Here is a 144,179-nt window from a genome sequence, read left to right on the forward strand (position 1 = left end):
AGTAAAATCACTTTGCAAAGGGACATAAAAGGATGGGAAGAATCTGTGGTCACTTTGCAAGCTACCAACAAGTCCATTATTATTTCTTGTCTTAATTATTTCATAGCACTTGCTTATTTGATAGTTTACCGGTATCCATTTCTCTGAATGATTAAATCATGTACTCTGCTGTTGTTGTTTTTTAAATGAACATTTTTCTAAAATATGAATTTTACTTTTTCATGAAATTCCTAGATTTTTCTATTCTAGGTTTATAGCAGAGCTTTGAGTGGTTATTTTTTTTTTTCTTTTTTTGAGGGGGTACATGGTCCGGGAATCGAATCTGGGTCTCCCACATGAAAGGCGGGCATTCTAACCACTGAACCACCCTTGCACCCTGTGTGGCTCTTGAAGATATGGAAAACCTATTTATCAATATGTTTAGAAAGTTCTTGATTTTTGGGCATTGGATATTTCCTGCAATTTTCAAATAAGCAACAGAAATATTAAAAATGCTAGATGATGTGATCATATCAATAAATGTGATTTCTATAACATTGCTGTGATTTATAAGGAATCTATCATGCTAATCATTACCCATCTTTTTAAATTTATGCTAATATATAGGGTTTTTTTATATGTTGTATGGCAGGGGTCACATTTGATTCTTTTTCCATGTGAGTGTCCCCTTATTGCAGCACTATTTGTTGAATTTTTGTCTGTTTGGTTTTTCATTTGTTTGCTTGTTTGTTTGTTTGGGAAGTGCATGGGCCAGGAATCAAACCCAGGTCTCTTGCATGGCAGGTGAGGATTCTACCACTGAACTGCCCTTGCACCCCCAGAATATTATTTTAATAAAACTAATATTGGTAGATTCATTGTTGACAGTGATTGCTCTATGAATATTTATAGCTTGGCTTTTTATTATATAATCACCAGCTAAAATAAGAAAGGTCCAATCTATGCTATGTAGAATCTTCTTCACATAACACAGCACCCCAAGTTAGGCTAGATTACTATAATGATATTTATATGTTGCTTTTCCATGTAATCATCATAGTCTCTCTTCCCTTACTTATCATTCATTGAAAATTTCTCTAAGAATACAAATCTGAAACTTGCATCTTTTATTTTCTATTTCAGGTAATATTTTACTATTATAGCATAACCAAATTATATCTGTACTGATGTAAAACTAGGTGTGTTCATTTGGCCATTTTCTTCAGAGCAATTGTCATTACTCAAATACATAGAAATACATACAGTGTTAATGCTTTCCAAATGCCTATAAAAGGAATATGGGGGCTTATTTCTTTGCAGTTTTCAAATCTCTAACTAAAAAAATCAGAATTAATTGACCTTTTAAACCCAAACTAATGAAGACTGTCAAAAGAGTTGTAGAGGCAAGCTCTAAGATCTAGTGATTCCTTAATGTTGGAATCTCTGGTAGAAGAGGAAACGAGATGCTGTCAGGCAACTTCATGAAGAAAATTACAAACCCTATTGAGCTAAGTCGCTGGTTTTCAATAGTGATATATCTTTTTTCCTGAAGGCAGTGAATATTGCAGCTTGATTTGTATATGGCTAACCCAGCTGTAGTTATTTGCTTTGTTTGTCAGCTGAAAGTACAAAGCTCCACTGCTGCAAACAGGAAAATAAAAGGTGGTCACTAAGAATAGCAATGGGGTACAGTTAATCATTATAGTGAACTGGTACTTGATAATATACCGAGACCAGTGGGGGTGTGTTGTGCTCTAACATATTCCGCCGTCATTTGTACTAGGTCAATGCATGTAATTATCGCTCACCCAGCAACAGTCTGTTGTATGGAGAGCTGAAACCTTACTCTGATGTGATTTTTATAACATTCTTTTTAATTTAGCAAAAGTGATATGCCAAATAGTAACTATTTAATGTCCAAAACAAAGCAACAGGAAAAAAAATTTCCTCATATTACTTTGAGATTTTTTTCCACTCAAACAAAAATGAGAGTAATCACCACAGAAAGCTGTGATGGTGCATGCAGACTGTTGCTATGTTACACACAGACAATATGCGGCTTTCATAGATTTAAAAAATTTTTCTTTCTTTTCCCCCAGCAGTATCTCAAATTGTAGATCAGAAATATAGCAATCCCAAACAACATTTTTTACATACTTTTTAAGAAAACAAATACACGTAGAACCACCAAAAACGGTTATCTTACCTTAACCATAGACATATTTAACGTATCCATATAATCACTGTAAAGCTTGTGGCAAACAACATTTTAGCATGTAGAACTGCGTGATAAGACTTACCATTTGGAAACAGGAGAATCTGGTCCTGTTTCACCAGAAATGAATTTAAAGTAGGTTAGTTACTTCGATGTTTTTGTTCAGTCTCTCCCGTAATTGCAGCACTGTTTGATACTAGCAGGGGCCAAAAAGCTTATGTTACTGTATTGTTTGTCAAGATTTCTGCAGTTTACATTTTAAAACCGGCTCATTTTATCATGAGGGCAACAAGGAACCATCTTTGCATTTCCCTTCAGCAAGCTATAGTTAACAGATTTTACGTGCTTTGTAACCTATTACACAGAAAAGCAGCAGACAATCGAAGATTCAAGGGAGGGCTATTTGCTGCCAATTTATAAAATGAGAGAGTAATGTGGAATTTTTTCTAAGATTTTTTTTTCTGCTTCATTAAGACTGGAATCAAGCTTACATGTAAACTATGAGTAATTTAAGTTTCTTTTTGTGTCATTCAGTGTAAAACTGTCTAATTTGAAGGCAAATGTAGGTTATGAAAAATAAAAATTTAGGTGCTGTTCAAAAATATAAGTGTGTTACTTCTAGAATTATCATTGAATTGCTTCAATTTTCATTTTATGGAGTTAACATAACCTTCAAGTTTAAAATCGTAGTCATAGAAAACATTTAAAAATGTTTTGGCTCCTTTTTCAGAAAGTCGAAGAAAGCCGAAGAGTGACTACTGTAGTTACAGAATATAGAGTCATATACCTTTGACATTTACAGGAATGTTAATTTCTGTATTCTAAATTTAGAGAAATGGTCTAGAAATACCATTATTATTTTCATTTTGCAAATGACATTGCTGCATCATTTCTGGTGACGTTATGATTTTTTCTTTTATTACATAGGTAAAACCATACCAAAAATACAGCAGAGTATAGGAACCATCAGTATTATTACGTTTCAGAAAAATACGGAGAGTAAATTGGGGCTTCAAAAAATGGCACGAGGTGCAAATGTGGTTTCTGCTCTCACAAATATCTTTACTAGTTTTAGATAAAAACTGTTAACTATTGAGTCAAGTAAAGCAATCATTTCTTTTTAGCTTATGTAGGTATAACACATCTCCATTTAGTAATCTAATGATAAAATAAAACTTATAGTTGCTAACATTACTGAACTTACTGAAAATGATGATTGCATTGTCATTTTCGGTACTCTTTTATGGGTAACAAAATCGAAAATTAGATGTTTACTGATTTGGCCAATGTCATACAATAAGAGCTATATTAATTAACCGCAGAACTCAAACTTGTTTTCTTCTTTTTCTTTCTTCTTCACTTATTCGCTCTCCTTTCCTCCCCCTCATATCTTTTTATTCCTTCCTTACTTCCTTTATATATTGGGCCATAGAACTTTGTTGTTTTAATGAAAATATAATGCATGACTTTTTCTGGATGATAATCACCAAAAATGGCAATGTAAGCAAAATTCCTATTCTAGTGTTTCTGGGTTGTTTGCTCTTTTAGTGCAAACCAATTTTTTATTTTGGCAGGAAGGAGACCCAGTGGTGACAAGGATGTGGGGAATCCAGAGTTCTGGCTGTAGGGCACAACTTCTGAACAATTATTTTATACTTAAGTCAAGGGCTTTAAATAAAATTCTATTGAATTACCCCTACCATTAGAATAACTGAATCCTAGACCCTCCCCTCCTACCTGAAAGCAAAGGCAAGAAAACACAGAGGTGACGTAACCGAAAAGAAATTCAGACAGGGATTAGATGCTTAGTTTTATTTTTTGCAGTAACAAGCATTTAAGTGCCAAACAAAATAAAGCCGGCCAAGAGGCAATACAGGCAAAAAAATTAGGCTTTAAACAATAAAGGGGCGTCTACTCCAGGAATCAATGTCCTAAGGACGGGGACATTGCCCAGGAGTGGCCACAAGATTAGGCCTTAACCCCCTTTTCCCGGCTGAGGCTTCCGAAAAAACCGGGATCCGATGTGCTGCATGGTTCGCACCACCTGGGAAAGTTGGTTGAGAAAAACGGTGATGGAAGTTTGCATGTCGCCAGGATTGTCAGCAGTCAATCGGCTGAAAAGTGAGCAGAAAAAAGAGACTCAAGTTAAAAGTGGAAAACAGGCTTTCTTCACGCTGCTGCCTCGCGCAGCCACTAATGTTAACTGGGTCTCTACTACAACGCCCCCTGGCGCTGCTACAGGCCCAAGGGGCAACTTCCCCCTCCCTTCGATGTACCCTTTCGTCTTCGTGTCTCCAGGCCCGCCATGAGGATGAAGCCTTGGGCAGAGACTGCTCGCGAGCTGCCAGCTCCCCCCCCAGCCCCCACGCCCAGGTCTTCTGTAACTCACACGATCAGATCAGAGCCGGACACTGCCAGCTCCTTACGGCCCCCTCCGTGGAAGGCTTCGGAGGTCAGGGACCGGCGGGCGACCTCGGCCTCCAGGAAGGACAGGAAAGGCACGGTGAGGGTGCTGGCAGAGACGAGTTAAGGAACCATCCACTGGCCTTGGGCCTCCTTGCCAGCCCCCGTCCCCTCAGGCCACCCCGAGCCCATGTCCCCTAGGCCACCTCCTCCAGCCACCCTTCCCCTTTCTCTCCCTCTCTCTCTGTTCTCCCTTTTGCCCACCCCCACAAGCAGCACTCCCACCCCGACAGCTCTGACAGTTCTCTCAATCCCCTCAACCCCCCAGCACCCCCGCCCCCCCGTTCCCACAGGTCGGGCGCAGCCGATCACCAGCCCTCAGCCCCGCTGCCACGACCCGGGCAGGCCACCTTGAAAAGGATACAACTCCAGCGGTTGATTTGCCTGCCCTCTTGCATTTCCATCCCGTGCGGAGACTTGCAGCATCCCCTCGACCTGGGGAGCACCACCGGCTGAGGTGCCCTCGCCTTCCGCGCCCTTCGGGCCGCCGGAGCCAGGAGGACGGCGGCCCGGGTCACCTGCGCCTCCAGAACCTCCCTGGTCTCCTGCGCTGCTGGCCCCGTCGCATGCTCCTTCGTCTGCCTCCATGTCTGCCGCTCCTCCGCCTCTCTGCTTCCTCTGAACCCTCCTCTCACAGGTGCTTCCTCTCCGCCCGCCTCTGAGGAACTGAGTCTCTCCTCAAGAAGCTCCGCCCCTTACCAGAAGCGTGGGCTCTTAGTGCGCCTGCGCAAACAAGCACCCCAATGTGGTGACAGGGCATGTGACCAGCTCCCACCAACCAGCTCTATCCTAGCTGTGGAGCACGCATCAAGAATCTTCCTGAAGCTCCACCCCTTTGTGCCTTAGCACACGAGTCTACCGTAGTGCACCTGCGCAAACAGCCGCCTCGTGAGGCTGCAGGGCACGTGACTGGTTCCCACCAACTGACCTGCACTGGCTGAGGAGAGACTCAAAAGCGCTCTTGAAGCTGTGTCCCTTACCCCAGTGCGCCTGCGCAAACAGGTGTCTAGTGAGGCTATGGAGCACGTGACTGATTCCTGCCGAGCTGGTCTTGCCCCATGCTGTGTAGAGATTGAGACTCACTCACCAACCTTTCCAGAGAGCTGGGCAGTAGGACTGGGCCTGAGGGTCCCAGTGCTTCTGACAGCCATACTGTGTTGGTCCAAGAGGCTGGTTTTTTATTGTCTTATTAAACATTAAGTGAACGGTGAGATTTCTGCTTGCATGTATCACAAAAGAGGAAACAACCCAAACTGTCCCTCTCCTTGCCTACCCATCCCTTTCAGCCCTGATGTCCACCTCAAATAATGATCCTACTATCTTAGTCCTTCTTGATTTCTGCCATTTCCTCACCCATATGCCATATCCAATCTTTCTGCAAGTCCTATCAACTCTTCCTTTGTAATGGATACTGCTTCTTCATGTACAAGGTTTTGTTTGAATTCCTGTTTTCAGTTCTTTTAGTATATACCTAGGAGTGGAAATGCTGGGTCATATGATAATTCCATGTTTAATGTATTGAGGAACTGCCAAACTATTGCTTTAAAAAAATTACATCCAGCCGATTAAGTATGAAGTGATATTTCATTGTGGTCTTGATTTGCATTTCCCTAATGACTAATGATGTTGATCATCTTTTAATGTGCATATTGGATGCAGGTATATTTTCTTGGAGAAATTTTTATTCAAATCATTTTCCCATTTAAAAATATGGGCTATTTATTTTATTGCTGGGTTGTAAAACATCTTTTTACATTCTGGATACAAGTCACTTATCAGACATTTTATTTTCAAATATTTTCTCCCATTCTATGTGTAGTCTTTTCATTTTCTTGATGGTATCACTAGAAGAACAAAAGTTTTTAATTTTGATGTGGTTCACTTTATTTTTTTTCTTTGTGGCTTGTTCTTTTTGGTATCATACCTCAGAAACAATTGATTAACCAAATTCCACACTTATTGCCTCCATAACCCTGACCAAAAAAAAAATCTCAAAACCTTTCATTCAACAGATATTTTTGTGAACACTTGCTATATGCTAGGTACTATTTTAAGTACTAAGGATAAGATAGTTTTGCTGGTTTGAAATGATGTGTGTACCCTAGAAAAGCCATGTTTTAATCCTAATCCCATTTTGTAAAGGCAGCCATTTCTTCTAATCCCTATTCAGCATGGAATGTTTGAAACTGTAATCAGATCATCTCCCTAGAGATGTGATTTAATCAAGAGTCGGTGTTAAACTGGATTAGCTGGAGGCGTGTCTCCATCCATTTGGGTGGGTCTTAATTAGTTTCTGGAGTCCTATAAAAGAGGAAACATTTTGGAGAAAGAAAGAGATTCAGAGACAGCAGAGCAGAATGACGTGGCCACAAGAAGCAGAGTCCACCAGCCAGCGACCTTTGGAGATGAAGAAGGAAAATGCTTCCCGGGTAGCTTCATGAAACAAGAAGCCAAGAGAAGCTAGCAGATGATGCCATGTTCGCCATGTGCCCTTCCAAATGAGAGAGGAACCCTGACCGTGTTCACCATGTGCCTTTCCAGATGGGAGAGAAACTCTGACTGTGTTCGCCATATGCCCTTCCACTTGAGAGAGAAACCCTGGACTTCACTGGCCTCCTTGAACCAGGGTTTATTTCCCTGGATACCTTTGATTGGACATTTCTATGGACTTGTTTTAATTGGGACATTTTCTCAGCCTTAAAACTGTGAGATAGCAACTCATTAAATTCCCCTTTTAAAAAAATCATTCCATTTCTGATATATTGCATTCCGGCAGCTAGCAAACTAGAGCAATAATCAACAGTTGTGTGTAGCAGAGATTGCTATCTGCTCCCCAATATTCAGGCTCTCTTCTGGACAGACTACATTTCTCAGCTTCCCTTTCAATTAGACGTAGCTTGTGAATTCTTGTCAGTGCAATGTCAGTGGAAGTAATGTGTGCCCCTTGTAAGCCTGGTCCATATATATTACTCATGTGCCCTTCTTCATGCTGTTTTCTGCTCTTGTAATTATAATAGAGATGTCTTAGGAGCCTCAGCAGGGCCGGCAAAAACCCCACAATCTTATTTTTCCACGTAGCTCAGTAGAGTTGTAATGATAATTAAATATGGATATGAATACTTAGTATAATTCCTGTTCAATAAATGTTCTTTTCTGTAGTTATTATTAGGGTTATGGGTGCTCCAGTAATCAGCTGGGGTGGGAAAGAAATAAGAATCCCCCCCCCTTATTCATCAGATAAATAGTGCAACTAGAACTGGGCTCCTATAGACAAAGCCTCAGACTTGCTGATGCTGGCAGTATTTCTGCAGTTTCTCTATTGATGAACCAAGGTAATTCTAAGCTACCTTAAATAATTGAATGGACCATAATTTTGGAATTCATGATCTCATAAAATGCAGCTTAAGCTAAAAACAATATAATCTTGGTTATAATGGCTATGAAAATTCTAAATTGTGGCTGGAACATCTTGCACTTACATAGCATTTTCTGTAAAAGCTCTCCAACAAACGGTCTGACTCCAGTTTTGATGTTTGACTTTTGACAGCTTGTAAACTTCCCTCTTCTCATTATGTAAACAACTGAGCAAGTTGATAAGAAAGCCTGGATACTCCCTCTTTTGGGGCTGGTGGAAAGTTCAAACCACACAATCCCTAGCTCACATGTGAGAACACTCACTCCAGACTCACCCACTAATCAACATAAAAACCAAGCCAGTCTCTTTCCCCGCTCTCTCAAGACATTTTTGAATTTGTTTAGGAACCACCACTGCTGTGCTCAGAAAGCCTCTTTATATGAGTAATAAACAGTTTCATACTCCCTTGGATCATGTGGGGTATCAGCCTCAATATCCAAAATGAATTTTGGATGCAATCATATCCTACCAGTGGGGGTTGTCTACAACAACTGGGTATATGAGCACGATTTCTAACCACTGTCCACCATCATTGGGGGTCTTTCTTCTTGGTCTTTGGCTTGCTAACTGGCTCTGTTGCTTGTTGGTGAGTATGCACTTCAGATTATTGTCTGCTGGCTAGCTTGTGCTGATTTGTGCTGCATAGGTTGAGTTCTAAAAAACCTCTATCATAGACTTAACCAATTGAAGTTGGAAGTTTGATGGTTAGGGACAGGATTATGGAATTGGGTCCCTCTTTAGAGTAGTCTTAGATAATATGCCTGAGCCTGTACCTATCTTTAAGTCTCAGATTGTGCCTCAATTCTGGCATAAGCTGTCACTGACACTAGGCTTACTAGAACAATTATTTTCTTGTGACCATTGGTAGTGTGTCTCAACCTGGTGTTGACACCATTTGTATTAGTTAGGGTTCTCTAGAGAAACGGCATCAACAGGAAATATTCGTAAATATAAAATTTATGAAAGTGTCTCAAGTAACAGTGTGAATGTAGAGTCCAAAATCTGTAGGGCAGGTTGTGAAGCTGAAGATTCCAATGGAGGGTCTGGACAAATTCCACAGGAGAGGCTTGCCAGCCAAAGCAGGAAGACAGCCTGTCTCTTCTGAATCCTCTTTAAAAGGCTTGCATTGATTAGATTAAGCATCACGCATTGCAGAAGACACACCCCTTGGCTGATTACAAATGGAATCAGCTGTGGATGCAGTCAACGTGATCATGATTTAATTCTATGAAATGTTCTCATTGCAACAGACAGGCCAGCACTTGCCCAACCAGACAAACAGGTACCACCACTTGGCCAAGTTGACACATGAACTTGACCATGACACCATTCTATAGGCAGCTCAAGGGAAAGAGTGATACCCTATGCAATGTACGGGGTCATCAGGTGGTCACTTGTTTGGAGGAAGAGCAGTTGCAATGTGGCATACTAAGGTCACACTCTTAAAAGCAGTTGGCTCACTAGGACCTTACAAGATGTTTCTGCTCCTGTTATCTATGCCTCTTTCACCAAAAGAAATCCTGATCCTCAGAGTCATAGGAAGAGACACCCACAGCAGCCCTGTTACACATCCTAGGTGTTTATTCAACCAGTGACATGGAGGAGGCCCATAGCCCTAACAATACTGATTTGAAGCTCTCTGGGAGAACAAACTTATCAATATGAGCAGGATAGAGGACCCTCCTCTTTGAAGTATATTCAATAACCACACCCCCCCCAGATACACACATATGCATGCATACACACACACTGAGAAAGTTACCTAATGGTAAGCAAGTAGTGAAAGGTCTTCAAGACCATTGCTGGAGGGAAAAGTCATGATTTACATCACTACTGAGATGTAAATACAAGCACATTAGCTAGAAGGGATTTTAGGTGAGGCATCCAAAATACTAGGTAATGGTGAAAGGTGGAAGAGAACAGAATGAACCATTGAGTGGGGGTGACCATGGGGAAAGGTTTGGAGGGAAACCTCCTCTCTCTGCCCTGCGAATCACCACAACTGAGCCAGGGGAGAAGAGGAGAGATGACAGGTCAGTTTGAAAGTCTTTTTAGGGAGTGTTGTGGAAATTCCCCCTTTCTCTAACTGTAGCATGTTGCCTCTCCCCCTCCATCCACATTCCCTCTCCCAAAGAATTGTCAGGGGTGGTGCTTTTATGATGTCTGAGCTACCTCAGAACTTCTGTCAGTTGGAGAGAAGGACTTTGTGGTCGGACAAAGCTGAAGGTTGGTTTCTCACTGTCCTGGGTACTTATATATAGGAAGGCCAGGAGCATCAGGGTAGCCTCTGTTGGCTACACCAGGGAAAAAATGTCCAGTAAAATCCAGGGGCCTAGAGCAGACATGGAGAACCCCACCACGAGCACAGGACTATCAACTGCAAACACTGAAGAGATAAAGGAGTTCATCTATCATATCAAGGGCCAAGATGCTACCAAGGTCAGATGGCTCTATTCATGATCCTCTTCTTCTCCCTTGACTTCCCACTCCAAGGCTCCTGCCTGTCCTTGCCTGGTACAAAACCCCTCCTCAGCCCACACTTCTCCTCGTAAAGACCCCTTACCATCCCTGTCCCCAACCACTCCCTCCCAAACGCATACCCTTCTGAGCTTATTCTTTCTTTACCAGCTGGAGAATATAATCATGAAGGTAAAATCAGTCCTTGAAAAGAATGCAGGAAGGCGTAAGAAAGGAAAACCTTCACAAATACTGGTCTTCTATCGCAAGTCAAATAAGAAAAAGAATCCAGTTATGGTAAACAAGAAAGAAGAGACCCTGAAGAAGCCTGCCACTTGAAAGAATTCCTTGGGCAAAGCATGGGCTAAAAGCCCCAAACCATCTTCTGTGTAATTGGCATGGAGATGGAGTCTTACATGACAGGGTCAAAAAATAAAGATGATAAATAAAATGAGCAAGTTTTGAAAAGTTTCTCCATTTTTTCGAAGATGTATGTGTTTCATTGTGGATTCTCAGGGGGAGGAAAGAAGAAAGAGAAGAGTCAGGTGTGGGAGAAGTGAGGACGGTGGGATTTTGCAGGGTTGGGGACCAGACCAGCCAGTCATCAAGGATAAGGACTGAGTCAGACTTGAACATGGAAAACAAAATTCCTCATTGAAACCTTGATCCATGGGCAAGGAGGAAAAGGACTTGGTGTTTGTGCATGTGGGTTGAAGGGAGGAAAGGGAATGGTGACATCAAGGATTAGATTGCTAGAACCCATGTGGGGCAGCATTTGATGTTTGTGGGTTGGCAATGTATAACAGAATCTGAGTCCATTTTTGATGTTTGGATTCTGGCAGCTGTTAAACCGCACCCTGCCCTCTCCTCTGCCCCACATCTTCGCAAGCTAAAAAAGTCTTTGCGCCCCGTCCCGTTGGTGTTGGTAGGGAACTCAAATCATGGCTCTCTTTGCTGCTTGCAGGACCATTCATCAAGCCCCACTCTCTAACCACAATGAAAGCCCGGGCCAGTCTCCTTTCCTTGCTCTCTCAAGCCACTTTAGAACTGCACTGCTCTCCCCAGATACCTCCATTATGTAGGTAATCAACTTTTTCATGCCCCTTTGATGTGTTTGATGTCGGCAATCTTGTGTTCCAAACCAAATTTAGGGTGGGGGTCCATCTACCTCTGCAGACGATCAGAACAATTGGTGCTATGAGAAAGATACCCAGACAATGGCCACCACTACCAGAGATCTTTCTTTTCTTGCTTAGGCTTCCTAACTGGTTCTGCTGCCCACTGTCAAGCTCGTGCTTGTGTAGCTATGCAACGCTGTACTGCACTGTTGAGCCCAACAGAGCTTCTGTAACAGATTCAGCTGGCTTAAGTCATTGGTTCCTATCATTCACTGGTGCTTAAGGATAGTTGTATGGCCTTGCCGGGGTCGAGTAGCTCTGCTGTGACCTTTCTGTGTGTCTTAGGATGAAGCTGGATGAAGCTGTGATTGACACTAAAGCCCCCAGGAAAAGAGTACACCGTGTAATCCATTGGTTGTGTGTCTCAAGCAGGCGTTGGCACCCCAATCTATAGGGTGCTCAGGGGAAAGACTGTATCTTATATATGCTATTTAAGATGCTTAAATAGCTTCACTATACCGCTGCTATCCGTGTCTCTGTCTCAACATTCTGATCCTCAGGGCTACAGGGAAAAGCAGTGAAAGGGTTCATTCAAACCCAACCGAAGCCCAAAATCTTTAAGAGTACCTTGTAATAATAATAAAGGAAGCAGCCAGTCTTCAAGAAGAAAGCATTGCCTTGATGATGCCTTCATTTGCATATTTTCACAGCCTTAAAACTGTAATCTAATAAATTTCCATTGTTAAAGCAAAGAAAAAAGATTAAATAAAAAAATAGTAAAGAGCACAATCTTCAATGAAGCTAGCACTTTTGAATGTATATGCAAAAGAAACTCTTTTAAGAACCTCAATACCATAAAAGAAATAGTAAAGGGTGTTGTTCAAAAGCAACCCCCATAATATATGGTATAAATATAAGTAAATGTATAGAAACAAAATTAGATTAGTGGTTATATAGGAATGGGAAGGATAGAGGGATTGGGAGGTGATTGCTAAGGGGTATGAGATTTTTCTTTTTGAAGCAATGAAAATGTTCAAGAGGTTGAATGTGGTGATGAATACATGACTCTGGTTATAATAAAAGCCACTGGTTGTACACGTTGGATAGAGTCTATCGCATGTGAATATGTCTCATTAAAACTGCTTTAAGAAAGAAAAGTAACCCCTATAAAAAGCTCCAGGTCAATTGAATGCAGAGGGGAATTCAACCAAACCTTTAAGATATAGGTAACTCCAATACTATTTAAACTAGTTGTTTATGGGGGTGATTTGAGAAATGTAGGGATAGTTCAATATTAGAATATCTATGAATATAATTCACCATTTTCATAGACAAAAGTGGAAAATCATATAATCCTTCAACAGCTGTTGAAGAGGTCTTAACAAAATTCAATAGCTATTCATGCTTTACAAAAGAAAACTCTTGATAAAATCAGATTGGGGCATACTTCTAGCACAATGATTAATAAGAAAACCCCTAGAGCATCCCTACTAAAATCTGGAACAAACTAAAGTCCTCTTTTACCAACACTATAATTCAACATTATTCTGCGGGTAAAAGATAAAATCAGACAAAAGAAAGCTACAGGTACTAAAATCTAACCAAAAACTGTTATAAGTGATAAGAAAAAAAAGCAAAGGTGGCCCAGTATATAACTGATACACAAAATTCAAGGGCCTTCATGAATGAAAGCAATAACTAGGTAAAGGTAAACAAAATCCCGTTTATAGTGATATTAAAAACTATATAATAAGCAGGAATAAATTTAACAAGACAATGTACAAGAGTTAATAATAAAAACTTATTAAAGGAAGCAAAAAAAAGCCTTGAATAAGTTCATTTTAGTAAAACATTTTATGTCACCCAAACGATATCGAAAATCTTATCATTTGAATATGCAACCAATATAAAAATTATTAATGAGCTAATTTTGCATTCTTTTCTCATACAACGTCTTTGAAATCTGATGTGTGCACTTACATCTCAATTTGGACTGGCCACATGCCAAGTGCTCAATAGTTATGTGATTTGTGGCTTCCTTAATTGGACAGCACATATCGCGGTGGGGTGGGGAGGCAAGCACACTCACACATTGCTAATGGTCAGGCAAATATATATAATCTACAGGAAAAGGAATTTGACATTTCCTATCAACATTTACACGTATCATTTAAATATATCGATTTACCTTCAATTATGTAAGTACAAGTATATATTTGTGGTTTTGAGCAATGAAAAGTATAACAATAGTTTCCATTCACATTTCTTTGGTTATTACCGAGATTGTTTATTTCCCCCAATGTTTTTATTTAGTCATTTTGCTTTATTCCTCTGTGAATTGTCTTTTCATATTCTTTATTTTGCTTTTGTTTCAGTGAGTTGGATTATTTAAAGCATTTAAATAAGCTTTTTTAAATTAGAAGGTTATCACGGTTTTGTTAATATATATGGAAAATATTTTCCCCAATTGACTTACCTTTTTTATGGAGATTAATCTATTAATTTTAATAGATTAAAATTATTATTCTCTTCCATTGCCCCAAGAGTTTCACTCTGTCTTGAAATAGCTGTATATTCATTTATAGTTTCTTTTCTTATTAAAAATGGTTTTCACTTACATTTGACTCTTCATACATTTAAAAATTATTTTGCCTGAGGATCTGACTTCATTTTGCTTGGTTTCTCCACAGTTCCATAGTTTCCCCAGCATCATTTATCACAGAACATTGCTTGCTGAACTTGTGATGCCAGTTCATATGTTAAATTCTTACACATAATAGGGTATGTTTTCTTATTAATCATTATACATTTTTCTGCATCATTAATTTCTGCTTTTGTGTTCATAATCTGGTGTAGAAAGAGGCAGAGGCCTGAGTTGTTTTGTTTGAACATTATAAGAATATCTGGTGCATGTGGCCACATGGCTTACCCAAATATTTTGAGTTACTCAGTTATTTTTGTACATGCATAGAAAGGATCTGGAAATGTTCTTAGAACATCTTAGAACATTTTAGAGCACCGTCCTGAATGTGCATTAGTTTTCTATTGCTGCATAACATATCACTATAAACATAGAGGCTGAACTTCCTCAGCACATGGTGGCCTCAAGAACTCTTTACAGCTTGTTCACTTACTTTCACTTGTTAGCAGTCCCATATTTTCTCTCCCGTACATCAAGGGACTTTAGGTCTGCATATCTTTAATTTTCATAGATAATGCCAACTACAGCCTTGTCAAATTCTTTGAATTGTCCAGACCGTACACAAATCTGAGCTGACAGAAAAAACCCTCATTTTTATTTGATTTTGTTATTGTTGAAGTTGGCCATCAGCATTTTCTCTATCAATTAGTTGCTATTATCTTTTGCCAGTTTTTCTATTTGGTTAGTTTACCCGCAATTACCAAAATCTGGACACAGACATGATTTCCATCAATAGCAACATAAAAAGAAAAAAAGGGAATGAATTATGGACATATGCAACTACCTGGGATGCATTTCAGATGCATTATGATAAATGAAAATCAATTTACATGTTCAACATTTACATTGTAATGCACCTCTTAGGCATCCTTTTAATAATTATGTTTTTGAAGAATTGTTAGAAAGAGAAAAAGCTAATGCTAAGTGAAAAATATTCAGGAAAAATGTTAATGCTAAATTTACAATAATTTATAATTGTTGGGTATACTTAATATATAAATGCAATTATTAACTAAGAAAATAGTTAATGCTTGACTTTAGCGAATGCTTAATGCCAAGAATTTTAATTTTTTAAGTTTCCTAAATTGTGTTCAACTACCTTTTACTACTTGAATATCTGAATCTCAGAACCTTCCTTTCAACCTAAAGACAAAATTAAGAAACTCTGGAAGTGCCGTAGCTGAAAAGAAACTCAGACACATTATAGCAGCTCAATTTTATTTTTTGCAGTAAAGAACATTTAAGCACCCATCTCCTCCAGTAACAGTGAAACAAAGCAAGTGGGTCCCGAGCCCCCAAAAAGCTAATACAGGCAAAAAAATTAGATTCTGATAATAAAGCGACAACTTTTCTAGAAATCAATGCCTTATGCACTGCCCAGTAGGGGAAACAAGATTAAGGCTCAGCCCCCTTTTCCCGACCTAAGCTTAGGGGAAACGGGGGCCCAATGCGTTGAATGTTCCGCATCACCAAGGAAAGCTGGCTGAGGAAAGCATTGACCGACATTCGTAAGAGAACAGGGTCTTCGGCAGTCCATCTCCTAAAAGAAAGGGGCAAAGAAAATCCAGTTAAAGGGGAGAACTCTGTCCTAGGCCGACGGCCCACCCCTCCTCTACAGACCCGACACTGAGGTGTCCCTCTGTCTCCATGACCACCTTCCTCGGGCTGAGATGGGTCCTCAGAACCCGCTGCCACCCTCCAACCGGGCCCGTTCCATAACTGACACAGCCAGAACACTGCCAGTCACTGCGAAGTCCTTCTGAATCCCTTGACCTTGGCGTTGATCACTTGGAATCAGGGACCTGCGGGCCATCTCTGCCTCCAGTGAGGATCGGAAAGGCACGGTGAGGGTGCTGGGAGAGGTAGTATTAAGGCACCATCCTCTTCTGATTTCATCTGTGCCCCAGGCCCGCTTCTATATCAGCCCACCCACAATCCTCTCCCACCAGCCTAGGCCTCCATATTCTCCCCTGTCCCTTCCCTCACACTGCCAGCACCCCCCACCTTGTACTCTGATTCCCTTTCTTTCCCCTCTGCCCTGCCCGTCACCCCTGCCAACAGCCTGGGAAAGGATACAACTCCAGCACTCGGCTTCCCGGTCCTCCAGCCTCAGGCGCTACGTCTCCATTCGGCCCCGGGTCCAGTGGGGCCTGAGCAACCTGAGGGGCATCTCTGGCGGCAGCGTCGTCCCCTCTTCCCCCACAGGGGCCTCGGGGTCCACCGGGCCCACCAGGGCCACCCTGCGCGTCGGGCCCACCCCGGACGTCGAGCCCTCCAGGGCCCCCCTGGGCATCAGGGCCACCCTGGGGGTTGGGGCCACCGGGGCCGCCGCGGGCATTGGGACCACCGGGACCTCTTTGGACGCCAGGTTCTTCTGCAGCACGAGCCTCGCCGCCTGCACCTTCGTATGCGCCTTCTACGGCTGCCGACCCTTTGCTGTGCCCCTCAGAACCCATGGCGAACACAAGCGCGCTCTCCAATGGCCGCTTAGGACTGAGGCGTTCTCCTCAAGCTCTCCCTCAACACCCAGCCGAGCGTGAGATCTCAGTGCGCCTGCGCAAACCAGCTTCTAGGGCGCGCACAGGACACGTGATCATTTCCCTCCAATCCCGTTCCATCCTGGTTATCAACCGTCTTTGGCGCCCACGTGAAGCCCCGCCCCTTAGCGAGTGCTCCACCTCAGGGGGTCTGTGCAAACAGGGCCCTGATGAGGCTTCAGAACGTCTGACTGGTTCCCACCAAGCCAGCCCTGCCATAGGCGCGAAAACCCCTTAGGCTGAGGCCGCCTCAGCTCATAACTCCATCCAAGTGCATCTGCACAAACAGCCTACTAGGGAGGGCCTTGGCACATGCCCAGTTCACCACGTTGTCCAGCCTCGGTCTTCTCTGGGGCACAGAGACTGAAGTGCCATCATGAAGTTGTTCAGGGGGTCTGCGACAGGGGATCAGCCTGGGTCTCTCAGGGCTTCCGGAGGCCGACCGGGCAGCCATAGGGGCAGCTTGGCTGTGGCGATATGGGTCAAGTCCCTGCCTGCAAACGGTCAAGTTTTTGTCGTTGTGGTTGTTGTTTTAGAAAAATTTGCGAATAGAGTGAGGTTTCTGCTTGTATATTTCTAAAAAGAGAGAACAGCCCAAACTGTCCCTCTCCTTTCTGCTCCACTCCCTTGTAGTCCGCTTCTTACTCGTCTGCCCCAGCCAAGGAGTGTGAATTCCTAGATTGTATCTTCAGAGGCAAGAGCTGCAAGCTGTCCAGTGTGCAAGTGAGCGTGTGGGTGTGCGTGTGTCATCCTGGCCTGGGGTGGAAGGAAAAGTGCCAGGGTGGGGTCCTCGAGGGGGTCTTGCGCTTCCCCTTGAACCCACAAGTCTGTGAAGTGAGAGGACGCAGTATTGTGCCGTGGGGCGACACTCAGGTGTCCCACACCCAGCTCCCTGGTCTGGGCTACGAGGGCAGGGACCTTGGGTGGGCGCCACCCGGGAAGGGGGACTCGTGCATGGCTCCCAGCTCCATGCTGAAGGCTGATGCACTCTGACATCTCAAGTCTGCCATGGAGCAGCTTTAACCCATGTCTGTGTCACGTCACATCCTGAGACAGCTGAGTGGACCTTAGACTGCCTTCCTCAGCCCTGACTTAGGCTGGGGGAGGGGGACTGGGTGGGGGCGGGGGCCTGCGGGACATCATTACTGTGCTGTAAAAGCCACTGCAAACGTAGCAATCAAATTATCTTTTTCCAGAGCTGGCTCCTCCTCCCGTGGCTTCTCTGGGGTGGGGATGGTGTGGGAGGTGTGGGGAGGAGACCTGCCCCCCACATCCAGCCAGTTCTTTCAGCAAGTATTTGCTTTGAAAGCAGCTGCCCCAACGCTTCTAAAAACTGGGAATAGAGCAAAGAAGGACACCCATAGATAGCTTTTTTCCCCTTATATTAGCAAACCTGGTAAAGGTGAAGAATACCCAGACTGTTAGTGAGAATGAAGCTGATGCCACCGTTGTGGTGAATCATTTGACAAAGTCTCTCAAAAACTTTAAAGTGCACACCTTTTGTTCCAGCATTTCCTCTTCTTTATATTTGTCCTTCGGAATGCTTAAGAAACACACAAAGTTAAGTGTACAAGAATACTCATTGCTGCACTGTTTAGAAATAAAAAAAAATCTCAGAAACAATATAAGGAAATGTAGTGAAGTATGATACATCCATATAGTTGCTAAGTGAAAGAATGAGGTAGATCTGTAAATACACTGATATGGAAAGATGTCCACCTTTTATGTTAAGTGAGAAAAGCAAGATGCAGGACAATGTGCATGGTACACACTTGCCATTTTCAGTGCATATTTTCTTCCTTGTAAATCCGCATTGCCACTTGCTGTTATCTCCCTTCGGCCTGTATAACTTTCACTATTTCTTGTATTGCAGGTCTGTTGGTAACAGATTCTCTTAGCTTTCATTTATGTCAAAAGTCTTTATTTAAGCTTTATTTTTGAAGATATTTTCACTGAGTAAAGGGTGTTGTTGTTTTTTTTTTTTTACATGGGCAGGCACTGGGAATCGAACCCAGGTCCTTGGGCTTGGCAGGCAAGCATTCTTACCTGCTGAGCCACCATGGCCCACCCAGGGTGTTGTTTAACTCATGTTAACATTCGGTGATGGCTAGCTAATTATTGGGTCTCTAGGACTGAAAGAGAAGGGCAGTTACCAACGACCTAATTGACTCACAGAAGGGAAAGACCTCTGCATCCAGAAAACAGATGCTTGAAATAAGGGACATGGCAGAGGCTCAGACAGAAGCTCCTGGAGGCTCCTTTTCCCATCCAATATATAACCGAAAAAAATGAAGGCATCCCTGGAAGAATAACAGAGATTAATGCCATCGGTGAAGCCCCTAAAACTATAGGGACCTTAATCCCAACACAATACCCTATTTGAGTTGCATAGAAAACAGATAACCCTTGGAGAGTGGCCATATATCATGGCATGCATAAGCACATCTGACACCAACTGATGTTTTTCTTCCTGTGCAGCCATTATGCAGCTATTGATCTACCAAATGCATTGCCTCTCAACCAGATAGCAAAGACTGCTGAAACTGTGGTTGTTTTCTCTCACCATGGTCTCTGCTACTAAGTGTGCTCCCTTTATTAATTTTAAGGACAACTTTTTTTGGGAAAAAGTCTTACATATAATGAAGTACACCTATCTTAAGTGCATAGCTTTAAGAGTTTTAACAAAATCAAGATACCCGTTAGCCAGCACACAGATGAAGAAATCAAGCACAACCAGAACCCTGGAAATACCCACAGCCACTTCACAGTCGTTACCTACACTCAAAGGTGATTGTTGTCCTGGCTTATGACACTATAGGCAAGTTTTCTACTATTTTTAATTTATAGAAATGAAACCATCCAGTAAGTTGTCCTTCATACCTGGCTCTTTCACTCAATATTATATTGAAAGAGAAATTAACCTCATTTCTTGAAGAGGAGAGCAGGCAAAAATTTGTCAACATACTTTAAAAACACCACATTATGGATATTGTGGAACATTTGTACAGATTTCTACTGCGTATATGTTTGGTTTTAGTATATAATGACAAAAAATTTCCAAAGGTATTGTACAATTTTCATTCACTGGAAGTGTATGAAAGTTCTCATTGCTTCAGTCTCACTAACACAGGGTATTGTCACTCCTTTCCACTTTATCTATTTTATTGGGAATGCCATTTTTTTGAGATACTGTTGCTGGGTTGCTACTGGACCCAGGAACATTAAGTGAACTGTGACCTAAGTGTTATAATGATATGGATGTTTATCTTATCCACCAAGCCGTAGGTTAGTCCTTAGCATCAGCATCCATCCTCAGTTGAATTGGTATATAAGAGATCAGGTTCAAGCAGGTTCTGAAGGCACCAATAAATTGTATGAACAGGTTACTCAAATGCCACCTCCTGATATGACGTCATTTCTTCCTTATTGTACACTTATGGCTTAGAGTCCCCTATTAGCAGTGGACAAAAAGAGAAATTAATTTGAATCTGGTTTACAGATGGGTTGGCGTGGTGTACTGATACTTGGTTGAAGTTGTCTGCTGTAGCATTACATCCCCATTAAAAAGTGAACCTGAAGACTTCCAGGAACATGGCCTAATAGAGTAGCTCAAGTTCAGCTCTGGTCCATGGAAAAGTTAGAGAGGGGACAGAAGGGCAACTGAGATGGTGATTCATGAGTGCAACTGACCTAGGAGAGCCCTCTGCACCACATAGGGCTGCACTGGTTGTAGAGGCCAAGGAGCTGAGAAGCAGAAAGCTGGACCGTGGCGCGGAGGTGCAGAGGCACGGAGTCCACAGGAGTGCACGGATGGGGAGCTGGGGACTAGGAAGTAAGCCAGCCCCATTCTTTGAATGTGCTACCCTCACCAGCGCGTCCCCATGACCCACGACTCACCCCACACCTCATGCACCTGAACCCCATCACCTGTTCCCATTCCCCGTGCTCCAAGCACCCTCGGCACACCAGTCCCCAGCGCATGTCCCCGCCGCACACCCCCACCCTAAGTGCAGCTCAACCCACCTCTTCCGCACCCCTTCTGAGCACTATCTCCCTCTCCCTGTTCCCTGAAGGCTGTTGCCAGCACATAAAGGCTACGGGCGTTAACCTCCATACCCAGGCTACATCCACACACACACCCCCCCCCGTCATAGTGTTGCACAGCCTCAGCCTCACCCCACCCCACCCTCCAACTCTGCGCATCAGTTTATGGTACTTCTAGGCCCATGCATGCACAGGGGCCCTCAATCACATCCTTCAGCTCTGGGAACTTCAGTTTATGGGAGTCCTAGACCTACGCATGCACATGGCCCTCAGCCATGCTTCCTAGCTCTGAGAAAGTGATGACCCACACTACTGAGTCACATCTGCCCCCAACACATGAAGGCATAACACCGACCTCCTGTCACAGCTTTATGCATGTGCACAAAAGCCCCCACACCCTAGACCAGCTCACACCAGGGTTATGTCCCCCAGACTGGTGTACCCGCACAGCTACATCCTCCTGGGTGACTGGGTGCCCACATTCACAAGCACCAGTGTAACATCCCTAACCTGTACCTATACCTGCCCTGAAATGAATCACCACACTGTTGTGCCCCATCCTGTACCCTGCTGACTGTGGGGTACTCATTGCAGCACTGTTTAGAAATTAGAACAAATCTCAGAAACAATATAAGGAAATATAGTGAATTATGATACGTCCACATAGTTGCAAAGTGAAACCACCCTGCAAACACAAGGCCTTAGACTACTGAAAGAAATCAACTCCCAAAGTAAATCAATCAAGATATTTACATGCAATGAAAACAACAGAGGACCACTAAGCATTTCACAATGCAGACAGATACAGCCCCGCCTAATGACCAAATTAAAACACCAGAGGAAACACAGACATTTATTGCCCTAAATGCCTATATTAAAAATCAATAAAGAGCAAAAATCAGAACTTAATAGCTCACTTGGAGGAACTTGAGGAAGAACAGCAAATTAATCCCAAAGCAAATAGAAGAAGAGACATAACAAAGATTAAAGCAGAGATAAATGAATAGAACAAAAGAGCAATAGAAAGAATCAATAATACCAAAAATTGGTTCTTTGAGTAAATCAGTAAAATTAATGGGCGACTAGCAAGACTGACAAAGAAAAAAAGAGAGAGGATGCAAATAAACAAAATCAGAAATGAGAAGGGGTGCATAAACACAGATCCTGAGAAAAATAAAATAAATCATAAGAGGATACTATGAACAATTATGTGCCAACAAACTAAACAACTTAGACGAACTAGACGAATTTCTGGAAATGCACAAAAAAGCTACACCGACTCAGGAAGAAATAAAAGATCTCAGCAAACCATTCACAAGTAAAGAGATTCAAGTAGTCATCAAAAATCTTCCTACAAAGAAAATCCCAGGGCCAGATGGCTTCATAGGGGAATTTTATCAAACATTCCAAAAAGAACTAACACCAATCTTGCTCAAACTTTTCCAAAAAAGAGGAAACACTGAGGAAATAGGAGTACTACCTAACTCATTTTATGGAGTTAACATCACTTTAATATCAAAACCAGATAAAGATGCTTTAAGAAAGGAAAACTACAAGCCAATCTCCCTAATGCACATAGATGCAAAAATTCTCAACAAAATACTAGCAAATCGAATCTGACAACACATTTAAAGAATTATATACCACGACCAAGTGGGGTTTATACCAGGAATGCAACTATGGCTCAACACAAGAAAATCGATTAATGTAATACAGCACATTAACAAATCAAAAGGGAAAATTACATGATCATCTCAACTGATGCGGAAAAAGAATTTGACAAAATTCAACATCCTTTTCACATAAAAACACTCCAAAAGATAGGAATCAAAGGTAACTACCTCAATATGATAAAGGGAGTGTATAAAAAACCAATAGCCAGCATTGTACTCAATGGAGAGAGACTGAAAGCTTCCCCCCTAAGGTCAGAAATGAGACAAGAATGCCCACTGTAACCACTATTATTCAACATTGTGCTAGAAGTTTTAGCTGGAGCAATCAAGCAGGACAAATAAATAAAAGGCATTCAAATTGGAAAGGAAGAAGTAAAACTTTCCTTATTTGCAGATGACATGATACTATAGTTGGAAAATCCTTAGAAATCTACAGCAAAGTTACTTGAGCTAATAAATTCAACAAGGTGGTGGGATAGAAAATTAATGTGCAAAAATCAGTAAGGTTTCTATATACAGGCAATGACTTAGCTGAGGAATCACTTAGGGAAAAAATTCCATTCAAAATAGCAGCTAAAAGAATCAAATACTTAGGAATGAACTTAACTAAGAATGTAAAGGGCTTGTACAGAGAAAACTACACAACATTGCTAAAATAACTCAAAGGAGATCTAAATAGGTGGGAGGACATTTCCTGCTCATGGAGAGGAAGGTTAAAAATAGTTAAGGTGTCAATTCTCCCCAAACTGATCTATGGATTCAACACAGTACCAATCAAAATTCCAACATCCTACTTTGAAGACTTGGAAAAAGCTAATTACTAAGTTCATCTGGAAGAGAAAGAGACCCTGAATGGTTAAAAGCATCCTAAAAAGGAAGAACAAAGTGGGAGGATTAACACTCCCTGACTTTAAAACCTATTATAAAATCACAGTGGTCAAAACAGCATGGTACTGGCACAAGGATAGAAGCATTGACAAATGGAATTGAATCAAGAGTGCAGAAATACACCAACAAATCTATGGTCAACTGATTTTTTACAAGGCCCCCAAATCCTCTGAACTGGGACAAAATAGTCTTTTCAATAATTGGGCATGGAAGAACTAGATACCAACTGCCAAAAGAACAAAAGAGGACCCCTATCTTACACCCTATAGAAAAATTGTCTCAAAGTGGATCAAACACCTAAATGCAAGAAGTAGCACCATAAAGTTTCTAGAAGAAAATGTAGGGAAACGTCTTCAAGACCTAGGAATAGGTGGTAGTGTTAGGTCGGGGGAATAAGGGAGGGCTCTATGGCTGGAATCATGATGTCACTCTGGAACGGGAGGTGAACCACTACAATCAAGGTCTTTGCACAGCAAACATCTATTCACGGACATCTAACCACCCGCTGTTCAACCCACTAGCATAATAAGCCTTTGTTTAATGTGCTGCCCCTTTCATGTCATCACCTAACCCCTGCCCTTAAAAACTGTACTTGCCAAAGCCTGTGCGCAGCCTCACCTCACTCCCTCCTGGGTTCTGTGAGCTCTGCCTGGGAGCACAGCCAGTAAAGCATGCTCATTTGCAATCCTTTCGTCTACTTTCCTTTCTCTCAAATACCTCATATCTTAAAACCTTTCAGGTAGCTTCCTAAACTTTACACTGAAAGCACAAACAACAAAAGGAAAAATGGATAAACGGTAACTCCTCAAAATCAAATGCTTCTGCACCTCAAAAGACTTTGTATAAAAGGTAAAGAGGCAGCCAACTCAATGGGAGAAGGAACAGTAAGATGTCTGCATCCAACCTGGGAATGTTACTCAAGGGATCAATAGGAAAGAAATGGCACACACAAGTATGTAATTAAAGAGCTTAAAGAAAAAGACTACCGAGATGTGAGTATGGGAAAGGGACCAGTGAGCATTGGTGGGCTGGTTCACACTGGCTTATGAGAGACGGATTGTAAATTGTCAGAAATTTTGTGAGCTGGCTGTTAAATGCAGTTATTAAAAATTTAATTGCTTAACCTTACAATCAAACAAATTATATTAAAAGAAAATTGTTAAGCAATCAAAAGTAATCACTTTAACAATATTTTAGTACATTTTACTGTTTATCTGTGCTCTCAGATTTATTTGTCTATTGTACCTGTGTGGTGGAAATACTGTATGAAGGCGTGTGACTGGGCACATAGAAAACGCCCCCATGTGATCTTTCCCAGAAGTCATTCCCGTTGCATCCTGAACCTTCAATGGCTCCTTAGTGCTTCCAGGCTCAAGTACAAGCTCCTTGCCCTGGACTTTGTCCTCAAGCACTCCTCCTCTTAGCCCTCATCAGCCCAGCAGCTTTTGCTGGTACCGTTTCTCACTCTGCTGTGTCCATCCTCACCCCAATGGAGAAGTCCTACTTTCCCCCTCTAGTCCCTACCTCCCCAGCGCGCCATGTGGTCTGTGGGTCTGCGAGTGTGCAAGATCAGCCCTCGCAACTGGGGGCCACCACGAGCATCCAGATCTGCTGCTCAGGGCGGAGGCGGGGGGGCATCGTATATGAGGTTGGACAGGTTGGCGTTGGCAAAGGGTTGGCGGGAGGCGAGGTCTGAGGCAGGACGGGTTTGGCGGAACAGGCCACGTGCCTGGCAGCCTTCCAAGGAGTCGTTTGCGCAGGCACATTGAGAGCCTGCCTTGCACCACGTGTTAAGGGGCGGAGCTTCTTGAGCGGCTCAGTCCTTTGTGGAGGGCAGAGAGGTCGGTCGTGCTGCAGTAGGGCTCTGACGGGTAGGGAAAGAAGTAGCAGGTATGCAGGCTGGAGATGAAGGCAAGTCGGGCAGCGCAGATGGCCAGGATGGCCAGGATGCCCAGGCTGGTTCCGGAGCTTCTGACTGCCAGGGTGGCCCCGAAGTCTCTGGCGGCTCTGGCGCCTCTGGTGGCCCTTGTGGCTCCGATGGCTCCGGTAGTGCCGAAGCAGGTGGCAGTGCAGCTGGAAGTGCTCTTTCAGTCGTGTGCGCAAGTGGTGCTCCAGCTTCGTCCACCAACCAAGGATTACAACGCCAAATACGTGCATTGTATCTTTTAGGCGGATCCTTTCGGGGCTGTGGAGAGGGATCCATAGCACTGGGGTGGAAGCAGGGGTAGGGACTTGTGGTGACATGAGTGGGCAGGGCGAACCTGGCAGGAGTTACGGAAAGGGGAGTAGGGCTGGAAGGGACTGGCTGGATGGAGGGATGCAGGAGGAAGGCCTGAGAGGGAAGGGGGAGGGCACAGATAGTCTGAGGGTTGGACTGAGGGAATGGACTGGGAGGTGCGCCAGAGCGCCCTGTGGCAACAGGGCTGAGGCGTTTCTGGAAGGCTGGCGTTGGAGCGCTAGGAGGCGTCAGGGTCAGGCAAAGTCAGTCATGGCTCACACCTTAACCATATCTCCTCCAGCGTCATTAGAGTGACTTTCCCATCCCACATGGCGGCAGAGATTGCACGCAGGTCCCTGGCCCCATTCGAAGGACGTCACCTGCTTGGGGTTCCGAGGGAGTTAACTGTCACTGGCAACATCCTGGTCGTGTCAGTTCTAGAAGGGGCTGAGGGGCGGGGGTGGTGGTGGAGAGGACTGGTGACCGGAGGGGAAGGGGCAGGGGGTGGCTGGGTTGGGGGGAGGGATGGAGGTGGTAGCAGGTGTGCAGGGCCAATCTCACTCCAAGGATGACTTCACTGGAGACTGAGAGATACCTAAATGGTAGTTTATAAGTGCACGAGGCTTAGAACTGAGTTTATACTTTTGATTTGATTTTCTTTTACTCTCTTTTAGCAGATGGATCACTGGTGACCGGGATCAATTCCAATATGCCTTCACCTACTTCCTGGAGCAGCTCTACCTGGTGGTGCAGACCCTGAAGCGCCGTGGGCAGATGTCTCCCACCAAGAATCTACCTGGAAAGGGGGTCTAAAGTCTAACCTTTTGTTATTTCCCAGGCAGTGCCTCCTTACCTATGGCGTTGATTCCTGGAGTCCATGCCACTTAAGTTTTGGAGTCTGATTTTTTACCCCAATTGACTGTTGGGTGCTCTTTTGTTTCCCAGTTGCAGGAAGAGGGGGGAGCTTAAATGTTTGTTAATGCAGAAAATAAAACAGATATTCTTTTCCATGTCCTAGTTTCTTTTCAGCTATGGCACATCTGTATTTTCTTCCTATTTTTCTTGGGTTGGAGGGGAGGGTCTGTGATTCAGATATTTGGGTAATACAAGGTAATTAAGATAATGTAAGAAATGAAGGAAACGAAAATCATTTGGGTCCTGACATTCAGCATTAACTACACTCAACGTTTTGAAACACCTTAGTTTTATAATTGCATTAATATATTATTAATATATATAATAATATATATAAGAATAATATATAATATTTACTGTTTTGAAAGTTTGGCATTAAGTTTTTAACTACATTTTTCTTAGCTTATGGCCTTTTCCATTTTAAAAATTTTTTAAAATGATATTGAATGGATGTATTATAAGGTAATTATGCATTATAAGGCAATTGTTGAATACTTGAAATTATTTTCAATTTTTTTCTTATAGGTAGTGATTCAGTTGAATTTGTATATATGTCTTTGCATGAATGGTTATATTCTTAAAATAGATTCTGAAATGGAAAATTACTAAGTTAAATATTTGCATTTCTTTTTCCTTATTTATTTAGTGTGCTTTTTAAGTTGAGGTAAAATTCACCTAACATAAAACAAGCCATTCTAAAGTGAACACTTGAGTGTGTGAAACCATGAACTCTTATCTATCTAGTTCCAAAACACTTGCGAAAATTTTGGAAACACCTAAAATTGATAACCTGTACCCTTTAAGCAGTAAGCAATTAATCCTACACCCCCAGACCCTGGCAACCACAAATCCACTTTTTTTTTCTCTATGAATTTACCTATTCTGGATATATCATATAAATACAATCATACAATTGTTGACCTTTGTGTCTGGTTTCTTTTATTTAGTATGTTATCCATTAATCCGTTGCTGAACATTTGGATTGTTTCATCCTTTTGACTGTTGTGATTAGTGCTGCTTGAACATGCGTGTACATATATTTATTTGAGTAGCTGTTTTTCAGTGCCTTTAGGTGTATGTTTAGAAGCATTATTGCTGTATCATATGGAAGTTCTATGTTAATTTTTTTTTTAAACATGGGCAGGCACTGGGAATCGAACCTGGGTCCTCTGGCATGGCAGGCAAGCATTCCTGCCTGCTAAGCCACCGTGGCCCACCCAGTTCTATGTTAACTTTTTGAGGAACCACCAAACTGTTTTTACAGTGACTAAATTATTTTACATTCCCATCAGCAAAGTAGGTGTTTTTGGTAACTGACTGAATCTCTTTGTTATAGATCTGATTGGGATTTCTATTTCCTTTTGAGTCAGTTTTGGTAGTTTATGTGTTTCTAGGAATTTGTCCATTTTATCTAGGTCATCTACTTTGTTGTTGTACAGTTATTTATACATTATTTTACAATTGTTTTATTTATCTAAATTTGGTAGTGATGTACCCATTTTCATTTCTGACTTCAGTTATTTGGATCTTTTTTTTTCCTTAATTGAACAAAAAATTGGCAATTTTTTGTTACTCTTTTCAAATAATGAACTTTTGGTTTCGTTGATTTTCTTCATTGTTTTTTTAGTCTCTATTTCATTCACCTCTGCTGTAATATTTATTATTTTTCTTTCTGATACTTTTAAATTAGTGTTCTCTTTCTAATTCCTTAATGTGTAAAATTGGTTATTGATGTGAGATTCTTCTTTTAATGTAGGTGTTTATAGCTTTAAATTCTTTGTGAGCACTGTTTAGCACATCTCATAAGTTTTGCTTTGTTAAATGCCTTCATTTTCATTTGTCTCAAGTTATTTTCTTGTTTCTCTTGCATTTTCTTCTTTGGCCCATTGGTTGTTTAAAACTGTGTTGTTTAATCTTTACATATTTGTGAATTTTTTTTACTGATTCCTAGCATCATTCCATTGTGGTTGGAGCAGATAATTTGCGTGATTTCATTTTTTAAAAATTTATTGACACATTGTTTTGGCCTAACATATATATGGTCTATCCTGGAGAATGCCTCATGTGTACTTCAGAATAATGTGTAACCTGCTGTTGTTGGGTAGAGTGTTCTAGATGTGTCTGTTAAAGCTGTCGGGTTTAAAATGTTCAAGCCCTCTATTTCTTTACTGATATTCTGACCAGGTTTGTTTTTTTATTGTTTTTTTTTCCGCATGGGCAGGCACCGGGAATCGAACGCATGTCTCCAGTGTGGCAGGCGAGAATTCTGCCACGGAGACACTGTCACACTGTCCTCTGACTGGGTTTTAACACCTATTATTTAAAGTGAGGTATTGACGTTTCCCACTATTATTGTAGAACTATTTCCCCCTTCCATTCTGTCAGTATTTGCTTCTTATATTTTGAAGTGCTTTTGTTAGGTGAGAATATATTAATAATTGTTATATATTCTTCATGGCTTGGCCTTTTAATCAATTTGCAATGTCCTTAATATGCTACCCTAGCTCTCTTTCTGTGACTTCTGGAAAGTCTTTTTCTAGCCTTTCATTTTCAACACATCTGCATCCTTGACCTAATATGAGTCTCTTGTAGACAATATATATAATTGGATAATGTTTTCTTTTAAATCCATTTTGCGCTCTGTTTTTTAACTGGAGAGTTTAACCCAATTATATAATACAGTGATTACTGATAGGAATGCCTTACTTCTGTTATTTGCTATTTGTTTTCTTATATTTTTTTCAGTACTATCTTCTATGCTTGAGCTTTTTATCATGTACTGTTTTTAGTTCCTTCATTCCCTTTTCTGTATATTTTTAGTTGTTGATTACCTTGGTGATCACAATTAACACCTTAAACTTATAACAGCATTCTTTGAATTAATACCACCTTTGCTTCGTGGTATTCAGAAGTTCTGCGTCTGTGTATCTCTGTCCTTTCCCTTTCATATTATTGTCACATATTACAGTTTTATATGCTGTGCACCTGTTAAGATGGGTTTATTATGATTTATGCATTTGTCTTTTAGATCATAGGAAACAAAACGAAGAGTTATAAACCAAAAATACAGTAATACTGCCTTTTATATTTACTTATTTACTGGTATTCTTTATTTCTTTGTTTGGATTTAAGTTACTGTCTAGTGTCTTTTCATTTCATCCTGAAGGACTCCCTTTAGCATTTCACATAGTGCAGATCTACTAGTGATGAACTTGTCTCTTTGATATCTTTTGTTCTTGAAGGAAAGTTGTGCCAGGTATAGAATTCTTGAATGACAATTCAACACTTTAAATATGTTTATTTTACTATCTTCTGGCTTCCATGGTTTATTATGAGAAATCAGCTCTTAATCTTATTAAGGATCCCTGTACATGACTATTTACTTTTCTCTTGCTGCTTTCAAGATTCTCTTTGTCTTTGGCCTTTGACAGTTTCATTATAACATACCAGAATAGATTTGAGTTTATTCTACATGAAATCTGTTAAGCTTCATTATAACATACCAGAATAGATTTGAGTTTATTCTACATGAAATCTGTTAAGCTTCATTATAACATACCAGAATAGATTTGAGTTTATTCTACATGAAATCTGTTAAGCTTCCTTGATATGTAGATTCTTGTTGTTTCTTAAATATGAGATGTTTTCAGCCCTTATATGTTCAAATATTCTTAATGTATCTTTCTTTCCTCTCCCTTCAGGACTTCTGTTACGCCTATGTTGGTATGTTTGATGCTGTCCAACAGACCTCTGTTATTTTTTCTTCATTATTTTTCCTTTCTGCTCCTCACATTGGATAAACTCATTTACCATATCTTTGAGTTTGCTTGTTCTTCTCTTTGCTCAAACCAGCTGTTGAACCCTTTTTGTTAATTTTTCATTTCAGTTATTGAAATTTTGAGCTATAAAATTTCTATTTGATTTCTTTTCATAATTTTATCTCTTTATCAACATTGTCTTTTTGTTGAGATAAAGGTCTCCCAATTTCCTTTAGTTCTTTGTCCATCATTTTCTTTACCTCTGTAGGTCTATTTAGACAGTTGATTTAAAGTCTTTAACTAATAAGTCCAATATGTGTTTCATCAGGGACTGTTTCTATTAATTTCATTGTTTTCTGTGAATGGGCTTTAATTTTTTGTTTGTTTACATGATTCATAAATTTTGCTGAAATCTGGACATTTTGAATATTATGGTGTTCAACTAAAAAAGAAAGAATAAAGAAAGAAAGAAAATAAAAGAAAAATATACACTCCAGGTTTTTTCAGATTGATTCTGTGTTGAGGCACTCCTTCAGTGCTTAGCTAGGCTGTTTGCAACTCTACCTTTGTCCTCACTTCCTGTTTGCACTGATCCTAAAGACCAGTCAGAAGTAAATGTTTATGGTCTGTCTTCTCTGGTTGGTTTTGAGTATGTTTCCTGCCCTGAGTACGTATGTGGCTTTCTAGGTTCTCTTGTATATACCTGTATTAGTCAGGGTTTTCCAGAGAAACAGAACTGACTCTATGTATATCTGTCTGTCTGTCTATCTATCTATCTGTCTGTCTATCTATCTATCTATCTGTGTATCATCCATCTATCTAAATATTATGAGATTTATTATAGGAACTGGCTCACACAACTGTGGGGTTCGGAAAATATGAATTCCATAAGGCAGGCCACAGATTTGTAACTCTGATGAAATTTTAATTTCCCAGGAGAAGCTTTCTGGTTGTAGTAGAGATAGAAATTCTTTCTGACTGCTGAAATGATTAGGTTTCCCTTTAAGGGAAAATAAAAAGATGGCTTTACTATTTGGACAATCTGATTCATTTGTTTTCCTAGGATTTCACTAGGAAACTAGTGAACCACTGGCTCACACCTGCTGTGTATTCCTTTTTCACCCCTTTCATCTGAAAATGAGTCTCCCTTGACATATGTTATGTTTCAACATAAACACCTTTCCTGCTGATAAGTCTGATTTGGAAGAACGTGGGAGAGACAAGTGGACTTGCTAACTCTCTACTGCCCAGCCTAGACCTTGGGACAGGCCCCCTAATGGTAAGGTTGGGACTTAGACACACTTAGCCAGGTTGATGTCTCCCACTTTCAGATTCTTTGTCATACTCTAATGTGCTTTTTGTCACACACCCTGTAGCACACTTTCTCATATCTTCATCAAATTCTCTCTGTCTAGTTACTTTTATATACACCTTTTCTGTCACACACAAGCTCCTGGTCAGATGGTTTGCTTATTACACTCTCCAACACTGTCACACTATATTTGTCATAGTCTTTTTTTCCAGGCTATGTCTCTGTCACATTTTGTTGTAAACTATATCTATCACCATCTCTTTACCAAATAATGTCTCTATCACACTACCTAGTCAACATTGTATTCCTATCACACAATCATGCCTTGTCATTCTTTTTGGGTCAGATTCATTCCCTGTCATATTCCTAAAAATTCTATCACACTGTCTTTTCACAATCTTTTCCAGGTTGTCTGCCACTCACTTCACACACAAGCTCCATCATTATCTCTTAATAATATTCTCTGGCAGTCTCCATCTTTCATACACTGTGATGTCACAGGCCAAGAAATCTTAGATTTCTTGCCTGTCACACTGTCTTTCACAATTTGTATATAATACTGTTTGTCTCGAATTCAATCTGTTTACTATTTTCCTGTCAGATTCCATCTCTGTTTCTCTCCTTCATACTCTATCATAGTCTGCCTTTTACACTCTCTCCTTATCACATCATACATTCTCTCACACTCACTGTTTTTTACACACTTGCTGTCTGATTCTTTTTGTCTCAATTTCTGTGTCATATTCTCTCTGTCATATATATTGACTCTGAAACTCTCTCAGTCATGCTCTTTCTCAGTCAAAGCTTAACTTTGACTGAGCTCTGGTATTTTTTCTCTATCAAACTCAATTTTTGTCATATGCTCTTTCTCATGCTCGTGTGCTACTTTTTCTGTCTGATAATTTCCTTGTCACACACTCTCTCTGTTATATTACCATGTCACATACTCTCATTTTCTCTGCATACATTTTCTTTCTGCAACACTCTCCAACTCATTCTGTCTCTATTTTTGTCACACCCTTGGTCAGAAACATTCCCAATCATACACTCTGTGTCACACACCTCTGTTATACCATCTGTGAAGCTCATTTTGCCATACATTCTCTTTCTGTTTCACCCGATCTTTGTTTGACTTATTTCCGTCACTTTCTTTGTCACACTCTCTCTTGCTGTCGTCATTGGCATTGACATTTATCTTTACACATCTCACCATGGAGACAGAGCCTGACCTGAGTACTTAATGGGAGCACTATAGTAATCATGTTTTTTGAGAAATGCAGAAGCCATAAATCTTCTTAGATAATGGTGGGGTAGAGGTGGGATCACTCCTTACACAGAGAGGCCCTGTTCCCACAGTGTTAGCTTCAAATCTGTAGAGGTTCTCTGAGCAGTGGCCAGCATTTACACCCTCAACTGATGATGACTCCTGAAAGGACAGGGATAATCCCTCTAGAGTGTCATTAATTTAATGGCTTCAATGCAGCTTCAGAGTGCATGGGAAATTTAGGGATGAAGAACTGGAATGAACCTTGGCATGGGAGAAAGAGCATCTTGATCTTTATAGGTCAGGAGACTTGGGGATATTCCTGACCATCCCAACAACTGGCTTTGAAGCCTACAATTGAAAAGCAAAACCTCCCTTGGACTTAGTTTCTCTATTTACAAAATGGGAACGATGGTAGCAACTCATATCCATCAAGTTGCACGGCAGACCTGCTTCCTGGTTGGAGCTAGTTAGGGCCCAGGACCTAAAAAGAAATGAGGCAGTGGGAGCAGAGACCCTTAGGGAAACGTGTTGAAGGTGAGTGCTGGAATTTGGGTCAGGACAGACAGGTCCAGTGCTCCTCAGAGGCCTGGCTTTCATCACCTGTCATCTCGGCTTTGCTGTGGAGTTCAGAGTGTATTAGCTCTGTCCTCCGGCTGCTAGATACCTGCCATCTGCTCTGGCCTGCCCTGTTCTGCCCTGTTAGATAGCTATAAAATGTTGCTTATCTTCTATTTAAGTAGGCAACTTAAAACTGTTCCAGGGCAAAGGATAAAAGTTGCCTCCAAAAAGAATATGAGAAAGCAAGGTGCAAGGGGCAGCAACCAATGCTCACTCTTCTGCACCCCCACTTCCTGCCACAGTGGGATCATCACAACAGGACACTTAGGGCAGGAAGGGTTAGGGCATTTGATGAAGATGAAACCAAGGCTCTGGGAGTTTTGGAGACTTGTTCAGAGGGTCTCATTGGTTACTGACAGGGTGAGGAAGAAACCTCACGATCTGACTAGGTTCAATGCTTTCCCCACTCTAGCTTTGCTCACAATCAGCTCTAAGTCTAACTGAGGACTCTCTGGACATACTAGTTCTTTCAGATGGGCACAAAGGGAAGTAGTAGCAACTAATGAAAACAGACTCAGAAACTCAGAGCTAAAATGGCCTCGTGGTCCAGGAGAGGAAACTGAGATCCAGTTACAGAACACTGGTGACAGAGCTTGGTCAAGGCCTAGCCATCCCTTCAGGGCTCTGCTCTTTCCATTATGCCACATGCTTCGGGTGCTAGTAGGGCCTAGTGAGAGCCAGCTCAAGTGGTTTGAATTCTAGAGAAGTGAGGAATGAATGGACATACAGCACTCAGCCCAGAGCATGGCACAAAGGAAGCCCTTGAGTTCAGCTTATAGACAGTCTCTTTCTGGCTGGAGCTCCCCTTTACCCTCTTCCCATCATTTGCCACTTGCCTTCTGCTGCTCACAAAGCTCACGCCTCCTCAGGACCTTTGTATGTGCCATTCCCATCCCCCAGATGGTTCTTTCCCTCTCCACCTTGAAGTCTCTGCTCAGATTCCACCCTAACTATAGGTTTTCCCTGGGGAAAATAGTAATCCTCCCTCCCCAACCTTGCTTTCCCATTCACCACCTGATTTAGTGTGTACATACCGATTTATTACTTGTCCGTCTCCCCTCATTAGAATGTCACCTCCACAACCAAGGCTTTTGTCTGCTTTGTTTATTTGAGTATCCCAAGTGCATAGAATAATGTTTGACATTTGGAGGCGCTCACTAAGTATCAGTTGAAGAAATGAATGACAGCAGGCTTAAAGAACTTGCACGGCTTCCCCAGCCTTGTGTGCCAAAATCTGTCTCTCTGGGTCCTTGCCATTCTTTTTATTATTTCATTTTTTTAAATTAATTTTTATTCACAAACCCTCATATTCACCAAGGAAAAACTCCCCCTTCCCCTTCTTGCCAATTCCCTGATAACCTCTAATCTACTTTCAATCTCTGCAGATTTGCTATTTCTAGATATCTCACATAAATGACACTACACAATATTTACCCTTCTGTGCCTTGTTTATTTCACTGAGCATATTTTTTTCAAGGTTTGTCCATGTTGCAGCATGTCTTACAATTTCATTCCTTTGCATGACCAAACAATACTCCATTGTCTGCACTACATTTTGTTATCCATTCATCTGTTGATGGATGGTTAGGCTGTTTGCACCTTTCGTCTATTGTGAATAATGTTGCTGTGAACACTGGTGTATGAGTACCTGTTTGAGACCTTGGTTTCCCTATCTTTGGGTATATATACCTGAGAGTGGAATTGCTGGGTAATATGATAAGTATAGATTTAAGTTTTGGGGGGAACTGGCATACTGCTTTCCACAGTAGCTGAACCATTTTAAATTCCCACCAAAAATGCACCAGTGTTCTAACTTGTATACATCTTCCTTAACATTTCTTCTTCTTCTTCTTTTTTAAATAATAGATGTCCTTGTGGATTTTATGGCTTACTATGTTATCCTTAATTTTTAAATGCTCTATGTGTGCTTGAACAAAGATATATATTCTCCTGAGACACTCCAACATACAATTGTGATTGACTGCCTTGCACACTACAGTTATTACCTGCAGGAATGTGGTATTTGGACTGTAGAGGTGGCAGCTTAGGTGGAATGACAGGTGGATTCAAGGATGGACTTAGTCACCATAAATTCATAGGTTTCAACCACTGCAACCTTGTGCACCCTTCTGAAACATCCCTGTGCCTGCCCTCGGAGACCTTGGGGATAATCTGAGGCAATTTATAAGTTTTTTTCTGAATAAAGTCGTACATTGCTGGTGGGAGTGTAAATTGGTGCATTTTCTTTAAAAACATTTTGGCAGCTCCTCAAAAAGCCAAACATAGATAGAATTGCTGTATGATCCAAGGCCTGCTTCTCCATAGAAAGTGGTCAGGGGCAGTTCCTGGATGGTGAAAGCCAGCTGAACTGGTGGATTAGGAACCTCTGAGGTCTGGCAGGTTACTCTTTGTTCCCTGGAAAAGTAGGTTCCACAGAGACACAGGAACTTAAAAGAAAAAAAAAAGGTGACATGTTCCTGGGGTGTTTAGTGTGTGAGGATGCTGAGTCCCCACACTCATCAGGTAATGCCCAGGCTGCCAGTCTGTCATGGGTCCCATGGCAATGAGCTGACTTCTGCAGAGAAAATTCAGCAGGCAGCAGGCCCCTTGACAGTGAATAGTTTTGCTGTTCCTGACCTGGCTTTCCAGAAACTTCTGGAATTGGTTTCTAGGGGTCCCTCTGGCAGTGAAAGCAGTAAGGCCTGCACTTTTTTGTCCACTGGGCTGCTGAGCTTGCCACTAGCATGGCCCTCGGGGGCAAGGGAAAGCAGCAAAGGAGGCAGCTAGAAGTATCAGTAGGGCTGGAGTGAAGAGGAAGGAATGTCCCGAGCAGGGCTCTGGGGCTGGCGGGACCAGAGAGGGGGCAAAGGGGAGTTCAGAAATTCCCTCCAAGGTCATCAGATTGCCCCTGGGCTTAGCACACCTCCCCTAGCTCTGAGGCCAGGCCAGTCAAGCCAGCTTCCAGAGCCAGCTGGTTGCCCAATTGACTCCTCCCTGGGGAGAAGCCTTGGCCTCAGCCCCTCCTGGCTCCACCTCTTGCCCTCTCCTGCCTGGGCCCCAAGGTCCTCCCTGCAGCCAGGTTCACCAGAACCTGGCCCTGGTGGCCCTGGGGTCCTTCCCGCCATAGGAAGCCCCAACTCCAAGTCTTCTGGAGGCACATTAGCACTGTGTCGCCTGGGCTGGGCATGGTGGTGTCTGCGAGCTTGGTAGCACGAATCTGAGGCTCAGGACCTATCTGGGGGCAGTGACACGGTGGCACATAGAATCCGACACAGCTGAAAGCCAGGACATGGGTGCTGAGACGACACGGGTGGCCCTTTCCACAGCCACCCTGTCCGGTCTGGCACCTTCCGAAGTGGCGGCCAGCTCTGCCCGGGCCTCCCCAGCCCTGTCCATTCTGCTTCTCCACCAGCCTCTGCCTGGCTCTTGGCACTGAGACGGGGACTGGAGGCGTGGCTTTGGCACCCCTGGCTGCCCAGTGTCCCTCCAGCAGGCCTCTGGAAAGCCAACTCTGCCTGGGGCACGGGGAGCACAAGACCACCTGTGCCCCCAAGATGGGCATCCCCAGACCAACCAGAAAGCACCCAGATGTGCCGCAGAGGGACAGGAGTCCGCTCAGCCCAAGGCAGCCACCTGAGTTTTCATCATCAGTGCCAAGGCCCCTGCTCCTCAGTTAGGAAACTGGTTTTCCCAGTTCTCAGGGAACTGGGAACTGTCCCAGGCCCAGGGACAGAGAGGTCAGGGTCTGCTGGCATTCCAGGGGCCCAGGAGCATTTCTGTGCTTCCTCTCCGAGCTTGTGCCCAGGCCAAACGCTACTGTTCTTGTAGCCCCCCCATCCCAATACCCCAGTCTCTAAGTGAGTGCCCTTCCTGCAGTCTCTTTGGCGTGTAGCTCCCGTCCTATTCAAGGGCACTCCAAATCTCACTTCCTCCTCATCGACTGCACCCCTCCCTCGGTCTGCCTCAGTCATAGACTGTTAAGACAAAGCCATTCCTACCTTTAAAAACTCACCTGTGAACTGCTGGCAGGAGACAAAGGCCATTTCCTGGGCACCCTAGTATTACCGAGCGCCTGAGCCGTCTCCCTACAAACATGCTCACGGCTCTATATGCAAGTGTTAGATATCTGTGCGTGCATCTTGCACATGGTACACACACACACACACACACACACACACACACACACACATGTTCATTAAATTAGAAGTGCACAGCACTGGCATAACCTTAGCTTTGCCTGCTTGCACCGGATGCCTCTGGAGTTCTGTCCAATTCTGACCCAGGTCACCCCCACCCAAAAGATGTCTCCTCTTAACTCCTCTGGACAGCTGATGGGGCCCAGAAGATCTCGGAAACCTGGACAGGATTGGTCGTTTGGGTGGGTGGCAGGGAGAGGCAGGGGTGGAGGAAGGGCTGCAAAGTGAGGATCGCTGCCCGCCAGTCTAGAGCCCTGGTTGCACTTGGGCTGAGAAGAGGAGAAAGCTGTATGGAGGGAAGGGCTTTTGGGGTGAGCCATAAGAACTCTGTGAGTGACTGGGGCCCGTCTAGGGAGGGGGTCTGGGCCCAGGAGGAGCTGGCCGCGCCTCCCCACCTTGCTCCAAGGCCGCCCTCTCCCCCAGATTCTCACGGCCCTGGACCGAGATGCCTCCTGCCGCAAGCATAAGCTGCGTCAGAAGCTGGAGCAGATCATCAGCCTCGCGTCCAGCTGCAGCTAAGGCGGGCGCGGCCGGGCGGGGAGGGGGCTTCTTTCGAGGGGGCGGGCGGCTCCGCCCGGGTCCCCAGACTGAGCCCTGGGTCAGGTGGCGTGGGGGAGGGCGCCGGCGGCCCCCTTCACCAGTGCCTTTGGGCCCTGCGGTGGGGGGCTGCAGGGGGTGGCAGGACCAAGCCCCCTCTCAGCAGCAGCAGCAGCAATAGCCCCCCACCCCCCCCACCCCCCCGTGTCCCCCCGTGCCCAGCTGTGGGATAGTCCCCGCTTTCCTGTCCAGGTCTCTGCACCCCCACCCTACCTATTTATTTAACTCCACCTATAAATACACGGCCCTCCTGGGATGGTGCTGGCCTCACTCCCCTTCCTCTCCCAGAGAAACCCTGGAGGTTTGCTGAGGTTCCCTTGCAAGTGTTCGAGTACTGATCAACATTTGTATGTGACAAACTACCTGAGACTTGGGAACAGAACACCTGACGTGATTAAAGGTAGCTATGTATAGTACTCAAGCAGGATCAGGACAAGCACCTGTCCACACCTACCAGAACAGGAACTTCTTAATTCAGGAAGTATTTGCCCCAGTTGAGTGGAAAAATTAATCCTACACTCAAAGATGATCTGCATCTTCTTCCACTGAGCACATCTTAAAAGTAAAACTCGAAAAGATGAAATATTACCAAGTTACTTAGGAGCACCCCAGGACAAAGCTCAAGACTATGTTGGGGCCTAATGTGCAAAAGCGTGCAGCACATACAGCAAAACACACAGCATCTGACATCAAATCCAAATTTACCAGGCATGCAAAGAAGCAAATCCAACCATAATGAGAAGAAAAATGTGTTACTTTTTCAGATTAGAAAGGAAGGAAACTGCCTTTATTGGCAGACATGACTGGCCATATAGAAAGTCTGATGGAATCTACAAAAGAGGTATTTGAACCAATAAGTGTTCAGCAGGGTTGTTGGATATAAGATATTTTAGATGGAACTATCTCCCCCCAACATTTAATCAATTGCACCAGAGCTTTTCTCCACTGACCTGAAACAAGGTCAGTAAGCTTTAAAATTCTTAATTAGTGTTTCTAGGTTGTTTGCTTTTTACATGAAAGAAGAGTTTTCTATTTTGTCAGGATGCAGGCCCAGTGGCCAGTTTTCTGGTGGGAGGGAACATTTTCTGGAGAAAATTTTGTATTATGTAACAAGGGCTCTGAAAATAAATAGAAAAGTAAATGTTTAATGCCGTAATTCTACCTCTTGGAATCCATCATAAGGAAATAGCCATTCCTGCAAAGGCAATACAAGAATGTCCAATTTTCTATAATAGGGAAAAACTGGAAATACTAAATATTCAACAATTACATTTTAAAGTATTTTTTATGCATCCGTTCTCTAACATGCTTTTGAATAATTTTTTAGAAAGAGGGAAGGACATATTAAATGAAAAAAAGGGAAAAATTAATGTTAAACTTTTAACAACGATACATTATGTATTATACATTTACTATATAAATCCAATTATAAAACTAAGAAAATATTCCAAGGTGTTGACAGTGTATTAAAACTTAATGACAGATTTATTTACATTTTTTTCATGTTTTCTAAATTGCCCTAATTACTCTGTACTACTTGAGTATCTGAGTCCCAGAACATCCCCTCCAACATTAAGACAAGGTTGAGAAAATGTGGACCTTTAGGAGCTAAAAAGAAACTCAGACAAGGAATGGCATTGCACTTTTATTTTCTGCAGTAACAAACATTGAGGCGCCAAACTAAAGTGTGCCCCGAGCGCACATTATGCCCCAAGAATAAAGTGGCCTCAACTTCAGAAATCCATGCCCTAGGGATGGGAGCACTACCTAGGGAGGAACACAAGATCAGGCTCAGCTCATTTTTCCTGGTCGAAGTTTAGGTGGCACGGGTGCCCAATGCACTGAATGTTGCGCACCACCAGGGAGAGGTGGGTGAGGAAGGAATTCATGGAAAGTCGGAGGACTGCAAGGTTTTCAGCAGTCCATCTCCTAAACGTGAGGGAGAAAGAAAATCCAGTTAAAAGTGAGAACTCTGTCCTAGGCCCATAGCCCACGCCCCTCCCCCCACCTCCACAGACCCAATACTGAGGTATCTCCCTTGTCTCCATGACCGCCTTCCCGGGGCTGAGATAGGTCCCCAGAACCCGCCGTCACCCTCCCACACTGCCCCTTCCAGAACTGACACAACCAGGATACTGCCAGTCACTGTGAGCTCCTTCCGAACTTGGCGCTGGACATCCGACATCAGACACCTGCGGGCTATCTCCGCCTCCAGTTGGTTTTGGAATGGCACGATGAGGGTGCTGGGGTAGATAGGGTTAAGGAACCATCTTCTTCTGGTTTTGCCTGGCTTTCAGACCACCTTGCTTGTCAGAGGCTTGCCTTCCCCCCAGGCGGCCCCTCAGGTTGCCTACTCTACGCCCTCCTGTCAGCTCAGGCGGCTCTAGCCAGTCTTCTTCCCCTTTCAGACCATGCCTGTCCCCCACTCCGCCCCCCCATCCATCAGGCCCCTCAGGCACACTGCACCCCTCCCCTCCCCGTCCCGACAGGCAAACCTGGGCTATTTCCTTACCAACTCCTCCTTTAAGCCTCCCCAAGGCTGGCCCCCACTGCAGCCCCACCACCCCGAGATGGCCCTGGCCAGTCCCTTGGTTCCCCCTGGTTGCCCCAGCCTCTAGGGGCTCTTGGGAAAGGATACAACGTCAGAGGTCGACCTTCTGGTTCCCCAGCCCGGCCGGGGGCTGCATCTCCACCCAGCCCAGGGGCAGGCGGTGCCTGCTCGACCGCAGGGCCACCTTCGGCGGCATCACCCACTGCTCCCCCATCAGATGGGCCAGGGGGGTTGCCAGGGCCACAGGGGACAACCTGGCCTTCAGAGCTGCTGGAGATACTCTGGCAGTCGGGGATGCCGGGGCCTCCCTGGCCAGCAGAGCTTCCGGGGCCATCTTGGCCGTTGGGGTTGTCAGGGCTGACAGGGTCACCGTGACTGTCGGGGCCATCCTTGGCACCCTGCCCTTTAATGTCACCTGCTCTGCCAGTCATGCCGCTTGAGTGTTCGTCCTCGGCCTGCATGGCTGCCGCTTCTCCGACTCCCAATTTCCTCAGAGCACTCCCCAACACTTGCTTTCTCTTTACCCGCTGTGGAGAGACTGAGCCTTCAGCAAGAAGCTCCTCCCTTTATCATGCAAAAAAAAAAGCCGTAGCTTTCAGTGCGCCTGCGCAAACAAGTTTCTAGGGCGGCCTCAAGGCACGTGACTGTTTCTCACCAATTGGGCCCTGCCTTGTCTGCGGGAGCTGTTGAAGAATCTTCACGAAGCTGCACCCCTTAACGGATGATTCTACCCCAGTGCGCCTGCGCAAACAGACCTACTGTAGCAGTTTCTTGCCAACCTACCCTGCCCTCCTAGTGGAGCCCTCATGGAGCTCTGCCCCTTAGCACGACATGCAGACTAAGGGCGCATGCGCAAACAGGGCCCCTGGTGATGTCAGCAGGCACGTGACCAGTTCCCACCAAGTTGACCCTGCCACAGGCCCTTAAAACCCCTCAGCCTGAGCTTCCTTCCGCAACGTGACTCCATCCAAGTACGCCTGCGCAAACAGCATTTTAGTGCGGCCATGTGCGTGTGAGGACGCCAGCACGTGACCATTTTCCCCCTAGCGGAACCTCCCCGCACAGAGACTGAGGCGCCATCTTCAACCTGTTCAGGAGGCTCTGTGACGGAGGCTTGGCCTGGTCTCCCAGGGTCTCGAGGCGGCTCGGCTGTAAACCTTTGGCTCAAGACCCTGCCAGGCAGAAGGGTGAGTGGGCTTTTTATTTTTGTTTTTTCTCTTTTTTTTTCTTTCAAAAACTTGAGACGAGTGAGATTTCTGCTTGCATGTATCAGAAAAAGGAAAACAGCCCTAACTGTTCCTCTCCTTCCCTCTCCCCTCCCTTGCAGCCCCCATCTTACTCGTCTGCCCCAGCCAAGGAGTGTGAGTTCCTAGATCTCTTCTTCATAGGCAAGAGCTGCAAGCTGTCCAGTGTGCGAGTGAGCGTGTGGGTGTGCGTGTGTCATCCTGGCCCGGGGTGGAAGGAAAAGTGCCAGGGTGGGGTCCTCGAGGGGGTCTTGTGCTTTCCCTTGAACCCACAAGTCTGTGGAGTGAGAGGACGCAGTATTGTGCCGTGGGGCGACACTCAGGCATCCCACACCCAGCTCCCTGAGCTGGGCTACGAGGATAGGGACCTTGGGTGGGCGCCACCCGGGAAGGGGGACTCGTGCATGGCTCCCAGCTCCAAGCGGAAAGCTGAATCACTCTGACATCTCAAGTCTGCCGTGGAGCAGCTTTAGCCCACGCCTGTGTCACGTCACATTTTGAGTGGACTTTAGACTGCTTTCCTCAGCCCTGACCTACGCTGGGGGAGGGAGACTGGGTGGGGGTGGGGGCCTGTGGGACATCATTACTGTGTTGTGAAAGCCACTGCAAAAATAGCAATCAAATTATTTTCCGAAGCTGGCTTTTCCTTCTCCCATAGCTTCCCTGGGGTGTGGTTGGTGCGGGAGGTGTGGATGGGAGACCTGCCCCCACATCCAGCCAGTTCGTTCAGCAAGTATTTGTTTTGAGACCCTCTGCCCCAAGGCTTCTAAAAACTGGGAAAAGGGCAAGGAAGAAGCCCATAGATAGCCTTTTCCCCTTATAAAAGCAAACATGGTGAAGACTGAGAATACACACACTATTAATGAGAATGAAGCTGATGCCGCACTTGTGGTAAACCATTTGGCAATGTCTCTCAAAATTTTAAAGTGCACACCTTTTGTCCCAGCATCTCCCCTTCTTTATAATTGTCCTTCAGAACACTTACAGAAACAAAATTAAGTGTACAAGAATATTTATTGCAGCGCTATTAGCATTATTTAGAAATAATAAAAAAAATCTAAGAAACAATCTAAAGGAATGTAGTAAATTATGATACACTAACCTTAACGCTAATCCCAACTCTAGCTAGGGGAAATGAGTATGCAGGTATGTGAAAGTGGAACCAATCAAGCAGGGGAGGGTGAATGTGAAGTGAAAGCTAAAAGTTTGTAAAATTTGCAAAGAATACTTCACTGAAAAAGTAAACTGTCAAGATCTGAATGAGATGAAGGAGTGGGCCAGGCAGATACCTAAGGAAAAGGCCAGTTGGGAGGCTCCAGCAATACCCCAGGGAAAGATGGTGGTTTCTTGGACCAAGGGTGGTGGCAGTGGAGGTGATGGAAAATCTTCGTATTTGTTATCTATTTTGAGGGAGAAATCAAGAGGTACTGTGGATGAACGGATGTCTGATTGAGAGAGGAATCAAGGATGACACCAAGAAATTTCGCCTGAACAACAGAAAGAATAGAGTTGCCAGGTACTGTGATGGGGAGAGAACTTTCCCTAAAATGGTCTCTAAAAGGTCCCAAGCACCCATGTAGGCCTACAACCACCAAGAGAGTAAATATAGCTATCTTCTCCCAACTTGACAGTATTTCCCAAAACAAGCTCCACCAGGTATTAAGGTGTACTCCCTCACCCCCAACAACCCCTCCAATCCCTTCTCCCAAATAAAACCACAGTTAAAAGTCGGAGGAACCATGAAGCTCAGCAGAAAGGAGTCGCCCAAAATTTGGAGGTTATTAAAGGTTGTCTTCATAGCCATCTCCTAGTTCCCACCAGACCTTCCCCAGAACTCTATCTTCTTTCCTCTTACCTTCCATCTATCAACTGTACCGACAAAGTCTCCCATTTCTTTGTATTTCTGCTAGCTGGATAGTTGGAAAGAAGCTCAATATAACCCTTTAGCTGGAAAATACTTGATATAGCCTTTGGTAGGTAGAAAATGTTTATTCTAATCGCTTCACTCAAGCAGCTCTGATTTAGAGCTCTTGATGGAATAGTTTGCTGTTTATCTAATCTAAGAAGTTTATGCTGTTCCTAGTTACATTAACCAGGCCTTCTAGCTTAATGGCAGGAATGAGGTAACATCCTAAAGCAGGATGAAACCCTACCAGAAACCTCATATGGACTAATAAATCACCACCTTCCTGACTTGAAGACCTTAGATGCCTGGATAGTAAGCAAAAAGAGGACCTACGAGATAACAGGATGTACTGACCAAACAAGAATGAAGCAAATGATCATTTCTCAATTTTACTGAATCCTGTGACTTACTCAGTTTTCTTTCTTATTTTCTGCTTTCCTCTGAACCCTTGCCATTTAATGGTGGACTGCATCATTCAGAAGGCTCTCTTGCTCTGGTTTCTGGTTGGGTTCCGTTAATGAGAGGAACCAGCAGGAGGCCAGAGGGTGGGAGGAGAGAAAGTTAATTGCTCCATCCCCAGTTTGCTGGGGTTCTGAGAGTGGCTGTGTGGTTCTGTGATTCTAAGGTCTCACCAGCAGCCAGTAGCACAGCCTACTCTGCTTGTCCTTTCAGACCCAGGCATTGTTAACATTTTTTCCATTATTTTCTTAAATATAGGCCATTAACAAAGCAATAAACTAAGCCCTGGATTGCAGCATTTGTCAACTTCCATGGTGTAAATACACCTAACAATCAATTCCAAGCCACCAATGTGATGTCACTGAACAAAAGGTTAGGAAGAAAGGTGCAGTTATATAATATAGTACTTCCTGCCATATAGATACAGTAAACATTAAAAAAAAACCCAAGAGCATAAACAAGAGTAAAATAATTAAAACATGATCAGTTTTGAGTATTTATCACCTTTTAAAAAATATAATTTACTTAATTGTAAAGTTACACAATTAAAATGTTAAAAATGGTTGCATTTAACAACCAGCTCGCAAAATTTCTGAAAATTATGCAGTCAGCTCTTGTAAGAGCCCATATGAGCCAGAGCCAGCAAACCAGTGCTTCTTGGTCCCCTGCCAATGCTTACACCTCTGCAGATAGATTTTTCATTAAACGCTTTTCAGTTAAATACTTTTGAAAATGCCTTCCTGCTGCTGCCCTGGCTAATACTTCAGGGGTGGATACAGAAATCTTAGACTTACTTGGGGACATTGTTACTTATCATTCAAGCCTCATTTTTTGATAACATAAGCCTCTTTGGTGAGTTTACCACAGGGATTTTAACATGGAGAACCTCGTATTGGAGGAATAGAATATAGACTGAAGTTCTGGAAGTGACTCCTAATCAGTACAGAACTGACCTGTCTTGGGAGCTGGTTCCCATGTCACAAAAGAAAGGAAGAGAAAAGATGTTACTGACTCCACCACTGGTTCCAGGAACACACTGCCCTTGCAATGATAAAATTATCAGGGAATTTTCTCTGTAACTACTGGCTCCAGTGCATACAATGCTAGGTCTACACCGGGGGATAAAATGGATGAGTGACTTAACTGTTTCAACAAATGTGAAAGGTGAAGGAAGAAAGGAGGAAATGGGAATATTTTACAAATGAAAAGAGGCTTTTGGGACATCAGTGTAATGCAGTGTGCTGTCCTTGTTTGGATTAGATTCAAACAAACTAACTGTAGAAGGACATTTCTGCCACAATGGGAAGATGTGACTATTTACTAACTGTAGGATCATAAGAAGGGAGCAGGGTTAATGTTTAGGTGGATAAACGGTATAGTGATTATGTTTTTCAAAAAAAAAGAATCTTTCTCTCTTGGAGATATATTCTGCAGTACTTATGGATGAAATAACAGTATTCCTTACAAAATGAGTTGTGGGAGCATTCATCATTTTTCATTCTCTGGAAGACTTCGCGTGTATTGGAAATATCTGCCCCTTGAATACTTAGTAAAACTTTCCAGGTCTAGTAAATTTCATGTGGGTAACGGTAGATTTTAAATCACTGAATTAATTTTGTATTGACTGAGTCAGTTATACTTTCCTAGCACAACCTCTAGTTAATATTTTCAAATTTATTGACAAATTTATTCATATTGTTGACGTTATTTTAAAATCTCCAGGTTCTATCTTTTTCATTACTAAAATTTTTTATAGTTTTTCTTTTCTAGATCAATCTTTTCAGAGGGTTGCCTAGCTTATTACCTTTTCAAAGATGTTTTGCAAAACCTTTATCATGTTTCGTTAATTTATTAATTAATCACCTTTACATTTTAAAATTTTTTATTGTATAATATAACATATATACAAAGCAAAGAAATGAAAAAGCAGTAATTTTTAAAGCACACTTTAACAAGTAGTTACAGAACAGATCCCAGAGTTTGTCATGGGCTACCATTCCATCATATCGGATTTTTCCTTCTGCATGCTCAAAAAGGAGTATTTTCTGGAAGCTAGAAGGAATATTAATATAGTGATTCAACAACCATACTCATTGTTAAATCCCATTTTCTCTGCCATACCTTGTCTTTCTCCTTTAATCCTTCTCCCAATTTATGGGGATGTTTAGAGAATGCCTGTTCTGACTCTTTCATGTTGAAAAGGGGTGTCCACAGTATAGAATAGGGGGATGTAATTAATTGATAATCCTGGAGAGGCAGGTCCCTCTGGGTTTCAGGATTTATCTGACCTAGGAACCCTCTGGGAATTATATGTTCCAAGAAGGCAACCTAGCCCATGAAACTTTTATAGAGTCTCAGTTCAAGACTTAGGTGTTCTTAAGAGTCATCAGCAGTGATGTTGATTTGGGTTTAGCAAACCATGGCAATTAACAATACCTAAGTGAAGGCTCCAGAATAACCTCTTGACTTCATTTGATCTCTCTTGGCCACTGATGTCTTTTTTATTACACTTCTTTCCCCCTTTTGTTCAGGAAGGCATTGTTGATCCCGTGGTGCCAGGGCCAGACTCATTCCTAGGAGTCTTGCCCCTCAATGTCAGGGAGAGTTTCACGCCTGAATGGCTTGTACCACGTAGAGGGGGGAGGGCAACGATTTTCCTTATGGAGTTGAGCTCAGAGAGTGCAGCAAAGAGGCTTCCTGGAAACAACTCTTAGCCCTCGTTATGAGTACCCCTACAGAAATAGGTTTCATTAGAGAAAGCCTCAAAATCCAGGACTTGGCCTATTTTCTTGGGAATACCCAATGGCTGGGAGGGAACCCAGGGTTTCCCAGATGGAGAGTTTAATAGTTCTGTTTATGGGTGTGTGTATATATATGTATATTCCCCCTCATGTCCTCAAGGAACTCTTCCAATACTTTTTAATTATCAGCCCACCATAGTCTGAGATGTATCCTGGCACTACAAGCCATACAGAATTACAAGGCCTCATTCCCATTCCGGACTCCAGGAGTCTGGGCTGTCAAAATGAGACAGAGAGGCTGATTCAGACTATGTGTTACAGAACATTTAGGTTCTAGACATAATAAACCTCTCTGCCTTTGATCCCATACAGCAGCTGAAGGTGTAGAGTGCATGCACTATCATGCTTTACCTTGCATTCTAATTTACCTTAGACCCAACCAGATTGGCTTCATTTTAATCTCTAACTGAAGCCTGATCTCTTTCTAGGTTACTTCAACTTTTATTATATATAACTATGCTAGCTTTCAGGTCTGCAACACTCCATTTCTGGGGCCCGGGTGTCCCAGAGCTACTCAAAGTTCCAGGGAAATAACAGCTGATACACGTGTAGCTCAATGTCTCAGAATCCAGAAATACATCCACAACTTCAGACCTAATGTGGCTACTATAAAGGCCCACAACCTAGGCTCTCATTTTTTTAGTATTTTCTGAGAGAGACTTTAGTATGCCTGTTCTTTTTTTTTGGGCCCATTCTGCACAGTCCTTTCTTCCCAAGGTTTATTCAGCTCATCATATGCCCTTTGACATCCCTTCTTTTTGTAGCTGTGCCAAATTCCATCTTATAAGTGTCACCATTTTGCGTTTGTACTTCGCGGTCATTGCATTGTTTGGCTCCCTCCATCTGTTGGGCATCATGGATAATGTTCAAAATAAACAAACCATGTCTTCAGTATCTTCATTGGTTGTACAATCAGCAGAACTGTTAATTTTAGACAATTTTATTGGTCCGTAATGACATAGAACCGGCAAACAAAATGTCATCAACTGTCAAGTCAGAGCTGCACCTTATCACTTGTCCTTCCCTCCCCCAGTTAGTTGCCCCTGGTAATGCTGTGGTACTGTTGATGTCTTCCTGTTAATATTATAGCATGGATTCTTAGTTTTCCCCCTATATCTCTCTACTATTGATTCTTTGTCTAATATCAAACCATTGAAATAATTCATGTGAGAACTTTTTTAATCATTGGGATACATGGCACTATATATCCCCTTTCAATCATATTCATCTTCAATATGACAATCTTACTTATAAACTTGCTAATAAGCTATCATCACTTCTATCTGTTCCCTTGCATTTAGATTCAACCTCCTTTTCACCATCTCTAGTTTCTGCGTACTTCTAAGTCTGCTATATTCTATGGTGTAATCTCTGAGATTGCCTTTTCCAGAGTCATAATAATGACATCATACAGTATCTGTCCTTTTGTGACTGGATTATTTGATTCAGCAGTATGTCCTTAAGGTTCATCCACGTTGTCGTATGTTTTAGGACATCGCTTCACCTTACTGCTGCGTAATATTCATCATATGTTATACCCCATTTTGTTTAACCACTGGTCTGTTGATGGGCATTTGGATTGTTTCCATCTTTTGGCAATTGTGAATAGTGCCGTTATGAACATCGGTGTGCAAATGTTGGTTTGTGTCATTGTCATCAGCTCTTCTGAGTATATAGTGAGTATTGGTACTGCCGGGTCATAGGGCAAACTCAATCTTTAGTTTTCTGAGGAATCGCCAAACTGTCTTCCACAGTGATGCACCCTAATACATTCCCACCAACAGTGAATATGTGTTCTTATTTCTCTACATCTTTTCCAATATTTGTAGTTGTCTGTTTAAGAGCAGCCATTCGTTTAGGTGTGAGGTGACATCTCATGGGTGTCTTAATTTGCATTTTCCTTATAGCTAATGAAAATGAGCATCTTTTCATGTGTTTTTTAGCCATCTGTATTTAGCCGACTTGGTCATGATGTATAATTGTTTTAATGTGTTGGCTGATTTAATCTGTTAGTATTTTGCTAAGAATTTTTGCATCTATGTTCATTAGATATATTGGTCTGTGATTTTCCTTTCTTGTAGTGTCTTTGATTTTGGTATTAGAGTGGTGTTATTTTCGTAAATTATGTTAAGTAACATTCCCTTTTCCTCAAATTTTGAGTTTGAGCACGAAAATTGGTGTTAGTTCTTTTTGGAATGTTTGATAAAATTTACCTGTGAAGCCATCTGGTCCTGGGCTTTTCTTTGTGGGAAGATTTTTGATGACTGATTGGGTCTCTTTATTTGTAATTGCTTTGTTGAGATCTTCTGTTTCTTCTCAAGTCAGCATGTGTAATTTGTGTTTTTATATGAATTTGTTCATTTCCTGTAAGTTGTCTAGTTTGTTGGCATATACTTGCTTATGGTATTCTCTTATGATTTAAAAAATTTCTCCATGATCTGTAGTAACAATCCCCCGTCTCATTTCTAATTTTGTCTGTGTCCTCTCTTTTTTCTTTGTTAGTCTAGCTAGGAGTCCATCACTTTGATTTTCTCAAAGAACCAACTTTTGGTTTTGTTAATTCTTTCTATCATTTTATTGTTTTCCAGTTTGTTTATTCTGCTTTAATGTTTATTATTTCTCTTCTTTTATTTACTTTGGGGATAGTTTGCTGTTCTTTCTCTAAATTCTCCAGGTGAGCAGTTAAATCCTCAGGCTTTGGTCATTCTTGTTTTTTAATATAAGCATTTAGTTCAATAAATTTTCCTCTGAGCACTGCCTTTGCTGCATCCCATAAATTTTGATATGCTGTATTCTCTTTATCATTCATCTCCAGGTACTTAGTAAGCTCTCTAGGAATTTCTTCCTTGACCCACTGATTAAGAGTGTATTTTTTAAATCTCCATATATTTGTGAAAGCTCTGATTCTTTGGTGATTATTAATTTCCAGCTTCATTCTGCTGTGGTCATAGAAAGTGCTTTGAATAATTTTAATCTTATTAAACATATAAAAACTTCTTTTTTGTCCCAGCATATGAACTATCCTGGAGAATGTTCCATGTGCGCTAGAGAGGAACGTATATCCTGGTGTTTTGGGGGTGTTATGATCTATGTATGCCTAAATTCATTTATCCCATTGTTTTGTCTCTCTATGTCCTTGTTAATCCTCTATGTGGTTGTTCTATCCATAGGGGAGAGTGGTGTACTGAAGTCTTCTATTATTACTGTTGAAACGTCTATAGTTCCCTTCCGTTTTTCCAATGTTTGCCTCATGTACTTTGGAGCTCCTTGTTTGGGAGTATACACATTTATGATTGTTATTTCCTCTTGGTGACTTGTCCCTTTTATTAATATGTAGTGTCTTTCTTTGCCTCTTACGACATCTTTACATTTAAAGTCTATTTTATCTGATATTGGTATCACTACTCCTGCTTTCATTTGTTTGCAGCTTGCATAGAAGGTCTTCTTCCATCCTTTCACTTTTAATCTAATTGTGTCCTTGAGTCTATGATGCATCTCTTGGAAACAGTATACAGATGGATTATGCTTTTTAATCCATTCTTCCAGTCCATATCTTTTGACTGGTGAGTTTAGTCCATTAATGTTTGTGGCAGTTAGGTTTAGCTATATCAACTTGGGCAGGTGATGATGCTCCGTTTTCAGTTTACTGCTGTTCTGTTGCTGTGGACATAAATCATCAGCATGTGAAATTCGTCTATGGCTGATTACATAAGCAGTCGGCTAAGGGGAGTGCCTTCTGCAAATGAGTGATGCTTAATTTAACAAGCTGGAGGTTTAAAAGAGAAAGGTCAGAAGGGAGCTCAGCAGCTCAGCATACCTCATCTTAGCACTTTTAAGTCAGCCCAGATGTTTGGAGATGCAGAAAGGAATCACCCCGGGAAGAGATGTTGAAACCAGAAGTCAGGAGAGAAGGCCAGCAGACGTCACTGTGTACCTTCCCATGTGCCAGAGAAAGTCAGATGAAAACTAGCTGCCTTTCCTCTGAAGAACTATAAATTTTTATTTAAATAAATCCCCTTATTAAAAGCTGATCCATGTCTGGTGTGTTGAATTGTGGCAGCTTTAACAAACTAAAACAGATTTTGGTACCAGGGAAGTTGGGTGTTGCTGCTGCAGTTTGCAAATACCAAACATGTTGGAACGTTTTTTTAAATGGCTAAGGAGAAGATTTAGGAAGAATTGTGAGGAGCTTGATAGAGAAGGCCTAGAGTGCTATGAAGAGACTGTTGGTAGAAATGTGGACTCTAGGGATACTTCTGATGGGGTTTTAAATAGAAATGATGAACGTGTCATTGAGAACTGGAGGGAAGGCATTCTTTGTGGTTGGAGGGCAGAACTGAATATTTAATAGAGAAAATTTCCAAACTAAGAGTGGAAGATGAAGTCTGGCTGCTCCTTGAAGCTTATAGTGAAATGTGACAGGAAAGAGAAAAATTGAAAACTAAACTTTTGGGTGCAAAGAACCCTGGAGTTGATGGTCTGGAAAATTCTGAGCTTCCAGAAAGAAAGACCCCAAAGAATAGTACCCCATGTGAGGATTCAATAAAATGTAGAGGCAGTCATCCATTACAGGACAAGCAAGAATTTGAGATGGAGTTATCCAGAAAGGATTTGTGGACAGTTATTTTGTCTTATGGGCTTAATCCCAGCATACTGCATAGAAAACCAACAAGAATGTTGTGGCATCTGTATAAACAGAACCACTGCTGCCAGTCTAGACAAAAAGGGACAGAAAAAGACAAATTGGACAAAAAATAACTACGGAGAGAGAACCATGGAAGCTAAGGTCTGAAGCCAAGAAAACTTGGGCCAGAAGAGCACACCCACCCATGTATGTGGAGAGGGTGAGTTTGCCCCAGAAGCAGAAGGCAGGCCTTCCACTTCATTGCTCAGGAAGAGTTGTGCTGCCTCAGGCCTTGGATAGAGTGGAGAACATTCCTTGGATATTGGGGAGAGCCTAGATGCCATCCCATTGTTCTGGAGGAGTTGAGTGTATTCCCTGGACATGGCAGAGATCTGAGGTGCGACTTGGTGTTTGGAGAGGGTGGAGCTGAGTAAAAGATCGTCTCCCCAGTGTCTCCCAAGGTTGCATTTGGAGAGAGCAAAGCCACTGTGTAGGCCCTTGGAAAGGATGGGACTGCTGCTTTTTAAATCCCTGAGGATAAATGACTCTCAGACTTTGAAACCTAAGAAGTTTGCCCTGCATGTTTTCAGAATTGTTTAGAACTGGTGACTCCTGTTTTCCCTACAATTTCTCCCTATGGCAATGAGGTTTTTTATCCAATGACTCTTCCTTATTTGTATATTGGAAGCAGATAACTTGCTTAAGTTCACAAGTCCATAGCCATATGATAATTTTGCTTTAGAACAGACCATGCATGTAAATGACTTTGATGAGATTTTGTACTATTTTTGAATCGGTATTGTGTTTGCACTGTTACTGAAATGGTTTACAGCTTTTTTGATACTGTGATGAAATGAATATATTTACTATATGGGAAGATTATATGCAGGACAGATGATGATTGTTAGGTAAAAAAATGATCTGTTATTGTTTTCTATTTAGAGATTAAATATGGTTTAAGATGATGTGTATAGTTGCCAAGATAACAGGGGTTGGCTATGTGATAGTTAGGTTCAAATGTCAGCTTGTCCAGGTGATGATGCCCTGTTGTTCTGTTGCCATGGACTTAAATCATCAGCCAGTGAAATTCATCTATGGCTGACTCTGTCTGCAGTCTGCTAAGGAGAGTGCCTTCCACAATGAGAGAGTTTAATTTAATTAGTTGGAGACTTAAAAGAGAGAGGTCAGAAGGGAGCTCAGCAGCTCAGCATACCTCATCTCAGCACTCGTAGCTCAGACTCCAGTTTGGAGATGTAGAAAGAAGTTATCCTGGGGAAAGCGATTGGAACCCAGAATCCAGGAGAGAAGATCAGCAAATGTCATCTTGTCCCTTCCCATGTAACAGAGAATATCAGATGAAAGCTAGCTGCCTTTCCTCTGAAGAACTATAAATTTTTAACTAAATAAATCCCTTTATTAAAAGCTGATCCATCTCTGGTGTGTTGCATTCTGGGAGCTTTAGCAAAATAAGATAACATTCAAAGTAATTACCTTAAAAACTGTTCTTGACTACCATATTATCCTTTAGTGGCAATTTGTCAGATCTATATTTTATTTTCCTTCCCTTTCTATCCTTTAAATTACCATTAATCATATTCTTCAATTTTATGCTCTCCTCCAGACCTTCTCCTGTCTTTTTTTTTTTTCAGCTGACAGGACTCCCTTTAGTATTTCTTGTAGGGCAGGTTTCTTGTTGACTACTTCTCTCAATCTTTGTCTTTGAAGATTTTAATCTCTCCATCAATTTTGAAGGATAACTTGGCTGGATAAAGAATTCTTGGCTGAAAGCCTTTCTTGTTCAGGATCTTAAATATATCATACTGCTGCCTTCTTACTTCTGTGGTGCCTGTTGAGTAGTCCAAAGTTGGTCTTATGTGTTTTTCCATGTATGTAGTAGATTGTTTTTATTGTGGTGCTTTCAGGACTTTCTGTTTCCCTTCAACACCTGACAGTCTGATTAGTATGTGTCTTGGAGTAAGCCTATTTGGATTTTTTTAATTTGGGGTTTGTTGGGCCTTTTTGATTTGCATATATATATCTTTTATAAGGGTTAGGAAGTTTTCCCCGATTATACCTCAATTAAGTTTGCCAGCACGTCACTGTTCTTTTCTCCTGGGACACCAAAGATTCTTATATATTTGCACCTGCTATTGTCTATCATTTCTCTAAGATCCAGTTTCATTTTTCCATTTTTCTTGCCATTTGTTCTTTTGTGCATTCTATTTCCATTGTTGCATTCTGGAACATCTTCTATCTGCTATCGTTTGTCTCTAGTATATTTCTAATTTGGTCTACTGTCTCTTTCATTTCTGTGAGATCTGCCATTTTCCTATTTAATCTTTTGAATTCTCCTTTTTGCTCTTCTAGTGTCATCTTGATTGCCTGTATTTCTTTATAAATATACTTGAGTAGGTGTTCCATATTTTGTGTACCCTCTGGAGTTTTGATTTGGTCATTTGGCTAGGCCATTTCTGCTTGGATCTTCACATGCTTTGTGATTTTCTGTTGCATTCAGGGCATTTGATTATCTTAATTTTTCTTTTTTTTTACCAGTTGGTTTCCTTCACTCTTCTAAAGTTTTGTATTTCCTTGGTTTTGCATTGAAGCTTTCCTTTTGCACTTGGCTTGTCAGTTATTCCCCAGCAAACCAAGGTCTGGATCTTATTACGGTATACAATTCAACTTGAGGTTCTACTAAAAGTTAGGCTGGGTGCATGGGTACTTCAGGAGTAGAAGGGCCACCCACCACACGGGAGACCCAGGCTTGACTCCTGGGCCATTCACATCCTATCAGAAAAAGAAAAATTCATAATAATGTAATATGAAAATATGAAAAAACAACAAGAACAGTAACAAAACACACCTCAGCAGTAGCAGGCCCTAGAGTCAGAAGGAGACACCCCAAGGTATATTGGGCGTAAACTCAGACTGGTGCCCACCAAAGGGAGACAAAATTTAAGAAAAAAATAAAATAAATGAAATAAAATAAAATTATAAAAAAATTTATAAAAAAGAAATAAAAATCAATTAAAATATCAAAATATAAATTATATAAAAAATAAAGACTAATGAAGAACAATTGTACTACTAATAAAATATATAGTAAAATGCATTAAAAAAGAAGAGTAAAAGGAAAAAGAACATTAGGGAAAAAAAAATCTAGGCAGATAGAGTTAGCATGCCTGCACTTAGCCCTTCTCTCCAGCAGGTGGTGATCCCAAGGAACCTCCTCCCCTCAGTCTCCCCCTTCTGGGCTGCAGCAGCCAACCTGCATTTACTGCTTCTTGCCAGCAGGTGACACTCCCGAAGCTCCTCCACCCTTAGACCCACCCCACCTGGCCTCAGCAGTTCAAGGACAGCAGGCATTGCTGGGGCAGACCTGTGGTGGCTGGAGTGTGGGTCCCAACCCTCAGGACTGGGGAGACGACCAGCATCTGGGGAATCAGCCGATCCTCAGTATGGCTGGTCTGCCAAACACCATGCCTGAGGGGCTGACTATTTTGGGCACCCAGCCAAGCAATCCTTGCCTTAGTGCCTGGGGATCTGCCCCGACATGGTGAACGATTGGGTCTGCCTCCAGGCTCCCCATGGGTGCTGTCAACTATGACCTACACAGGGAGGTCTGCCCAGCCATCAGCTGGGGCAGGCTGAAGAGGAGGGATGATCTATTTCCTCCTATCACACATCCTCTCCCTCTGCAGTACACCCCTAGTGGGGATCTCTGTCACCTGACCCACCCTGCCCTCCCCTTTCTCATACCCCCAACTCTCTCCTCCCCAAAATACCCTAGAGACCCTGTTTGCTTACTTACACAATGGGACCACAGTCCTGGTCATTTTCTTCCTGTCTGCTGTCTTGTCCAATGGAACAGGAGTGAACTCACTTCGCTATGCCATCTTCCCTGATCCCCATTCTTTAAACTCATTCTATATCATGGTAACCTATATTTTATATTGTATTTCTATGAATTTATATATTACAACTAGTTCATATCAATGAGATCATAGAATGTTTATTCTTTTGTGTCTGACTTATTTCACTTAATGTCTTCAAGATTCATCATGTTGTCATATGCTTCAGGACTTCATTCTTTCTTATTGCTGCGTAATATTCCATTGTATCTGTATACCACATTTTGTTTGTCCTTCAACTGTTGATGAACAGTGGTTTGTTTCCATCTTTTCGCAATTGTGAATAATGCTGCTGTGAATATCGGTGTGCAAATGTCTGCTTTTAGAACTTTGGGGTATATCCTGAATAGCGGGATTGCTGGATGATAAGGCAACTCTATACTTAGCTCCCTGAGGAACTGCCAAACTGTCCTACACAGTGGCTGTACCAGTTTACATTCCCATCAGTGGAGAATAAGCATTCCAATTTCCCCACATCCTCTCCAACACTTGTAGTTGCTTGTTTGTTTATTAGTAGCCATTCTAGTAGGGTGTGAGATGATATCTCATTGTGTTTTTTTTTAATTGTGAAATACAACATATATACAAAAAACCAATACATTTCTGAGTACATTTTAACAAGTAGTTATAGAACAGATTTTAAAGTTTGGTATAGGCTACAGTTCCATGATTTTTCAGTTTTTCTTCTAGCTGCTCCAAGACACTGGAGACCAATAGAAATATCAATAAAATAATTCAGCAGTCATACTCATTTGTTAAATTCTATCTTCTCTGTTATACTCCTCCTTCTCTTTAAATAACATATATACGTAAAAGCAATAAATGTCAAAGCAAATCGCAACAATTAATTGTAGAAGAGATATTAGAGTTTGGTATGGTTTACAATTCCTTAATTTTAGGTTTTTATTTCTAGCTGCTCTAAGGTACTGGAGGCTAAAAGAAATATCAGTATAATTCAGCAGTCATACTCATTTGTCAAACCTGACCTTCTCTGTGTAACTCCACTATCACCTTTGTTCTTTCTCCCACTCTTTAGGGGTACTGGGCTATGTCCAGTCTAACTTTTTCATGTTGGAAGGGGCTGTCAATAATATGGGGTAGAGAGATGGAACTAGTTGATGTTCTGGAAGGGTTGGCCCCTCCCTCTGCACTTCAGGACCTATCTCGTCCAAGGACCCATCTGGAGATTGTAGGTTTTGGAGAGTTACCCTAGTGCATGGAACCCTTGTAGACTCTTATATAATGCCCTAAGTATTCTTTAGGATGGTCAAAAATGGTTTTGGTTGGGATTTGGCAAGTTATGATAGGTAGCAGTGTCTAACTGAGGCATGTGTAAGACTCATTGTGGTTTTGATTTGTATTTCCCTAATAGCTAGTGAAGCTGAGCATCTTTTCATGTGTCATTTAGCTGTCTGTGTTTCCTCTTTGGAAAAAAATATCTATTCGTGTCTTTTACCCCCTTTTTAAATTGGGTTGTTTGTCTTTTTATTGTTGAATTGTAGGATTTCTTTATATATTCTGAATATCAATCCCGTATCAGGTATGTGGTTTCCACATATTTTCGCCTGGTTGGATTGGATGACTTTTCATCCATTTGAGAAAGTTCTTTAAAGCATGGACACATTAGATTTTGAGGAGATCCCATTTGTCTATTTTTTTCTTTCATCGCTTGTGCTTTGGATGTAAAGTATAAGAAACTACTGCTTATTACTATATCTTGAAGAAGTTTCTCTACATATTCTAGGAGTTTTATGGTACTAGTTTTTATATTTAGTTTTTATTTCCTTATCCATTTTGAGTTAATTTTGGGGTGTGAGATAGGAGACTTTTTTCATTCTTTTGGTTATGGATATCCAGTTGTTCCAACACCATTTATTGAAGAGACTCTTCTGTCCAAGTTCAATGGGTTTGGGAGCCTTATAAAAATTGACTTACCATAGCTCTTCGGGTCTATTTCTGAGTTCTCAATTTGATTCCTTTGAGCAGTATATCTATCTTTATGCCAGTACTATGCTGTTTTGACCACTGTGGCTGTATAATATGCTTTACAGTCAGGAAGCATGATACATCCCACTTCATTCTTCTCTTTCAAGATGTTTGTGGCTGTTCTAGGCCCCTTGCCCTTCCAAAGATTGATAGTTAGCTTTTCCATTTCTGCAAAGTAGTCTGTTGAAATTATGATGGTATTGCGTTGAATCTGTAGATCAATTTGGGTAGAATTGACATCTTAATAACATTTAGCCTTCCAATTCATCAACATGGAATACACTTCCAGTTATTCAAGTCTTCCTTGATTTTGTTTAGTAATGTTTTATAATTCTCTGTGTACAAGTCTTTTACATCCTTGGTTAGGTATATTCCTAGATATTTTATTCTTTTAGGTGCTAGTTGTAAATGGATTTTTTTCTTGATTAGCTCTGTGGATAGCTCATTACTAGTGTACAGAACCACTGAATTTTTTGAGTGTTGATCTTGTATCCCACCACTTGCTGAAAAAGTTTATTAGCTCAAGTAGCTTTGTTGTCACTTTATCAGGGTTTCCTAACATAGGATTGTATCATCTGCAAATAGTGCAAGTTTTACTTCTTTTTTTCCAATTTGGGTGCCTAATTTCTTTTTCTTCCCTAACTGCTTTAGCTAGAACTTCAAGCACATTGTTGCACAACTGTGGTGATAGTGGGCATCCTAGATTCATTCACAATCTTGGAAGGAAAGATTTTAGTTACTCATTGTTGAGTAAGGTGGTAGCTTTGGGTTTTTCATATATGCCCTTTATCTTGTTGAGGAAGACTTATCTGATCCCTACCTTTTAGAGTGTTTTTAGGATGCTGAATTTTGTCACATGCCTTTTGTGTATCGATTGATAGTCATGTGTTTTTCCCTTTTGGTGGACTATTACATTAATTGATTTTCTTGTGTTGAACCAGCCTTGCATACCTGGAATAAAACCCACTTGCTCTTGGTGTACACTTCTTTTAATGTGCTGTTAGACTTGGTTTGCAAGTATTTTGTTGAGGATTTTTGCATGTATATTCATTAAAGAGATTGGTCTGAACTTTTCTTTCCTTGCAGTATCTTTATCCAGCTTTAGTATTAGGGTGATGCTGCCTTCGTAGAATGAGTTAGGTAGTTGTTTTGGTTTGCTAAATACTGCCAGAATGCAATATACCAGAAATTGAATGATTTTTAAAAAGGGAATTTATAAAGTTACAAGTTTGCAGTTACAAGGCTATAAAAACATCCATACTAAGGCATCCAGAGAAAGACACCTTGACTCAAGGAAGAGTGATATCTGTGACATGGAAAGGCATGTGGCTGGCATCTGTCTGTTGGTCCTTTTTAGTGTTTCTGTTGCTTCCAGCTTCTGGTGCCAGTGTTTTCTACTCTAAGCATCTGTGGGCCTTCACTTACTTCTTCCAGGGCACAACTCTGGGATCTGGCTTGCTTAGCATTTCATGGAAAGGCATATGGTGATGTTTGCTGGGCTCTGCATCTCCAGACATCTATGTCTAGGCATCTTCTCTCTCTTTCAGCACTACAAGCATCTCCACATGTCTGAGTCTCTATCAGCTTTGGTTCCTGTCTAGCTTCTGTCAGCTCTCTCAGTTCCTGGTGTCTCCTGCGACTTCTGCATTTCCAAACATCTGTGTCTGTCTGCATCTGAGAGTTCTCCATTGTTCCCCCTTTTAAAGGACACATAATGGGTCTTGATTAGTTCACTGGAGTCACAACTCCATCTAATCGAAAGGTCCACCCACATTTGGGTGTGTCACGTCTCCATGTCAACAATCCAATCAAAGGATTTCCAAGTTGCAATATTGTATCAAGATTAAAAGAAACAAGGATGCCCCCACAGATAGGATGAAGAAAAAAATGCGGCTTTTCTGGGCTACATAACAGCTTTAAACCGGCCTAGTAGTGTTCCCTCTTCAATTTTTTGGAAGAGTTTTAGCAGGAATGGCATTAACTCTTGGAATGCTTGGTAAAATTTGCCTGTGAAACCATCTGATCTTGGGCTTTTTTTTTGGGGGGGGGGGTGTTTTTTTGATGACTGATTCTATCTTTTTGTGATTGGTTTTTTGAAGTTTTTTATTTCTTCTCGAGTCAGTGTAAGTTGTTGTACACCTAGGTGTGTTTCTTGGAAGTTGTCCGTTTCATCTAAATTATCTAGTTTGTACCATGGAGTTGTTCAAAGTAACCTCTTAGGATCTTTTTTATTTCTTCAGGATCTGTAGTAATGACTCCCCTTCTCATTTCTGCTTTTATTTGCAGTTTCTCTCTTTTTGTCTTTGTCTGTTTAGCTAAGTGTTTGTCAATTTTATTGATCTTCTCAAAGAACCAACTTTTGGTTTTATTGTTTCTCTCTGATGATTTTTGAGGTTTATTTTTTAATTTAAATTTAATTTTATTTTTGTATGCTGTGTGGTAGGGTCTCATTTTATTGTTTTTCCATATGAGTATCCCATTATTGCCGCACCGTTTGTTGAATTTGTTTGTTTGTTTGTTTTGCTTGTTTGTTTGGTTTTGGGGGGAAGTGCATGGACCAGGGATTTCACACAGATCTCCCACATAACAGGTGAGAATTCTACCACTGAACTGCCCTTTGCACTCCCTTTCTTCCTTTTTAATGTAGGTGTTTAGGTCTATACATTTCCCTGTCAGCACTGCCTTTGCTGCATCCCATACGTTTTGATGTGTTGTGTTCTAATTGTATTCATCTCAAGATACTTGTTGATTTCTCTTGCAGTTTGTTTTTTGACCCATTGATTAAGACCACGTTGTTTAACCTAGGTATATTTGTGTATTCTCTCATTCTCTGTCTGTAATTGAGTTCCAGCTTCATTTTATTTTGATCAGAGAAGGTGCTTTGTATGATTTAAATCTTTTTTAAATTTACTAAGACCTGTTTTGTTCCAGCATATGTTCTATCCTGGACAATGTTCCATGAACACTTGAGAAGGATATATGTATATCCTGCTGTTTTGGTGTGCAGTTTTCTGTATGGGTCTGTTAGTTCTGGTTCATTTCTCATATTATTTAGGTTCTGTGTTTCTTTATTGATCCTCTGCTTAAACATTTTACCTTTTGGAGCGAGTGGTGTGTTGAAGTCTCCCACTATTGTGGTTAAGTCGTCTATTATTACCTCAAATTTTGCCTGTGTTTCCCTCCTGTACTTTAGAGCATCTTGATTAGGAACATAGATATTTATGATTGTTAATTCTTCTTGGTTAATTGCCCCTTCTATTTATATAAGTATCCTTCTTTATCTCATAGTATTTTTGCACTTTAATCTGTTTTTTCTGATCTTGGTATAGCTACCCAAGGTTTCTTTTTGTTACTGCTTTTGTGAAATATCTTTTTTCCATTCTTTCACTTTGAACTGATTTGCCTGTTTGGATTTAAGATGAATCTCTTGTAAATAGCACATAGTTGGATCCTGTTTTTTTTTCTTACTTTTTTTTCTATTATTTTTTAATCCATGATGACAATTTATGTCTTTGATTGGGGGATTTAATCCATTAACATCCAGTGATATTACCCTAAAGGCAGTTCTTACTTTAACCATTCTACCCTTTGGTTTTAATTTGCCTGATTTATTTTTTCTCTCTTTTTGTCCTTTTAACTACACTTACTAATACTTTTCAATTCTGTGCCTCCTCCAGACCTCAATCTCCTGTCTTCTTTTCAGCTGAAAGAACCCTGTTTAGTAGTTCTCAGAGCTGGTCTCTTTTTTATTTCATTTATTTATTATTTTATTTTGATTTTTATTTAAGAAAGCAAACTATACCTAGAACCGCCAAAAGTGGATATCTTAGCTTAGCCATAGGCATATTTAAATAAACTAAACATATAATCATTGTAAAACCTGTGTTTGCATAGTAAGCTGCGTAAACCAATTTAAAATTAAGGCAGTGGGGAAAAATCTACAAATTCAGATAGCAAAATTGTTAAATTCTAAATATTAAACACTAACTGAAATACCATTTGATCAGCTGTCAAAACTGTGAGTGTTCTCAAAATATCAAGTAGGAAGTTCTACAGATATCTGAATTGTTATAATAATCATCTGTGTTTACTAAACATTTTCCTGATTTCAGGAAAATAGGAAGATACAAATATTTTTACAATTAACACATGAAAATCATAACCACCTAAAATGGATATCTTAGTTAGCTTACCCATAGGCATATTTAAATAAAATATCTAAGTAATCATTGTAAAGCCTGTTTCTACAATATGTTTCATAAACCAATTTAAAATTAAAGCAAGGAAGGAAAATAATGTATAGATACAGATATCAGAGTTTCTTAAATTCTAAATATTAAATGCTATCTTAAATACCATTTGATTAACTATCAAAACTGTGTACATTCTCACAATATCAAGTAAAAAGTTACTGCAAATAACAACTTTGCTATAGTAGTGAGCTACGTTACTAAATATTTCAAATTTTTTATTTCAGGAATTAATTTTATCTAATATTATTATAGCTGCCTATAGTTTTTTTACCATTTTTTGTTATAAAATATAACATATACAAAGAAAAGAAAGAAAAAAGCAATAATTTTCAAAGCACGTTTCAACAAGCAGCAGAACCTACAGAACAGGTTACAGAGTTTATCATGGGCTACCATTCCCTCAGATTTTTCCTTCTAGCTGTCCAAAACACTAGCAGCTTTGCCAGAATCATAATAATGGAATCCTACAATATCCATCCTCTTGTGTCTGACTTACTTCACTCAGCATTATGTCCGCAAGGTTCGTCCACATTGTCATATGTTTTGAGACATCATTTTGTCTTACTGCTGCATAATATTCTGTTGTATGTATGTATCACATTTTGTTTATCCACTCATCTGTTGATGGGCAGCTGGACTGTTTCCATCTCTTGGCAATTGTGAATAGTGCTGCTGTGAACATCGATCTCCAAATGTCTGCTCGTGTCACTGCCTTCAACTCTTCTGGGTATATACCGAGTATTGGTATTGCTGGGTCATAGGGCAACTCGGTATTTAGTTTTCTGAGGAATTACCAAACTGACTTCCACAGTGGCTGAGTCATTTTATACTCCCACCAACAGTGAATAAGTGTTCCAATTTGTCCGCATCCTCTCCAACATTTATAGTTTCCTGTTTGTTTAATAGCAGCCGTTCATATAGGTGTGAGGTGAAATCTCATCATCTTAATTTGCATTTCCCTTATAGCCAATGAAAATGAGCAGCTCTTCATGTGCTATTTGGCAATCTATCTGTTCTTCAGAAAAATGTCTATTTCCTTTGTCCATTTTATAATTGGGTTGTTCGTTTTTTTGTTGTTGAGCTGTATGATTTCTTTATGTACACAGGATATCAAGCCTTTGTCTGATATGTGGTTCCTAAATATTTTCTTCCATTGAGTTGGCTACCACTCCACCTTTTAAATAAAGTTCTTTGAAGCACAGAAACTCTTGATCTTAAGGAGTTCCCATTTGTCTATTTTTTCTTTCACAGCTTGTGCTTTAGGTGTAAAGTTTAAGAAGCTAACTCCTATTACTAGATCTGGAAGATGTTTCCCTTCATTTTTTTCTGGAAGTTTTATGGTACTGGCTCTTACATTTTAGCTTTTAATTCGTTTCTTTCTTTCTTTCTTTCTTTCCTTCATCCTTGACTTAGGCCTGGTTAGGCCTATTCCTAGATACCTGATTCTTCTGGTCACTGTTCTGAATGGAATTTTTCTTTACTTGTCAACTCAGGTAGGTCATTGCTTATGTATAGAAGTATTACTGATTTTTTTGCATTAATCTTGTATCCTGCCCCTTTGTTGAATTTGTGTATTAGCTCAGATAGTTTTGCAGTAGATTTCTCAGGGTTTTCTAAATATAGGATCATGTCATCTGCAAATAATGAGAGTTTTACTTCTTCCTTTCTTATTTGGATGCCTTTTGCTTCTTTCTCCAGGCTAATTGCTCCAACTAGCACTTTTAATACGATGCTGAATAATATTGGTGACAATGGGCATCCTTTTCTTGTTCCTGATCTCAAGGGGAATGCTTTCAGTTACTCACCATTAGGTATGATGCTGGCTATGGGTTTTTCATGTAAGCCCTTTATGATATTGAGAAAGTTTCCTTCGATTCCTAACTTTTGAAGTGCTTTTTATCAGGAAAGGATGCTGGATTTTGTTGAACGCTTTTTCAGCATCAATCCGTATGATCATGTGTTTTTTTTTCCCTTTTGATTTGTTAATGTGCTGTATTACATTGATTGATTTTCTTATGTTGAATCACCCTTGCATTCTTGGTATGAATTCCACTTGGTCGTGATGTGTAGTTCTTTTAATGTGGCATTGGATATAATTTGCTAGTATTTTGTTAAGAATTTTTGCATCTATGTAGGGAGATTGGTCTGTAGTTTTTTTATCTTGCATCATCCATCATCTTTATCTGATTTCGGTATTAGAGTGATGCTAGCTCCATAAAATGAGCTAGGAGGCATTCCTTTTTTCTCAGTTTTTTGGAAGAGTTGATCAGATTGGCATTTTTTTGTTTTGAAATGTTTGAAAGAATTTTCTGGTGATTTCATCTGGTCCTGGGATTTTTCTTGTGGGATGATTTTTGATGACTGATTGGATCCCTTATTTGTATTTGGTTGTTGAGATCTTCTATTTCTTCTCAAGTCAGTATCGGTAATTCATGTATTTCTAGGAATTTGTCCATTTCATTGAAGTTTTCTAGATTGTTGGTATATAGTTGTTCATAATATTCTCTTATGATTTTAAAAATTTCTTCACGATCTGTGGTAAGGACCCCCCTCACATTTCTGATTTTGTTTATTTGTGTCCTCTCTCTTTTTTAATTTGTTACTCTAGTTGCGGGGCCATGAATTTTATAAATTTTCTCAAAGAACCAACTTTTATTATTGTTGATTATTTCTGTTGCTTTATTGTTCTCCAGTTTATTTCTGCTTTAGCCTTTTTTATTTCTCTTCTTTTATTTGCTTTGGGGTTAGTTCACTATTCTTTCTCTAAATTCTCTAGGTGAGCAGTTAAATCCTCAGATTTTGTTCATTCTTTTTTTTTAATATAGGCATTTTAGGGTAATAAATTTCCCTCTGAGCACTGCCTTTGCTGCATCCCATAAGTTCTGAATGTTATGTTCTCATTATCATTCATCTCCAGATATTTACTGATTTCTATAGTAATTTCTTCCTTGACCCACTGATTATCTAAAATTGTGTTGTTTAATTTCCATTTATTTGTGAAAGCTCTGGTTCTTTGGTGATTATTAATTTCCAACTTTATTCCATTGTGATCAGAGAAAGTGCTCTGGATGATTTCTATCTTATTAAATTTTTATGACCCAGCATTTGATCTATCTTGGAAAACGTTCCATATGCATTAGAGAAGAATGTATATCATAGTGTTTTTGATGTAATGACCTATATATGTCTATTAGATCTAATTCATTTATCTCATTGTTTAGGTTCTCTATTTCTTTGTTGATCCTCTGTGTGGTTGTTCTGTCTATAGCAGAGAGTGGTGTACTGAAGTCTCCCACTATTACTGTTGATATATCTGTAGCTACCTTCAGTTTTCCCAATATGTGCTTCATGTACTTTGGAGCCCCTTGATTGGGAGCAACACATTTATGATTGTTATTTCTTCCTGGTTAATTGTCCCTTTTATTAATATGTAGTGTCTTTCTGTGTCTCTTGTGACGTCTTTACATTTAAAGTCTATTTTTGTCTGATATTAGTATAGCTACTCTTGCTTTCTTTTGGTTACAGCTTGCATAGAAGATCTTTTTCCATCCTTTCACTTTCTATCTAATTGTGTCTGTAAGTCTAAGATGTGTTGCTTGTAAATAGCATGTAGATGGATTATGCCTTTTAATCCATTCTGCTATTCTATATGTTTTAATTGGTAAGTTTAGTCAGTTGATGTTGAAAGTAGTTACTGTAAAAGCAGTTTTTGACTTTAATTTTTTTTAAATTTTTTTATTAATCAAAAAAAAAAAGAAAAGAAATTAACACAACATTTAGAAATCATTCCATTCTACACATGCACTCAGTAATTCTTAGTATCATCACATAGATGTATGATCATCATTTCTTAGTACATTTGCATCGATTTAGGAAAAGAACTAGCAAAACAGCAGAAAAAGATATAGAATGTTAATATAGAGAAGAGAATTAAAATAATAATACCAATAAAAATATATATATATAAAAAAAGGAAAAAGAAAAAAACAAAAACAAAAGATACAAACAAACAAACAAACAAACAAAAAACTATATTTCAGGTGCAGCTTCATTCAGTGTTCCAACATAGTTACATTACACTTAGGTATTATTGTGCTGTCCATTTTTGAGTTTTTGTATCTAGTCCTGTTGCACAGTCTGTATCCCTTCAGCTCCAATTACCCATTATCTTACTCTGTTTCTAACTCCTGCTGGTCTCTGTTACCAATGATATATTCCAAGCTGATTCTCGAATGTCTGTTCACATCAGTGGGACTATACAGTATTTGTCCTTTAGTTTTTGGCTAGACTCACTCAGCATAATGTTCTCTAGGTCCATCCATGTTATTACATGCTTCATAAGTTTATTCTGTCTTAAAGCTGCATAATATTCCATCATAGGTATACGCCACAGTTTGTTTAGCCACTCGTCTGTTGATGGACATTTTGGATGTTTCCATCTCTTTGCAATTGTAGATAATGCTGCTATAAACACTGGTGTGCAAATGTCTGTCTGTGTCTTTGCCCTTAAGTCCTTTGAGTAGATACCTAGCAGTGGTATTGCTGGGTCGTAATCCATTCTGCCAGTCTGTGTCTTTTGATTGGGAAATTCAGTCCATTAACTTTTAGTGTTATTACTGTTTGGATAATATTTTCCTCTACCATTTTGGCTTTTGTATTATATATATGATATCTGATTTTCCTTCTTTCTACACTTTACTCCATACCTCTCTCTTCTGTCTTTTCGTATCTGATTCTAGTGCTCCCTTTAGTATTTCTTGCAGAGCTGGTCTCTTGGTCACAAATTCTCCCAGTGACTTTTTGTCTATAAATGTTTTAATTTCTCTTTCATTTTTGAAGGACAATTTTGCTGGATATAGGAGTCTTGGTTGGCAGTTTTTCTCTTTTAGTAATTTAAATATATCATCCCACTGTCTTCTAGCTTTCATGGTTTCTGCTGAGAAATCTACACATAGTCTTATTGAGTTTCCCTTGTATGTGACAGATTGTTTTTCTCTTGCTGCTTTCAAGATCCTCTCTTTCTCTTTGACCTCTGACATTCTAACTAGTAAGTGTCTTGGAGAACGCCTATTTGGGTCTAATCTCTTTGGGGTGCGCTGCACTTCTTGGATCTGTAAATTTAGGTCTTTCATAAGAGTTGGGAAATTTTCAGTGATAATTTCTTCCATTAGTTTTTCTCCTCCTTTTCCCTTCTCTTCTCCTTCTGGGACACCCACAACACGTATATTTGTGCGCTTCATATTGTCATTCAGTTCCCTGATCCCCTGCTCAAGTTTTTCCATTCCTTTCCCTATAGTTTCTGTTTCTTTCTGGAATTCAGATGTTCCATCCTCCAGTTCACTAATTGTAGCTTCTGTCTCTTTAGATCTACCATTGTAGGTATCCATTGTTTTTTCCATTTTTTCTTCTTTGTCCTTCACTCCCGTAAGTTCTGTGATTTGTTTTTTCAGATTTTCTATTTCTTCTTTTTGTTCAGCCCATGTCTTCTTCATGTCCTCCCTCAATTTATTGATTTGGTTTTTGAAGAGTTTTTCCATTTCTGTTCGTATATTCAGCCTTAGTTGTCTCAGCTCCTGTATCTCATTTGAACTATTGGTTTGTTCCTTTGACTGGGCCATATCTTCAATTTTCCGAGCGTCATCCATTATTTTCTGCTGGTGTCTGGGCATTTGATCAGATTTCCCTGGATGTGGGACCCGGCGGGTTGAAAGGTTTTTCTGTGAAATCTCTGGGCTCTGTTTTTCTTTTCCTGCCCAGTAGGTGGCGCTCGTGGCACTCGTCTGTCTGCGGGTCCCACCAGTAAAAGATGCTGTGGCTCCTTTAACTTGCCAATCCGAATCTCGCAGTCGGCCTGGGAAACCGCGTGTGGAGGGGGTTCGCTGGCTGCCGCAGCTTGGGGGAGCGCCGGTCCAAATTGCCCAGCTGTCCCGAGACGCCAAGAGTGGCGGGAGGGCCCCGCCATCCAACGTTCCCAGTCAGACCGGGGAGCCACGTGCATGGAGGGGACCCCAGTCGCCAGCCGCCCCGGCCGGGAAAACGCACGCCCCTGGGGTATCTCACTGCAGCGGACTCCCCCTGCCCGTTCAGCCATTCCAGAATGGGGTACGCTGTCTTTTTGGTCTCTGTCGTGGCTCCGGGAGCTGTTTCGTATTGTTTCTGTTTCTTTAGTTGCTGTTCTGGAGGAGGAACTAAGGCCCGCGCATCTTACTAAGCCGCCATCTTCTCCGGAAGTCTTGACTTTAATTTTTATTTGTCAGATCTGTATTATATTTTCCTTCACTCTCTCTTTTCCTTTAAATAGCCTTAACTCATAGTCTTCAATTCTGTGTTGTCCTCCAGACCTCCTTGTCCTGTATTCATTTTATCAGTTGATAGGGCTCCCTTTAGTGTTTCTTGTAGGACTGGTCTCTTGTTGATTAGTTCTCACAATCTTTCTTTGTCTTTGAAGATTTTAATCTCTCCCTCAATTTAGAAGGATAACTTGGTTGGATAAAGAATTCTTGGTTGAAAGCCTTTCTCATTCAGGTTCTGAAATATATCATACCACTGCCTTTTTGCTTCTGTGGTGCCTGTTGAGCAGTTCAATGTCAGTTTTATGTGTTTTCCCTTGTATGTAGTAGATTGGTTTTTTTGTGCTACTTTCTATTTCTCTTCAACAACTGACAGTCTGATTAGTATGTGTCTTGGAGTAGGCCTGTTCGGATTTATTCTGTTTGGAGTTTGCTGGGTCTCTTTGATTTGCATATATATGTCTTTTATAAGGGTTGGGAAGTTTTCTCCAGCTATATCTTCAACTAACTTTCCCAAACCTTTATTCTTCTCTTCTCCTTGGGACACCAATGATTCTTATAGGTGTGCACCTCTCATTGTCCACTAGTTCTGTTGTTCTATTTTCTAGCTCACTTATTCTTTCTTCTGCTTCTTTGATTCTGCTATTGTATGTCTTCAGTATATTTTAATTTGATCTACTGTATCTTTCATTTCTGTGAGATGTACCATTTTTCTATTTAACCTTCTGAATTCTTCTTTATACTTTTCTAGTGTCTTTCTCATATTGTTTATTTCTTTATGAATATCTTGAGTAGTTGTTCCATATTTTGTGTCCCCTCTGAAATTCTAATTTGGTCATTTGGCTGAGCAATTTCTGCCTGTATCTTCATGCGCTTTGAGATTTTCTTTTGTGTTCAGGACATTTGATTATCTTAATATGGTTATTTTGCAAACTGTTTTCCTTCATTCTCCTAAAATTTTGTATTTACTTGTTTTTTGCTGAATGTTTCCTTTTCCACTTCGTTCGTTGATTATTTTCCACCATATCAAGCTCTGAATCTCATGTAGGAGATAGAATTCAACATAACGGTCTAGTAGGAGCTAGTCTGGGGTGAACGGGTACTCCAGAGGCAGAATGGCTGCCCATCACATGAAAGACCCAGACTTGATTTCCAGCATATGCACCAAAAAAAAAAGAAGAAAAAAGAGATAATAATAATAAAGTAAAATAATAATATAATAAAAATATAAAACACAAAAACAAGAACAATAACAAAATATACCTCGGCAGTAGTAGGCCCCAGAACCAAAAGAGACACCCCAGGGTATCCTGGGAGTGAAGTCAAGATGGTGTCCACCAAAAGGAGAAAAAATTTAAAAGAAAAATAGTAATAGTAATAAAAATAAATGAAACGGAATAATAAAAATAATATGTGAAATAAAAAATAGAAAATAAAGTATGAAATATAATAATATAAAATGTCTATAAAAATAAAAAATAATGAAAAGAACAATTGTATTACTAATAAAATGTATAGAAAGAATATATTTTAAAAAGGGGATTGAAAAGAGGAACATTAAGAGAAAAATAAAACTAAATAAAAGTAAAGACCTAGGGGGAGAGGGGGCAAAGATGGCGGCTTAGTAAGGTACATGCGTCTTAGTTCCTCCTCCAGAGCAACTACTAGGTGACCAGAAACAGTGCAGAACAGCTCCAGGGGCCACGGCAGGGACCGGACACACAGCGTATCCCAGTCTGGACTGGCTGGACTGTCTGCGGTGCACGCTTCCCCGGGCTGCAGCGGCTGGAGGCCGGCGCCCCTCCCTCCCTCCTTCCTGGATTGGCTGAGAGTCTTGGAGAGGCAAGTTTCCCAAGCTGCGGCAGCCGGCACCCCTCTTTCGCGGGTGGCTTCCTGGATCGGCTACGAGTCTCGGATCAGTGGGCTCCCCAAGCAGTGGCGGCCGGTGACTGGTGCCCCTCTCCTGTGGGTGGCTTCCTGGTCCGGTGGCAGGTCTCGGATTGGCGAGTTCCCCAGGCCGTGGCGGCCGGCGACTGGTACCCCTCCCCCATAGGCGGCTTCCCGGTCCGGCGGCGAGTCTCGGATCAGCAAGTTCCCCAGGCCACGGCGGCCGGCAACTGGCCCCCCTCCCCCACAGGCAGCTGCCCGGAGGGAGAGGAGGGAGTTTCCGACAGTGACAGGGGCTGGGTCCAACCAAACACCAATAGTGGCATTAATAAAGGATCCACAACATCTTTTGCTGGTGGGACCCGCAGACAGACAAGCGCCACATACTGGGCAAGATAAAATAAACAGAGCCCAGAGACTTCACAGGAAAATGTTTCAACCTGCTGGGTCTCATACTCAGGGAAATCTGATTAAATGTCCAGATGCCAGCAAAAAATAACAAATCACACCAGGAAAATTGAAGATATGGCCCAGTCAAAGGAACAAACTAATAGTTCAAATGAGATACAGGAGCTGAGACAACTAATTCTGAATATACGAACAGAAATGGAAAACCTCTTCAAAGACCAAATCAGTAAATTGAGGGAGGACATGAAGAGGGCAAGGGATGAACAAAAAGAAGAAATGGAAAATCTGAAAAAACAAATCACAGAACTTATGGGAATGAAAGATACAATAGAAGAGATGAAAAAACAATGGAAACCTACAATGGTAGATTTCAAGAGACAGAGGTTAGAATTAGTGAACTGAAGGATGGAACATCTGAAATCCAAAAAGAAACAGAAACTATAGGGAAAAGAATGGAAAAATTTGAGCAGGGGCTCAGGGAATTGAATGATAATATGAAGTGCACAAATATACATGTTTTGGGTATCCCATCCCAGAAGGAGAAAAGAAGGGAAAAGGAGGATAAAAACTAATGGAAGAAATTATCACTGAAAATTTCCCAACTCTTATGAAAGACCTCAAATTACAGATCCAAGAAGTACAGCGCACCCCAAAGAGAATAGATCCAAATAGGCGTTCTCCAAGACTCTTACTAGTTAGAATACCAGAGGTCAAAGAGAAAGAGAGGATCTTGAAAGCAGCAAGAGAAAAACAATCCATCACATACAAGGGAAAACCAATAAAACTATGTGTAGATTTATCAGCAGAAACCATGGAGGCAAGAAGACAGTGGGAAGATACATTTAAATTACTAAAAGAGAAAAACTGTCAACCAAGACTTCTATATCCAGCAAAATTGTCCTTCAAAAATGAGGGAGAAATTAAAACATTTTCAGACAAAAAGTCACTGAGAGAATTTGTGACCAAGAGACCAGCTCTGCAAGAAATACTAAAAGGAGTACTAGAGTCAGATATGAAAAGACAGAAGAGAGAGGTGTGGAGAAGAGTGTAGAAAGAAGGAAAATTAGATATGATATATATAATACAAAAGGCAAAATGGTAGAGGAAAGTATTACCCAAACAGTAATAACATTAAATGTTAATGGACTGAATTCCCCAATCAAAACACATAGACTGGCAGAATGGATTAAAAAACAGGATCCTTCTATATGCCGTCTACAGGAAACACATCTTAGACCCAAAGATAAACATAGGTTGAAAGTGAAAGGTTGGGAAAAGATATTTCATGCAAATAACAAGCAGAAAAGAGCAGGAGTAGCTATAGTAATATCCAACAAATTGGACTTCAGATGTAACAAGTTAAAAGAGACAAAGAAGGATACTATCTACTAATAAAAGGAACAATTAAACAAGAAAACATAACAATCATAAATATTTACACAACGAATCAGAATGCCCCAAAATACATGAGGAATACACCACAAATACTGAAAAGGGAAACAGACACATCTACCATAATAGTTGGAGACTTCAATTCCTTACTCTCATCAGTGGACAGAACATCTAGACAGAGGATCAATAAAGAAATAGAGAATCTGAATATTACAATAAATGAGCTAGACTTAACAGACATTTATAGGACATTACACCCCGCAACAGCAGGATACACTTTTTTCTCAAGTGCTCATGGATCATTCTCAAAGATAGACCATATGCTGGGTCACAAAGCAAGTCTCAACAAATTTAAAAAGATTGAAATCATACACAACACTTTCTCAGATCATAAAGGAATGAAGTTGGAAATCAATAATAGGCAGAGTGCCAGAAAATTCACAAATACGTGGAGGCTCAACAACACACTCTTAAACAACCAGTGGGTCAAGGAAGAAATTACAAGAGAAATTAGTAAATATCTCGAGGCGAATGAAAATGAAAACACAACGTATCAAAACCTATGGGATGCAGCAAAGGCAGTGCTAAGAGGGAAATTTATTGCCCTAAATGCCTATATCAAAAAAGAAGAAAGGGCAAAAATTAGGAAATTAACTCTCCACTTGGAAGAACTGGAGGAAGAACAGCAAACTCACCTCAAAGCAAGCAAAAGGAAAGAAATAACAAAGATTAGAGCAGAAATAAATGAAATTGAGAACGTGAAAACAACAGAGAAAATCAATAAGACCAGAAGTTGGTTCTATGAGAAAATCAACAAGATTGATGGGCCCTTAGCAAGACTGACAAAAAGAAGAAGAGAGAGGGCACAAATAAATAGGATGAGAAACGGAAAAGGAGACATAACCACTGACCTCACAGAAATAAAGGAGGTAATAACAGGATACTATGAACAACTTTATGCTACTAAATACAACAATGTAGATGAAATGGACAAGTTCCTAGAAAGGCATGAGCAACCAACATTGACTCAAGAAGAAATAGATGACCTCAACAAACCAATCACAAGTAAAGAAATTGAATCAGTCATTCAAAAGCTTCCGAAAAAGAAAAGTCCAGGACCAGACGGCTTCACATGTGAATTCTACCAAACATTACAGAAAGAATTAGTACCAACCCTGCTCAAACTCTTCAAAAAAATTGAAGTGGAGGGAAAGCTACCTAATTCATTCTATGAAGCCAACATCACCCTCATACCAAAACCAGGCAAAGATATCACAAAAAAAGAAAACTACAGACCAATCTCTCTAATGAATATAGATGCAAAAACCCTCAACAAAATTCTAGCAAATCGAATCTGACAACACATTAAAAGAATTATACATCATGACCAAGTAGGATTCATCTCAGGTATGCAAGGATGTTTCAACATAAGAAAATCAATTAATGTAATATACCATATCAACAAATAAAAGCAGAAAAATCACATGATCATCTCCATTGATGCAGAGAAGGCATTTGACAAGATTCAACGTCCTTTCCTGTTGAAAACACTTCAAAGGATAGGAATACAAGGGAACTTCCTTAAAATGATAGAGGGAATATATGAAAAACCCACAGCTAATATCATCCTCAATGGGGAAAAATTGAAAACTTTCCCCCTAAGATCAGGAACAAGACAAGGATGTCCATTATCACCACTGTTATTCAACATCGTGTTGGAGGTTCTAGCCAGAGCAATTAGACAAGAAAAAGAAATACAAGACATCAAAATTGGAAAGGAAGAAGTAAAACTATCACTGTTTGCAGATGATATGATACTATATGTCGAAAACCCTGAAAAATCCACAGCAAAACTACTAGAGCTAATAAATGAGTACAGCAAAGTGGCAGGTTACAAGATCAACATTCAAAAATCTGTAGTGTTTCTATACACTAGCAATGAACAAGCTGAGGGGGAAATCAAGAAACGAATTCCATTTACAATTGCAACTAAAAGAATAAAATACTTAGGAATAAATTTAACTAAAGAGACAAAAGACCTATACAAAGAAAACTACAAAAAACTGTTAAAAGAAATCACAGAAGACCTAAATATGTGGAAGGGCATACCATGTTCATGGATTGGAAGACTAAATATAGTTAAGATGTCAATTCTACCTAAATTGATTTACAGATTCAATGCAATACCAGTCAAAATCCCAACGACTTATTTTCCAGAAATAGAAAAACCAATAAGCAAATTTATCTGGAAGGGCAGGGTCTCCCGAATTGCTAAAAGTATCTTGAGGAAAAAAAACGAAGCTGGAGGTCTCACGCTGCCTGATTTTAAGGCATATTATGAAGCCACAGTGGTCAAAACAGCAAGGTGCCGGCATAAAGATAGATATATCAACCAATGGAATCGAATAGAGTGCTCAGATATAGACCCTCTCATCTATGGGCATTTGATCTTTGATAAGGCAGTCAAGCCAATTCACCTGGGACAGAACAGTCTCTTCAATAAATGGTGCCTAGAGAACTGGATATCCATATGCAAAAGAATGAAAGAGGACCCGTATCTCACACCCTGTACAAAAGTTAACTCAAAATGGATCAAAGATCTAAACATTAGGTCTAAGACCATAAAACAGTTAGAGGAAAATGTAGGGAGATATCTTATGAATCTTACAATTGGAGGTGGTTTTATGGACCTTAAACCTAAAGCAAGAGCACTGAAGAAAGAAAGAAATAAATGGGAGCTCCTCAAAATTAAACACTTTTGTGCATCAAAGAACTTCATTAAGAAAGTAGAAAGACAGCCTACAGAATGGGAGACAATATTTGGAAATGACATATCAGATAAAGGTCTAGTATCCAGAATTTATAAAGAGATTGTTCAACTCAACAACAAAAAGACAGCCAATCCAATTACAAAATGGGAAAAAGGCTTGAACAGACACCTCTCAGAACAGGAAATACAAATGACCAAAAGGCACATGAAGAGATTCTCAATGTCCCTGGCCATTAGAGAAATGCAAATCAAAACCACAATGAGATATCATCTCACACCCACCAGAATGACCATTATCAACAAAGCAGAAAATGACAAGTGCTGGAAAGGATGTGGAGAAAGAGGCACACTTATCCACTGTTGGTGGGCATGTCAAATGGTGCAACCACTGTGGAAGGCAGTTTGGCAGTTCCTCAAAAAGCTGAATACAGAATTGCCATATGACCCAGCAATACCATTGCTAGGTATCTACTCAGAGGCATTAAGGGCAAAGACACAAACGGACATTTGCGCACCAATGTTTATAGCAGCATTATTTACAATTGCAAAGAGATGGAAACAGCCAAAATGTCCATCAACAGACGAGTGGCTAAACAAACTGTGGTATATACATACCATGGAATATTATGCAGCTTTAAGACAGAATAAACTTATGAAGCATGTAATAACATGGATGGACCTAGAGAACATTATGCTGAGTGAGACTAGCCAAAAACTAAAGGACAAATACTGTATGGTCCCACTGATGTGAACCGACATTAGAGAATAAACTTGGAATATGGCATTGGTAACAGAGACCATCAGGAGATAGAAATAGGGTAAGATAATGGGTAATTGAAGCGGAAGGGATACAGACTGTGCAACAAGACTGGATACAAAAACTCAGAAATGGACAGCACAATACTACCTAATTGTAATGTAATTATGTTAAAACACTGAATGAAGCTGCATCTGAGGTATAGGTTTTTTTTCTTTTTTTTAATTTTTTTCTCTCTATTGTTTTATTTCTTTTTCTGTTGTCTTTCTATTTCTTGTTCTAAATCGATGCAAATGTACTAAGAAATGATGAATATGCCTCTATGTGATGATATTAAGAATTACTGATTGTGTATGTAGAATGGAATGATTTCTAAATGTTGTGTTAGTTACTTTTTTTAATTAATAAAAAAAAAAGTAAAGACCTAGGCAGATAGAAAGTTAGCTGGGTGATGACCGTGAGGTTCCTCCTCCCTCAGTCTTTCTCCATCCATCTGATACAGCCAACTTGCACTTACTGAGTCTGGCCAGCAGATGGCGCACCTGAGTCTTCTCCTCCCTCAGCCCCGCCTTGCCTGGAGGAAGCCCAGGAGTCAGGGTTCTGAGCAGGGGGACTGCTCCATTAGGGACAGCAGGTGGTGGGTCTCCGCCAGGGGGCTAGGTAGCTGACCAGTGCCTCGTGGATTAGCTGATCAGCTGATACACAGTGCTGGCTGACCTTCAAGACACTGGACTGTGGGCTAGGTATTCCCACACCCAAATGGGTGATCACTCCCCTCCACACTGAGGCCTGGCCCCACTGTGGACGATTGGCCCACCTCTGGTTTCCCTGCAGGTGCTGTCCACTCCAACCACGTGGGGAGGTTTCCTCAGCCAGCAGCTGAGCAGGCTAGAGCAAAGGATGGTCAGGTCCCTCCTACCACACCTCTCTCATGTACTGCAGCCTGCCCAGTGGGGATCCTGGTCACCCGACCCACTAACTCTCCTTGACCTATTCTGCTGATGCTCTCCTCCCCAAAACTGCCTAAAGACCCTCCTTTTTCACTCACACCCTGGGACCTGCAATCCTGGTCATTTTCTCCCTGTCTCCTATCTTGTTTCACTGAACTGAAGAGAAGTCACTCCACTCTGTTCTGCCATCTTCTTGGAAGTCCAAAACTGGTCTCTTATTAATGAACTCTTTTAGCTTCGGTTTATCTGTGAATATTTTAAACTCTCCCTCTTTTTTAAAAAGACAGCTATGCTGGATAGAGAATTTTGGTTGACAGTTTTTCTCTTTAGGCATGTTAAGTATATCATACTCCTGCCTTATAGCCTCCATCGTGTCCAATGAGATATAAGCGCTTAATCTTATTTGGCTTCCCTAGTATGTGGTGAATTGCTTTTCTCTTGCTGCTTTCAGAATTTTCTCCTTCCTTTCAGCGTTTGACAGTCTGATGAGACATTCTTAGACTGGGTCTATTTATTCTGTTTCCAGTAGCTTGGGCTTCTTTGATTAACATATTTATATCTTTTATAAAGGTTTGGAAATTTTCAGCCATTATTTCTTTGTATATTCTTCCTGGCCCTTTTCCTTTATCATCTCCTTTTGGGACACCCATGGTATGTATATTTGTGCACTTTGTGTTGCCAGTCATTTCCCTGGGGCCATGCTCAAAATTTTCCATTTCTCCGGTTATTCTTTGTCCGTTCAAATTTGATTGCTGTGTGTTCTAGCTCACTGATTCTTCTTCCACTTTAAATTTGCTGTCGTGTCTCCAGACTGAAGTGTCTTATTTCCATAATATCTGCTATGTTTCTGTGTAGTCTTCCAAATTCTGTATGCTCTTCTAGTGTCTTCTTAATATCTTTTATCTCTTTATATATATTTTCCTTCATTTTTTTGTATTGTCTCAGGAGATTTGTTTGAACATCTTTGATTAGTTGATCCAAATTCTGTGTCTCCTCTGACTTCCTTTAACTGTGCTATTTCTTCTTGAAGTTTTAATACGTCTTGTGATTATTTGCTGATATCTGACCATCTTATTATCTTGATGGTTGCGTCCTTAAGGTCAATTTCTCTCTCTTGTGTAGGATTTAGTTGTCACCTGGCTTTTTATTAGGGTACAGCTTTGACAGTTGGGTCATCTGTATTTCTCAGCCAGGACAGATCTAGATACCCATGCAGGGGGTGTAGACCAGCTCCACCGGGCCTGGGATAAGGTCTGGAGAGGCTCTGAAAAGCCCTGCAGTTTCCTTGCACCTTTTGGCCTGCCCAGCCCATGCCACTGTTCAGTGACTTAATTGTCCTTAGAAGCCTTTTCCCTCCTGGAGCCCAGGCAGTGTCTGGGCCTTCAGTTCAGTGGCCAAAATCTGCCTCAGTCTGGAGCTGTATCCCTCACTATACTTGTGGCAGTGGACTCCCCCATCTACTACAGACCCACTGGCAAAGAGTGGGCCAACCACTGCTCTTTCCCTAAAAACATGGAAGGTGGGCACCAGAACCCAGGGCTTGAATTACAGTTTCTGTCCACTTTTTCTCAGACCCTTCATCCATCACTGACCTGGACCTTGTCTTCTGGGTCCCCAAATAGTTGATCTGGACAGTTTCTGCCTGGCTACTTGGTTCTTCTGGAGAAAATTCTTCTGTTTCCTCCCAAATCCTCCATTTGGAAGCTCTTCCTTGCTCCCCTTTTGTATTCTGCCCTCCCCAGAGGTTTGAGTCCTGCTGTGGTTCCCTGTGGGCTTGGGTCTTGTGTCTGGATATAGGTGGGGATCTGTCTCAATGCTGTGAGAGATTTTATAGTCTGTGTCCCCAGTGGGAGGTTTGAAAGATCCCGGTTGCTGCTTCTGGCCACTTCCTGAGCTGCGCATGGCTGGGTGAGGGGTTTGGAAGAGGGCTGGTCAATCTTGGACAGATATTTCCTACCTGATATTTTTCTCTTAGTTTCAGTGTTTATAGGATCCTTCTCCAGTCTTCACCTTCCTCCGGAATTATGAGCAAGTAAGATTTGTTCCCTTTCTTGCTGATTCACTAGGGAGGTTTTGGGTAGATATCCTAATCTCCATGTTGATGGTCAATTGATTTTTGATAAGTCTCCAAAGTCCACTTAGTTGAGACAGAATGGTTTCTTTAATAAATGGGTTTGGAGAACTGGATATCCATATTCAAAAGAATGAAATAGGACCCCTCCATTCCCCACATCTTGCACCCTACCCAAAAATGAACTCAAAATGGGTCAAAGACCTAAATATAAGAACTACCTTAAAGCTCCTAGAAGAATATGTAGGGAAACATCTTCAAGATCTAGAGATAGGTGGTAGTTTCTTAGACTTTTATCCAAAGCACATGCAATGAAAGAAAAACTCCTTAAAATTGAATACTTCAGTGTTTCAAAGGACTTTGTCAAATGGGTGAAAAAACAGCCAACTCAGTAGGAGAAAATATTTGGAAATCACATACTGATATCACATATTGGTATCTAGAATATGTAAAGTATTCCTACAACTCAACAATAAAAAAACAACCCAATTAAACATGGGCAAAATACATGAATAGACATTTTTTTCTAAAGAAGAAATACAGATGGCTAAAAGGCACATAAAAAGATGGTCATCTTCACCAGCATGAAGTGGGTGAAATGCAGAGTGAAATAAGCCAGACACAATAGGATGGATATCGGATGATTTCGCTGTTATGACCCTGGTGAAGATAAACTCAGTCACTTATAATGCAGAATATAGGGGACCTAGAGTTACACTGAAGCTAGAGATGTGTGAACAGTTACCTAATGAGGTTTAACTTAAATGTAAGGGAATAGATAGAACTGATGGTAGCTCGTTAGTGGGGTTATAAGTAATATTGCCATATTGAATTGAATATGATTGAAAGGGGGCATATAGGGCCATGTATCCCACTGATTAATACTATGGATATGTATAAACTATTTCAAAGGTATGAATCTTGTACAAAGAGTTTATAAAATTTGGGTATAGAGGGAAAACTACCATTGCATGCTTTGGCCTATAGTTAACAGGAAGCCATCAATGGTACCACAGCAATACCAGTGTAAAAATGGGAGGTGGGGGAGGGACAATAGTTAAGGGGAGGTTTAGATTTTCTGTTTAGTCAGGGTGTGTTTATCTGCTATTTTTCTCTTTGGAGTAATGAAAATTGTAAAAAAAAGAAAGGGAAATGCAAATCAAAACCACAATAAGATATCATCTCACATCTACTGGAATGGCTGCTATTAAACAAACAGACAACTGCAAGTGTTAGAGAGATGTGGAGAAATTGGAGCACTTATTTACTACTAGTGGGAATATAAAATGGTACAGCCACTGTGGAGATTGATTTGGCAGTGGCTCTGGAAGCTTTATACACTAAAATATATAAGATGGCTACTCTAACTACATGCTTGGCTTGTTTCTGCCAATTAGTTTTGATATACCCCTCCCCTGGTCAAACATCTCCATAAAATCATTTATAAAGATGAGTCTGTTTCTTTAACCATTGGCGTCAACTAAACTGTCCAGAGGTTGACGTCACACAATTATGTGGATAATGACGGACTGAGTCCATGACCATTTTAGCTGTCCCAGGTGCCAAACACAAGATGACATGCAAACTTGTTTACGATAACAGTGTATTCTCCTATTAACAATACCTCCAACTGTACTAAGCCTTCATAGGAACATAGAGAATACAGGCAGTAGAGGGATCCTGGTGGAATTGTGAAGGGATCAAATGGATTCCCCCATCACGATCTTCTCCTCATCCTACCCTAGATAATATTTCTTGCACTTGGTGTGGCTAAAAATTTCAACAGATTTATCCTTATCAGCAGAACTTCCTAAGCCCTTCCCCCCTCAAACTACTCTAGTCACAACTCTTCAATGCTGCAAATGTGTTTTCTCAAAGTCTCCCTGATACTAATCACCCTAAGACCACTAATGTGAGGGAAATTAAGAACAGCATATATGCAAAATATCACAGAACAATTTAAAGACAAATAACTATGTCAAAGAAATTATACATACAAATTAAACAAAAATACCAAGGATTGGAGCTCTTGGCTGAATTTCATCAAACTTTAGGGGCTATGGTGTTCAATAACCACAGAGCCCGAGATTACTTATTGACTATTGAAAGAGATCTATGCACTTGCTAACACATCTTGCTGCATGTAAGTAGATAGCACTCACCAAGATTTACAAATAGCCATGGACATGTACAAAGGGAACACAAAGTCACTTGTTGACTAAAAAGATTGAACAAATCAAAATCTCCTTTTCTGATCTATTTTTTTTTGCTTCCCCACTAAATGAGAAGACTTGCCATGAAAAGGCGTGAAAATCATAGTTTGCGCCTTTATAGGATTCTGGGTCTTTAGGATGTTTTATCACTGGTTGTAAACTCAAACATTTCAAAGTAGCATGTGGGCACAGGATAGATAGTTGTATACATGGACCAAAGGCAGTCCCTTTGTATTGGCCTTCTATGTCTCCCATGATATTTACTTTTTCATAGAAGGTTAGGACCAGTAGCCTGAAGCCTACGAGTTCCAAGCTCCAATTCTTACACACTCAGTTGCTATAAATATAGCCCAAATAAGCATATTTTAGTTATTTATAGCCTGTCCACTTTGCATAGCCCATACTGTACAAATTACAGATAAGACAAACCCTATAGTTATAATTGAGCAAAAACTGCTACTGCCCTTTGGAGCTCTGTGATCCAGAAATTTCCCACCTTGCTGCTGAGTGACATGACCTAGACATGTAAGACCCCTTTCTAATTCTTTTCCCCCATGGGAGTTTCCTTGCCTTATTGCTTTTCTTGGCTTGGCTTCATGCTACTGTTTCCAGAAGGTATCCTGCTGGGAGGGAATTCTCTTCTAATACAACTTTGACCAAGCACTATTCAGATAGAATCTTGTGTCTCTTTTCCACTTAGCATAATGGCAGCAAGGTTCATCCCTGTTGTAGCATGTATCGATACTTCATTCCATTTTATGGCCAAATAAAACGTTATTGTGTGGCTATACCAAATTTTACCTACTCATCAATTGATGGGCATTGCGTTATTAACCACTTTTCAGGTATTATGAATATGCTGATTTATATGAGCATTCATGTACAAAATCTTTGCAGGGGCATATGTTTTCCATTCTTTGGGATATATATCTAAGAGTGGAATTGCCTGATCATATAAAATCTTTATGTTTAACTTTTTGAGTAACTGTGGAAGTGTTTTCCAAAGTGGCTGCACCATTTTACATTCTCACCAATAATGTATGAGAATTAGAATTTCTCCACATCCTTAGAATAGGTTTTTATTATCCATTTTAAGAAATGTTAGCTATTCTAATGGTGTTACATCAAATCAGGTTCAACAAGAGGGAAAAAACCCATAGGAGATATGTATTAAGTGAATTATTTCTAGGAATTGGCTTACACTGTTGTACGGGATGGATAAGTAGGTCCAAAATCTATAGGGAAAGTCATCAGGAAGGGCAGAATGGAACTTTTTTTTTATTATTAATTAATGGAAAAAAAAAAAGAAATTAGCCCAACATTTAGAAATCATACCATTCTACATATGCAATCAGTGATTCTTAACATCATCATATAGATGCATGATCATCGTTTCTTAGTACATTTGCATCGGTTTAGAAAAACTAGCGATACACCAGACAAAGATATAGAATGTTAATATAGAGAAAAGAAATAAAAGTATTAATAATAGTAAAAAAAAAGAAAAAAACGAAAACAAACAAACAAAAAAACCTATAGCTCAGATGCAGCTTCATTCAGTGTTTTAACATGATTACTTTACAATTAGGTATTATTGTGCTGTCCATTTTTGAGTTTTTGTATCTAGTCCTGTTGCACAGTCTGTATCTCTTCAGCTCCAATTACCCATTATCTTACCCTGTTTCTACCTCCTGCTGGACTCTGTTACCAATGACATATTTCAAGTTTATTCTCGAATGTCTGTTCACATCAGTGGGACTATACAGTATTTGTCCTTTAGTTTTTGGCTGGACTCACTCAGCATAATGTTCTCTAGGTCCATCCATGTTATTACATGCTTCATAAGTTTATCCTGTCTTAAAGCTGCATAATATTCCATCGTATGTATATACCACAGTTTGTTTAGCCATTCTTCTGTTGATGGACATTTTGGCTGTTTCCATCTCTTTGCAATTGTAAATAACGCTACTATAAACATTGGTGTGCAAATGTCCGTTTGTGTCTTTGCCCTTAAGTCCTTTGAGTAGATACCCAGCAATGGTATTGCTGGGTCGTATGGCAATTCTATATTCAGCTTTTTGAGGAACTGCCAAACTGCCTTCCACAGTGGTTGCACCATTTGACATTCCCACCAACAGTGGATAAGTGTGCCTCTTTCTCCGCATCCTCTCCAGCACTTGTCATTTTCTGTTTTGTTGAGAATGGCCATTCTGGTGGGTGTGAGATGATATCTCATTGTGGTTTTAATTTGCATTTCTCTAATGACCAGGGACATTGAGCATCTCTTCATGTGCCTTTTGGCCATTTGTATTTCCTCTTCTGGTAGGTGTCTGTTCAAGTCTTTTTCCCATTTTGTAATTGGGTTGGCTGTCTTTTTGTTGTTGAGTTGAATGATCTCTTTATAAATTCTGGATACTAGACCTTTATCTGATATGTCATTTCCAAATATTATCTCCCATTGTGTAGGCTGTCTTTCTACTTTCTTGATGAAGTTCTTTGATGCACAAAAGTGTTTAATTTTGAGGAACTCCCATTTATTTATTTCCTTCTTCAGTGCTCTTGCTTTAGGTTTAAGGTCCATAAAACCGCCTCCAATTGTAAGTTTCGTAAGATATCTCCCTACATTTTCCTCTAACTGTTTTATGGTCTTAGACCTAATGTTTAGATCTTTGATCCATTTTGAATTAACTTTTGTATAGGGTGTGAGATATGGGTCTTCTTTCATTCTTTTGCATATGGATATCCAGTTCTCTAGGCACCATTTATTGAAGAGACTATTCTGTCCCAGGTGAGTTGGCTTGACTGCCTTATCAAAGATCAAATGTCCATAGATGAGAGGGCCTATATCTGAGCACTCTATTCGATTCCATTGGTCGATATATCTATCTTTATGCCAATACCATGCTGTTTTGACCACTGTGGCTTCATAATATGCCTTAAAGTCAGGCAGCGTGAGACCTCCAGCTTCGTTTTTTTCCCTCAAGATGCTTTTTGCAATTCGGGGCACCCTGCCCTTCCAGATAAATTTGATTATTGTTTTTTCTATTTCTGAAAAATAAGTTGTTGGGATTTTGATTGGTATTGCATTGAATCTGTAGAATGGAACTCTTAAGCATGAGCAGAAACTGCAATCCACAGGCAGAATTTCTACTTCAGGGAAGCCTCGGTTCTGTCCTTGGGATTTTTCACCTGATTGAACTAGGCCCAAGTAAATTATCTTTAAAAATATTCCTTATTTAAAGCTAACTGATGATGGACTTCAATCACCTTTACAAAATAGCTTCACAGCAATACCTGGATTAGTTTTTGATTGAAAAACTAGTGACTTTAGCCTGACCAAGATTGACACATAAAACTGACCATCACGTTTTACCCCTTGTCAACTTACACATCTCTTTAAGTCACACTTAACCACCAAATAATGATAACAAAGTTGTATATTCATCTAGCATGATAAAACTATCAGTGATGATTTGAAGCTGTATGTATACCTCAGAAAGTATCGTGATCTTTTAATCCATTCATGTGGTGTAGACCTATTGTGGGTGGGGCCTTTTGATTAGGTTGTTTCAATTGATGGGTGGGTGTTAATCCTCTTACTAGAGCCCTTTTAAAGAGAATAAAACATAGAGAAGCTCACAGAAGAAAGACTGAGAGAAACTGAGAGAGATGTTCATTCTTATTTGGTGTTCCTTAAATTAAATATTATAAGGTTGCCTATTGTTAATGTACCTTATGTTAGATAATAATTGGATAAAGATGGAATAAAAATAGTTTATATACACACAAACATATTCACAACACAATAATGGAGAAATATACGTAACTATTGTGATTTTCATTTTTGCAGCTTATCGTATGTTCATAATTGGTATTTATAACTGCCTTCTTCCATTTCCCGTTCCATATTTGTTTTGCCCTCAGAAAATACCCCTGCTAATCAGGGCTTTTTGCTGATGGGATAATTCAGTCCTTCATTTCTGAGGTGTCTGGGCCTTCAGAAGTCCTACTTGAACTGAATTATAGTTTTGCTTTATCTTTAATCACAGGACACACTTTTACTAAGAGAATCCCTAAGGGATCTCCTGTATTCTGGACAGTCTTCCTTTCCTCCATTGTGTAGTACCAACCTAATTTCACCTTGATGATCAGAATCAGTCACCCCAGATGTTATAGTAATTCCCTTTAATACGTGTTGATTCAGAGGAGCTCTAAGTGGTCTGATGGGAGTCTCAACATCCATTTCAATGGAATCATTGTTGATATCCTGGTAGAAGCAATCTTCCCTTTTGATCCAAGACCTCTGGATTGGCAGAGCATAATGGCATGGGGACAAGAAGTGAAACATGTGCTAGTGGGTCGCTAGTAGTAATAATGAATGGTGTCACTCCCATTTCCACCGTTTGATTTGTAGACCTGTGAATCCTGGCTTTGGTAGACATAGCACCAGATATTGTATGCTGACTTATTTTGTCCAGGCCACTCAAGGTTTTGCCACCCAACTGGTACTATAAATGAATCTTCAAAAATTCATTCCACAGATCCTTCAGTAGCTGCTTCCGGATAGGAGGGTATTATAAGACCAGTGAATAACATAATCTTGCCCCACTGCCACACTTCATTTGCTGGGAAGTGAGTTCCTTCATCAAATGCATTGCTGTATGGAATACCATGATGGTGGATAAGGCATCCTGTAAGTTCACAGATGGTAGTTTTGGAAAAAGCATTGCATACTGGGAAGACAAATTAATATCCAGAGTAAATGTGTATTCTATCAAGAGCAAAACACTACCCCTTCAATAATGGAAGTGGTCCAGTGTAATAAATTTCAAGTAGGTAACTCCCTGATCACCCTGAGAAAGGTACGGTTTTGGGGACTGATTGTTGTCTCTGCTGCTGGCGGACTAGGAACTCAGCAGTGGTTGTAGCCAGGTTGGCCTTGGTGAGTAGAGTCCATGTTGCTGAGCCCATGCATAACCTCCTTCCTTTCCACCGTGGCCACTTTGTTCGTGAGCCCATTGGACAATGACTGGAGTTGCTGGGGAAGGAAGCTGACTAGTATCCACAGAACGGGTCATCCAGGGTATGTTTCTCTTTCAGTCTCACTGTGTAGACTACTAACACTGGGCAAAGGTGGTGTTTGTTGATATTTCTGTATTTTCTTAGAAGAGCGAGGTATTGTAGTTATTTTTTGAAAGGATGCTTATGATACTGTATTGGACATAATATAAACATACATAAATGCAGTCATGCAAGGAAATAATGTTGCTTATAAAAATGAGATACAACTATACATACTGATATGGAATGATGTTAAGTTGCAAGAGTAAAGCAAATCCAAGAATGATATGCATTAAATGACAATTTCTGAAGAAAATTTCACTGAAATAGGCCATGGGGGCAGATAGGCACCATGGAAATCGGGAAACCTGGAAATCAGAACTGCGCCCCTCCCCACCCTAGGGTGTGTTTCCCACACAGCACTGCCCAAGACTGACTGAAAATAGCCATCTCCAAGCTTATCAGTGGGAGGAAGAGCCACCTCAGATGGCAAGTCCGTCTGTCTGTGGTGAACGACTGAGTGTCATCCTGCTGTGTGTGTGCCCACATGATGAATGTTTATGATACGTGGTTATGGTTAATGACTGTGGCACTGTGTGTGTGTGTGCCCTCATGATGAGCGTGTGCGGAACTCACCAACAGGACTCAGTGTTTGGATTTTGACATCTAAGCCTGTTGTGAGGGATCTGTCTCTGAGCTTAACACTCACTGGCGGTGTGACCTCAGCATTGCTTGGGAACAGGACAGGGACCCCAAACGTGTGAGGCTCAACCTTTCCTCGCTCTCATCCTGGGTCACTGTGTGGGGGTCCATTCCCTTCTCAGGAACCATTTCGCCTTCCTCACCCTAGTCATACGCAGCTGTCCAAATGTAGAGCCAGGGTCCTTCGGTCCTGGCACAACCTGAGTTTCTAATCTGCCTTCCCTTGCCATGCGGATTCTTTATCCTCACAGGTTCTCTCCTCTGCCCACCATTTAAAGTGACCGAGGGTCTGTGGGCTCCCACCTGCACAATGTACCTGCCTCGGGTGCTATGGCTGGGTGAAAGGCCGGTCAGAACAACCAGATGCAGACGCTGGGTCTCAAGGGACAACAGAACCTGCTCATCTTTCGGTTTACTTCCCCCATGGCCGGTTGTGTGAAAGGCTCCTGTGCCCACAAATGCCATGACAACTTGGGGTATGGTCTCTAATAGTTCATTCATTCATTTATTCGTTGAATTGGGTGGCTATAAATCACTGAGATGAAGATTGACGCTCTGCCTCTGCAGATGTATTAGTACTTCCTGATTTCCGTGGAAAGTTAGCATCGAGGAGAACGGTTTGATGCCCCTCTGGCTTCTGTGACAACTGGGACATACCATTCTTTCCTGACAGCAGAAAGATTTAACAAGGATATTTACAGAGTGGAAGGATGTAACAACCACAGAAATAACAGGACTAGGGGGTGTTTATTACTAATGTGAGTTTGTGTGTGTGTGTGTATTGGGAATGTGTGGTATTTAGTTGGATATTAAGGGCCCTAATCACTACTGTTTTATTGAACAGGCTGGTGTTTACCTCTGAAGAGGGGATGAGATAATGGAATAACTTGTTTTTCCTCCCTCTTCCCTATTTCTATAGCCTAAGATTGCACCTGTTGTGTTGACGGCATTACAATCTGAGTTCTTTAAAGCAAATATCTCCAAGTATTTCTGAATTTACACATATGATTTTTTTTTGCCTGGGCAGGCATCAGGAATCAAACCTGGGTCTCCGGCATGGCAGGCGAGAGCTCTGCCTGCTGAGCCACCATGGCCTGCCCTACACCTATGTTTAACAAAGATTTTTTTGCATGTACTCCTAAATATATAACTTTATTTTATGCCTCCTTATAGCAAAATATTACCTGTACATTATGAGAGAAAATTTGAAGTCTGAAATGATGACATAAAATGAGTAAGATTGAAAGGATCTGATGTAATTTTGTGGAACCCAGGAAATGACATTGTGCTCATCCTGAGTACCTAATACACAAATTAATGAACCTCTTCTATAAAATACAAATTTCCTGAGGTCAAACCTTTAATCAAAAACAGTAAATGCCCTCCCTCCTTTATTGTGTAAACAAACAATATAAGCTCCTGAACATTTTTATTGTATGTTTGGCAGTGGATGCTGCTGAAGTTATACTTACTTTGGTTTTTACCATGTTTCAGAAAGAAGGCATGGTATGGGCTTACTGCTGCTTTCTTTATCAGGACACAGGCTTTATGGAGAAACATGTGTAGGTAAGACACCCAAATCTCTGGCCTCCCCATCCTGTGACACTCAGATGGAGCCTCTGCCACCCCATTCTGCCTTTACCCTGTTAAGAGATACTAGTTGTGTCTCTGGAGGGAAACAGGAGGCTTGGAGGGAAGAAAAGCAGGCTGTGCCTTCCTCTCCATCCCTGTTCCCCTGTGTCACTCCAAAAAAGGCCATTCACACAACTGGGGCCATGTTATTTCAGTAAGGGCATTTATATTTATAAGGGAAGGTAGAAAAACCAACATGATTAACATGATTAATTAGTGGGAAATTAACAAAATTATTTGGAAGTGAAAAAAGGCTTTTGCCTTGTTCAATGTTTTATTATCACATTGCTACTCATTTGCAAAAGAGGATAAATATTTATGTATCTTTCTTTTTCTTTCAAAAAGGATTGGATTATATTCTTATTAATACAAGAAAAATACCTGCAATACTATATAAGAACCTCTTAATTTAGGGTGTCTGGGCAGTTGGCTAAGATATATGGTAAGAGGCTTTTCCCTTCTGAGGAGCAAAGATGTCACAAGGAGAGGACAGTGCGGGACCAGAGCAGGCCCTTCTAGGTCTAAGGAAACCAAGGGAAGTCAGGGAAGTTTTGAGACCCCATAAGTTTGAACAAGGGCACCCTCAGAGCTGGATGCAGACTTCTGAGGAAAGGGGGCTGGCCATCCAAGTAGATGCATCTTCCGTGTAATATTTTGCAATATGAAGAGAAAAGTAAAGTCTCCCCTCACCACCTACTTCCATCCTTGTTCCACTTTTCTTTTCAGTGTACCTATATCATGAGATTTCTGTTTAACATTCAACACTTTTTTCCTTACATTTGCATGTCATTTTTATCCTAAGATAAAAATATCTAATATTGTTCTCCATATGAATGTGTATGTTACATAAACTATAACATTTTTACTCAGTAGATCTCTAATCAGATTTTTTTGCCTGATTTTTTCCAGTCAGCACATTTGGGTCTGTATCAGTTTTTGTAATGGATACATAACATAGCATTATTGGCATAGACTATAACTTTTTCACTCTTTCCCCAAGTATCCCCTCATTTATGTCCAATTCCAGTGTTGCTGTTACGATTAGATCAAGTTCAATGACTTTTCTTGTGAACATGAGCAACATTTTATCCTTCTGCTCAACAGAGGAAGATCAATATGTTCTGACTGACACACCTTATTCACTCTCCTGGAATTAAGTAAATATGGAGGTCTCACCTTCAAGACTTTTTAACCCAAGTACCATGTATGATTTTATTATATTTAGGAGGGATATTTGTTGTCTCCCTTTTCTCAGGGTAATAGAGTTTGGAGGGGGGGAAGAGCAACTTTTAAAATTTAAAGACATATGTTCTAAAAATTTACCACTAACCCAATGAAATCTTAAAAGCTTGTTAAAAATTATTCATACAATTTATACTAAATTCATCTGGATATGGAAAGGTGCAAGAATAGGCAATAATATCTTTTATTTATGAAACAATTTTATAAACTGATTTTTACATGTCCCTTATAAAGGAAACTTCCAACTCATCTGTTCACAGACATTCATTTTTGTGGGAGACTTTAAAATTACAAAACCTACAGCTTAAAAAGGCTCCAATACATAGTTATTGTATGCAGGGAATACTGGGATAAAGGTGAAAGAAAAATGAACTGCTGTCTCTGGGTAATTAATAATGTGGTAGGGTTCAAATCAAGAAAAGTGCCCTCATTTGAAAGCATTCCTTGCTGAGAATTGTTTTTTCTTTTTTCCTCAAGAGCAATTAAAGCCTTCACTTGGGAGAGGGGTTTAATAGAATAGAACTTCCGAAATAATTTTTCCAAAAATTATGGCAGCTGTTTTGGGAAGTGAAACCTAATTGTCAACTAACTCTTTGATTATTCAACTAAAAAGCAAATACAAAAGAACAAAAGTTATTCCAGGACTTCAAAACTTTAAAGTGCTCAATTGGAGAATTATATTTTCTGATCTGAAATTGACTATGAACTTACAGGTAGTGGAGTTGCTAGAGTATTTCCCTTTTATTTTAATCTAATTGTGTATTCTCACTCTTTGAGCAGTGTTTGGTTTGATAATAAACACTTTTGTATTCCAGGCCCTCTGAGAACTTAGAGTTACTTTGCAAAGAGTTAGTTTGATGCTGTTCAATGTTTTATCACATTGCTACTCATTTGCAAAAGAGGATAAATATTTACCTATCTTTCTCTCTCTCTCTTTCTTTCAAAAAGTATTGGATTATATTCCTATTAATACAAAATATGACAAGAAAAATATCTGCAAGACTATATAAGAATCTCTTAATCTAGGGTGTCTGGGCAACGGGCTAAGATATATGGTGAGAGGACCATTGAACATTTTTGTTTAACACATATCATTGGTGATTGTTTCTTAAGCATGCATTATTTTCATAATCAGAAAAATATTTGCAATTAATACATTGATTATATATTTAAAAATACTCTGCTAGTGTTTTACACTTAAAAAAGTGTAATTAATGTGAATATCAAAGGATATCCAAATAGGCTGTACAATTGTTAAAAGTTCATGCTAATCTCTTATAGTAATATATTTATAATTAGAATAAAAAGTCTGAAGTCCTTGGACACATGTTTTCAATGCATTCCTGGGTGATTGAAATACTTACACTTAATATATTTCCTATTAAATAATTTTAAACATCATTTTAGATTTTTCTGTGTATAGTTTTAATAAGGAAATAAATCGAGCTGAAATATCATTTATACTGGAAGCAGAAATATTTACAGGGATGTATGTAGGAACTAAGCATGGATACATGCATAAATATGAGGCATTTGTGGTTACTAATATAGTGAATGCGAGTGAGCTTAAGTGTTTGTGTGTATTTTGGGGGGTCAGTAGTTATTCGGTTGAGGTTGAGGAAACTTGATCATTCCTATTTTGTGTGAGAGGCTGGCAGTTCAGCTCTGGGAGACTGAAGTAGCTGAGTTACCTGTTATTCCTTCTCCCTTTTGTTCTGTATCCTCAGATAACACTTGTAGTTTGAAAGTCAATTACTCTTTAAGTTCTCTAAAGCAGAGTCTTCCAAAATTGAATGATTATGCACTCCCAGCTAAGAAAAATGTTTGTGCAACTTATACCTAAATATGTATATTTCATTATTATTATATATTTCGTATTATATATTAAAGTGACAAGTGTGTCTAAACAAACACTATATATATAAATTAAGATTTTTTACATTATAAAACAAAATTTGAAGTCAATAATGCATGAGGTAAAATATCTAGATGAATTAGGGCGGGTATTGGTGACTGAGTGATAGAGTTCTCGCCTACCATGCCAGAGACCTGGGTTTAATTCCCAGTGCCTGACCATGCAAGAAAAAAAAAAAAATATATATATATATATATATATAGAGAGAGAGAGATGAATAATAAAGCATATTTGTACAATGTACAGAGAAAGTTAAAAAAAAATAAGCCAACATATTAACAAAGTATTTCTGGGTGGAAGGGTGGGAAGAGAGGAATTGAGAGTAGAATTGTATCTTCTGCATTATGCTTTTCTATATCGTTTGAAATTTCTTTAAATAGGGTTTGGAAACGTAAGGGAAAATCTCATTGTAAAGAGATCCACTAAGAGTAATATTGAGAGAAATATCTATTTATGGAAAAGGTGTTCAAATGTGCATATATGTGTATATGGATACATAGGTAGTATGTTGTAAGTATACCCACTGTTATATTAACAGTCAACATCTGTGGTGTGCTGTTTTCTTTATATAGCTATGTATTTTATATTCTCCATAAGCCCATTTAATGTTATATTAGAATCAGAAAAACATACCAACATTTGAGATCCCATTTTTATTTCACACATGCAATCATAGATCATACATACAAAGGCTGTTGCTATTAAATCTATTTGTACAGCACAATTTTTTATCATGAAAGCAGTATTTCCATTGTTCTGAAATAGGAAGGGACTTGCACAAACTATTATAATTTAGTAATATTTTGAAATGTTCAGAAGGAGGAATTCTAGAGTTGGGAGTAAGGAAAATTCTTAATCAATGCTTACTTAATAGGCTTTATTTTCTTATCTGGTTTTATATTTTCTAGAATCACATTAGAGGTCCATAGGACCTGGGTATGTACATTTTATGCCATTCAATCCCTGGAAGAGCAGTGCATTGAGAATCACAGAGCAGGGTAAGGGGTTTGCTGGGAAAGAGCTTGGAGCGTGAGCTCATGAGATCCAGGTCATAGAATCAATCTAACGCCATCCACGGCCCTTGGGTAAGACTGTTGTCGTTTTTACAAAATGTTTCATTTCAACTATTTTATGTTGAGATTTTAGAGAACAACTTATTTTGTTCCTTGCTCTATAGCCACTTTTATTTAAAATATGAGTAACAGATTTGGTATTAGGAAACAGAAGTTTTAAGCTACAATATGATATGAAGAATTCCATGCCCCAGCCAGGGGCTTGTATCACAAGCAATCCTCAATAACCATAATATCCAGTAATTCCTCAAGATAATCAACAGAATCCTTTTATTCTAAGCTCATGCCCTTGAACACAGCTTTGTCCTGACACCAAGTATCTGCATGTAGGACATTGCTTCTGGCTTCCTTGGATGGATCAGGCAGCAATAGCAACCTAGAAAAGAAAAAAATGAAGCATCTTTGTAGGTTGAAACTGGAAAAGTCCAAAAGGCACAGCATATTCAATAATAGAAATGGGATCACTGATGTGTCACACACACACACACACACACACACATACACATAGAGATATGTTTTTACTATTTAATAATAATTATAAGAACAAGATACTGGGATTGAGGTGTTATGAAACTCTTGCATTTTGTGTTTTTCTCCAAATATATTACCATGTAACTGTCCCTTTTGCTAATAGCAGCTCTTTGTCTTTGTTGTGTTTTTTTATAAATTCTTATTGACCAGCATTATTCTGACATGTTTTTCCTCTTCCTTTTCCTTGTTCCAGCATCCTCATTATTGTCTAATCAAAGCACAGGACTTTAAGCATCCCTGGGAGATTCAGGTGGAGTAGGACAGGCCATACAAACTGTAAAACTTTTGCAGACCTAAGAAACAAAGGGCTTTGTAAAGAATACTGTTCTTTTGGAAAACCTGCCTTAGCACTGGGGGTAACAGTCAGACACCCCAACTTGTGACAATTTCATCTTGACACACAAATCTAAATCATAATGGATGACAAATATGTCCTGTGCAATTGGAAAAATCAGTTGTGGCCAGCAAAAATTTTGTCCAAATCTTGGACTCCATCAAAAAATAAGGGAAAAAAAGCATTTTCTGTAGAAGTTCAGATACTCTCACTGGATGAAAAAGTTAAAGTGAAAAGCACAGAAATAAAGATACTAAACAATAAGTTTCAAATTGAAACCCTTGTCTCCTCTCTGCTGAAACAGTCAGCCATCAGTGCTTCATGTAGAGAGAAAATGGTCTACAGAAGATCACTTCAAGTGGCGCTGGATATTATAAATGAAAGAGAAAATTTGATTCAAAAAAGCACTTCAGGTGAAGAAGACACCACTACACTGTCTCAAAATCCACCACCAAAGCGATCTCATTCACTCCCTCATAAAAAGTATCAGAAGTACAAACGGAATTTAGTGAAGCGTGTTGGAAAAGGTGAAAACATAACATCCCTGTTGGCAACTTCAGAGATTGATGTTTCTCAGTATGGTGACGAACCACAGATAAACACAACCATTGGTCCTATTTTCAAAGGTAGGGAAACGAAGTCATCACAAGCCTGTGGCTTGGCTCGAAATTCTCCTTCCTTTTCACGATATGGTCCTGAGAAAAAGGGCAAGAAAAAAATGGACATCTCAACAGTTATGGACACCTCAGATGGATACCTCACCAGCCACAAAGACGGGCAGATGGACACTTCAACAGCCTCAGAGGAGGGGGCCGTCGCTCCCCAGGAAGACGACACCCCAATGTTGCCTTCACCTTTCATCCTCTCCGGGACCAAAACTTTGAAAGAAGAGGCGCAGGGCTCCTGCCCAAGGAACGTGGCTAATTCTTCTAAATGTTCTACCTTCTCTCAGAATACTGAGGGCCCTAGAGAGGGTCGCCCACAGCCAGGCTTTGAAGATGCAGCCACATCCTCCAGTTCCTCTCAACTTGGCCTGCGTTATTCACTCCGTCTTGCAAATAGAAGAAGGAAGCTCCAAGTCCCAGATATTCAGAATCAGCTGCAGGCACTTCAATCTTTGGATGACTCAGAAGCTGTTCATGCTAACAAGGCCGTTACAATGGTTGATGGTAAAGAAAGGGGACAACCTGCAGGCATCGCTTTTGCGCAGGAGCCGCGTTCCATTGAGAGAGGAATGATCGTCTGGTTTAAATACCAGGAGTATCCGTTTTGGCCAGCAGTGGTAACGAGCGTTCAGGACACAGAGAAGACTGCCAGGGTGCTCTTGATCAAAGCAGACATGAACGGTGAAGAGAGTGGCTTGAGAGTTCCCCTCCGAAGATTAAAGCATTTTGATTGTAAAGAGAAAGAAAAACTAGTGAAGAGAGCCGAGAAGGGGCACAAGAAGAGTGTTCACTGGTGCTGCTCCCTGATTTCTGACTACAGAGGCCACGTCGGCCGTGGTTCTTTCGTGGGCTCTTTCCTCGAGTATTACGCGGCTGACATCAGTTTTCCAATTCGGAAAGCCGCTCCCAAGGGCGACGTGGGGGACGCCTTTCCTAGGGTGACGTACGACGACCTGGAGGAGTCCGAGGAGGAGACTTCCCAGGACGGGAAGAGGCGCTGCAAGAGGATTCTCCCCGACCGGATGAGGGCCGCCTGGGCCCGGGCCAACCAGAAGCTCGTGGAGTTCATCGTGCAAAGAAAGGGGGCCGACGACCACCTGCTGGACATTTTACAAGGCAGGAAACCGTCCCATTGGCTGAAATCATTTTTAAATTCCAATAAGTGCATGGTCTGCATCGAAACGTACCTTGAAGATGACGAGCAGTTGGATGCTGTGGTCAAACATTTGCAGGAAATCTACAAGCAAATAGACCAGAAAATGCTGAGCTTGATAAGAAATGACAAAGTAAACTTTATTCTCGAGGTCCTGCTGCCAGAAGTCATGATTTGTTCGATTTCTGCCCTTGACGGGTTAGATTACAAGAGAGCGGAAGCCAAGTACCTGGAAGGGCCGCCTGTTCATTACAGAGAAAAAGAACTATTCGATAGAAAGGTCATAAAAGAGAGGAGGCGGAAGTTAGCAATGGGGGAAGCTAATTATACATCTCGCCCCGGGCCCATGCTCATTTCACATTTACGTGATTAATAATAACACCCATCTGTGTGAAATTCGTGATCTGTTCTCTATACCGTGCAAATGTATACCTGGAAATGGGAGACTGGGGGAATGTGCCTAATTCATTTTTGATCCATCTCAAGCTTTTGTCAGGACCAAATTCATCATCACATCTTGTTCCCACATTTTGTCACAAGCGATCTTGTTAAAATATTGCAAACAAGTATACTATCACCTACTTTTTTTCTTTTTGGAATGTGTAATTCCCCAGATATTTTCAAAGGAAAATACCATTGTATTTCATAACATTTATTGTGATTCTGTTTAATATTTTAATGTAGACTGCATTCTTCTCTTTACATAAAAAGGCATTGGTGTCAGATATTAAGCTGCAATAATTTTAAACTTTAGCATATATTTTTACAGAAACTTCAAATGCGTTTTTCCATTTTTTTTTTTTTAAGAAACATTAGGTATTAGATTTTTGCTTAAGATAATTCCAGGTTTTCCGTGCTATGCATATTTATTTTTGGAAAAACACTTCTGAGACACCAACCCAATTTCTGACAGGCATTCCTGTATATTATCACTACTTCCAAAGCCTTCTTCAGATGCAACCTGAAATTCAAACATAAAGCTAACGCATTATCTACGTCTGTGAGTGATGGTATCTCAGTGTGCAGAAAAACGCTTCTTCAGCCTTGAACAAAAATGTTCAAGCTACAGTTCTCTGAAATTCTGTTGTGGGACTGTCTCTTCTTCAGTGACTGAGTGGTTTCTTCCGTCTGTCTTCATAACTGACAGTGACTGCATCTTCTTGATCGAGCCATCTGTGCCCCTGCCAAAGGCAGCCAGAGTCGTTGTGCTTACAGGTTAGCTATTCTAGTCCAAGCTGACTGCTTAGGAGCCCATCTAATTTGGTATAAAATGTAGGAAAAGAAGCTCTTTGTTCTCTTTCCTATATTGCCACAAAAGTCGTCATTTATCTCAAGTCACGTGAACTTTATCTTTTGACTCATTTGAGTAGTTCCAACAAGTTCCAACACACATAATCAGACCGGTAAGTCATTCTGGCTGATTGAGGAAGTCAGTGACCCAGGATCTGGGAATTCAGAAATAGTTTACAGAAAAAGTCTGCTTCATCTAAATATAGCTATTCTTGGAATATACTTAAACATATGTTGGGGTGTAATTAAACATGTACAAAACAAATTCTGAAGCCAGTGAATTGTTATCCTTACTTGAAACAGTTTTTTTTCAGAATAAATGTTACAAAAGCTGGTTTATTTGTTTATTTTTCAACGACAAAAGTTTATTTATTTTTAAATATTTTTTACTGTTAAATATAACATATATACAAAAAACAATGAATTTCAAACTACATTGTAACAAGTAGTTATAGATCAGATTTCACAGTTTGGTAAGAGTTCCATAATTTTATGTTTTTACTTCTAGCTGCTCTAGGACACTGGAGACTAAAAGAAATGTCAATATAATGATTCAGCAGTCACACTAATTTGTTAAATCTGATTTTCTCTCTTAAAACTCCTCCCTGTCTTTTGATACTTCTCCCACTCTTTAGGGGTATTTGGGCTATGCCCATTTTAACTTTTTCATGTTGGAAGGGGCTGTCAGTAATACGAGATAGGGAATGAAACTAGTTGATGTTCTTGGAGAGACTGGCCCCTCTGGATTTTAGTATTTATCTGGCCTAGGAACCAATCTGGAGGTTGTAGGTTTCCGGAAGATAATCATAGTGCAAGAAACTTTTGTAGAATTTCAGAAAAGCCCTGGGTGTTCTTCAGGGTTGACAGGAATGGTTTTGGTTGGGGTTTGGCAAACTGTGGTAATTAGCAATATATAGCTGAGGCTTGTGTAAGAGTAGCCTCCAAAGTAGCCTCTCTACTCTATTTGAAGTCCCTCAGCCACTGATACCTTATTTTGTTACATTTCCTTCCCCCCCCCTTGGTTAGTGTATTAGTTAGGGTTCTCTAGAGAAACAGAATCAACAGGGACCACTTGCAAATATAAAATTTATAAAAGTGTCTCACGTGACCGTAGGAACGCAGAGTCCAAAATCCACAGGGCAGGCTGTGAAGCCGATGACTCCAATGGATGGCCTGGATGAACTCCACAGGAGAGGCTCGCCAGCCAAAGCAGGAATGCCACCTGTCTCCTCTGAGTCCTCCTTAAAAGGCTTCCCATGATTGCATTTAGCATCACTAATTGCAGAAGACACTCCCCTTTGGCTGATTACAAATGGAATCAGCTGTGGATGTAGCTAACGTGATCATGACCTAATCCTATGAAATGTCCTCATTGCAACAGACAGGCCAACGCTTGCCCAATCAGATGAACAGGTACCACAACTTGGCCAAGTTGACACCTGTCCCTAACCATAACAGTCCACCCCTTGTCAACTTGGCACCTATATATATATATATATCACCTTAGACCATACTTAATTTCCAAATGAAAACGAGCACACATTTTTTCTTTTACCTGACAATACTCAACTGTCCTGCATATAACTGGAAACACATTAAATCTCTCCAGAATAGGGTGCAAATCCTTGGGCAACATTCATTCTTAAACTTGATATCTTACAACTTAAATAGTATAACACAAACAAAACAGCATTACAGTCCTCGTTTCTGTAACTGATCACGTGGTCGAAGTTCATATTTATCACTACCTTCTTCCACTACCCATTCCATGTTCCCTTTCCCCTCAGCAAGCACTTCAGCTGGCCGTGGTTCTTTGCCTGGTGGGGTGACCCAAACTTTCATTCCTGAAGTCTCAGAGCCATTAGTGGTCCTGCCTGGATTGTGTTGTTGCAGTTTTCCATTGATTTTAATCACAGGGCATGGTAGTACTAATAGACGCCCCAGGGGATCTCCTATATTCCAAGAAAACTCTTCTTTACCTCCATTATGTAGTTGCAGTCCTACTTCCTTCTGATAGTCAGGGTCAATTACCCCAGACAATAATGTAATTCCCTTCTTGGTGTGTTGATCCAGAGGCATAAGTAGCCCAAAGTGGCCAGGTGGCAATCTAAACTTCCAGTTCAGTGGTATCACTGTTGTTTCTCCTGAAGAAAGCACACCCCGTTTTGGAACTAAAACCTGTAGACCAGCAGAACTCAGGGTAGCAGGGACAGGAAGCAAAAATTTTCCTAGTGGATCACTAGGAGTAATAGTGAGTGGCACCACACCCATTTCCACCCCTTGGTTCCTGGACCCATGGATCCTGGCTATGGGAGAAAGAGCACCATACAGTGGACGCTGATTCAGAGCATACACAGCTTCCTGGAGAACATTACCCCAGCCTTTCAAGTTTTTGCCACCTAGTTGGCACCGTAATTGAGTTTTCAAAAGGCCATTCCACCGTTCTATCAATCCAGCTGCTTCTGGATGATGGGGAACATGGTAAGACCAGAGAATTCCATGAGCATGTGCCCATTCCCGCACTTCATTTGCTGTGAAGTGTGTTCCTTGATCCGAAGCAATGCTATGTGGAATACCATGACGATGGATAAGGCATTCTGTAAGCCCACGGATAGTAGTTTTGGCAGAAGCATTGCGTGCAGGGAAAGCAAACCCATATCCAGAGTATGTGTCTATTCCAGTTAGAACAAATCGCTGCCCCTTCCATGAAGGGAGTGATCCAATGTAATCAACCTGCCACCATGTAGCTGGCTGGTCACCTCGGGGAATGGTGCCATATCGGGGGCTGAGTGTGGGTCTCTGCTGCTGGCAGATTGGGCACTCAGCAGTGGCTGTAGCCAGGTCAGCCTTGGTGAGTGGAAGTCCATGCTGCTGAGCCCATGCATAACCTCAATTCCTACCACCATGACCACTTTGTTCATGAGCCCATTGGGCAATAACAGGAGTTGCTGGGGAAAGAGGCTGACTGGTATCCATAGAACGGGTCATCTTATCCACTTGATTATTAAAATCTTCCTCTGCTGAAGTCACCCTCTGGTGTGCATTCACATGGGACACAAATATCTTCATGTTTTTAGCCCACTCAGAAAGGTCTATCCACATACTTCTTCCCCAGACCTCTTTGTCACCAATTTTCCAATTATGGTCTTTCCAAGTCCCTGACCATCCAGCCAAACCATTAGCAACAGCCCATGAGTCAGTATACAAACGCACCTCTGGCCAGTTTTCCTTCCAAGCAAAATGAACAACCAGGTGCACTGCTCGAAGTTCTGCCCACTGGGAGGATTTCCCCTCACCACTGTCTTTCAAGGACACCCCAGAAAGGGGTTGTAATGCTGCAGCTGTCCACTTTCGGGTGGTACCTGCATATCGTGCTGAACCATCTGTAAACCAGGCCCGAGTTTTCTCTTCCTCAGTCAATTCACTGTAAGGAACTCCCCAAGAGGCCATAGCTCTGGTCTGGGAAAGAGAAGGTAATGTGGCAGCAGGAGCGGAAACCATGGGCATTTGTGCCACTTCTTCATGTAACTTACTTGTGCCTTCAGGACCTGCTCTGGCTCTATCTCGTATATACCATTTCCACTTTACAATAGAGTGCTGCTGTGCACGCCCAACTTTATGGCTTGGTGGGTCAGACAACACCCAACTCATGATAGGCAACTCAGGTCTCATGGTAACTTGGTGGCCCATGGTTAAGCGTTCAGTCTCTACTAAGGCCCAGTAGCAGGCCAAAAGCTGTTTCTCAAAAGGAGAGTAGTTATCTGCAGCAGATGGTAAGGCTTTGCTCCCAAATCCTAAGGGTCTGCGTTGTGATTCTCCTACTGGGGCCTGCCAAAGGCTCCAGACAGCATCTCTATTTGCCACTGACACTTCCAGCACCATTGGATCTGCTGGATCATATGGCCCAAGTGGCAGAGCAGCTTGCACAGCAGCCTGGACCTGTCACAGAGCCTCCTCTTGTTCAGGTCCCCACTCAAAATTAGCAGCTTTTCTGGTCACTCGATAAATGGGCCGGAGTAGCACACCCAAATGAGGAATATGTTGTCGCCAAAATCCAAAAAGACCAACTAGGCGTTGTGCCTTTTTTTTGGTTGTGGGAGGGGCCAGATGCAGCAATTTATCCTTCACCTTAGAAGGGATATCTCGACAAGCCCCACACCACTGGACACCTAGAAATTTTACTGAGGTGGAAGGTCCCTGTATTTTGGTTGGATTTATCTCCCATCCTCTGACACACAAATGCCTTACCAGTAAATCTAGAGTAGTTGCTCCTTCTTGCTCACTAGGTCCAATCAACATGATATCATCAATGTAATGGACCAGTGTGATGTCTTGTGGGAGGCAGAAACGATCAAGGTCTCTGCGAACAAGATTATGACATAGGGCTGGAGAGTTGATATACCCCTGAGGTAGGACAGTGAAAGTATATTGCTGACCTTGCCAGCTGAAAGCAAACTGTTTCTGGTGGTCCTTACTAATAGCTATTGAGAAAAAAGCATTTGCCAGATCAATAGCTGCATACCAGGTACCAGGGGATGTATTGATTTGCTCAAGCAGTGATACTACATCTGGAACAGCAGCTGCAATTGGAGTTACCACCTGATTGAGTTTACGATAATCCACTGTCATTCTCCAAGACCCATCTGTTTTCTGCACAGGCCAAATAAGAGAGTTGAACGGGGATGTGGTGGGAATCACCACCCCTGCATCTTTCAAGTCCTTAAGAGTGGCAGTAATCTCTGCAATCCCTCCAGGAATACGGTATTGCTTTTGATTTACTATTTTGCTTGGTAGGGGCAGTTCTAGTGGCTTCCACTTGGCCTTTCCCACCATAATAGCCCTCACTGCACGAGTTAGAGAACCAACGTGGGGATTCTGCCAGTTGCTCAGTATGTCTATGCCAATTATATATTCCGGAACTGGGGAAATAACTACAGGATGGGTCTGGAGGCCCACTGGACCCACTGTGAGATGGACCTGAGCTAAAACTCCATTGATCACCTGGCCTCCATAAGCCCCCACTCTGACTGGTGGTCCAGAGTGACGTTTTGGGTCCCCTGGAATTAATGTCACTTCTGAACCAGTGTCTAATAATCCCCGAAATATCTGATCATTTCCTTTTCCCCAATGCACAGTTACCCTGGTAAAAGGCCGTCGGTCTCCTTGGGGAAGACTTAGAGGAAGGTCAACAGTATAAATTTGTGGCAGTGTAACAGGTTTGTCCCCCATAGGGACCTGGCCTCCCCTTCATTCAAGGGGCTCAGGGTCTGTAAACTGTTTCAAGTCTGGAAATTGGTTAAGGGGCCGTGACTCTGTGTTTTTGTAATTCAGGTTAGACTTCTGTTCCCTTGACCTAGAACTCTTTTGTTTATACAGCTCCAACAAGAATTTAGTAGACTGCCCTTCTATTGTATTTCTAGGCACCCCATGATTTACTAGCCAATGCCACAAATCTCTGCGTGTCATATAATTTTGATGCCTCCTTTGAGTTTGTTGTCTATTATAATACCCACGTCTACCCTGTCTTTGGTGATTAAGTGCTGCCACCTGGCTTCTGCCAACTCGGGATCCTGTCATCCCCATTGTGTTTAAGGATTCCAGCTCAGTGACAGCAGTTCCTACAGTAATATCTGACCTACAGAGAAGTGCAACCACAGAGCTCTTGAGGGATGATGGTGCTAGTCTCACAAATTTATTTCTCACTGTTCTGGTAAAAGGTGCATCCTCTGGACATTCCTGGGGTGTAAGAGCAGGCTTTGCATGATAAATCCACTCTAACATCCCAATCTCTCTAAGCCTCTGGATCCCCTCATCTACATTATACCAGGGCAGTTCTGGCATTTCAACCTCAGGTAATGTTGGCCACCTTTTGATCCATGTTTCAACCAACCACCCAAACAAGCTGTTAACACCTTTTCTAACTGCTCTAGCTATAACATTGAATGCAGAATCTCTGCTTAGTGGGCCCATATCAATAAATTCAGCCTGATCCAGCCTTATTTTCCTCCCACCATTATCTCACACTCTTAAAATCCATTGCCACACATATTCCCCTGATTTCTGTCTATATAAATTGGAAAACTCACACAGTTCTTTTGGAGTATAACGTACCTCCTCATGTGTGATACTTTGTACCTCACCTTTAGGGGCCTGTTGGGACTTTAGTCTAGTTATAGGTCTAGAAGAAATGAGGGGTGGTGGGGGTGGGTCATGAAAAGAATTAGAAATATCTTCCAAGCCATTTGCTTCAGGGCTTTCATTTGCAGCTTCATCTGCTGAAACAGGATTAATAACTCTAGGGCTAATCCCTTCAGGAAGAGGTTGGGTGGCCAATTCCTCAAGGCAGGCTGGAGGTGGGGCGGCTATGTCCTCAGGGCAGACTATTACAGGGTTATCTAAAGAAGGCTCAGCATGGTCTAGGGTTTCAACCTCACCCCCAACATCATTATCAATCCATATGTCACCATCCCATTTTTCAGGGTCCCACTCCTTTCCAATCAATGCCCTCACTTTAACGGCAGACACCATGCAAGACTGAGATTTCAGTTTACGTTGTAAAGTTGCTACTTAACAATAAGATTCTGAGTCTGATTTTTAGAGATCTCAAGTCTACGGCTACAGGAAATAAAATTTTCCTTCAGGATACTCATAGAAACGTCTACATCTTTCAGACGACACTTAAGCTTCTTGTTTGAAGCCTTAAGCCCATCCCTTTCACCCTTTAATGTAGACAGTGTATCTAACAACAACCAACCAACATCTCTATAACTCTTATTTCTACAAAACTCTGTAAAGGTGTCAAAAACATTATCCCCCAGAGTCTGGCTTCGTACAAGCGAAGCATTAGGAGAATCGAATGATGATATTTTGACTATCTCCTTTGCCAACTCAGTCCATGGATTGGGAGTGTCATTCTGATTACGGGAATCAGAGTCCTTAGTGTCTCTGAGCCCAGTCAGAGTAGAAAACCATTCATAAAAACCCATGTTTAAGATTCTGTTCCTTAAGAACCATTCCTGGTACCAAGATGTATTAGTTAGGGTTTTCTAGAGAAACAGAATCAACAGGGACCACTTGCAAATACAAAATTTATGAAAGTGTCTCACGTGACCGTAGGAACGCAGAGTCCAAAATCCACAGGGCAGGCTGCGAAGCCGATGACTCCAATGGATGGCCTGGATGAACTCCACAGGAGAGGCTCACCAGCCAAAGCAGGAATGGAACTTGTCTCCTCTGAGTCCTCCTTAAAAGGCTTCCCATGATTGGATTTAGCATCACTAATTGCAGAAGACACTCCCCTTTGGCTGATTACAAATGGAATCAGCTGTGGATGTAGCTGACATGATCATGACCTAATCCTATGAAATGTCCTCATTGCAACAGACAGGCCAGCGCTTGCCCAATCAGATGAACAGGTACCACAACTTGGCCAAGTTGACACCTGTCCCTAACCATGACAATGTTCATTAGAGAGAGTGGTCTGTAGTTTTTCTTTCTTGTATCTTTATCTGATTTTGGTATTAGAGTGATGTTAGCTTCATAAAATGAGTTAGGTAGCATTCCTTTTTCCTCAGTTTTTTTGGAGGAGTTTGAACATGCTTGGCATTAGTTATTTTTGGAACGTTTGATAAAATTCTCCTGTGAGGGCGGGCCGCAGTGGCTCAGCGGGCAAGAGTGCTTGCCTGCCATGCCGGAGGACCCCGGTTCGATTCCCGGCCCCAGCCCATGTAAAAAACAAACAAAACAAACAAAAAATAATAAAATAAAATAAAATAAAAAATACTAAAAAAAAAAAAAAAAATTCTCCTGTGAAATCATCTGGTTCTGGGTTTTTATTTGTGGGAAGATATTTGATTACTGAGTGAATCCCTTTGCTTGTATTTGGTTTGTTGAAATCTTCTATTTGTTCTTGAGTCAGTATCAGTAATTTGTGTGTTTCCAGGAATTTGTCCATTTCATCTAAACTGTCCAGTTTGTTGACATATAGCTGTTCATAATATTCTCTTATGATTTTTAAAATTTCTTCATGATCTGTGGTAACTACCTGCCTCTCATTTCTGATTTTGTTTGTGTCCTCTTTGTAATTTGCTAGTCCAGGTAGGAGCCCATCAATTTTATTGATTTTCTCCAAGAACCAACTTTTAGTTTTGTTGATTCTTTCTGTTGTTTTATTGTTCTCCAGTTTGTTTATTTCTGCTATAATCATTATTATTTCTCTTCTTATATTTGCTTGGGGTTAGTTTGCTGTTCTTTCTCTAAAGTCTCCAGTTGAGCAGTTAAATTCTCAAGTTTTGTTCATTCTTATTTTTTAATATAGGCATTTAGGTCATTATTTTCCCTCTCATCACTATGCTTGCCACATCCCATAAGTTTTGATATTTTGTATTCTCATATCATTCATATCCAGATGTTTTCCAATTTCTCTAGCAATTCCTTTCTTGATCCATTGATTATTTAAGAGTGTATTATTTAATCTCCATATATTTGTGAAAGCTCTGGTTCTTTGGTGATTGTTAATTTCCAGCTTCATTCTGTTGTGATCAGAGAAAGAGCTTTGGATAATTTCAATCCTATTAAATTTATAAAGACTCAGTTTGTGTCCCAACATATGATCTGTCTTGGAGAACATTCCATGTGAGCTGGAGCAGAATCTATATCTTGGTGTTTTGGGGTATAATGATCTATAAATGTCTATTAGGTCTAATTCATTTATCCCATTGTTTAGGCTCTCTATTTCCTTGTTGATCTGTCTGGTTGTTCTATCTATGGTGGAAGGTGATTTATTGAAATCTCCCACTATTATGGTTGATATGTCTGTAGCCCCCTTCAGTTTCACCAATGTTTGCCTCATTTTTGGAGCTCCTTGATTGGGAATGTATACATTTATGATTATTTCTTCTTGGTTAATTGTCTCTTTTATTAATATGTATTGTCTTTCTTTGTCTCATGACGTCTTTCCATTTAAAGTCTATTTTGTCTGATATTAGTATAGCTACTCCTGCTTTCTTTTGGTTACAGTTTGTGTAGAAGATATTTTTTTCCATCTTTTCACCTTCAATCTAATTGTGTCCTTGAGTCTAAGATGAATCTCTTGTAAAGAGCATATAGATGGATTATGTTTTTAACACATTCTTCCAGTCTGTATCTCTAAATTGTGAGTTTAGTCCATTAATGTTCAAAGTAATCACTGAAAAAGCGGTTCTTGACTCTGCCTTTTTAGTTTTTATTTGTCAGATCTATATATTATTTTCTTCTCTCTCTTTTTATCCTTTAAATTACCATTACTCATGTTCTTCAATTTTGTGCCCTCCTCCAGACCTCCCTCTCCTGCCTTCTTTTTCAGCTGATGGAACTCCTTTTAGCATTTCTTGTGGTACAGGTCTCTTGTTGACTACTTCTCTCAATTTTTGTCTTTGCAGATTTTATCTCTCTCTTAAATTTGAAGGATAACTTGACTGGATAAGAATTTTTGGTTGAAAACCTCTCTTGTCCAGGATCTTAAATATATCATACCACTGCCTTTTGCTACCTTGGTGCCTGTTGAGTAGTCCAAAGTCAGTCTTATGTGTTTTCCCTTGTATGTAATAGATTGCTTATCTTGTGTGGCTTTCAGGATTTTCTGTTTCTCTTCAAGACCTGACAGTTTTATGAGTATGTGTCTTAGAGTAGGCCTGTTCAGATTTATTCCATCTGGAATTTGTTGGCCCTCTTTGATTTGCATATTTATGTCTTTTATGAGGGTTGTGAAGTTGTCCCTGATCATATCTTCAACTAACTTTCCCAGCCCTTTACTCTTCTCTTTTCCTTCTGGGAAAGCAGTGGTTCTTTTATTTGTCCACCTCTCATTGTTCATCATTGCCCTAAGATCCAGTTCCATCTTTTCCATCTTTCTTGCCATTTGTTCTTTTGTGTGCTCTGGTTCAGTTGTTCTGTATTCTAGCTCACTTATTCGTCCTGCTTCTTTGAATTTGCTATCATATGTCTAGTATATTTCTTTTATAATATTTTTATTATCAGATCTTCACACACATACAGTCCACACATGTTCAATCATTGAACATGTGTGATGTTCAATCAGTGGCTGACAATATCATCATATAGTTGTGTATTCATTACCATGATCATTTCCACTCCAAAAAAAGAAATAAAAAGAAAAAACCAAAATCATTCAGCCTATATCCCCTGCCCCTTCCTCTCATTGACCACTAGTATTTTTACCCATATTTTTTTTATTGATCTGTCTATACCCTGGAAAAAAAGGAGCATCAGCCACAAAATTTTCACAATCACACAGTTACATTGTAAAAGTTATATCTTTATGTATAGTTGTCTTCAAGAATCAAGGCCACTGAAGTACAGCTCAGCAGTTTCAGGTACTTCCCTCCAGCCACTCTAATCATCGTAAACTAAAAAAGGATATCTGCATAATCCATAAGAATAACCTCCAAATTAACATCTCAACTCTGAAATCTCTCAGCCACTGAATCTTTATCTCATTAATCTCCTCTCCTTTTTGGTAAAGAAGGCTTTCTCAATCCCATGATGCCAGGTCCTGGCTCATCCTGGGAGTTCTGTTCATGTTTCCCGGGAGATTTACCATTCTGGGTGTCATGTTCCACATAGGGAGGAGGGCAGTGCATTCACCTGCTGAGTTGGCTTAGAGAGAGAGGCCACATCTCAGCAAAATAAGAGGTTTTCTGGGTGTGACCCTTAGGCATAATTTTAAGTAGACTTCACCTATCTTATGCAGGAATAAGTTTCAAAGGGATGAACCACAAGATCCAAGGCTCAGCATACTGATGTCCTTGTCCCCACTGCTTGTGAGAATATGAGACATTCTCCAAATGGGGAAGTTAATATTTCCTGCTTTCTCCCCAGTCCCCCAAGGGGACTTTGTTAATACTTCTTTTTTTTTTATTAATTAACAGAAAAAAAAGAAATTAACCCAACATTTAGAAATCATACCATTCTACATATGCAATCAGTAATTCTTAACATCATCACATAGATACATGATCATCGTTTCTTAGTACATTTGCATAGGTTTAGAAGAACTAGCAACACAACCGAAAAACATATAGAATGTTAATATAGAGAAAAAAATAAAAGTAATAATAGTAACAACAAAACAAAACAAAACAAAAACCTATAGCTCAGATGCAGCTTCATTCAGTGTTTTAACATGATTACTTTACAATTAGGTATTATTGTGCTGTCCATTTTTGAGTTTTTGTATCTAGTCCTGTTGCACAGTCTGTACCCCTTCAGCTCCAATTACCCATTATCTTACCCTGTTTCTAACTCCTGCTGGACTCTGTTACCAATGACATATTCCAAGTTTATTCTCGAATGTCCGTTCACATCAGTGGGATCATACAGTACTTGTCCTTTAGTTTTTGGCTGGACTCACTCAGCATAATGTTCTCTAGGTCCATCCATGTTATTACATGCTTCATAAGTTTATCCTGTCTTAAAGCTGCATAATATTCCATCGTATGTATATACCACAGTTTGTTTAGCCATTCTTCTGTTGATGGACATTTTGGCTGTTTCCATCTCTTTGCAGTTGTAAAATACTTCTTTATTCAATACCCAAATTACTCTGGAATATATTGGGGCACCACGCTAACCTGGACGACCCCACAAAATGTCATGCCCTATTTTAGATTCCATGTACTTATGGTGTTCAACTAAACTGACTATACAAATTAAATTAGGTAATGCACTACCCAAAATATATATTTTGCACCAAATAAACAGATCTCCTTTTGGTCTCACACAGAAGTTGAAGTTTTAAAATATGGAGGCTATAATCCTTTACACTGTATTTGGATCTACCTTAGTCTTATTCAGATCAGCTTCCTTCATATCTCTAGATGAAATCTGATCCCTTCTTAAACTATTAAAACAGTTCTTGTATGGAGTAGTGCTGAATTTCATAGCTTCACAACTCTGACTCTGAGTCTCAGGTGCCACATCAGTAGTGGAAGTTTCTGGGAATAACAAATTACAGCTCCTGAGTATATGTGACTGCTGTAAGAGTTTATAATACAGGACCCTTTACAATAGGCCCCAACCTGATTACCCATGCTCTCTACTTCAGTTCACTGAGTTTTTATATTACTGTTAGTCCATAAGAGTGAAGCATGGTAATATTTGTCTTTTTGTTTCTGCCATTTCTTCCAAGACACAGTCCTTAAGTTTCATTCACCTATTTACATGCCTCAACAATTTTATTATATTTATAATTTGGTCTACTGTATCTTTTATTTTTGTGACATCTGCCATTTTTCTATTTAACCTTCCAAATTCTTCTTTTTGCTCTTCTAATGTCTTCCTGATATTCTTTGTTTATAAGCATGTTTGAGTAGTTGCTCCCTATTCTGTGTCTCTTGGAATTTTATTTGGTTGTTTGGCTGGGCCATTTCTGCTTGGATCTTCATGTGCTTTGTGATTTTCCATTGTGTTCAGTGCATTTGGTTATCTTAATATGGTTATTTTGCAAATTCATTTCCTTCATTCTTGTACAGTTTTGTATTTAGTTAATTTTCACTTAAGATTTCCTTTTGCATTTGGTTTGTCAGTTATTCTCTTTCAAACTAAGGTTTCTGTCTCATGTAAGGAATACAGTTCAATTTGTGGGTGCATTGGAAGGTGGGCTGGGATGCATGGGCATTTCAGTGACAGAATGTTAGCATGTGGAAGACCCAGGCTCAACTCCAGCCCATGCATTCCTCCCCCCCCAAAAAAAATAGTAATGATAAAATAAAAGAATATAATAAAAAAATATGAAAACCAAGAGTAACAATGAAACACACTTCAACATTAGTAGACCCCCAAATCAAAAGGAGACACCCCAAGATATACTAGGAGTGCAGTCAGACTGGTACCCACCAAAGGGCGATAAAATTTATGAAAAAAATAAAAGAAATAGAGTAATAAAAATAATATATGAAATAAGCAATAGAAAGTAAGGAATCAATAAAAATATAAAAATACAAAATATCTATAAAAATCAAACTAGAAAATAATGAAAAAACAATTACATTACTAAAAAAATATATAGAAAGAATATATTTTAAAAAGGTGGAAAAGAAAAAAAACAAGAACCTAGGTACATAAGGAGTTAGCCTGCCTGCCCTTATCCCTTCTCTCCAGCCGGTGGCGACCCCGAGTCACCTCCTCCCCTTAGGGTCTCCCCACCCCATCTGGAACAGCTGACCTGCTGTTACTGTTTCTTGCAAGAAGGCGGCCGCCTGAGGCTCTTCTTCCCTCAGCCCTGCCCACCCTTGCTTCAGAGACTCAAGGAAGGTGTGCTGGGTTGCGTGGGGTGGGACAACTCCCTTTCCGCTGTGGCAGGACTGCTGTTTCCCACCGGTGGTACCGGGTCACCAACTAGTGCCAGGGGATCAGTCAACCCTCAGTGCCCAGTGCCCAGCAGGTCTGCTAGACACCGTGCCTACGGGGCTGTCAACTATGACCCATGTGTGGAAGTCTCTCCAGCCAGCAGCTGGGACAGGCTGGAGCGGAGGGGTGGTTAGTTCCCTCCAATCACACCTTACCTCCCACTGCAGCTCACCCTCGGTGGGGATTTCAGTAACTCAACAGACCCCGCTCTCCCCTTCTTGATCCGCCTTCCTCTCTCCTCCTCCAGATACCTTAGAGACCCAGAATACTTACTTCCTCCCCAGTCGAGGTCATTCTGTCTCCATTCCTTATTTTGTGTCACAGAGCAAGAGTACACTCACTCCACTCTGCTCCACCATCTTCCCAGAAGCCTCTGCTTTCATAACTTTTTGCTTCTTTTTTTTTTTTTTTTTTTTTTTTTTTTTTAAAGGAAGGAAAGACAGAGAAGGAAGGAAAGGAGGAAGAAAGGGAAACATTTTTAAACATTTTCTTGTTTTATTATATTTCGTTTGTTTGTTTATTTTTTACATGGGCTGGGGCCGGGAATCGAACCGGGGTCCTCCGGCACGGCAGGCAAGCACTCTTGCCCGCTGAGCCACCGCGGCCCGCCCACTTTTTGCTTCTTTTCAAGATCTGACATTCTGATATGTATAAGTCTTGGAGTAAGCCTATTTGGATTTATTCTATTTGGGATTTGTTGGGCTTGTTTGGTTTGGATGTTTATGTCTTTTGTAAGGGTTAGGAAAATTTCCCCCATTCTATCTTCAGCTAGCCTTCCTATCCCTTTACTCTTCTCTTCTGCTATGGGTATACTGATAATTCTTATATTTGTATGGCTCGTGGTGTCTGTCATTTCCCTGAGATCAAGTTGCATTTTCCAATTTTTCTTGCCATTTGCTCTTTTGAACATTCAAGTTCGATTGTCCTGTCTTCTGATTCACATATTCTTTCTTCTGCCTCTTGAAGTCTACTGTTATGAGTCCCTAATATGTTTTTAATTTGGTCTACAGTATGTTTCATATCTGATATTTTTGTACTTATACTTTTAAATTCTTCTTTATGCTTCTCCAGTGTCTTCTTGATATCCTTTATGTCATTATGAACAACTTTAATTAGTTGTTCCAAATTCTGTGTCCCCTTCGGTAATTGAGCTTGTTCATTTAGCTCAGTCATATCTGCCAGGTACTTCACATGTCTTATGATCTTTTGTTGTAGATGGGGCATTTTAATGTCTTAATAAGGTTATTTTGCAGGTTTATTTCTTTCCCTCATCCAAGGTTTTGACTCTACTTGTATTAGCTTTGAAGATTCTGTTTTGGATTTGGTTTGTCAGTCCTTCCCCTTAAAACCAAGTCCTAATCTCAAGGGGGGATTACAATTCTACTTGGGGATTTAGGTGAGAGCTAGGCAGATAAGCGGCTTGTCAGACTGCACTTTCTTCTTCTCACCAGCAAGTGGTACTCTTGAGTCTTCTCGCACCTTAGACCTACCTGTCCCTGTCTGCCGGTGCAATATCTAGCAGTCATTCATGGTGCTTGGCTCAGCTGGCGTCCTCAGCCTCACCTCTCCATCTGCATACACCTGCTGTCTTTGGGCCTCCATGGGAAAAGAGAAATGGTATCAGGACCACACTTATGCATATCATAAGTAAATTGATGAAAGAGAGAATCTTAAAAGCATCCAAAGTGAAAAGACAAATTTATTTTAAGTGAGAAAGAATAGACTGCTGGCTACTTTTTCAACAGAAAATATAAATGAGTTACAAAAACAATAGAAAGATATATTCTAAATGCCATGAGGCAGTAAGTGAAAACATGCAAATGTAGAATTATATTCACAACAACTCAGGCTTAAAATATCAAGTTTAAGTTAAGTTTTTAGACATGCCAAAACTGAAAGAATAGTTTTCTGGAAGACATAAACTAAAAGAAATTCTAAAGGAATTTTTCAGATTCAGGAAAAGTGAAGACAAAAGTATCAAAATACAAAAAGAAATTAAGTGCAAGAGAAAGGGTATAAATGTGAATAAAATATTGACTACATAAAAATCAAAATCCTTTAAGGACTTAAACAAGTTGGTGGCAAGGATGACTTCAAGAAATGATGGAGTTAGTAGGTCTGTAAATAAATATTCTTTCCTAAAGATTAAGTATAAAACACTAAAATATATATATATATATTTAAACATTTCTGAGCTCTGGAGACTGGAAAAAGCAAATAAATTAACAGATGTTTATTCATGAAAACTTCTTGGAATTTTGGTAAGAACAGTGGGAATCTGAAGCCATCCCTCTGCCAGATTCATCACTGTGGTAGTTTCACATGCTGGCTGTGAAAATACCTGCTCAAGAATAGCTGCCCTGATTTGGCCCAGAGGCCAATAACTCACGCAATAGAGTTGTCATTAAAAGACTAAACTCGCACATGATGTCATCAGTATGGAGACATAAACAGCTACTGGAAACCTCTCCCCAGAGATTCACCATAAAGGGTACAATCCTCATTTGTTTAGAACTCTGGAGGAAGGTAAAGACTAGAGAAGGATCCCATAAGTGCTGAATTGAATAAAAAGAAAGACAGGTAGATAACTTTCATCCTGGAATGGCTTGTCCTCTCCCCGCCCCTTCACTTAGTCGCATGCAGCCCACTGGGGACACAGACTATAAAATCTCTCACAGAAGTGAGACAGTCTCCACCCATATCTAGACACAGAGACCCCAGCAGGACTTAAGCCATTGGGGAGGGTGGAGTATACAAGGGTAACAAGGAAGAGTTCCCAAAATGGAGGATTAGGCAGGATCTTTTCCAAACAGAAATTTCCCAAAGCAACAAATAGCCAGGTAGAAACTGCCGAAGTCAACTGTTTGGGGACCCAGGGGACAGAAAAGGATATCTCAAGGTCCAGTCGGTGAGGGATGAAGAGTCTGAGAAAATGTGGACAGAGACAGTAATTCCAGCCCTGGGCACTGGTGCCCGTCATCCACTCTTGAGGGAAACAGCAAAGGGAGGCCCAATCCTTGCCTGGGGAAAGGCTGCAGACTGGGGCAGCTAAGGGAATTCTCCACCTGATGTAACAAGGGGGACACAGTCCCACCTTGAGCCAGATTTTGGCCAGCAATGTGAGGGCACAGGAACCCCACAGTTTCAGCCCCTCCATGTCAGATGCCACTGGAGTCCAGGAGGAAAACAGCTTCTGAGGACGATTTAGTCACCAAACAGCGCCATCTGCTGAGTAGGCCAGACAGTGCAGGGGGACTTCAGGGCTTTTCAGAGCCTCTCCAGACCTTATTCCAGGCCCATTGGGGTTGTTCTATGCCTGCTTCACAGGTACCTGGTCCAGTTTTGGTTGAGAAATACAGAGAAGTAGTGCCCTAATACTAATATAAACCAGGTAACAAGTAAATCCTAGACAAGGAAGAGAAACTGACTTTCAGAATAGAGCCATCAAGATAATCAGATGGCCAGATATCAGCAAAAATCACAAGACATGCTAAAACTGAAGAAAAAATGGCCCAAAAGAATAGATGAAAGAGTCAGAGGAGATACAGAATCTGGAACAATTAATCAAAGATGTGCAAACAAATTTCCTCAGTCCATTCAAAGAAATGAAGAAAAATGTGTATAAAGATATAAGAATGTTTAGAAGACATTGGAACAGCATAAAGAATAATTTGAAGTCACACATAGAAAAATAACGAATATTATGGAAATAAAAGACATGTAGATGAAATTTAAAATATACTGGAAACACACAACAGCAGATGTGATGACACAGAAGAAAGAATCAGTGAGCTAGAAGATAAATCAACCAAATTTGAACAGACAAAAGATCAAAAGGAAAAAGAAAATGGAAAAAAATTGAGAAGGGTCTCAGGGAAATGATTTACAACACAAAGGGCACAAGTATATGCATCACGGGTGTCACGGAATGAGAAAAGAAGGGGAAAAGGCCAGGAAGGATATTCAAAGAAATAATGGCTAAAAGTTTCCCAACCCTTATAAATGACGTACATATACAAATCCAAGAAGCCCAAAATGCTCCAAACAGAATAAATCTAAATAGATCCGTCCAAGAGACATGCAAATCAGATTGTCAAATGCCAAAGAAGAGAACACTCTGAAAGCTGGAAGAAAAAAGTGATTCATCACATACAAGAGAATTCGAATATTTTGGTTTGCAAACTGCCAGAATGTGATGTACCAGAAATGGAATGTCTTTAAAAAGGGAATTTAATAAGTTACAAGTTTACAGTTCTAAGGAGGTGAAAATGTCCAAATTAAGGCACCAACAAGAAGTTACCGTCACTCAAGAAAGGCTGATGGGTCTGAGACACCTGTTTCAGCTGGGAAGTCATGTAGCTGGTATCTCCTGTTCCCTTGCTCCTGGGCTCTTTGGCTTTCAGCTTCTGTTCCTGTGGGGATTACTCACTTTGCTTCTCTGGAGCTGGCTTTCATCTCTTGGCTTTCCTTGGCTCTCTCCATGTTCTGGCTTGCTTAACATCTCATAGTGAAGTCTGCTGGGCTTGAAGCATCTCCAGGCATCCATGTAATATGATAAATGAACTAGAACTAACAGACATATATACAGCATTGCACCCCCAAACAGCAGGGTACACAATCTTCTCAAGTGCATGTGAAACATTCTCCAGAGTGGACCATACGATGGGACACAAAAACCATCGTAGTAAATTTACAAAGATTGAAATTATACAAATCACTTTCTCTGATCATTATGAAATGAAATCACAACTCAAGAACAAATGGAGAACCAGAAAAGACACAAACAGCACACTCTTAAACAATCCATAGGTCAAAGAAGAAATTGCAAGAGAAATCAGCAAATATCTTGAGATGAATGAAAGTGGGAACAAAACGTATCAAAATATATGGGATGCAGCAAAGGCAGTGCTGAGAGGGAAATGTATAGCCCTAAACACCTACATTAAAAAGGAAGAAAGAGCTAAAATCAACGACTTAACTGAACAACTGAAGAACCTGGAGAAAGAGCAACAAACTAATCCCAAAGCAAGCAGAAGGAAAGAAATAACAAAGATTAGAGCAGAAGTTAATGAAATGGAAAATAAAAAACTTTAGATAGAATCGATAACATAAAATGTTGGTTCTTTGACAAGATCAGTAAAATCAACAAACCCTTAGCTAGACTGACAGAGACAAAAAGAGAGATGCTGCAAATAAATAAAGTCAGAAACAAGAGGGGTGTCATTTCTATGGACGCTGAAGAAGTAAAAAAGAGTGCAAGAGGCTCCTTGAACAACTCTATGGCAAGAAACTGGAAAACTTGTACCATATGGCTTCACAGGCAAAATTTTCCAAGCATTCCAAAAATGAGCTCACATCATTCCTTCTCAAATTTTTCTAAAAATTGAAGAAGATGGAACTCTACCTAGCTCATTCTTTAAAGCCAAAATCACTCTAATAACAAAGCCAGATAAAGATACAAGAAAAAGAAAAGTTCAGAACAGCCTCTCCAAGGAATATAGATGCAAAAATCTTCAACAAAGTGCTTTCAAACAGAATCTGACAGCACATTAAAAGAATTGTACCCATGACCAAATGGGTTTTTTTCCAGGTATGCAAGGCTGGTTCAACACAAGGAAATAAATTAATGTAATACAGCACATCAACAAATCAAAATGGAAAAACCACATGATTCTCAATTCACGTGGAAAAGGCATTTGACAAAATTTGGCATCCTTTCTTGAAAAAAAAACACTCCAAAAGGTAGGAATTGAAGGAATCTTCCTCAACAAGATAAAAGGCATATATGAAAAATCCATAGCTAACACAGTACTCAACAGTGAGTAACTAAACGCTTTCTCTCTAAGATTGGAAATGAGTCAAAGATGCCCACTATCACCACTGCTATTCAACAATGTGCTTGAAGTTCTAGCTAGAGCAGTTAGGAAAGAAAAAGAAATAAAAGGCATCTGAATTGGAAACAAAGAAGTAAAGCTTTCACTATTGCAGATGACATGATCCTATGTTTAGAAAATCCTGAAAAAGTGGCAACAAAGCCACTTGAGCTAATAAGCTTGTTCAGCAAAGTGGCATGTTACAAGATCAACATGAAAAAATCATTGTTCTTTCTATACACTAGTAATGAGTTATTTGAAGTGTTAATCAAGAAAAAATTCCTTTTACAGTAGCAATGGAAATAATGAAATAGCTACCATATGCCCTGCCACGTGACAGAGGAGCCCAGCGTCACTGGCAGCCAGTTTTTGGGAAGAAAGCATTGCCTTGATTTGGACATTTTCCAGCCTCAAAACTGTGAACAAATAAATTCCCATTGTTTAGCCTGACCCATTTCATGATAATTTATTTGAGCAGCCTAGGAAACTAAAATAGATAGTAAGAGTCAATATTTTACTCCTGTAATCAAGTATGCTCTGTCCGTATTGGCTTTGGACCCTGGTCCATATATACTGTATTGATGTGGAATTTTATGACTTGGAAATTCAGTCATACCCCCAAATTGTCCAAGTAACAGTCCTGGATGTCTGTCAGTGGAAAATGTTGGTCCAGGCCAAAATCTCTGTGAGTTGAGGATGTTGGATTGGGCTTATAAGGAAGCTGATGGTATGCAGCATGAAGATTTGGCAAGTTTGGTGGAGGCTGAAATGACCTTGAGTCTACCCATTTGTTTCTTGGAAGGGCTCCTTATAAATATATGTACTCCATGCTGCCATTATGGCTAACGCTAAAACAGCAGACTGTTCCAGTGAAACGACGTGGAACTAGAGATTTCTCTTTTGAGCGTTTTTTTTAAATTTATGAATTAAATTTTCTTGATAGTTGTGGAGCATAAAAATTTTTGATTTTATAATGTATGAGTTGTAGAAGTTTTTTGAGGAAGAGGTCTATTTCGTCTAAATTGTCAAATTTATGTTTGTAGAATTTCTTTATCATTCTTTGAATGTCTGTGAGGTCTATAATTATGTCATCTTTTCTTTCTGATATTGGTAATTTGTGTGTTCTCTCTGTTTTTCTCAGTCTCTAGCAAATTGACAAAGTTTTATCAATTTTATTTATATCTTCAAAGAGTAAATTCTTTGTTTCATTCATTTTCTCCTTTTCCTCTTGTTTTTCATTTCATTGTTTTCTGCTTTCATCTTTATTATTTCCTTTCTGTTGCCTGCTTTGGGTTTATCTTGCACTTCTAAGTTCTTGAGAGGGGAGTTTAGATTCTTGCTTTAAGATATTTTCTATTTTCTAATGTGTATATTTAATAGTATAAATTTCCCTTTTATCACTGCTTTAGTTGCACCCTACACATTTTGGTATTTTATTTTAATTTTCATTCAGTTCAGTGTATTTATTTTTATTTCCCTTGCATCTTCTTTATAAGTTTCTTAAAGAAAGATAACTTTCTTCAGATATTCATTTAGGGTAGGATAGCTGACAAAAATTTCTTAGTTTTCCTACATCTGAGAATATATTGATTTCCCCTTCATTCCTGAGGTATATTTTTCATGGGGTATATGATTCTGGATTGACACTTCTAGTTTTACAGCACCTGAAAAATATTGGGCCACTTCCTTCTGGTATCCATGGTTTCTGATGATAAATCTATCGTCAAATTGTTTTTCTCCTGTAGATAATGTGACCTTTATCTCTGGTTGTGGTCAAGACGTTTCTTTATCTTTAATCTTCAGAAAAGCAAGACAAAACCTTACACTTTCACAAAATTAACTGAAATAGAACAGAGACCCTGTGATGGTTAGATTCTGTAGTCAACTTGGCTGAATGATTATGCCCAGTTGTCTGGTCAGGCAAGCATGGGCCTAAGTATTTGCTGCAAGGTTATTTCGTGTCTGGTTGATAAACCTAAAGGCTGTTGTATTAAGTCATCAGTCGGTCGATTGCATCTGTAGCTGATTACGTCTGTGATCAACTAAGGCGTGCTCCCACAATGAGATAATCCAATCAGTTGAAGGCTTTTAAGGAAGAAGAGAGATTCTTTCACTGTTTATTCAGCCAATGAGCCTCTCCTGTGGAGTTTGTTCTGGCCCTTCATTGGAGCTGTCAGCTTCACAGCCTGCCCTATGGACTTTGGACTCTTCCATGTCCATAGCTGCATGTGACACCTTTATAAATCTCATATTTACAGATCTCTTCTGTAGTTCTGTTTCTCCATATAATCCTGGCTAACACAGAAGTGCCAAAAACCAAGACAAAACCTTACACTTTCACAAAATTGTCTGAAATAGAACAGAGACCTGAATATAAAATGCCAAGTTATAAAATTACTGGAAGAAAATTTAGGAAAAAATCTATGTGCTCTTGTGTGTGGTGATGAGTTTTTAGTTAGAACATCAAAGGTCCAAGTATCAACAGTGGCTCAGTGGCAGAATTCTTGCCTGCCATGCTGGAGAGCTGGGTTCGATTCCCAGAACCTGCTCATGCAAAAAAAAAAAAAAAATGGTACAGGCATGAAAAAAAAGATGTGGATTTTATCAAAATTCAAAAAAATATATTGCAAAATATAACATATATACAAAGCAAAGAAGGAAAAAGGAAATTTTCAAAGCACATTTCAACAAGTAGTTACAGAACAGACCCAAGAGTTTGTCGTGGGCTACTATTTCACCACCTCAGATTTTCCTTTCTAACTGCTTCTAAACACTGGAGTCTAGAAGGAATATTAATATAGTGATTCAACAGTCATACTCATTTGCCAAATCCTAGTCTCTCTATTATACTTCCTCCTCCTCTCTTTTTTTTTTGTATACTGTATGGCAGGGTAGCATTTCATTATTTTTCCATGTGAATATCCCGATATTACAGCACCATTTGTTGAATTTTTGTTTATTTGTTGTCCTTGTTTGTTTGTTTTTTGGGAAGTACGTGGGCCAGAAAATGAACCTGGGTCTCCTGCATGGCAGGTGAAAATTCTACCACTGAACTACCCTTGCACCCCCTTCCTCCCTCTCTTTTTTTAAAAAAACATTTTAATTGAGATATCTTCACATACATGCAGTCCATGTACACAACCAATGGGTTACAATATCATAACATAGTTGTTTATTTATCACCATGATCATTTTTAGAACATTTGCATCACTCCAGAAAAATAAATAAAAATAAAAAGAAAAAACACATTTAGCCCGTACCCCTTACCCCTCCCTCTCATTGACTACTAGTATTTCAATCTATCCCAACTTCTTACCCTTTGCCCCCCTATTATTTATTTATTTTTATCCTTTTTTTTAAAACTTCTCTGTCAATACCCTGGATTAAAGGAGCATCAGACACAGGTGTTCACAATCACACTGTCATATTGTAGAAGCTACAAATGTCTTCAAGAATCATGGCTACTGGAACACAGCTCAACAATTTCAGGTACCTCCTACCAGCCACTCCAATATACCACAAACTAAAAAGGGATATTTATATAATGCGTAAGAATAACTTCCAAGATAACCTCTCGAATCTGCTTGAAATCTCTCAATGGCTGAAACATTATTTTGTCTCATTTTTCTCTTCCCCATTTTGGTCAAGAAAGCTTTCTCAATCCAATGATGCTGGGTTCTGGCTCATCCCCAAGAGTCAGGTTCCATGCTGGCAGGGAGAGTTATACCCCTGGAAGTCATGTCCGTCATGGAGGGAAGGGCAGTGAATTCACCTGCCAAATTGGCTTACAGAGAGGCCACATATGAGCAACAAAAAAGGTTCTCTGGGTGTGACTCTCAGGCATCATTCTAAGTAGGCTTAGCTACTCCCTTGCAGGCATAAGTTTTATAGGGACAAACCCCAAGATTGAGGCTCAACCTATTGAATTTGTTGTCCCCACTGCTTTCAAGAATAGCAAGAATTCCCCGAATGGGGAAGTTGAATATTTCCTGTTTTCTCCTCAGTGTCCCAAGGGGACTTTGCAAATACTTTATTCACTGTCTAAATTAGTCTGGGATATATTGGGACATCACATTATCCTGGACAAACCCACAAAATCTCACGCCTTTTTCAGATTCCATGTACTTATGGTGTTCACCTAACTGACCATACAAGTTAAATCAGGTAAAGCAGTATCCAAAACACAAATTTTGCACCAAATAAATCTCTCTCCCCTTGGTCTTACGCAGAAACTGATGTTTTTAGAATATTGATGATATCATCTGTGCCAGTTTGAAAGGATTGTGTGCCCTAGAAAAGCCATGTTTTAATCCGGATCCATCTTCTGGAGGCTGCTGTTTCTTTTAATCCCTATTCATTACTGTAGGTTTGAAACTTGATTAGATAATCTCCATGGAGATGTGACACACCCAATTGTGGGTATTAACCTTTGATTTGAGGGAGATGTGACTCCACTCATTCCAGGTGGGTCTTGATTAGTTTCTGGAATCCTTTAAAATAGGAAGCATTTTGAAAAAAGCATGAGAGCCATGAGAAACACGAGAGCCACGCAGTCAGAGATCTATGGAGATGAGGAAGGAAAATGCCTCCGGGGGAGCTTCATGAAATGAGTCTAGAGAGAAAGCTAGCATAAATCAACATTTTCACCATGTGCCTTTCCAGTTGAGAGAGAAACCCTGAACTCCATCAGCCTTTTTGAGTGAAGGTAACCTCTTGTTGGTGCCTTAATTTGGACATTTTTATAGACTTGCTTTTATTGGGACATTTTCATGGCCTTAGAACCGTAAACTAGCAGCTTAATAAATTCCCCATTTTAAAAGCCACTCTATTTCTAGGATATCACATTCTGGCAGCTTTCAAACTAGAACATCATCATTAACCCTGTATTTTGATCTACCTTAGTCCTATCCAGATTAGCTTCCTTCATTTCTCTTGCCAGTCTGATCCCATTTTCAACTTTTAAAACAGTTCTTGTACAAAATAATGCTGACTTCCATAGCTTCAGAGCTCCAACTCTGAGTCTCAGGTATCTCATAAATATCTGAAGTTTCTGGGAATGACCAGGTTATATACAAACAGGACAGTATCTCAGGATTTAGAAATAACAGTTATAACTCCTGAATATATGTGGACTGCTATAAGAGCTTACAATATAAGTCCCTTTACAATAGGCCCCAACATGATAACCCATGAGCCTGACTTCAATTCTCTTCATTTATATATTATAGTTAGTCTACATAAGTGAGATGTTATAATATTTGTCTTTTTGTTTCTGCCATTTCATTCAACATACTGTACTTAAGTTCATTCACCTAGTTGCATGCCTCACAACTTCATTCCTTCTTGTGGCCACTCAGGAGTCTGTTGTATTTATACACACACACATACACCATTCCCCCTTCCATTCTTTAGTCAATGTACCCTTAGGCCACCTCCATCCATTGCAAATCGCAAACACTGCTGCCATAAACACCAGTTTGCAAATGCCCATTCATGACTCACTCTCAGTTCCTTCAGGTATATAAATAGCAACAGAGTTGCAGGATCACATGGCAACCCCACCCCTAGCCTCCTGTGGAACTACCACGCTTCCTTCAGGAAGGGCTGAATATCTCAGTTTTTCTACCAACAGTGATTAGGTACATATCTTTCTCCACATTTTCTCTAGCACTTGTTTTCTTTCTGTTCATTTTTAAACAGTTTAATTCGCACATCATACAATCCAACATAAGTAAATAAACTTGTCTTCACCACCATAATCTGTATGAAGACATTTCCTTTTCTTCCAAAAATAATTCATACCCCTTCCCCACACCCCCTACTTGTTGACATTTACTTCTGGCATAATGCCTTTGTTACATCAGTGGAAGCATATTACAATGTCAGTGTTGACTACAGACTGTAGCTTGTATTGATTGTACTTTTTCCTGTATACCATCCCATTCTCAATGCCTTGCAGTATTAACATTTATTGGTTCTCCCTCATACAAAAAAGTTTTTGTATTTGTACATTTAATCGCCATCATTAACCACTCTAGATATTCCTAAGTTATATCATCACAGTCTTTATTCTCGGTCTTTCCTTTCAGCTTCATTTCTGCCCCAAGCTCTTCTCCCTCAACCATATTCACATTCAGCTTCACCTGGTTGTACTTAAGTTATTGTGAAGTAGGAAAAAACTCTGAACACCACACAATAAAGGACCGGAGCCTCTGCGAAGTGGACAAGCTTTTTATTGCTGGCAGGCTCAGAGGACTTCTGTCCAAAGTCTGAGTGCTGAGTTTCCTTTGTCTCCAGATTATATAGGCTATCAAGTGGAAAGTGTAGAAGCAGGAGTTACCATGGGAACAGACAGATGGTGCTATAAGCTCTGGCTCAGGGCTGATTTCTCTCATCTGGACAGTAGACATTTCATCTTGCTATGCAGGTAGGCCTGGAAGTTCCTGGGCATACCTGACATGACTAGGCAGATACAGTAGACATTTTGTTTCACTACCTCTTCCAGAAAACATATTTTTACACATTTCTGAGAGTACACAAATTCATAACATCATTTTAGTAAGGAAACACAGTAATAATACTGAGGTCACTCTTATGAACTACCTCATTCCCTCCTTTTGATGATATAATTCATCACGTTTTATTCCATAGATGTAGCACCGTTTTCAGGTGGGGTCTAATTCGTATTTATGATAGTACGAGTGGTGCAGGCCACTGAGATGAAGTAGGTGGGAGGCAGTTTTTCTGTCTATTAAGGCTTCTATAGTTTGACTTTTACTTTTTAGTAAACAAGGGAGGAGGCAGGGATGGACAGCAGGAATCCAGCTCTGAAAATACTTTTTGCTTTTTTTTTTTACTTCATAAAAGCTCACTAGATAGAACTGCAAGCACTCTCAGGCTACAGCACTGACTCAGCCAAGGGCAGAACTAAGGCTTGCCTGAAAAACAAAGTAATTATTCAGGTGAAAGGAGTTAATTCCCTAAAGGATGTATCTTTCCCAAAGAAGAAGGGGGTGAGGCCCAGCTCAAGTGAAGGCCCTCTTTCAAGAAATTCATGCCCTAAGGGAAGGAAAACAGAAGAAATCAAAGACCACCTATGATCTCAGCCTTTGTCTCAACCATGCCCCTGGCAGGGAGAGTCTTTTGTAATTAAGGCACTACAACACTTTATGCTGGTGGGAAGCCACTGGGCAGGATAGGAAAAGCACAGTCTAGAGACATCATATAAAAGTCTGAAAACATGCTTGGTCACTCTCAGGGAAAACTAATGCTAGCTACTTCCTCCTCCTGAGACATGGGCCTGTCTGGTCTGGGAAAATCTGACAGAGGTTAATCATATCTGAGGAGACCCTCAAAAAAGGCTCCATATAAGCAGGGTAAGAAACAGAAAAATAAGACTCAATAGGAGTGATGCTGGTTGGGGTTTAGGAAACCATGGCAATCAGTACTATCTAACTGAAGTTTGCATAAGAGTTGCCTCCAGAATAGCCTCTCAACTCCACTTGATCACTCTTGGCCACTGATGCCTTATTTTGTTACACCTCTTTTCTGCCCATTGTTGATTCCACAGCGCCAAAACCAGACTCACTCTTGGGACCCATGATGCACATCAATAGGGAAACCTTCACTAATGAATGTTGTGTCCCACATGGAGGGGGCAGGGAGGGCAATGACTTTCATTATTGAGTTGAGCCTAGAGAGAGAGAGAGGACACATCTGGGCGTAATAAACCTTTCTCCCTTTCGTTCCATATAGTAGGTAAAGGTCTAGAGTACATGCCCTATAATCTTTTACCCTATATTCTGATTTATTTTAGACCCAAACAGTTTGACTTCATTCTTAACTCTAATTGAGACCGGATCTCCCCTTCCATTACTTTAACTGATTCTAAACATGGCTATCGTAATCTTCAGGGCTAAAGAAGCCCATCTCCGGATCTCAGATGTCACAAAGGTACTAAAAGTCCCAGATAAATGCCAGCTGATACACATAGCTCAGCATCTCAGCATCCAGAAATACATTTACAGTTTCAGACTAAGTGTGGCTGCTATAAGGACTTATAATCTAGGCTCCAATTTTCTTGTAAGTATTTTCTGAAAGAGACCTTAGCATATTTGTTCTTTTGTTTCTGGCTTATTTTGCACAACACATTGTCCCAGCATTTATTCAGTTTGTTGCACGTCTCTTGACATCCTTCCTTTCAGTTGCCACACCATATTTGTAGTTTTCTGTTTGTTTAATATCTGCCATTCTTATAGGTGCGAGGTGATATATCATTGTCATCTTAGTTTGCATTTCCCTTACGGCTAATGAAAATGAGTGTCTCTTCATGTACTTTTTAGCCATTTAATTTCCTCTTCCAACAAAATATCTATTCATATCCTCTGCCTATTTTATAATTGGGTTGTTTGTCTTTTTGTTTTTGAGCTGTATAATTTCTTCATGTACACAGGTTATCAAGCCTTTATCTGATATGCTGTTTCCAAATATTTTCTCCCATTGGGTTGGCTGCCTGGTCACCTTTTGGATATAGTCCTTATAGGCACAGAAGCTCTTGATCTTAAGGAATTCCCATTTGTCTATTTTTCTTTCATTTCTTGTGCTTTAGGTGTAAAGTTTGAGAAGCTACCTCCTATTACTAGATCTTAAAGATGTTTCTCTACATTTTCTTCTAGAAACTTTATGGTACTGGCTCTTATATTTAGGTCTTTAGTCCATTCTGAATTAATTGTTGTATTGGGTATAAGATAGGGGTCCTCTTTCATTCTTTTGGCTATTGATTTCCAATTCTCCATGCTCATTTATTGAAAAGATTATTATGTCCAAGTTCAGTGGATTTGGGGCCTTACTGAAAATCAATTACCCTTGATTTGGTGGTCTATCTCAATTCAATTTCATTGATCAATAGTTCTATCTCTGTGCTTGTCCCACGTTGTTTTGAGCACTGTGGCTTTATAGTAAGTTTTAAAGTGAGGAAGTGACAGTCCTTTGACTTCACTCTTCTTTTTTAGGATATCTTTAGCTATTTGGGGTCTTTTCCCCCTCCAAATAAATTTGATAACTTGTTTTTCTAAGTCTTCAAAGTAGGTTGTTGAGATTTAGTTGGCATTGCATTGAGTCTGTAGATCAATTTGGGTAGAATTGACATTGTAACAACAGTCAACCTTCCTATTCATGGTCAATGAATGCCGTTCCATATATTTAGGTCTTTTTTTTTTTTACATAAACAGACACCAGGAATCGAACCTGGGTCTCTGGCATGACAGGCGAGAATTCTATCACCGAGCTACCATTGCACTGCCCTATTTAGGTCACTTTTAATATCGTTTAGCAATGTTTACAATTTTCTGTGTTGCAAGTCCTTGACATCCCTGGTTAGTCTTGTCCTAGAAACCTGATTCTTTTGGTCGTTATTTTGAATGCAATTTTTTCCTTAATTATCTCCTCAGATGAGACATTGCTTATGTATAGAAACATTACTGATTTTTGTACATTAATATTGTATCCTGCCACTTTGCTGAATTCATTTATTAGCTCAAGTAACTTTGTCATAGATTTTTCAGGGTTTTCTGCATACAGGATCATGTCATCTGCAAGTAATGAAAGTTTTATTTCTTCCTTTCCAATTTGAATGCCTTTTCTTTCTTTCTTTTTTCTAATCCACCCTAGCTAGAATCTCTAGTACAATGCTAAATAATAATGGTGACAATGGGCATTCTTGTCTCATTCCCGATCTTAGGGGAAATGCTTTCAGTCTCTTACCATTGAGTGAGGTGTTTTTAATATGTGCCTTTTATGATACTGAGAAAGTTTCCTTTGATTTTTACCTTTTGAAGTGCTTTTATGAAGAAAGGATGCTGAGTTTTGTTGAATGCTTTTTAAGCATGAATCAATATGATCTAAAATTAAAAATTTTTGCTCTGCAAAAGACACTGTTAGGGCAGGCCACGGTGGCTTAGCAGGCAGAGTTCTTGCCTGCCATGCTGGAGACCTGGGTTTAATTCCCAATGCCTGCCCATGCAAAAACAACAACAAAAAAGACACTGTTAAGAGAATAAAAAGATAGGCCATTGGGAGAAACTGTAGGTAAAATATATACCTGATAAAGAACTGATATCTAAATCTACAAATAACTTTTTAAAAATATTTTTAACAGTTTTATTCAGACACCATGCAATCCATACTACAAGTATAATCAATGGCTCCTGGTATAATCACATAATTATGCATTCACCACAGCTATATGAGAATATTCCCATTTCTTCTGAAAAGACAGAAAAAAATCCCATGCTCCTCCCTTATATCCCACTATTATTGACATTTAGCCTTAGTATAGTGCCTTTGTTACAGTTAATGAAAGAATATTACAGTCTTTGTGGAACTATAGACCTACTTTGCATTAATTATATTTTCCCTTATTCCACCCTATTATTAACACTTTTTAATAGTGAAATGCATTTGTTCTAGTTTGTATAAGAGCTTTCTTATATTGTACAATTAACCACCGTCAATATCCACTCTAGGTTTCACTAAGTTATACAGTCTCAGTTTTTGTCCTCTAGCTTTCCTTTTGGTGGCACACATGACCCTAATCGTCCTCTTTCAACCATACTCACACCCAGCTTTGTTAATTACAACTTACAATATTATGTTACCATCACACAATACCATACTATCTATTTCAGAACCTTTACAACCAACCTTATTAAACGTTCTTCTAAAGTAACTCCTAAAAACAATGAGAAGGCAAGCAGCCCAATTAATAAATGAGCAGAAGATAAGAATAGACACATCACAAAATAAGATATACAGATGACAAAAAGCAATTAAAGACTCTGATCATTATTTGTCATAAGGCTATGTATTAGTTAGGGTTCTCTAGAGAAATAGAATCCACAGAAATATTCATAAATATAAAATTTATAAAAGTGTCTCATGTAACCATGGGAACGCAGAGTCCAAAATCCATAGGGCAGGCTTCATAGCTGACGATTCCAGTGGAGGGTCTGGAAGAACTCCATGGGAGAGGCTCGCCAGCCGAAGCAGGAAAAGAGCCTGTCTCTTCTGAATCCTCCTTAGAAGACTTCTAGTGATCAGATTAAGCATCACTCATTAAAGAAGATATTCCCCTTGGCTGATTACAAATGATCATGATTTAATTCCTTGAAATGTCCTTATAGCAACAGACAGGCCAGCACTTGCCCACCCAGACAAACAGATATCACCACCTGGCCAAGTTGGCACATGAACCTGACCATGACAGACCATTTTAAATTAAACTACAATATGATACATCTATACACCTATTAGAATGACTAGCATCCAAAAAAATTGACAATACCAATTTCTGGCAAGAATGTAGGGCAGGAATCCTCATTCATTACCATCATAAATTCAAAGTGGTATAACCACCCTGGAATACAGTTTGTCTTTCTGTTACAGAGCTGAACATAGTCAAAGCACACAATTCAGCAATCAAATTCCTAAGTGTTTATTCATTTGATTTGAAAACCTATTTCCAGACAAACACTTTAATGTGTAAATCAGCTTATTTCTTAATTGCCAAAGACTGGAAGAAACAAAGATGTCTATCAGTAAGTGAATGGATAAACACTATGGTATAATCATACAATAGGATACTATTTATCAATAAAAAAGAATGAACTATCAAGCCATGTAAACATATGGCTGAATCTTAAATGCACATTGCTATTTGAAAGAAGTCAGACTGTAAATGGTATATGTATCATAACGTCAGCTATATGACTTTCTTGATATGGCAATACTGCAGAGATGCTTAAAAGTTAAGTGATTGCCAGGGCCTCAGGGGAAGGAAGAATTAGGGAAAGTGCAAGGAATTATTTAAGGCAGTGAAATTTTTCTGTCTCATACTGTGAAGATGTATAAATGATGCAATGAATTTGCCCAAACCCATAGTACAATAGTGAATCTTAATGGTTGCAAGGTAAAAAAAAAAATCATTTAGGAGGTCAGGGGATTGCAAGATGGAATGATAAATATGACAAAATGATCTACTTGTACTACAAATATATGCAGCAACCTGACTATGAATATGGGTGGAAAAGTGTTTACCTAAGCAACTTTGAAAATGATTAGAGTGTAAGTCTAAAGTCAAAGGAAATGCACATAAGCATTGTACTCTAGTTGATGAAGCTATTTCCCTCAAGGGTATGGGATAACACTCCCCAAAACACTGTATTTGTATACTGGAATTGGCAAACTATTTAAATGCATTGCAAATGGTGGGAGCCAGGTTTCTCACTTTTGAAGTAGAAGGCTACAGAGAAACAAAGGGTGGAGGCTAAAATTATCCTTGTTGTAATGGATTAGAGTTGGAGACAATAGTTTAAACTCATATTTAGATTAATATATATACTGATGTTACATGTATAAATATTTAGAGATATGTATTTATACACAGGTTAATATACACCCATGTATTTTTCTGCTTTGTCAGCTGATAGGGCCTACAAGCAATGACTCCCCAGTAGCAATAAGCACACCCATTGCCTGGATCTAGGTTTCTAATACCATATTCCAGTAAAGGAACCAGCTATCCTTGGAGAATTGGCATATTCTAGGACTGGGGCAGGAAATATACAAGATAAACGTAAAGCATCCTATTTCTTTTGGGGGCAGGGGTTGCATGGTCTGGGAACCGAACCCATGTAGAGCATCTTGTAGTACCAGAAAATAAGTGCTCAATATACAATAATGTGGGTATACAGTGGAATACAAGAGCAAACTGAAAGAGTTCCCAAATGATCAAATCTCAAAGCATTTGAGTAAGTAAATATAGTGATATTGGATTATAATCCAAAGCACTAAGTAAAAGTCCATGCATCCGTTCTGAGATAAACAAATGATTGGATAAATACATAAAATGCAGAGAATAGACAAATCTAAGCAGAAGAATTCAAAATAATTTGTGTAGATACTCTCTCTCTCTCAAAGAGTTCGAGCATAACTCCCCACTCCTCACTGGGCCTAGTAACTTCCTTTTAGTGCAGTATGGGAAGGGGAAAAAAGAGCAACTTTACAGTGTTTAAAACTGTCAAAAAATAACCTCTTCCAGTTGGTCAAGGTTAACATCAACAAGTTGATCATAGATACCCTTGATATTGTGGAGGGCCAGGAACAGTAAATCAGGCCCAAACAGGGAACGTCCCCAAGAGTTAAACAATAACCAGTGTTAGGGAACTGAGGGAATGGGATACATTTTGGCAACAGCTAGTGGCATTTTTCTGCTTCTATGATTACACTTGCTTACTAGCAACTGCAAACCGCAACAAGATTTTAGCCTTTATAAGCTCACCTTAAAAACCTCTGGGGGCTGCTCTCTGAATCTTCCTTCTTGGAAGTTTCTGGGGCAGTCACCGGCTGGCTAATAAAGATTTCAAAATGGCTTGCAGTTTTGAATTATGTGGTCTCTCTTTTGGTGCACCCCACAACATTTGGAGGCCCCAGCCAGAACATCCCTAACGGGACATCTGGTGACCACAGTTCCTGGGGATCGCTCCTGGAACTGAGGTCCGGCCTAGGGGAAGGCTTTGGAGAGACATTCCTCCACCCCAGGGGAGGACCAGGGAACGGGCTGGTTCTACAGAACCCTCCGAAATTATACAAAATCTGGTGGGAACCTCACGGATGAGTACAGGTCTGTTATTGGATCCAGTGAGGACCTCTGGAAGGCTGGACGCAGCATTACTTTCAAGGTCAGGTCCCAGAGCAAGACGTTGCCCAGGATTCTGGTTAGGAATCAGTTAGGGATAACACTTTGTTTGTCTTGGTTCGTTTTGTCCCTCCTCTCAATTGTTGGTCTCGTCGTATTTTCTGTCGTTCTTGTCATAATTGCCATAGGTCAGTCACGTTCATCTGTCTGTACTCCCCTTCAATGTTTTTAAAAAAATTTTCAGGAATTTAAGTGCAAGGTCAGAGACTACAGAGCCCCTGTCAGTGCCTTCAATTTGAAAAAACTCTGTTCACGGGAGTGGCCAATTTTTGTTTCTGGGTAGCCTCCTGAGGGAACCACAGATCTGTCTGTGGCTTACAAAGTCCAAAAGACAATCCAGGCCACCCTGACCAAATCCCCTATATATTAATTTGGATTAAAATCTTGACAGAAAAACCCAAGTGATTACGGTTTTGTCTGGAATCCCAAAAAGAAAGACCCACTTTCCAGAGCCAAAACGGCCCTCTTAGTAAAAACCTCTCAAAAAGAAAGAAGGACTAATGGGATTCCAGTATTAACAGGACCATTGGAGAATCTGCTCTTGATGAACCCTCCCTCATACCCAACAGCCCCTCTGCCCCCTCTAAGACCAAAGGGGAAAAATGGCCAAAAGGCGGCAACCAGCTCCTCTAATAGCCGGGAGGTGACCTTCAGTCCCCCCCGTACCAGAAGAGGCTCTGCTTACCACCCTTCTTCTGGTTCACAATCACCAGATTCTTCCAGGGTCCCCATTTTACCCATGAGGCAGGTTGGCCCTGCCCTGGGGGACGACCGCCCACCTTTCATGGACTATGTCCCCTTTTCCTCCAGTGATCTGTATCATGGGAAAAACCAGAATCCCTCTCTCTCTGAAAAGTCCCAAAGGCTCATCTCCCTCTTGGAGACTGTCTTTTTTACCCACCAGCCCACCTGGGATGACTGCCAACAGCTCCTCCAGGCCCTCTTCACCTCCAAAGAACGAGCCCAAGTCAGGAGAGAGGTGAGGAAGTTAATTCTTGCACTTGATGAACAACCTACTACTAAATCAACCTGATTAGAGGCTATGTTCCCCTCCACACATCCCAAATGGGACCCCAACACTGATAAAGGTAAGGAGGCTCTAGATCGGTATCACCAGACTGCTCCGGGGAATACAAGCGGTGGCCAAGAAGCCAACCAACTTATCTCGGGTAAGCGAAGCTGTACAAAAGCCGGAGCCAGACAAATCTCTGGCTGCATACCACTTGTATACTCCTATAGATCCAGAGACACCTGAAAATAGGCAAGCCATAAATATATAGCATTTTTCACCCAGTCTCCCCCCCTCAAAAAAAGTTACAGAAATTAATAGGATTTAAGGATAAAGTGCTGTTGGAACTGATAGAAATTGCCCAAAAGACTTTTTTTTTAATTTATTTTTACATGGGCAGTCACTGGGAATCGAACCCAGGTCCTCTGGCATGGCAGGCAAGCATTCTTGCCTGCTGAGCCACCGTGGTCCCCAAAAGACTTTTAATAACAGAGATGACCCCGGGACCACACAGTCCAAAAAATAGCCAGAATTTTAATTTCTGCAATGGCTGAACAACAAAAACAAAAAAGTGAACCAAAAACTGTTAAAAAAGAAAAAAGGTTGGGCTTAGGTACAAACCAATGCACCTACTGCAAAAAGAACAAACATTGGGCCAGTTGCCTACCTGTCTAAAAGGCTAGACTATGTAGCAGCCAGGTTGCCAAGCTGCCTCCAAGCCATTGCTGCCACTGCCATTTTAGTCAAAGAAGTATCCAAATTGACTCTGGGATAGGACTTACACATAGTGGCCCCGTATTCAGTAGAAATATTACTAAGAAGCCCACCCGAGAGATGGCTCTCAAATGCCTGGATAACCCAATATCAGATATTGCTATGGGATCCCCCCAAAATCCACTTCTTAAAAATGGCAGCTCTTAACCCTGCCACCTTGCTTCTGGATGATGACTGGAATGAGCCCATCCGTGACTGTTGTGAGATCTTGGAATGCCTCATGAACCTGAGGGCTAATCTTACTGACAACCCCTGGCCAAATCCTGATGAAGAAGTATGCACAGGCAGGAGCAGTTACATCTCAGAAGGAATCAGGTGAGTGGGGGCAGCGTTGGTAACCTGCAGACCGGGTGATCTGGGCTCAGGCCCTAGGACTTGGGATTTTGGCCCAGAAGGCTGAACTGATAGCTCTGACCCAGGCTTTAAGGTGGGGAAAGGGGAATGTTGTCAACATCTACACGGACAGCAAATATGCCTTCACAACTGCGCACATCCATGGGGTACTATATCAGGAGCAGGGACTTTTAACATTGGGAGGAAAGGAAATAAAAAATATACCAGAAATACTCACCATGCTAGAGGCTATCTGGTTGCCGAAGAGGGCAGCTGTTATACATTGCAAAGGACATCAGACTGCTGAAACTCAAATCGCCAGAGAAAATGCCCTGGCTGATGAACCGGCAAAAAAAGTTGCCCAAAACCAGTAGGGACGCTACAAATACTTCCTGTTTTACCGGGGCAAGTGCTGCCGAACCCTCCAAAATATACTGGGGAAGAGATTAGACTGGAAGAAACTCTGGGCACTAAAACAGATCTGGACGGTTGAAAAATTCTCCTGGATAGGAGAATCTTAGTGCCAAAGCACCTGGGGAAAAATTTGGTTACCCAGGTTCACCAAAGCACACACCTGGGCAGTATGAAACTAACTGAACTCTTACAGAGAAATTACTACATTCCCCGATTGCAACAAGCCAGGCAGGTATCGTCCAGATGCCACATCTGTGCCCAGGTAAATTCCGGCCAAGGGAAAGAAATGCCCCAAGGAATTAGGCTGAGGGGAGAAGCCCCAGGGAAACAGTGGGAAATAAACTTCATGGAAATATTACCAGGTTCACCTGTTAGTCTTCATCGACACCTTCTCTGGATGGACTGAGGCATTTCCTACCAGAACTGAGACAGCACAAATAGTAATAAAAAAAACTAGTTTCTGAAATCGTCCTCTGATTTGGCCTCCTGACTGCAATGGGGTCCGACAATGGGTTGGTGTTCATCACCCAAGTTACACAATTGTTAGCAAAAATATTAAATACATTGTATTTATAGGCCACAGAGTTAAGGGCAAGTTGAAAGAATGAATAAACTTTAAATAAACTAAAGCTCGAGACTGGCGAAAACTGGGTGAGTCTCCTTCCATTTGCCTTCCTAAAACCTAAATGTACTCCCTATGTTAAGGGAATTACCCCATATGAAATCATGTTCGGGCGACCACCCCCATTAATCCCTAAATTAGGGGAACTAAAAAAATAGCTAAATTAAATAACCATTCTCTTCTAAAATCATTATAGGTCCTGCAATCTGCTATGCAGCAAACTCAGGAACTGATAAAGGCAGCTGATCCAGGACCAACAAATACTGCTCCTAAAAAAAAAAAAATCTACTTCAGGTGCAGCCTGGAGCCTGGAGACCTAGTCTAGATAAAAAAGCTTCAGCTAGTCACCTTAGAGGCCCAGGTGAATGGGACTGCCTCCTTGTAACCCCTGACATTACTTGGTTTGCTTGCACATCTGGTATCACCCCCTGTATAACTCTCCCAATTATGGCCATTGAGAAAGAGTTTTGTGTTTTAGTTCATATTATCCCCCAAGTATATTATATTTCTGAGGAAAGAGATAGGAAGCATTTGAAAATCGCTCACTGAGCCAACGAGTCCCTATCTTGGTGCCCCTCCTTACTGGACTAAGCATTGCAGGATCGACTGCAGTGGGAACTTCAGTCCTCATCACTGGGGACCAAAATTTTAAAACCCTGAGCCAGTCAGTTAGTCTGCATCTTAATGAATTAGAAAGCTCTGTTAGTTGCTTAAAAAATTCCCTGGATTCACTAGCCAAGGTCGTCCTCCCCAAATCTCAGGGGCTTAGACCTCCTATTTCTAAAACAAGGAGGATTATGCATGACTGTTGGGGAAGCCTGATGCTTCTATGCCAACCACTCAAGGATAATTAAAACTAGACAATCCCTAGTCTGTAGCAGGTTACGAGAGCGGGAAGAATGCCGAAAAACTGAAACCAACTGGTATGAAAACTTGTTTTCCTGGTCCCCATGGCTAACCATGCTCTTGTCCACCGTAGCAGGGCCCCTAATTCTCATATTATTAGGCTTAATGTTTGTACCCTGTATAATCAACTGTCTAACCTCATACGTACAAAAAGGAATACAAACTGTTAAACTATTAGTCCTTCGAACCCAATATCAACAAATTTATAATCAAAATGAAGAAATAATGATTTGATTCTCTCATAAAACTAGTGGGGAATGTGGAGGGTCAGGAACAATAAATCAGGCCCGAACAGGGAAAGTCCCCAAGAATTAAACAATAACCAATGTCAGGGAACTGAGGGAACAGGATGTGTTTTGCAACAGCTAACGGCATTTTTCTGCTTCTATGATACGCTTGCTTGCTAGCAACTGCAAACCACAATATGGTTTTAGCCTTCATAAGCTCACCTTAAAAACCTCTGGGGCCTGCTCTCTGAATCTTCCTTCTTGGAAGTTTCTGAGGCAGTTGCCGGCCAGCTAATAAAGACTTCAGATAGGCTTGCAGTTTTGAATTATGTGGTCTCTCTTTCAGTGCGCCCCACAACAGATATGATATGATAAGGATGGCAGTTTAACTCTCTTATATTCTTCCCCAAACCTATAACCATAATCTAGTCATGAGAAAAAACATAGGACAAATAACAATTGAAGGTTATTCTACAAAGTGCTTGATTAGTACTTGTCATGGTCAGGTTCCTGTGTCAAATTGGCCGGGTGGTGTTGCCTGGTTGTCTGGTCGGGCAAGAACTGGCCTGTCTATTGCTGTGAGGACATTTCATGGACTTAAATCATGACCATGTTGGTGGCATCCCCAGTTGATTAGCTAAGGGAAGTGTCTTCTGCAATGAGTGATGCTTAATCTAATCACCAGAAAGCTTTTAAGGAGGATTCACTTAAGGAGAGATAATCACTCTTCCTGTTTCAGCCAACCTCTCCTAAGAGTTCATTGAGTACCTCCATTGGAGTTGCCCACTTGTGGCCTGCCCTACAGACCTTGGACTCTACATCTGCATGGTTGCATGAGACACTTTTATAAATTTCATATTTACAGATTTCTCCTGCTGTTTCTCTTTCTCTAGAGAACCCTCACAATGCTCCCCAAAGCTGTCATAGTAATCAAAAAACATGAAATGTCTGAGAAACTGCTACAGCTAAGGGAAGCCTAAGGAGACAAGATGACTGAAAGTAATGTGGCATCCTGGGTTGGATACTGGAACAGAAAAAGGGCATTAGCTACCAATAGTGATTTATTAGTTGTGACAAATATACCATATTAATGTATGATGCTAAAAAAGGAAACTTGTTGTTGGACATATGGGAAGTCTCTGTACCAGTTTTTCAATTTTTCTGTAAATCTAAATTCCTCTAAAATAAAAAGTTTATTCTAAAGAAGACAATGTTAAGAGAAGACAATGTTAAATAAAACACAAGTCACAGAGTGGGAGAAAATATTTAGTAAATCTCATATTTAGTAAAGAACCATTATCATGAAAAATAAAGAACTCTTAAGATTCTGCAATATGAAAACAAACAAACTAATAAAGTAAGTGATCTGAACAGATGCTTTCCCTAAGAGGGTATACAGATCACAAAGAAAATATTTGGAAAGACACTCAACATTATTTATCACTAGGGAAAAGAGAATGAAAGCCACAGGAAGATTCCACTACGCACCGTTTAGAATGGTTAAAGTCCCAAAATCAGAAAATATCAAATGCTAGAGATGTAGAGCAATGGAACTCTGATTCATTGCAGGTGGAAATGAAAAATTATACAGTTACTATAGATAACAGTTTGGCACTTTCTTATAGAATTAAATGTAGACTTATAAGTAGACCCAGCAATCATGCTTCTAGGTAATTGCATGAATTGAAAACCTGTTTTAAAAACCCTGTATACAGGTTTCTATTATACCTCTTTTCATATCACCAAGATTTCCTTCAAGAGGTAAACAGATAAACCGTGGTACAACCATACAATGTAATCCTATTCAGTGATAAAAAGGAACAAGATATTGATACATTCAATGATATAGATGTATCTTTAATGCGTTTTGGTATGTGAAAGAAGCCGGAACCAAAAGGAGGTATATTGTATGATCCTATTCACATGATATTATGGAGAAGGCAAAATTGTATGTAAAGAGAACAGTTAATAGCTAGGGGTTTGAGAAGAGCAGAATTGGTCAACTACAAAGGGGGCTCAGAGGGAAATTTTAGGTTGATGGAACGCTTCTGTGTGTTATTGGGTGGTGGATATGTAAATCAATACATTTGTTAAAAAACATACAAATAAATATCATAAAAAGTGAATTTTGATCTGTGAAACTTTAAAAAATCGACCTGTATTTGTGATTAAAAAGATCATTGTTAAGAAGAAAAACAATTTTACAGGGGCCAGGGTGGAAGAAGAGGAGCTAGTAAGGAAAACTTTGTAATAGACTATGTGAGAGATGATGGTAGCTTTACTCATAGTGGTAGAAATAAAGAACTACTGAAATGGATGGATTTGGGGTGGATTTCATAGATTTAGTGGACAAAACCTACAGATGGATTGGATGGGAGTTAAGGGAAAGGGAGGCATTGATGAAGAACAAATTGAGCCATGATTTAGTTTTCACAAATTATTTTCAGATTTCATATATATTTTATAATCTCTTTGCATTTCCAGAATAAATCCAACTCTTTCATCAGCATTTGAACATGCTTAGGTCTCTTCTAATACTATTAACAGAAACCAAACCAAACCAAATATTACTGGACCCTGAATTGCTCTTCAAATAACATTCTATATCCTTCATTCTCTTCACAGTCTTCTAAAAATATTTTTACACTCTTTGGGTTTTGTTTATATAATGAAAAATTCTATAGCATAAGTTATAATGTATTCAACTTTTTAAAAATTCAAGGAATACACGTAAAGCTCTGTAACACTATCTGTGTGATCAGCACAAACAGTACTGAGAGAGGAGTCTATAGCTTTAAACAAATGTATTAGAAAATGAGCAATACTTTAACATCCAAGAAATTCAAGGAACTAAGATCTGCATGGCATATTAAACCTAAAGAAGGTAGGAAATAATGAAGATGAATGCAGAAATAATGAAGTAGAAAACAGTAGAGCCAACTAAGGAAAGCCAGTTGTTTGACAATACTCATAAAATAACCACTTAAAAATATGTTCAGTTATTAAAGAATAACATGAATAAACAATATATGCAAAATAAAATTGTACATTATATAGATGCAGAACAGATTTAAATAGGAGAGAACTACAAATATGTTATACCATTCTCTCAGAATAACTGAATGGTTACACAAGGAAAGGTTTCCATATAGAGAGACATTTCAGTAAATAAACTGAGAAGGAATGAGAGAATTAAAGATTTACCATCTGTAACCCCTAACTGATTAATAGATAAAGATGATGATGATCAATAACTACCAGCACAAAGGGAGACAACCAGACATTATGTAACTCTAAGTGGGATTACACAGATTCTACCTCTATTAATTAAAGAAATACAAGGAGCTGAAGAACATGTTGAAGGACCCCACAGTGTTGTGTTTTTTGCCTTCAAACAGAACACAAGGCCTAATTTTTTCCAAGAAAAAATTTATAAGGAAGAAGAGATGATGTGGGGGGAAACCTATAGATTTAAAAGACTTAGGTACATAACAGAATTCCAATGTGTATATCATATTTAAACACCAAATCAAAATTTTGAAAAAGCGAAAGGCCATCAGTTAAATGTAAAAATGCTGGATATTTGATAATATAAATAACATGTAAATATTTTAGAAATGACATTGTTTTGGCTTTATGTTTTAAAGATGCACAATGAAATACTTTTAGATGAAATGGTAAGATATCTTGAATTTGCTACACATTATTCCAGTGGCAGGGTTGGGTGGCAAGTGGGGGTGTAATTGGAACCAGATTGAATACGTGTGATAACTGTTGATGCTGAGTGTTAAATATATTGGGTCCATTATTTAACTCTCTCTAATGTTGTACATGTTTGAGACTTTCTGTAATAAAAAAGTTTTATTGTAAATATCACAACATTAAATTTGAAATACTGAGTGAAATTGATCACTTTTTAGACAAAAATTAACCCATTTTTCCATAAATAAATAGAAAACGTTAATCAAACAGAAAACAAACGAAACTATTCAAAGTTCAAGTCACCCACCTCCCCTCCAAATATTCAAAACAAGGCAATTTTGGAGGACACATCTACCAAATGGGCAGGTAAACTAATTGCTGTCTTATATAAACTCTTTCAATGCACAGAATAAGATGAGAAATTATTCAATTTGATTTTCCAAGGCTGGCTTTTGATTCCAAAACCAGATGAGGGCACTCCATGAAAAGAACACTTGACTCAAGCTCACTCATATAATGGCAAATATTGTAAATAAATGGATAGCGTATCTAAAATAGCAATGAATTAAATGAACAAATAGGCTGTGCCTAAGTAGTGAAAATATGATTTAATATTAGAGAACAATTACTATTGCAATTTTTTTTTACAAATTAGAGGAGAAAAAATATTTGATCATGTCAATGGGTACACAAGAAGCATTTGAAAGAAATTCAACGCAAGCTGTGGTAAAAAGTTTAACAAACAAAGGTTAGAAGGAAAATCACATTTACTAAAATCTACAACAAAATACTTAAATGTGAAATGTTAGAAACATTCCCATTAAAGTTAAATATGACACACAGATGTTTGCTATCACCTCTACCTTTCAAGACTGCATTGAAATACATAGAGAAAAGGGAATGAAAATAAATAAGAGATAGGAATATTGAAAGGAAAGACAATATTTGATGAGAGTATAATTATATATCTAGAAAATTCAAAGAAATAGGCAGGAATAGGCACAGTAGGCACTGAATACTCAAATGAATATTTAGAAAAAAATAGTATAAGATTCCTGATAGGTTCAGATTAAAGAAATCCCAAATAAATAGAGACGTATATCATATTTATTGATGGAGAAAAGAATATTGCAAAGATGTCTATTCTCCTTAAATTATTTATATAATTAATGTCTTATGTTTAGCTTCCAAAATGCCTATCAAACTTGGGCCATTGTCTTCTAACCCCAAGTCAAAGCTGGAAAACCATAGAAGAGAGAATGAAAAAAAAAATAACAGCAAATCATGAAAACTCCTGGGGAGACTGAAGACTGTGTTGAAATGGCAGTTGTGTTTGGAGTGGGAGGAGTGGAGGGTTGGGAGTGAAGTGGGGAAGGGTCTATAGCTGTAATACTCAGAAAATGACAGGATATGTGGGAGGTAAGCTTTGAAATTTCTGACCCTGCTTCATTGTAAAAAATGTAAGGCAGCATCTCAGACCATAGGAGGCAGTAGCCATGCATTAGAATCAGGACAACAGGAAAGATGGGTTAATTGAGATAATATGATTGTAGAGTGTGTCTACCTTAAGCCACTTAAGTGAGTGAAGACTAGTGGTCTTTCAACTAAAAATATTAATTTAATAGAGCGTAAAGATTGGAATAGAAAGGGAATCATGAGTATCAGAGTGAATCGCACATAATGAGGGTGGATATTCTTCAATGAGATTAAAAACAATCTATACATATACTTGGTAGAGATATAAAATATATGGCCTACTATGAATGAGCGATTGGGGAAAGGTTACAGTAAATCTGTAGTGCTGAATTGGACTTGGAAGTATCAGATTGAATTCATGGTATGTATGTATATATGTGTGTGTATTTATTTGTATGTGTATAGATATTTATATTTATATAACTATATATACAAAAATGATGCTATATAACTATGGCTATAACTATATATGTGTATATATATATACATATATGCATGTGCATGCATGCATGGATTAGTATTCATATATTTTCCAGCTCTATCCACGTACAGGGCTTAGGAGCAGGGAGTATATTCTGATGACAAGGTTCTTCTCAGGAACTGGGTACTTGTATGGAGAGGAAGGGGAAACAGTGTAGAAGGGACAATGAGAAGCAATGATCCTCCAGTAACAATGAACATACCCTGCACCTCCCTATCAATACTTGCCTCATGTAAACATTCAACAATGTATTGAACACATATTTTCATTGACTTCCTTGCCACTACTATTGCTTTTTCCTTTCTGTCTCCAACAACCATGCAGGTGATCCATGCAGAACCTTTGTAGACACCTCCATTGCCAGTTGAACCCCATTAACTACTTTTTCCAAGTGAATATCTCAGCAGGTGAAAGTGTTCAGTACAAAAGTATGCAGCTTTTCTGAGTTTGGAACCATTTCAAATAGCCACTACTGAGTCCATCATTCAAATAACCCCCTTACTACCGTAGTGAATTCTCTTCTTCTTTGATGAAACCATTTCACACTTATGCATTTCCTCACATCTCCAATGTGTTCTCCTCTCCATCCATACCTGATGACTTTGACATTTATTTCATAAGGAAAAGGGATCTATCCAATGGCAGTGTTCTCTTACCTTCACCACCAGTTACAACAAGATATCTGCAATCTCTGCCCTCCCTCCTTATAGGAAACAAGCTTCCCAGCACCTATCTAAGGCCCGAGAACTCATAATTTTCAAGGACTTAAAAAATTTCCCCCCTTCCTGCATCAGATATACCTCCATCTTTACTGTATTGTTCCTAGTCAAATAAAACATGCCTTAAGTTAATCTTTTACAAAAATTATTCCTTGAGCTCATATTGCCTTTCTGTCCCATTTCTCACTCCTGTTCATGGAAAAATTCCTTGAAAATTTGTTTATAGGTGTTGTTTTCAGTTGCGTCACTCCCAATGCTTCATTAGTCCCCTCAAATTAGGGATCTATTCCCACCACTCCACTGGAATGGCTCTTCTCAAGGTCACCAGTTATCTGAATTTTAGACTATCCAACAGCAAATTTACAGTTCTAATTCTACTTAACCTAAGAACTAAACTCTACACAGCTGACCGCATGCACCTGGAGGCTGTTTGGCTCTGGACTTTTGGTTCACCACACTTTGATTTCCTCTTGTCGCACTGACCATTCCTCATTTTCCTTTGATGTAGACATGACAAGGCCTCCAAACTGTTGAGTGCCCTGAGCAGGCCTTGGCCCTTTTCTGTCTCCTTTGGTGATCCCATCTAGTCCATCTATACTTTGGTGAATCCCAATTTTTATCTTCAATTGTGACCTCTTTTGAGCTCCAGATCCCTATATCTTCTTGGTTACCTTGCATCATCTACACCATAACATGGGAAAATTAAAAATATTTCTTTCCTTTCCTCTGCTCCAATCTTGTACCATTTATGTACTTCTCCACTGCACTATATGTCATCTCTGGTTTCCAGTTGCTCAAGCCAAAAGCCCTGGAGTGTTCCTTGATTCCTCTCTTTCCTTTACTTCCAACTTCGAACAGTCAGGTAAAGATTGATGGATCTACCTCCAGATTTTATTAAGACCTCACACGCTTGTGAATACTAGGAGGCAGGGTCTACAGAGGCCATATAGGAGGCTGCATCCCATAGTCAGGGATAATAGTGTTGAGAGATTTCTCCTTGGTGCTGAGCACAGTTTTTGGTACAGAGAAGGGTCTCCATTAATATGTGCTGATATTAACATCTTCTATGATACCAGTGTTCTGAGGAATAGAGTTTAAGAAATACTCATCTCATATTTGAGTCCCCCACTAGGACAAAGTTCCTTGAAAACAGAGATTCTTTTCCCCAGCTGTATCTTCAGAGGCTAGCACAGTGTCTGGCACATAATAAGATGCTGAAGACACATCTCTAATGCTTTTCCTTCCCTGGAACTTACATATAAATAGAGTCATGTCATGTAACTTATTTGGTTGATCTATGTTGTAACATGTATCTGTATTTCTTTCCTTTTTATTGCTGAATAGTATTCGATTGTAAGGATATGCCACATTTTGTTTATCCATTTACCAGTTGATGGGCATTTGCGTTGTTTTCCCTTTTCAGTTGTTGTGAATATGCTGCTATGAGGATTCTCATGCAATTTTTTAGCTGGACATATGTTTTTCTTTCTCTCAAGTAGTAGAATTGCTGGTTATATGGCAATTTTATATGTAAATTTTTAGGGCTTCAGGTTGTTTGTCTTTATTATTGAATTTTAGTTTTTGGGTATTATTGAAAGCAGTCCCTTATAAGAAATATGACTAGCAAATATTTTCTTATAGTCTGTAGCTTCACTTTTCATTTTCTTATTTGTGTCTTTTAAAGTGAAAAATATTTAATTTTGATGAACTCCAATTTATAATTTTTCCTTTTCATAGAGTGTGCTTTTTGGTGTTGTATGTAAGGCATCTCTGGCTAACTAAAGGTTATAAATATTTTCCGCTATGAATTAATTTTTGCATATGGCCTGAAGTAAGAGTGTAAATTCATCTTTTTGCAGGTGGATAGCCATTGTCCTAGCACAATTTTTAAAAAGATTTTTCTTTCTCTACTGAATTAGTGCCTTAGAGCCTTTGTTGAAAATCATTAACCACAACTATATGGGCTAATTTGTGGACTCTCAATTTGTTACACTGATCTATATGTTCACCTTTATACCAAAACTCTATTGCCATGATTACTATATCTTTATAGCAAGCTCTGAAAATAGGAGGTGAAAGTCCTCCAACTTTGTTCTTTTTCAAATTTATTTTCTCTATTTTGAGTCTTTTGTATTTCAGTATCTATTTTAGGATCAGCTTCCCAATTTTTAGAAGAAATCCTGTTGGAAAGTTTATTAGAATCACATTGATTCTATAAATCAATTTATAGAAAATGGAAATCTTGATAATATTGTGTCTACTGATCTATGAACATAGTACATTTCTCTCTTTCTTTAACACTTCTTTAATTTCCCTCAGCAATATTTTGCAGTTTTCACTGTTCAGATGTGTGGGTTCAAAGCTATTATGTATTCCAGAAAAGCCATGTCCTTTGATCCTCATGCAATGTTGCTTGGTGGGATCTTTTTAATTGTTTCCATGGAGATGTGACCCACCCAATTGTGGGTGGTAACTTTTTTTGTTGTTTTTAAAATTTATTGATAAATATTATATAGTCACATACCCTGTAGTCATCAGAAGCATACAATCAATGGTTCACAATTCATCATATAGTTGTGCATTTATCATCACAATCAACTATTTTTCCTTTTTGTGGAAAATAATATATGTACAAAAAAGCCATAAATCTCAAAGCACATCGCCACATTTGGTTGTAGAATAGATTTCAGAGTTTGGTATGGGTTGCAATTCCACAATTTTAAATTTTTACTTATAGCTTCTCTAAGATACTGGAGACTAAAAGGAATATTAATATAATGATTCAGCAATCATAGTCATTTGTTAAATCCTACCTTATCTATATAACTCCACCATCACCTTTGATCTTTCTCCCACTGTTTGGGAGTACTTGGGCTAGGCCCATTCTAACTTTTTCATGTTGGAAGGGGCAGTTGATAATATGGAATGGGGGATAGAACTAGTTGATGTTCTGGAGAGGCTGGCCTCTCTACATTTCAGAATTTATCTGGTCCAGGGACCCATCTGGAGGCTGTAGGTTTCTGAAACGTTACCCTAGTGCATGGAACCTTCATAGACTCATATAATACCCTAGGTGTTCTTTAGGATTGACAGGAATGGTTTTGCTTTTGGTTTGGCAAGCTATGGTAGGTAGCAATGTCTAATTGAAGTGTGCCTAAGCGTGACCTCCCGAGTAGCCTCTCAACTCTATTTGAACTCTTTCAGCCACTGATACCTTATTTGTTACAGTTCTTTTCCCCTTTTTGGTCGGGATGGCATTGTTGATCCCATAGTGCCAGGGCCAGACTCATCCCTGGGAGTCATCTCCTATGCCACCAGGGAGACTTTCACCCCTGGATGCCATGTCCTACATAGTGGGGAGAGCAATGATTTCACTTGCAGAGTTGGACTTAAAGAAAGAGAGGCCACATCTCAGCAACAAAAGAGGTCTTCCAGAAGTAACTCTTAGGTAGGTTAAACTTCTCCAATATATACAAAAAGTTTACAAGAGCAAGCCTCAAGATCAAGGGCTTGGCCTATTGATTTGGGTGTCCTTAATATTTGACACAGTATCAGGGGTTTCTGTAAAAAGTAAAAGGCTCTTGACCTATACAGTGGTACAGTTTAATTGTTCCCTATTTTTTCTCCCATCCCTCAAGGGGCTTTGCCAATACTTTTTGATTCTTTGCTTAATATACTCTAGAATGTATTCAGGCATTACCTTAAACTATACAGGATTAAAGACCCTCATTCTTTTTCTGGTTTTCCCTGCATTTGGATTGCTTAAATGATCTATCCATACAGGTTGAGTTAGATTACATGCTGCAGAAAATTTAGGTTCTGGACAAAATAAACCTTTCTTCCTTTGGTCTCAAACAGTAGATGAAGGTCTAAAATATAGACAATGCTTTCCTTACCCCTGTATTCTGAATTACCTTAAACCCGACCGAGTCAGCTTTATTTTTATCTCTAAATACCAGGTTATACATATATAAGACAACCTCTCAAACTCTAGACATAACAGTTACTGCTCCAGACTAAATGTGACTGCTATAAGGGGT

The 144,179-nt window shown here is 40.1% G+C and overlaps 5 protein-coding genes and 1 long non-coding RNA gene across 8 annotated transcripts; 3 read left to right on the forward strand and 3 right to left on the reverse strand.

Moving 5' to 3' along the window:
• Positions 1-3,993: 3,993 nt before the first annotated feature.
• Positions 3,994-5,377, reverse strand: LOC143670662 (EKC/KEOPS complex subunit LAGE3-like). The gene is made up of 3 exons (XM_077145574.1): positions 5,022-5,377; positions 4,584-4,706; positions 3,994-4,308 (listed from the first exon to the last, which is right to left on the reverse strand). Exons 1-3 carry the CDS (start codon positions 5,243-5,245, stop codon positions 4,170-4,172), a joined length of 486 nt encoding a protein of 161 aa, XP_077001689.1. The 5' UTR covers positions 5,246-5,377; the 3' UTR covers positions 3,994-4,169.
• Positions 5,378-10,250: 4,873 nt separating this feature from the next.
• On the forward strand, positions 10,251-10,983 carry LOC143670887 (uncharacterized). The gene is made up of 2 exons (XR_013169475.1): positions 10,251-10,511; positions 10,701-10,983. It is a non-coding gene; the product is annotated as an uncharacterized LOC143670887 (long non-coding RNA).
• Positions 10,984-15,558: 4,575 nt separating this feature from the next.
• LOC143670753 (uncharacterized) lies at positions 15,559-16,910 on the reverse strand. The gene is made up of 3 exons (XM_077145710.1): positions 16,425-16,910; positions 16,073-16,201; positions 15,559-15,888 (listed from the first exon to the last, which is right to left on the reverse strand). The coding sequence occupies exons 1-3, from the start codon at positions 16,802-16,804 to the stop codon at positions 15,744-15,746; spliced, it is 654 nt and encodes a 217-aa protein (XP_077001825.1). The 5' UTR covers positions 16,805-16,910; the 3' UTR covers positions 15,559-15,743.
• Positions 16,911-25,290: 8,380 nt separating this feature from the next.
• On the forward strand, positions 25,291-26,844 carry LOC143671073 (EKC/KEOPS complex subunit LAGE3-like). Its single transcript, XM_077146018.1, has 3 exons — positions 25,291-25,648; positions 26,010-26,138; positions 26,383-26,844. Exons 1-3 carry the CDS (start codon positions 25,383-25,385, stop codon positions 26,519-26,521), a joined length of 534 nt encoding a protein of 177 aa, XP_077002133.1. The 5' UTR covers positions 25,291-25,382; the 3' UTR covers positions 26,522-26,844.
• Positions 26,845-40,009: 13,165 nt separating this feature from the next.
• Positions 40,010-41,631, reverse strand: LOC143670492 (uncharacterized). Its single transcript, XM_077145324.1, has 4 exons — positions 41,578-41,631; positions 41,010-41,486; positions 40,495-40,614; positions 40,010-40,300 (listed from the first exon to the last, which is right to left on the reverse strand). Exons 2-4 carry the CDS (start codon positions 41,381-41,383, stop codon positions 40,168-40,170), a joined length of 627 nt encoding a protein of 208 aa, XP_077001439.1. The 5' UTR covers positions 41,384-41,486; positions 41,578-41,631; the 3' UTR covers positions 40,010-40,167.
• On the forward strand, positions 41,606-95,851 carry LOC143670491 (PWWP domain-containing DNA repair factor 3B-like). 3 transcript variants are annotated; one of them, XM_077145322.1, is made up of 4 exons: positions 41,606-42,109; positions 43,577-43,682; positions 92,305-92,481; positions 93,194-95,851. In XM_077145322.1, exon 4 carries the CDS (start codon positions 93,417-93,419, stop codon positions 95,523-95,525), a length of 2,109 nt encoding a protein of 702 aa, XP_077001437.1. In that variant the 5' UTR covers positions 41,606-42,109; positions 43,577-43,682; positions 92,305-92,481; positions 93,194-93,416; the 3' UTR covers positions 95,526-95,851. The 3 variants fall into 3 exon arrangements, with proteins under 3 accessions (XP_077001437.1, XP_077001434.1, XP_077001438.1); XM_077145319.1 differs by lacking the exon at positions 92,305-92,481; XM_077145323.1 differs by lacking the exons at positions 43,577-43,682; positions 92,305-92,481.
• The last annotated feature ends 48,328 nt before the right edge of the window (positions 95,852-144,179 follow it).

Source organism: Tamandua tetradactyla, chromosome X, assembly GCF_023851605.1.
Source record: "Tamandua tetradactyla isolate mTamTet1 chromosome X, mTamTet1.pri, whole genome shotgun sequence".
Lineage (NCBI taxonomy): Eukaryota > Metazoa > Chordata > Mammalia > Pilosa > Myrmecophagidae > Tamandua > Tamandua tetradactyla.

Excerpts from the sequence above, each read along its gene's own strand:
- LOC143670662 (XM_077145574.1), bottom strand. The coding sequence starts at position 5,245 with ATGGAGGCAGACGAAGGAGCATGCGACGGGGCCAGCAGCGCAGGAGAC. Across the intron at positions 4,707-5,021 it reads GCAAATCAACCGCTGGAGTT|CACCCTCACCGTGCCTTTCC; the intron begins GTATCCTTTTCA and ends CGTCTCTGCCAG. Across the intron at positions 4,309-4,583 it reads TCCGGCTCTGATCTGATCGT|CCGATTGACTGCTGACAATC; the intron begins GTGAGTTACAGA and ends CTCACTTTTCAG.
- LOC143670753 (XM_077145710.1), bottom strand. The coding sequence starts at position 16,804 with ATGGGTTCTGAGGGGCACAGCAAAGGGTCGGCAGCCGTAGAAGGCGCA. Across the intron at positions 16,202-16,424 it reads GGAAGCCGAGTGCTGGAGTT|CACCCTCACCGTGCCTTTCC; the intron begins GTATCCTTTCCC and ends TACCTCTCCCAG. Across the intron at positions 15,889-16,072 it reads ACTGGCAGTGTTCTGGCTGT|GAGATGGACTGCCGAAGACC; the intron begins GTCAGTTATGGA and ends CCTTTCTTTTAG.
- LOC143671073 (XM_077146018.1), top strand. The coding sequence starts at position 25,383 with ATGCAGGCTGGAGATGAAGGCAAGTCGGGCAGCGCAGATGGCCAGGAT. Across the intron at positions 25,649-26,009 it reads CAACGCCAAATACGTGCATT|CGTCATTAGAGTGACTTTCC; the intron begins GTATCTTTTAGG and ends TATCTCCTCCAG. Across the intron at positions 26,139-26,382 it reads ACTGGCAACATCCTGGTCGT|CAGATGGATCACTGGTGACC; the intron begins GTCAGTTCTAGA and ends ACTCTCTTTTAG.
- LOC143670492 (XM_077145324.1), bottom strand. The coding sequence starts at position 41,383 with ATGCAGGCCGAGGACGAACACTCAAGCGGCATGACTGGCAGAGCAGGT. Across the intron at positions 40,615-41,009 it reads GAAGGTCGACCTCTGACGTT|CACCCTCATCGTGCCATTCC; the intron begins GTATCCTTTCCC and ends TATCTACCCCAG. Across the intron at positions 40,301-40,494 it reads ACTGGCAGTATCCTGGTTGT|GAGATGGACTGCTGAAAACC; the intron begins GTCAGTTCTGGA and ends CCTCACGTTTAG.
- LOC143670491 (XM_077145322.1), top strand. The coding sequence starts at position 93,417 with ATGGATGACAAATATGTCCTGTGCAATTGGAAAAATCAGTTGTGGCCA.